The sequence below is a fragment of the Sardina pilchardus genome, chromosome 3, assembly GCF_963854185.1.
Source record: "Sardina pilchardus chromosome 3, fSarPil1.1, whole genome shotgun sequence".
Classification (NCBI taxonomy): Eukaryota; Metazoa; Chordata; class Actinopteri; order Clupeiformes; family Clupeidae; genus Sardina; species Sardina pilchardus.
Window position 1 is genome coordinate 36,220,538 of NC_084996.1, and position 142,100 is coordinate 36,362,637.

The 142,100-nt window shown below is 45.3% G+C and overlaps 9 protein-coding genes across 14 annotated transcripts in view; 6 read left to right on the forward strand and 3 right to left on the reverse strand.

Moving 5' to 3' along the window:
* Positions 1-2,997: 2,997 nt before the first annotated feature.
* ddx42 (DEAD (Asp-Glu-Ala-Asp) box helicase 42) lies at positions 2,998-14,694 on the reverse strand. Of its 2 annotated transcripts, XM_062533100.1 has the most exons (18): positions 14,617-14,694; positions 13,348-13,568; positions 12,913-13,066; positions 12,766-12,821; positions 12,482-12,518; positions 11,172-11,324; positions 10,769-10,873; positions 10,319-10,438; positions 9,862-10,038; positions 9,413-9,541; positions 9,083-9,182; positions 7,564-7,611; positions 7,226-7,323; positions 6,084-6,360; positions 5,607-5,833; positions 5,316-5,426; positions 5,034-5,147; positions 2,998-4,874 (listed from the first exon to the last, which is right to left on the reverse strand). In XM_062533100.1, the coding sequence occupies exons 2-18, from the start codon at positions 13,557-13,559 to the stop codon at positions 4,212-4,214; spliced, it is 2,781 nt and encodes a 926-aa protein (XP_062389084.1). In that variant the 5' UTR covers positions 13,560-13,568; positions 14,617-14,694; the 3' UTR covers positions 2,998-4,211. The 2 variants fall into 2 exon arrangements, with proteins under 2 accessions (XP_062389084.1, XP_062389085.1); XM_062533101.1 differs by lacking the exons at positions 12,482-12,518; positions 13,348-13,568; positions 14,617-14,694 and having other exon boundaries at positions 12,913-12,976.
* Positions 14,695-14,845: 151 nt separating this feature from the next.
* Positions 14,846-24,250, forward strand: strada (STE20 related adaptor alpha). 3 transcript variants are annotated; one of them, XM_062533102.1, is made up of 13 exons: positions 14,846-14,982; positions 15,603-15,662; positions 15,766-15,823; positions 17,537-17,565; positions 20,232-20,334; positions 20,793-20,914; positions 21,123-21,231; positions 21,448-21,571; positions 21,939-22,110; positions 22,234-22,338; positions 22,493-22,746; positions 22,942-22,984; positions 23,187-24,250. In XM_062533102.1, the coding sequence occupies exons 2-13, from the start codon at positions 15,651-15,653 to the stop codon at positions 23,340-23,342; spliced, it is 1,287 nt and encodes a 428-aa protein (XP_062389086.1). In that variant the 5' UTR covers positions 14,846-14,982; positions 15,603-15,650; the 3' UTR covers positions 23,343-24,250. The 3 variants fall into 3 exon arrangements, with proteins under 3 accessions (XP_062389086.1, XP_062389088.1, XP_062389087.1); XM_062533103.1 differs by lacking the exons at positions 14,846-14,982; positions 17,537-17,565 and having other exon boundaries at positions 15,600-15,662; XM_062533104.1 differs by lacking the exons at positions 15,603-15,662; positions 15,766-15,823; positions 17,537-17,565 and having other exon boundaries at positions 14,867-14,982.
* Positions 24,251-24,395: 145 nt separating this feature from the next.
* On the reverse strand, positions 24,396-27,257 carry rnf113a (ring finger protein 113A). Its single transcript, XM_062533105.1, has 10 exons — positions 27,134-27,257; positions 26,844-26,923; positions 26,640-26,738; positions 26,353-26,460; positions 26,068-26,177; positions 25,748-25,854; positions 25,543-25,632; positions 24,953-25,046; positions 24,730-24,836; positions 24,396-24,573 (listed from the first exon to the last, which is right to left on the reverse strand). Exons 1-10 carry the CDS (start codon positions 27,234-27,236, stop codon positions 24,506-24,508), a joined length of 966 nt encoding a protein of 321 aa, XP_062389089.1. The 5' UTR covers positions 27,237-27,257; the 3' UTR covers positions 24,396-24,505.
* A 450-nt stretch (positions 27,258-27,707) lies between these two features.
* rundc3aa (RUN domain containing 3Aa) lies at positions 27,708-43,140 on the forward strand. Its single transcript, XM_062531268.1, has 11 exons — positions 27,708-27,973; positions 38,398-38,513; positions 38,761-38,894; positions 39,502-39,587; positions 39,792-39,881; positions 40,009-40,089; positions 40,914-41,079; positions 41,435-41,592; positions 41,842-41,961; positions 42,199-42,305; positions 42,676-43,140. The coding sequence occupies exons 1-11, from the start codon at positions 27,867-27,869 to the stop codon at positions 42,816-42,818; spliced, it is 1,308 nt and encodes a 435-aa protein (XP_062387252.1). The 5' UTR covers positions 27,708-27,866; the 3' UTR covers positions 42,819-43,140.
* On the reverse strand, positions 34,918-36,739 carry zwi (zwilling). The gene has a single exon (XM_062533106.1). It carries the CDS (start codon positions 35,189-35,191, stop codon positions 34,943-34,945), a length of 249 nt encoding a protein of 82 aa, XP_062389090.1. The 5' UTR covers positions 35,192-36,739; the 3' UTR covers positions 34,918-34,942.
* An 839-nt stretch (positions 43,141-43,979) lies between the features above and the next one.
* Positions 43,980-57,423, forward strand: fam117aa (family with sequence similarity 117 member Aa). Of its 2 annotated transcripts, XM_062533107.1 has the most exons (8): positions 43,980-44,513; positions 46,035-46,177; positions 50,866-50,961; positions 52,043-52,156; positions 53,318-53,434; positions 54,008-54,134; positions 54,658-54,829; positions 55,087-57,423. In XM_062533107.1, the coding sequence occupies exons 1-8, from the start codon at positions 44,396-44,398 to the stop codon at positions 55,355-55,357; spliced, it is 1,158 nt and encodes a 385-aa protein (XP_062389091.1). In that variant the 5' UTR covers positions 43,980-44,395; the 3' UTR covers positions 55,358-57,423. The 2 variants fall into 2 exon arrangements, with proteins under 2 accessions (XP_062389091.1, XP_062389092.1); XM_062533108.1 differs by lacking the exons at positions 43,980-44,513; positions 46,035-46,177 and adding an exon at positions 49,377-49,847.
* A 1,389-nt stretch (positions 57,424-58,812) lies between these two features.
* Positions 58,813-67,332, forward strand: slc35b1 (solute carrier family 35 member B1). Its single transcript, XM_062533109.1, has 9 exons — positions 58,813-59,366; positions 61,392-61,495; positions 61,796-61,926; positions 62,294-62,324; positions 63,164-63,324; positions 64,305-64,431; positions 65,001-65,107; positions 65,564-65,717; positions 65,860-67,332. The coding sequence occupies exons 1-9, from the start codon at positions 59,245-59,247 to the stop codon at positions 65,910-65,912; spliced, it is 990 nt and encodes a 329-aa protein (XP_062389093.1). The 5' UTR covers positions 58,813-59,244; the 3' UTR covers positions 65,913-67,332.
* A 4,120-nt stretch (positions 67,333-71,452) lies between these two features.
* On the forward strand, positions 71,453-73,725 carry ndufa4a (NDUFA4 mitochondrial complex associated a). Its single transcript, XM_062533110.1, has 4 exons — positions 71,453-71,580; positions 72,523-72,611; positions 72,816-72,876; positions 73,398-73,725. The coding sequence occupies exons 1-4, from the start codon at positions 71,539-71,541 to the stop codon at positions 73,452-73,454; spliced, it is 249 nt and encodes an 82-aa protein (XP_062389094.1). The 5' UTR covers positions 71,453-71,538; the 3' UTR covers positions 73,455-73,725.
* A 31,832-nt stretch (positions 73,726-105,557) lies between these two features.
* spop (speckle type BTB/POZ protein) overlaps positions 105,558-142,100 on the forward strand; it is a 71,454-nt gene continuing 34,911 nt past the window's right edge. Inside the window, exons 1-2 of one of the 2 annotated variants that reach the window (XM_062533112.1) lie at positions 105,558-105,829; positions 128,984-129,182. The gene's annotated coding sequence lies outside the window, so the exon portion shown is untranslated. The remainder of the gene's footprint in view (positions 105,830-128,983; positions 129,183-142,100) is intronic. The other variant, XM_062533113.1, reaches the window with a different exon arrangement.

The window sequence follows — 142,100 nt, forward strand, 5'->3', positions numbered from 1 at the left end:
TAATTAGTAGCCTATATAATTGCGTTGCACAATTAGTAGCCTATGCGTTGAACATATTTAATGATAGCCTTAACACTTATTCATTGTAATTATTTGATTAGTTTGTATATGTATGTATGCCTATGCTTACATTTACAGTACACTGATATTAGCTATATTATGTTCTGATTAGGTGGCAGAAATATTTGTAATTGATTTTTTGGCAACAACATCTCTCCTGTTCCCATGTGGCTATAACTCTGAATAAAAGTATATTCTACTATAGTAATTCTTGTAGCCTATAAAGTATGAGATGTAATAAATATGTAGTGTGTGGCAAATAACAGCTCCAGTAAACTGTCCCCCATTTTCTGTGGGTTGTTTTTCCTACGTTCAACAATATGTCTGAAGCAGACTAAACTATGACAGTAAAAAATGTCTATAAAAAGGCACATGTGGCTATAAAAAGCCCTCCAAAGGCTTCATTCACATGAAATCATAGGAAGGTTGACTAAGACTCCTGATCCGGTTACATGTCTCTCACTAACACAAAAACTATTTGCTTGCGTCGTCAGCTCGGCAATCCTGAGAGTATGACGTCTGCGGCGGCTGTTCTCATGTCATCAGTGCAAATCCCCTGTTCTTGTGCCCCACATCTGGCCGACAGTCTGCTAAGTCCCCTCGTGCCCTTGAGCAGCAGCACAGCAGTGGTGACAGAGCAGAGCAGAGGAGCGGAGCCTGGCCTGAGGGATCATGGGCCACTGTGGCTCCACTATGACCATGGCAGTAGCATGCTGGATTGATCTGTGTTATCCAGACCTTAGATTAAAAAAAAACATTGTGTTGTATTCAGTTAGGGACAGAATGTAATGGTTATAGCACCATGATCAATATCTACTTCACTCAATACTCACGCACTGTACAGGACTGTACAGGACTGTACCTCTATTATCACTAATTCCCAATCAGCCTCTATAATCCACATTGCCATTCGTGCCTTCTGCAAAGCAGCATATTCAAAACAACACATACAGTATGGTAAATGGTCTATGACTGCACGTATAGCATGGGCCCAGAGTCGTAAATGAACGAATGCCTGGAAATTGGCCACTCATCACATGTGAGTGCAGGCAGTAGGTAAGAGAGCACAAGAGTAATAGAAAGCAGTAGTGACGAGGGGCCAGAAACAGAGAAGTCAGAATCAGGAAATGGAGGAAGGGAGAGAGAGAGCCTCTGGTAGAAGGGGGAGGAGGTGAAAGGACCCCATCTCTCTTCATTAGCTCTTCATCTCTCCCTGCAGGTTCTCTGTAGTTGAGTCAGGAGTGTGTGTGTGTGTGTGCGTGCACGTGTGTGTAGTGGGTGACCCAGAGTCCAGTCATTAGAAACAGATGTCTGGGAGTGGGGAGGGGGTATCAGGGGCTGGGGGTTGCAGTGGGAGGCTCTGATTTGGGTGCTGGGGGGTTGCTGTGGGGAATAGGAAGCGTCTCCCATCTGCTGGTGCTGGTGGTGCGTGTGTGCATTTGCATGCAGGGGTTCCTGGGCAAAAATAAGCAACAGACAATATGGTGGCGTGTAAAGGCTAGAAGCCCCATGAAAAATGGCAATAACCCGTGTCCCACTGAACTGTAATAACAATGGTGTAGCACAATGTTGTTTACAGGGAAGTGTTTCCTCTCAGCTTGGAATACCAGGTGGATGAAGTTTGAAAAGGCACAAAATATTGACTCGTCTGTCTTGGCAGATGCCTGTCAGTCTGGGGAACAAAAGAGTCTCTAATGGAAAGCGTCTGTGTCCGGCCTGGAAACTCTGAACCAGACACAGACCAGGCTGTGGAACTCTGACGAAGACTGAAAGTGAAAGTCTTCAGTGCCTTCTTGAGATGGCAGGCTAGTCTTGCGCGTTCAATCAAAGGAATTGTCTAAACACATTGTCGAGATCGAGTTACATCTAGTCAGTGACAGTTACCATGGGTCAGAGCTGAGGAACAACATATGATGCTTCAGTGCCTCCCTCCCCCGTTCATACTCGACGGCCCGTGGGCCACTGACAACAGCAGCCCATCAGAGTGCAAAGCAGCTTCTCTTCCTGTGGGGCTCTTGTTTACGCGGGCTACCCGATGGAGTCTAATGTGGTTGTATGGACCAAATTGAAATTCTCAAGAGGATTTCTCACATGGTTTGAAGCATTAGCATGTAATCGTTACACCCTCGAACATGAAAATAGGGAACCACCAGTGAAAAAGAAACTGCAAAGCCAGCACGAGGAGTCTGCGGGTGAAAGATGCGGGGCTGATAAAGAGGGGGGTGATATCTGAGCTCGACAGCAGCACACTCTTGCCTTCCCGAAGACTTATATTGTCCAGCTAGAACTGTGTATGGCTTTGTCTAAGCCACTGTGCTTGCTTGCTATTTACAGACCCAGGGGGAGCCCACAGGACTCTGCTATTTGAAGGTAGCCCACGGAGTGAACATTACTCACATCAGTAAACCATGTACTTGGACAACCCATCAAGACCATATACGAACTTAAAAAGAGACTTATCGGTCATATACACCTGACAGGCAGCTAGATAACTGAAAGGAGCAATTTCATTCATTTGACCAAAACATGTGACAGTCAGCAGCTTGAAGTAAGCTTTTCAATAGGTGTTGGTCTACAAAGAATCAAGAATCCTCACAATGTGAGAATGATGGCCTTTTCCGCTTTTGACTGTCCTTGGTCACAGAAAAAAAGGACATCTGCAAAAGTAGAGCAAGAGTTGTGAAAGAAACTGGGCCACCACAGAGAGACAGACACACTGGGAAAACTCACAAAGACCCGTCCCAGCCAGACATGTTGGAAGAGAGCAAATCTTTCCGAAGAGGCAAAGCAATATAAACATGCCACCCAGCAACGTGTCTGAGCCATCTCCCTAAAAGCTTTTAGGGCTCATGAACTCAATTGCTTTAACCCTCCCCGGCCAAACAAAGCAAAACCGAAAACGAAACAAAGTAGTAAGACACTGTGGATGAGCGAGGGAACAAGAGAAGAGAGACTTTATTGAAGCTAGTTCGGCATCACCTGACAAAGAGGTTTGTGGACAGAGTTGTGATGACAATGGAGTACAACAAGGTAGTCAAAACAAGATAGCGCCCAATAGCTGCTCAGATATGAACATCATCTCTTGTTGGTAAAGGGATGCGTTTGTACTTTTATTTCCGTGCTCAGTGTCCAGTACCACAGGCTAGCATGTCCCGTGAGTTTGGTGTTAGCAGGATCGGGATCCTGTGATCATCGTGTTAGCAGAGCCTTTGGCTCCAGTCTGTTGCTTTACAAACAAAGGAGATAAAAATAAGGGGGGGAAAAGGACGCAAAGATTTACAAAAAAAAAGTAAAATAAAACAGTGGTGGATTATAGCTGGTTCAGCAGAACTACACAACATAGACACCCCAGTATTTTTTTTTATTTGCCTTTTTATGCCTCATCTTCTCACTGCACAAATGGTTCAGTGCCGTCCTTTGCACATGCGCGCACACACGGTCCTTTGCACGCACCCACACACACACACACACACACAACACGCGTACACACACAACACGCGCACACACACGCGCACACACACGCGCAGACAGACACACAGACACAAACACTCACACACGTCCCTTGTTAAGCATTTTAAAAGGACAAATGACAATCTCTGTGCATGATCAAAGGCACAGCTAAAAATCTTCAGCCACCAACTCAAGAGATCTAACACTTAAATTTGTTTAACTAAGTTTCATATCAACACATTAAATGACTTCATACAAACAGCAAACTTTACAGGGAAACTCGGAAGAACGCTGGTTACCAACGGACGCCTGTCTGCAGACATCGGCAGAAAGACAACAGAAGATATGACGACAAGACCTCTGCAACACTGGGATACCGTGATGTCATCCTCATCCCCCCCCCCCATCCCACAAATACAAGATGGACTGACACCGGGGGAGGGGGGGAGGATGAAGCTACATGCTCATCCAGGAAAGGTGGTGGAGTAGAGATGGTAGCTGAAATACTGCTACAGTTCTGGGAAGTAAAAACGGATGCACTCCCAAACTCAACAACAGCAACAGCACCTCCTCATGGCCAAGCAGTCCATCCATCCCCAGTGGAGGGGCAGAGAAGGCTGTTGTTGGTTTCTCTCCTCCCCTCCCCCTGCAGTGTTGCGGTTGCTGTTGCTGAGTGAGAGCAGTGTACCCCAGTGGACGTCTCAGTTGTCCCATCGGCTCTTCTTGCGCCGGGGCAGGTCTGGGACGGCGAAGCCGGCCCCGCGCTCCTCACGCTCCTCGCGATCCTCACGCTCCTCCCGATCCTCACGCTCCTCGCGCTCCTCACGATCCTCGCGCTCCTCCCGTTCCGAGCGTCCGTCCCTCTCCCTTCGGCCGCTGCCGCCGCCGCCGTTCCGGCTGTCGCTGTGGCGCTCGCGGTCCCGGTCTCCGTGGCGGTCGCGTTCACGGTGGTCGCCGTGGCGGTCGGCGCGGTCGCTGTGGCGCTCGCGATCGCGGTCTCGTTCCCGTTCCCGATCTCGCTCGCGGTCCCGCTCCCGCTCTCCTCCGCCTGAGCTGCGGTCGCTGTGGCGACTGCGCTCCTCTTCGTAGCGATCACCACGGGGGCTGTCGGGCACGCAGCTCAGGGAACCGGCGCTGGCGAAACCCGCCAACTTGGTGCCAATGCTAAGAGCTGGCGGCGGAGGGGGCATGGCGGCAAAGGCTGCCACCGGAGGTGCCGCGGTGGGTCGGTCCAGGCCCTCGGGGTTCCCACTGGGCACCGAGCTCAGGCTCCCGGCGCTGGTCCAACCCGACGTGCTGCTGGCTTTGGTGGAGAGCTTGGGAACGTGGCCTGACGCAGCCACAAAGTGGTTCTTATACTGGGACTATGGGAAGATGGAGGGAGGGAGAGAGAGACATAACGGAGGGAAATGAGAGCATGAACACTAAAAATAAATCTATGAGAAAGAGGAGACAGCCAGACACCAGACAGAGAGAAGAGAATGAAAGAAACGACAAAATGCATGAAGGCATAAAGCGGGTACCTGGAAAGCCTGTTTCATGGCTGACATGCGGTCTCCCATGGCTCCTCCTGTGGCGGGCTTGAAAGGCTCGTAGTTCCCAAGGGCAGAGGCTCCACTTGCACCAGCACTACGCTCCTGTGCAAAAACACTACATTACCCAGAAGTCTGTGCCCACCCACCCAACAGCCTTGTATTGAATACAGCTGCCAAATTTCCATCCTCCATCTGTGACCTACAGCAATCTAGCTCACTGGTACCAAAATAGAAGAGATATGCCTGCGAGGACAAAACACAAACACATACCGAAGTGTCTGCTCCTAAGCCTGGTCTCTCTCTGTACCCCAGGCCTCCGCCGCCAATGTTGATCTTCTTCCCTTTGCCTCCCTTAAAGCGGGACTTCCTGAACCAAGAATTCTGGATGGTGGATTTAAAAAAGAAGCAAAACAGAGCCAAACACAGAACACATTAGGCCCATTTTTGACTTCAGAAAACATTTGAGTAGACTATATGCATACAGAATCTTGTTAGGAACGATCAATCAATTTCTTATTTTATTTCAAATGAATGACTGATAGTCATGATATCCAGTTGCACCTGCATGGCAAGGTCCATAAGGTCCTTTGAGACACTTTGGTTGGCTCCCTCCAGGTTACGAACAAGGTCTCCAGCAAATGAGGTGTCTTTATTGGTGAGAAGGGTGTAGGCCACACCCTTTTCTCCAGCACGACCTGTTCGACCAATCCTGTGTGTGTGCGTGTCGATGTCACGAGCCACGTCGTAGTTGACCACAGTGCGGATGGATGGAATGTCCAGACCACGGGCTGAGGGAAGAGAGAAGAGAGGGGAGGGTGTGTGAGAACGCTCAGCATGGCGGGACTCTTTCACAGCACGACACTGGCCACTATATGATCAAAACACAATCTTTTCTGCAGGCACTCGAAGTCGTTATTAACTCGCAAGGACTTAGAGCTGAACGTACTGGTGCTTAAATGCCCCTTCAGACTCCCCCTCAACCATCACACAACCATCCTCCGCCTCCACCCTCGTCTTCTCCACCCATCTGCTACCCACCTGCCACGTCGGTGGCCACCAGCACGGGCAGGCTCTTCTTCTTGAAGTCGGCGATGACCTTGTTCCTCTCGCTCTGGTCCATGTCGCCGTGCAGCAGGCCCAGCGAGTAGCCCTCCTGCGTCAGGTTGGTGGCCAGCTCCTCGCAGTTGGCCTTCTTGGTGACGAAGATGAGCACGGAGCCGGCCGAGGTGAACTCCACCAGCCGCCGCGTCAGCCAGCCCCACTTGTCCACGCCCGCCGGCATCACCTCCACCAGCTGGGTCACGTCCTCGTTGGCCTGGAGCCACAAACACAGAGGAGCATGAGGATGGGGGGGATGGATGAACAGATAGATAGATGGATGGATGGAAGAAAAAGAGATAGAAAGAAAGACAAAAGAAAAAGAAATAGAGAAGGAAAGAGAGAAATGAGGGAATGAACGAGATGTATACAGAACAGAGAGAGAGAAAAGAAACCAGAAAGCAAAAGATGGAAGAGAATGAGAGGAGAGTGAGAGACAGGCAGAAGGAAGGGCCGAGCAGAGAGACAGGCAGAAGGAAGACAGACAGGACACAGAGGCGTGGAGACAGAGGAATGCAACCATGACACAGAGGAGGGACAGAGTCATCCCAACATTAACACAAAGGTTCTCTTCAGTAAGAATGACCTCCCTCTCACATTCCCAACTCCAGCACACGTTCCCCATCACCCAGAGAGCAGAACATCCCCTTCAGTGTCCACCCATTACAGCTACAGCCATTCCTCAAGTAGTCATCAACTATTACATTAGAAGCAGTGCTTTGGTAATCAGATCAGTTTTAAGGACAATACATCTCTGATTCCAATTTCTTCAAATTAATTTATTTTCTGGCTCACTTCCCGCTCAATGAGCAAACTAAATCTCTCTGGCAAGTGGACAAAACAAGGCATTAGTGGACACTGTCTTGGGGCTAATCGATCCAAAATTATTGACAGATTAATTGATTATGAAAATAATCAGCCTAGAGCTAATTTAACTCTTTCCAGTCCGCTAATGCAAAAATCAGTGCCCATGTATGGAACATGCTCAGGTCACCAACAGCAACAAGACATAGTAGAGTTCATTGTTGACTCAATTTCACTTGGACAGGAAAGAGTTAAGGGTGAACCAAGGGGGCCATTACCTCTCCAATGTCTCCCTGCACGACACGGATGGGGTCGACCAGGATATCTCTTGCCAGCCTCTCAATCTTCTTACGGAATGTGGCACTGAACAACAGGGCTGTGGGGATGAAAGAGGTCCTGGTGAGCAAAGCATATGGCAACATGCACACACACACACACACACACACACACACATGCAGTCAAACTGCACTCGCTAAACTACATGCACTCAATATAGATTGAAGATGGCACAGTAATACATAGCAACTACCTTAGCATATATAAATAACACCTTGTAAGAATACAGGTACACAACGTGATGATAAATAGATAAAAATCATCAAAAATAGCGACTTACTTTGTCTGTCTGGCCGGACGTGGCTGGCGACGGATCTAACCTGATACTCTGAAATAGGGGAACAGGTTTTCACCACTCAGCATTCATCACTCCACCAATAATCCAAAAGAGAACCAAGACTAAATACATTATTACTAACTCTATATTATTACTTACTAACCAAGAACATTTGGGGCTCTAGCTTGTATGCCATGCAGTATGTGTTCATACTGAAGAACAAATGCTCATTTAATGTAGTAAAGCACAACATCACACTACATTCAAGCACTAGTGAGTCAGTGCATAGATTTAATTTGAGTGACAATGTACACTGTTATCATTAGGGGCGTGAATCTCTCCCTTTTGAGACGATTCGATTCGTATCGATTCATAAAGCTACGATACGATTCACAGACGATGCTGTTTAATACAGAACGATTCAGTGTGATTCAATACGATGCGATATGATTCGATACGATACAGTAGTAAGCCACAAAATGCAATATAGTTCTTATTGCACTCTTATGCCTCTAAACGAAATCATTCGGCTAATTAATAGAGATACATTCATATCACCCTATACTTAGCTGCTGAACAAATCAAAATAGTTTAAAACTACGTGGTGTAGCTGTAGCTCTTGGGAAAGAGTGTCTGTCTGGATTAGGCTACCTTTCATAAATAAGGAGGCTACTAACACACGTTGTGAGAAACGCGTTCAACAAATCAACAATATGACAGGTAAGCAATACCCTCCCTCCTCAGTCAACTTTCAGACATGCACCGAACATACAGTTAGGCACCGAAGCATTGGGGAGACACCCGCGTAAAGGGGAACGCAGGAGGATGACAAGGGGTGTTTGTTGTAGCCTATGAAGCTAGGTTTGAGGCTTGTGCTTACGACTAAATATGACTTCGTTCAGGATACTGCAACACACGTTAATGTCAGTGTTATCTGCGTTTCACTAAACTCGACAACTAGCCTAGTTTGTTGCCACTGTAGCAGTGACTGCTTACCCTCATGGGAGAAGGCTAGACGCTCTGGTGTGTTAGCAAATCAGGGTCGGTCTTATGATTTTGAAAGTAACAATTTGTAATGTTAGTTTTCCGATTCATCCTTTTAAAATCGATTCATCAATCGATTCATAGTACATTTAAACCGATGCAGGGGTTTGCCTTCCGATGCACTCGCATTTTGAACGTTCCGAATGATTTCCGATACGTATCAGTTAATCGTTACACCCCTAGTTATCATCTTTCAAAACATCATAGATGACTCATTTAACGTCAACTTCCATCATGTTTCACTAGATGTATCAGCTGATTACGGCCACAATGCGGCACACAAGATGTCAATAACAATTTGTATGTCATTTGTATGACTGTTGGCACTGTGATTTCCGCAGCACGGTAGCAGTAAGTACTGCATGCTGTGGATTCAACCGAGAACCCTTGGTGTGTACTGGAGGTGCTCATGCTAGTTGGCTCTTACTTGGAATATGTAAATAAGTCAGCTGAGGACATTTTGAGGACCATATCTTACCAAAGCCCATGTCAAACATGCGGTCGGCCTCATCAAACACCAGGTAGGTGACCCTCTGCAACGACGTGGCCTTCTTCTTCACGTGATCAATGAGGCGACCCTACGAGACAGAGGACAGAGGAGGGACAAACACACGCATTATGTTCAGTAGGAGTCGATAAGGGTTTCAGTACTATTGAGAATAAGAGGAAAACGTACATACAGTATCATCGTAAAAAAACAGTTAAATATTGGGTGACAGACTGCAGAATGACACACACACACGCACACACACACACACACACACACACACACACACACACACACACACACACACAGCAGGGTACTCACCGGAGTGCACACCACGATCTCGGCTCCATCCTGCAGGGCCTTGGCCTGCTCCCACATGCTGCCTCCTCCGTACACGGCCACGGAGCGCAGACCGTACGCCTTCCCAAAGCGCTTGCACTCAGAGTGGATCTGCACCACACAAACACAAACACAAAGTCATCATCTCCTCAGTCATCCCTAGACATACAATTGAATTAACATTACTATGAATCTAGTCCCTGTCTGAATCTTGGTCATCACTGCCATTATTATATTGCTGCAGCAGTCTGTTTGTGCAACCAGGAGCTATTTGGCCAACGCATCACAAGACACAGCATACAGAAGCTCTTAAATCCCCCTCTGCACCATCCCAGATCACTCCATCAATTTTCTCTCCATCTCTCCCTCCCTTCTCCATGCCTTTCTTTTAAACCCTCCTCCAGCCTCCCCCTCTCCCCTCCCCACCTCACCTGCTGACAGAGCTCTCTGGTGGGGCACACGATGATGGCGATGGGCCCGTCTCCCGGCTGCAGCTCCTTCTGGTCCATGATGTGCACCAGCATGGGCCAGATGAAGGCCGCCGTCTTGCCGCTGCCGGTCTTGGCGATGCCGATCATGTCTCGGCCACTCAGGGCAATGGGCAGACCCTGGTCAAGAGGGGGGTCAGTGAAGAAAGCACAGCGTTAGGAGTAGTATGCCATCAGATGACCATCAGCCTGGGGAGAACCAAGGACTCCTCCATCTACAGCCTACAGTCATGAGCTGGCTAAAAGCATCAGTTAAGGCTCATCCACCCAGGCATCCCATATAATAATATTAAAAAAAACTGTGTCTATCTCCAGACATGTTGTCTCTTTTCTCCCCCCCCCCGGCACCCGTTCTCTGACATAACCAAGAGCTGGCGCTGGCATAGCAGTGAGACGGTACCTGGCACTGGATGGGTGTGGGCTGCGTGAATTCCGATTTGCGGATCGTGTGCATAAGCTGCTCGTCAAAACTGAAGTGGGCAAAGCTTGTGCAAGGTTTAGGGGGCGCCGCTCCAGACACCTGTCAAAACAAGGAATGGATCCAAGAGTTTCAGTCAGTTAGAAGAAGAGCACGATAAACCAACTGCGACATTCATCTGTATCCATATCATGGATCTGTCATGACAAAGTAATTGAAGGGTTTGCATCAGTTTTCTTGTGTGTGCAAATGAGTGTGTGATTGTGTGTGTGTGTGTGTGTGTGTGTGTGTGTGTGTGTGTGTGTGTGTGTGTGTGTGTGTGTGTGTGTGTGTGTGTGTGTGTGTGTGTGAAAATGATTGTGTGTGTGTGTGTGTGTGTGTGTGTGTGTGTGTGTGTGTGTGTGTGTGTGTGTGTGTGTGCACATGACTCACCCTGAGGTTGAGTTTCTGTCTGAGATCCACCACCTGTGTTCCCGTCAGAATGTTGAGCTCTTCGTGCTCCTGATAGAAATTCTTCTCAAAGGGAGGGTAGTCAATCTGCAGAGGAACCCCATGAGAGAACACACATGACACACGGCTCCCCCTCGACATGTTAGCATGACCTCAAACTGTAATGCCACATGCATACCTGTGGTATTACATCTAAAACATAAGTGTTATTTTGTCTTGTGCTCACATTCATGGTGAAAAATCTTGACTGTGTCTGTACTGCTCGTCCTCGCTAACCAGTAGACAAAATTCTTTCATTTTGCTAACTACACATTTAGATATGTGAAATCTAGATTTCCTGACAATGAAGTGCATCCTCTGATATCTACATGGCGTAGCTCCTTACCTCAGTGTGGTCGATCGGGGGAAGAGGCAAGATGATCTTCTTGGTGGTGGGAGCGATGGGATTGCCGTCGCTGTCGTAATCGATGTTCTCCTCCTCCTCCTCCTGGGTCAGGCCGGCCGTGGGGTTCTCGGCCATGTAGCGGAAATAGGCCTCCTGCACAGAGCACAGGAACAGGCATCACACCGCAGACACCAACACACACATCTACACACCCATACCAACACACACACACACATATCTACACACCCATACCAGCACACACACACACACACACACACACACACACACACACACACACACACACACACACACACACACACACACACACACACACACACACACACACACACACACACACACACACACACACACACACACACACACACACACACACACACACACACACACACACACACACACACACACACACACACACACAGGTGTGCTAGAACTGTCATCTCAACTATCACATGATATCAGACATAGAGTGGACAGACTAGCTAGTTAGCTGGCATCAACTTCAAAATACAACAATCTGTTATCTGACTGATAGATTTGCAATGACATTCTCATGGATTTATCTTATTCAACTTTCTGTTGTGATCTGGCCTAACCTGACCTGAACCTGGCTGCTACGATACCAGCAACACTCTCCTGAAGTACAATCTTAAATCTAGAGTCAAGAGTTGTGTGGCTCATTTAGACTGGTAAGATTGTGCACACATGTCCACCGCTAAAAACGGAGGATGGTGGGAGAGTAACGTGAATTGTGTGAATTGACCATTTCATAGTCTGTGCAAGCTACTCGGACTTGAATGCATCAAGGAGGGTCCCTTGCATAGCAAAATATGTTGTCCACATTTTTGAAACACCATGCACACGCGAGTACCGTGTCACGCATTTCCTATGTGGACACATCATTCCTGTAGCTTGTGTAGACTATGAGAGGGCTCTTCAACAGGTGTGTGAGCCTTGCGTTCTCAACTGCGTCTGCATAGCTGGCATATGCTATGAAATGGTCCCTAGTGTAAGAAACAGTATAATCCAGACAAACTACATTAGCTGGGTGCATGGATGTCAGAAGACAATGACATCAGAATGTATTGGCGTCAATTATTCTTCACAACCTGGCAGGACCAGATATAGTCATAAAAGAGATAGAAGAAGAACTCTAGAGAAGAGGAAAAGTCCAAACGGAAGGGAAGAGGGAGGATGAATTAGTGAAGAAATGGGAGGAGAGAGAGGGGGCTTGGCAGGTCTTTTGGGATCATAAGAGTGGTACATGATGGAACAGTAGCAAGCTCACTCACTTGGTCATCTTCCTCTTCAATGTCATCTCGTATACCCCTGGAAGAAAAGAGCGGAGAAAAAAAAAACTTCCCTGCGACTCGTTCCATCACCTGTGACAACCCCCATCCCACAATGTTGGCTGAATCATTGCCAGCCCTCCCCGAAAACCACCTACTCCCAAACCCACTCTCATCCTACACAGTCTAGAGAACTCTGCAGATTATATTTACATGTGGTGTCTCTGAGACAGCAAAACAGCAAAAGGACAGGATAAACAACAACGTCAACAACAAAAAGTTCTTACTTGGCAGTCTTTTTCTCCTTTTCCTCCAATTTCTTCATATCCTTAGCTGCTTGATTCTAGTAAGTGAAAACATTTGAAGTATTAAAGCCTATAAAATGAACAAAAAGCAACAGATCCACTTACTGAAGTGCCCTTTCCTCTTCTCACCTCAACCTCCGCCATGAAGGCATCCAGTGGATCATCGTCACTGTCTGAGCCATGTCCCCCTCCAGACTGGAACTGTTTTCGGGTTGGGGAGTTCTCAGCTGGGATGTAGGGCAGGTCATTGGTGCTTGCCTCCTCTTCATCATCCTCAAAATATCTGCAGCAACAAGAAGGGAATTAGATGCAAGTTCACTCCACAGCAAGTCAGTACAGAACACTGACTTAGTGTCTTTATTACAATGGAAAAATATGACAACAAGTGACGAGTGAAACTGATAGTAAGTCATTTTGTTTATCCTCACATATATGATAGATTGATACCAGTAATTTCTAGGATGAACCCTTTACAAAAGAAAATGCAACCTCCAGACCTAAAATGTCCACCTCATCAAAGAAATCATCCAAGTTCAGACACCAGACTTTCATTATGACACTCACGCATTCTCCTCGTCGAAGTTGGCTCTTTTAGTGCCTATTTTGTAGAAGGCTGGGAGCTGCTGATTCTTGCCATAACCTCCAGCTGACCCTGAAGCTCCAAACGAGTTGTGTGATGGCTGCGGCAGAGGATCTTCTTTCTTCCCTCCGGCCAGAGAGAAGCCACCAAATCCAAAGCCTCGCTTCCCCGCTGGGCCTCCCTTATTCCAGTTCATAGCTGTGGTCTTAAAAAAAACAAATGCAATGACACTTTTTTTAGGCTTTTAAGTATATGGCTCTTAGCAGACTTAGAGTATCATTAATAAACAATACATTAGCAGTATAAAGTACAGTCATATAACCTAAATAATGACAATATAAGTAATACACGAAATACAACAACAGACTAAAAACAATAGCCTAACCATAAACATGCAAAACACAACAAATTATGGTTACGGACGGTAATTTTGTCCAAAGTGAAGTTGTTTAATTAGACAAATACAACGTACACAACATATAAACCTTCTCAGCATTTTATCACAGACAGTGTCAAGATGTCAATTTATCATGCAGGTTAGTTTAAGTAGTCGATGTCACCTGAAAAAGTGTTTGTTTGACAACGATTACATGAGGGATCTCAAAACCATAAATAGAAACACATCTGAGCGCCAGGATTCCAACTCTCACAACATTAGTTCCAATGATCTAACCTGACAATCATTCCCATCACATTCCCAAGAGCAAACCTTGAAACAAGTGTAACCCTTGTAAGAAGGTATTAACATCTACAGAACACAAACAATATCAAATACCTACCCTAATCTATCAACCAAAGACAAGTGACAACTGCAATGTCAACGTCTCCTGATGCTTCGACAGATGCTAAATGTTCATCATTAGAACTTGCGAGGGCTATAGCTAGCTAGCTAATACTTAGCTGTTTTCGAGCATGATGTACTTATCAACGAGTGTCAACTCCAAGGCATCGAAAGAATGTCACACATAACGTACACAACAGTGTCTCACATTAGCTGAAAACTATGCCTTGATATAGGTAACTTCACTGTTAAGTCAGCTCATTCTATGTAAAGCATTTCAGCTAACGCTACCTAAAACGTCGAAGGCCGCAGCAGCCGTAGCGCGCTGCGAGTACAACAGGGGGTGTGTGAAGATTGGTCGACCACCTTGCTACTTAAAATGGTTTCAACATAATTTGGCAATATACGCATGATGCCTCTGGCTCAAATTCCATAGACTACGAACAACAGAATGTTTTTTTAGTTTGATTACCTGTTTATACCACTGTGAGGAAAACTCTATTTACAGCGTCCACCTCTGAATGCTCGTCTCGACAGTGCTCTACTGACGTCATTTCCAATCGCCAGGCTTTGTGTTAGACGTAAAAACCTGCGACAGTCCTGGGTCAGCTCAGGACCAATGAAAACACACTTGACGTGATATTTTCCGCCCTTTTTCTGAAATAAGCCAATTATTTTCATGAATCTTCAGAGGGGAAAAAAGTACGTCCAATCAACAATCCCATTTTATCAACAAACTCGTTGCAAGGAGTGGACGACAATTTTCCATCTGTTACCTCGATCTAAAGGAAAATACAAAAGCGTACGGAATTTGTACACCACTTGTGTTCATTTTAAGGCAAGTGTGCGCTTTATGTTGTAATATTGGCTATATTGCTTCAATTTTTGTTTTGCTTTACGAGAGCAAATGTGATGGCAAGCATTTGCTAAACGGCTAATAACGTTAGCCAGTGTGTACAGCTAGCTAACTTCAGACATTCAGACGTTAATGTTACATGAAACCAAATATATGAGAGAAAAAAATAAAGCAAATATGTGTCGTAAGCTTTACCTTATACCCTCTATGAGTAGAGATGATATAGAAGACTTTGTAATCGGTATATGTTATTGTTTCCTTATGTAACACCATGCTAGCCTGCACAAATAACGTTATCCTGTGAAAAGACAAAAACCATGACGCTGTGGTGACAGCTAGTTAGTAACATCCCGATGCATTTCCACAGGTAACGCAGTGTATTGAAACATTATTCATAAATGTTCTGTTGTACGTTATTCATTAAAAGTTTGAGAACTATTACACTCAACAAGAAACAAGAAAGTTCTTATGGTAACGCCGCCGTTGAAAGAATGGCAGTGAGCCAAAGGGGTAGAAGATCCTTACAGTTTTTGGGCTTATTGGAACGTTTATTTGATCATTTGTCTAACTTGATTATTGATCTGTTTTTATGGGCTTTGTAGTTGTATGGGCTTTTCGAGGTGGTAGCAAGCTTACTGTCTTCAGGCCCCATGTCTTTTCTGGTGGGTGAATTCATTTACTAAACATCTGGTCTTCAAGTCTTTGTTCCTCACATACAGTAGCATTGAAGATAAGTGATTTAAATGTTTTATGTCTGCTTAATAGCGTTGGGTGTCGGAGAAACTAAGTGTGGAGAGCCTGAGGGACTTGGAGTTATTTGGAGGTGAGTGAGATGTAAACATGCTCTGACACCGCAGTGTCCCTGGCTGTTGAAAAATGATTGGTCCTGGAATTACTCAAGTAAAACCGCCACCTTTCAACCTGCCAGTTATGGGCAGAGCCTATATGGTCCTTAAAACATGCTACAGTTTTTGTAGGCATAGGCTCAATAGTAGAAGTTGACCATTTCAAAGTACCTCAAAGTATTTAAGATTTAAAAATAGACACTGCTGAAATAGGTTATTTGCAGCTCTGCTTGCTTCAAGGGGTTGATGCTGTAAAAGCTTTTGCTTGCTGTCTTTTTGTTGCCTTGTGTGCTCTAATATTTAGCTTACTTTAGGGAGTTATATCTGCAGCTTTCGTGGAAGTTGTTTATCCATGTGTTTATGTGAGGTGTCCCTGAACACAGGCCTGTGCTTGTCACCATTGTGTACTTTCTATACTGTTTGCTTCAGCTGATATGTAAATTGAATGTAAATTAAACTTTAGGGAGAATTATGTAGGCTAAATGTTGTAGGTTTACATAAATGATCGGACGTCAAGCTAGGGGGTCAATACCAAAACAATGTATTTTCCTTCCTCTAAGATCAGGAGAGTGTGTGATATGCTTATGCTTTGGGCTTCTGGCTGGTGGCTCATGCTTTTTGCTCAAAACAAAGATTTTTAGATTTATTCACTAATCACTATTCTCTCAGAAAAAACCCTGTAAAGATGTTAATGTTGTAAATTGTATTTCCATTATTTGAATAGAAATTACTATGGGTTTGCAGAGTAATGAATGAATGCATGCAGGCGATATTGCAGTATTATTTTGTGCCCCAAAATACTTGCACACAATTTGCGGGACCTGTGTTATTGTCTGCAGTGTACGGACTGAGTGTCTCTTGGTTGTAAGACAGCAAGGGTGAGGAGAAAGTGTAGATTTGCCCATTCTTTGCTTTTGCTCTTATTTATCCATTTCTCCATTCCCTTATCATTGCATGGGTTTTCCCAATACAATATGAATGGTCATGGACATCTGTTTTTCCCCCACCAACTCTCCATCATTGGCTGCTTCTTGTTACCATGGCAACAATGCATAGCTGCTGGAGTACCTTTGTGTGGGTCAGGCAAAACAGCAACAACAACAACAACAACAACAAAAAATCCCTCAAGGGTTGGAAGACTTTTCTTTGCTATTTCAGGTTTCTCTCCCAATCAGGAGTTTCTTTTACATGACTATTGTGAAGCCACTGGTAAAGTATCAGATCACCTTGTGATCTAAAAGATGGTGGTTGGCTTCAGACTTCTATTCAGCTCTAAAGAAAGAGTTCCTTCAGATCTCAGGGGTGGGAGGAGGATTATTATTTACATGCCTCTTTCGGTAGCTCTCATGTAATGGTAGGGAAATTTGGGTTTCTACTATCAGTTCTGGGTTACCTAAACTATATTTAGTATCACAGGTGTCAGAGTGTAAAATGGATGCATTCTGTCACAATTAGGCCTCTAGTTTTTAATCTGGTAGGGTTAGGTCATTAGGTTAGGTTATAAGGTTATCTGAAGTCAAGAGACAGATTTAATCAAGACAGACTAAAATGTTAATGTAATCTCTCAGATTACCTGGCCCTGGCTGCACCTAGTTCCAAGCTTTTTCCAAGATCACCCATTAAACACCAAACCTCTTCTGTCTGTGTGTATATGTTTCTCTTGCACCACTGACGTGGTTTCTCTATCCCAGAGCAAGCTCAGGCAAGCCCACACAGGAAAGTAAGTGCGGCACCTCTGGTACGGCTTTCACAATCCAACAACCTGTGTGTTTGTGTGTGTGAGTCTGTGTGTGTGCGGGCGTGTGTGTGTGTGTGTGTACTCCATCACTAGATCTGATTGTGGTGAACGTATGGTCTTGTAAAGTGTGAGTATGTGTGTGTACATGAGCATGGTGACTGACTGTCTGACTTTAGTGTTTAACTGGTGTGTTCCAAATGTATCCTCCAGACTGGTTGTGTTGTTCTGGTTCTAAGCAGTTCTCCAGCACCATATATTGCCCTCATATTCTCTGATATGTCACCATCTGCATGAATGGATCATTTTACACAGGTCTCCTATAGTCATACTTGTTGACCAGTAATGGTCACAATTACGAAAACGTTAATGTTTTAACAGAGCCTAATATTCCAAAATAACTGTACTGAGATCTCTGAGATTGTGACAATCAATTTAAATAAAAAAAGGTTAAAAAGGAAAAATTCCCCAACCAACCAATCCAAACAGTTTAAAAATGTTAAAAAGGTAATGGTTAACTGTGTTGTATCCAGTTGTGTAAATGAGAATGGAGATAACTGATTACTTTTCATTTAATATAATGCACTTAGACTAGGCTAAGCATCCAAATTAGATTAAGCCTATTAGATTATGCTGATATATTTTCCTTCTCTCACTCTCTCCTACCTACAGATATACTCATGAATTTGTTCAGATGTGGGTGAATGAAGGAATTGTGAATGAATCTGTGCCATGCAAAAAAAAATACGGGATGTATTAGGGAATATATTCAAGGAAAGTATGGTAGTTGAGTTCTGTTTTGAATCAAAGAAATACACCCAGTTAAGATACGTTTTCAGTCTCTCATAAGTCTTTGAGAGACTTTGAGTGTGTGATTGAATGGATTTGTGTGTGTGTGTGTGTGTGTGTGCCTGTGTAGTATGTGTGTGTAGTATGTGTATGGTCATGCTTGTTTGCATGTTATCATGGCGCTGCTGAATGCGCTTCTTGTGATGCTGCTCATCTTCCTCCACTCATCCGTCAGTGTTTCCTTGTGTCAGACAAATGGGTGAGGGAAGGAAGGAAGAAGGGAATGGATGATGTAGGATGTGGAGCTGAGGGTGACTGGGGTTTAAGAATTACACATTAGTGTGTGTCTACCTGGGGCAAGTGGGGTTGGTAAGAACATGCTAAGCATTTATTACTGGTCAGAAGCAAGATGGTGTTTGAGTGCGATAGTTTGCAAGGTGACATGTTATCTTTCGTTTGAAGAGTTGACCATCATATTCTGATGTAGTGCTTTTCCTTTCAGAGGGAACAGAGTTAAGAGACACGCCTCTTTTGTTGTCAGTAAACAGACCAGAGTCTCATACAATGTTGACACATGCTTGACAAGCCAAGCTACAATTTCAAGTTCAAAAACACTGTTATTTGGGATATAGGGGCAGAGCATGCACAAAGCACATGCATAAATGATGTGCATGGAACGCCAAATAAATATCGCACTAACACAGTAGGAGGATGTTTATGTCTGGAACGTGTCTGACTTGTTTTGTCTGGTCTTTTGAACCGTTAGTCTGGTGTATAACTCCTTTTGGATTTATCTTTAGAAAAGATAAGGGACGAAAATGAGAGGGTAAGTGATTTGTGAGGAGGAACAGACTGGTTAAATATTGGCAGAGGTTAATCTGGGGACTAAATTCACATTAGACAACAACGTAAGGCTGAAACCTGGTTCACTCATTAGCTCACAGCTGACAATGTGGAGAGGGGGACGGAGGATCACAGCCACACACGGCAGCGAACCACAGAATCCACTCGTCTCCGCCTTACTGCACTGGTAACCACGGAAACCTCTCTTGATGCTGCTTACACGACCAGCGCCTGCTGCTAGTGATCAATTTCCAGCCCTCTACAGAGCCACTGCCTCAGGAGATCTCGCTTCCCCTCAGAAAGCACATCTGGGTTTAGCTGATATTGGAACCACCAAGTTGGTCCAATAGAATAACCCCGAAACCATATTCACCATCAATTTCCTGTCAGTTATTCTGACAAGCAGTAGCTGATTAATAGATTCAAGCTTTTGGAGTGGCTGGAAGTTGAGGTGGAGATAATAATAGGCATTGTTGTGAGTATATGTGTGAATGTGTAACACATTTTAAGCTTGACGGAAATAAAAGACAGCCTGAGAATGGTGATCAGACACTACCAGATGTATTTGTGTGGTTGGATGCCTGCTGTTTTTTCCTAACACAGTACATGGTTTTCCAGATGGTGTGAAACTCACTCGTGTGAGGCGGTATTTCGGAGACTCATTTGCATTTGGCATCATTCTTATCTCTGAAGGGGAGAGAAAAGAACAATCTTTCTTTATTATTATTTTATTCCTGACTTTTTTTTTTTTTTTTTTTTTTAATAAAGTGAGACAAATGCTTGATGCACTCTTGCTGCTTCTAGATTCTAGATCAGGCTAGATGCTTTGTAACCTGAAGGGTCTCCTTGTACTGTCAAGATTAAGTTACTTCTAAGGAATGTCTAACTTCAACCAACATTTTCCAGCACTCTCAATCCACTTGCGCACAGACACATAGTAGGAGTCCAGACAGCTGTTGGGCTAACAACTGCTTCTCTTCCGAAGATGACTCTTTTTCTCTCCCATCTACCCATGTTAGGCCCATGAAGACAGCCAGGAATCCCTGACCTCTCTCCCACGCAGGGACACCATGGGAAGCTTCCTGCCTGACAGCAGCTCATACGAGCTCCTCACCATCATAGGTAGGTCCGAGGCTTCAGCCCATGCTAACCCATTCTAGGTGTGTTCAGTGTGTTTGCTCTGTTGTCCAGGGTATGGAATGTTCTCTTTCTGGTCATAGGTAAGATAAGGCAGGTCGTTTTGTTTTGTATTAGCCGCATTTTGTACACTACAGTATAAGCCGCAGGACCATAGACATATATACATCTATCGAATATATCTATGCGCAGGACTGTTAATATTAATACCATATTAACTTCCTCCATGTATTAACTTCATAGCTGAAGAAATTTTGCTAAATCAAATTCAATGCATAAGGCGCGGATAATAGTTGGGAAAATTACAGTATGCTTCTCATGAGCTCCTCACTATCATAGGTAGGTCCTAGGCTTCAGCCCAAGCTAACCCATTCCAGGTTTGTCCAGTGGGATTTGTTTTGTGTATTCTGTCCTGATTCTTGAGTAAATCTTTGGTTATACAGGTCGAGGTCTAGAGGATCTGATGACGGTGAATCTAGCCAGATATAAACCCACAGGAGAACATGTGGCAGTCAGACGTATTGACCTGGAGGCTTGCACCAACGACATGGTCAATTACCTACAAGTATGTATGCGGGTGTACATGTACAGAAGAAACATTTCCTGTATATTGGTGCCCTTTCGTATGTCTTTAGTAGACTCTCTATTTCAGTTTCCACTATTTCTATGCGCCGTGTGTCTCTTGAAATGTTATTTCCCTTCAGTTTTTATACTTGTACTCGTCAGTTGTCAAGTAGAGTGAACCTGTAACTCTGTCTTTGTCCTTTGAACAGGGGGAGCTTCATGTTTCCAAGCTGTTCCACCATCCCAGCATTCTCCCTTACAGGAGCATCTTCATAGTGGAGAATGAACTGTGGGTCATTAGCCCATTCATGGCCTATGGTAAGATCAGATCAACATAGAGTTGCATTCCTCCTCGATCATGATGATATTTAAAAATAGGATCCATCTGCAGTCTGTATGATAAGATCACTATGCAGGACATCTACAAATTAAAGTGAACATGCACTTGCGCTAGCCCTAGATTCTGCAGTTGAACACAAATAGAGGGACTTTTTCTGTATTTTCACTGGGAATGAAACCCCTTGCTCTTCAAAGGCTCTGCAAGAGATTTACTCAACATCCACTTCAAGGATGGCCTGAGTGAGCTGACCATCGCTTACATTCTGCTGGGTGTTCTTAAAGCCCTTGACTACATCCACCATATGGGCTACGTCCACCGGTAAGACACACACACACACACATATACACACACACACACACACACACACACAAACACAGATTGCTAACAAGCACTGCTAGCCAGGTAGCTAGTTTGAAGAAAACGGCAACAGTTTCCATTTGTTTTTCTGTTTTAGGCACAGATTTAGGATCTATTTATTATTTTGATGAGTAAATACTATTTGTTTTGTAAGTTAAGGAAGCAAACTGTTGTGGCACAGGAATATGTGGACTACTGTGATTTTTATTTGACCAATGAAGTGTTTTGAGTTGGTAGTATTTGAAAGCCCTTGGTTTGTCTTCAGCTCTAATTTGGTTATCGCACCCCCTTGAACTCTGTGTGTGTGTGTGTGTTTGTTTGCATGCAGTAGTGTGAAGGCCAGCCACGTGCTGATCTCTGCAGACGGCCAGGTGTACCTGTCTGGCCTGAGGAGCTTCTTCAGCCTGATCCGCAACGGCCAGAGAGCACGTGTCGTCCACGACTTCCCTCAGTACAGCATCAACGTCCTGCCCTGGCTCAGCCCAGAGGTCCTACAGCAGGTACGGGACTGTGTTTAGATGCTGTGTGGACTTCATCACTCATTCTTGGGCTCTGACTGAGGCACTTGGATCCGATGTGCATCTAAATGCATGGTGTCTCACAAGCATTGCTTTGTTCTGTAGAACCTGCAAGGATACGACTTCCGCTCAGACATCTACAGCCTTGGCATCACAGCGTGCGAGTTGGCCAATGGCCATGTGCCCTTCAAAGACATGCCAGCCACTCAGGTAGGCAGGGCTCGAGAATCTTCTAGAAAAGCTGCTGTTGTTGGAGAGTTGCTTTGTATTTCTTTTCCTTATTGCACCCCAATACGTCTACCTGTGCTGTGTTGGGTGCCTTCCTGGTCTTCATTGTCCTTCTGTCTTGTCACTGGCCTGTCAGATGCTTTTGGAGAAGCTGAACGGCACGGTCCCCTGCCTCTTGGACACCACCACCATCCCCCCGGAGGAGTTGAACATGAAGCCCTCGCACTCCGGTGCCGACTCGGGCATCTGTGAGGGTCCTGGGGGTGGAGTGGCCCGCCACGCCAACGGTGAGCCCTCTGCCGCCTCGGGGGGTCACCCCTACAGCCGGACCTTCAGCCCCCTCTTCCACGGTTTTGTGGAGCTCTGCCTGCAGAGGGACCCGGAGAAAAGGTGAGCAGCTGTCTAAACTTTCAAAGGCCCCTCTGTTAAGACCCTCTACAATGTGGGAAGAAAATGTTTGTGAAATGTACAGTACATAAACTGTACAACAGCTAGTTAATCATACTGTTATAAATGTTGTCCATTCTTGCTTTGTTCAAGTGTTTATCCAGCGACCTTAAACAACTTTATTGACTTTTCTTTCAGACCTTCTGCAAGTACGCTTATTGGTCACCCCTTCATCAAACAGGTGAGTGTGTTTGAGGTGCAGCAGCACAGAACAGCAGATGTCAGTTTTTATTAACATTAATTTTATCATGTAGTCACGTGCTATGATGGACTTTTGTTTACACACTAGTAAAAGGCTACTAGGGACTTGATACGCAGCCTGCTCACCGCTGTTCTTATTTATTTCCCCCCCACACACACACACAAATGGATTCCTGGGTCAGATCAAGCGGCGTCCTTCAGAGGCTCTCCCTGACCTGCTGCGGCCCGTCTCTCCCATCAGCAGCTCCGAGTACGCCCAGCAGCAGGACTCGCCCTCCGGCCTGGCCAGCCTGGAGTCTGGCCTCAGCCAGCTGGACGTGGACGACTGGGACTTCTGACCACAGGGGAGCAGCAGGGAGGAGGAATGAAGAAAAGGGAACAGGATTGGCGCTGGACGGAAGGTGTGCTTTGGTGTGGTGTACAGTTCCCAGATTTACTGGACTTACTGGGCGTTTGTCCCCATCGTGCGTCTCTCGACCGCCCCTTGTAAATTGGAAACGACACCAGTGTTTTGTCTCCTCGCGTGAACAGCTTCACCAGCCAAGCTGGTCTCCTTCTAAGGCAGTGCATGGACTGCTAGCCTAAAACAATGAAACTTTGTTTTTTTTCACACACGTGGTTGCCATTTCTGCTCTGCGTTGGTCACTGCTTGAGAAACCCACACCAGTCATACTTAATGATAAGGATTAGGACAAGAAGGGATTGATGATGATGCTGTACATTTTGGCCATAGGGATGTTTGACGTGTGAGGTTTTCCTACAAGGTAAAACCTAACTGAGTGAGAGGGATCCAGATTTTGACTTGACCTTTTTTTTTCTCTTCGTTGATTGGTGGTGGTGTTACTGGATCTTTAGCATGCTTGCATTGTGGAAGAGTGCACAACTGTCAATCCATTCATTAGTGTTGTCCAGTCACAGCATTACATAGGCAATGACAATGAACAATCACCTCATCTTACCAGCAGAACCTGAACCAGTGAATGACCGGGTGAGTGAATGCCGTCAAATGGACTTTGACACAAGGGCAGGAGTTCTTGACTCAAAGCTTGAATTCAGCAAATTGATGTGAATGACTGATGGAAGTAAAGTTTTTAAGTGCACTCAAGCCTGCAAATGGTTTGCGCTGAACTGGGATAATTTCAAAAGCCTTGTTGAATACAGCAGTAGTTTAGATATAGGTTGGTCTCTGAGGAGCTTCTGTTGCACCTGCTACTATTAACGTGTCCATTTACCAACTGAATGTTACAGCAGTGTTGCTTTGATCTTTGTTGCGTCTTCTTGCTGTCTGCATGGATGAGAGTGGTACATTTATTTTTCTTCTTGAATTCTGAACCTCTCGCACCTCAGGACTTTGGATTGTATATTGTTGACATGCCAATAAAAGTGAAATGTAAAAAAAAAAAAAAGGAAACTTTATTCCAAAGGTTTGCAATGGTCCGAGAATAATACAGATGTCATACATTAGAGTCAACACATGATTAAAAGGATGCTGGATGTGATGTTAGTCTTCCTCTTCAGATGGTGGCTGGTCAGATGCAGCTTGTTGCTTTGCCAACTTTGCCATCAGTTCTAAGAGAAATTACAAACCTTTAATCAATGTTTGTACATCAGTTGCAAACAAGATCTAACGACATGCAAAGCAGCTTTCGAGTTTATACATTTTACAGCCCCATCAGAATCTTTAGCTTGGGAGACCAACTTTGAGCTTCAATGACTGATGCTGACCTTTTGCTGGGTTGAAGACGCCGTTGGTCTGGACATTGCACACGTAACACCGCTTGGATTTACGGTAATGCTGAAGGGCACAGGCCTCACAGAAGTAATGCCGACACCTGAAAGGACAGACACTGACCTGTTTAGAATGACCCTTTGCACAAAATTCACAAATTCAGCTGTAAGTGAAGTTGCATAATTTAGTTCAAAAGTGCTAATAAAGAATGAACCTTACTTTGTTATAATTGGGTTTTTGAAGGATTCTCTGCAGATGAAACACTTGAAGGGGAAGTCTTCGTCATCACTGCTAATTTCATAGTTCTCATCATCTAGAAAGGAACACATTAAATCATTAAAATATAATGATGTTAGGGTGCAGTATGCCACTCTAGCAAAAAGGATGGTGATTTTGGCAGCAAATCAAACTTCACCTTTGCTTTCTGCTTTCCTGAAATAACGTTTTGATTTTCTGAAATTCTTTATGGCTCAGTCTGAGCCACTGTGTTTCTCATTTACAGAACTGGGGCTGTGTACATACAGTACACCAGTGTATTTTGAGAGCACACAGTGAAGAAACACAAACCTACAGGACTCTCAGGAACAATAGTTGAGTTTGACAAAAACATTTGACTTTTTTTTTTTTTTTTTTTTTTACTATATTCACCTTTACAAAGAGTAAAACAAATATCAGCTTTTGAGGAAAAAAGCTAATGGATGACACTTAACTATCATCTACACTACAGTACTGTCTGATAGGTGTCAAATTCCATATTTCTTTTTTGACTAATGATTTGAAAACAAAAAAAAAGATATACTTTTACTCACCATTTGCACCATATCTGCCTTCGTCCAATTCCCGTTCTATCTGCCAGCCATGTTTGTAGTCTGAGCGGTCATGCAAGAACTTACAGCTGTCTGAGAAGAAAACCCCAAACAGGATTTAAAATCACCACCATCACCAAAGTAGGAAATATAACAAAGCCGTTCTAAAATGTCCAGCATGTCATCCAATTCCCAGTATAACACTCACCTCCAAAACCACAAAAGCCTGTTTCTTTGTAGTCTTTGCAAATGTCTGGCTGGTAGTCCCACCTCACTGTAGCCCTGAGGTGCTCTGGAGCCCTAATGGGACCTTTTCTGAAGCAAGGGAAAGCAGCACAGAGAATGACTGATAGACACTCGGTAGAGCAACCTGAATATTATATATTGCATTAAATTTAGTTGCTTATGACAAACAAATTTGTAAGTGGTCTTTAGTGTCATATGAAACAGTGAAATAGTGTATACACTGTTAAGTTATTCAAATAATTGTTGATCTACTCATGTATATACACACACACATACACCTACCTGACCATTCCTGAAGATGCGTTCCCCATAGTGGAGTCCTTGGGCTTAATGTACTTGTGGTAGTTGTTGATCCCACGATACACCTTGTCATCATCTTTGCCAGCCAGCTCCTTAATACAGGAATGAGTGAGGGAGTGTTAACAGCAGAGGAGACGTGCACCCTGTCCACAGTGAGCTACACAATTTGAATGTGGCTAACTGAAGAATGCCACTCTGGCATCTCATCTACTGGTATAAAGGTGTAACCCTTCCCTGAGGAGCAAATACAACCAGTGATGCACTGACCTCCTGGAGTTGCTGGCTGCGCTCGAAGATAGCCTGCGCATCTTTATCCCTCTCTGTGTCCAGCTGATAGGTAGCAGTGGCACCCATATCGTCAGGGCCCTCTGGTTTCTAGTGAATGCGAAAAGGGGAAAAGATTAACCTGAATGATCACCACGTATCCAAGGCAAAATCCGCAAATGCACATATCAGCCGAAAGAAACAGAACATATCGTACAACATATGCATGTGCAAAACACAATATCATTACAATTTAGCTAACGTTATCATATCTTTGCCAAGCAACTTACCGCAGAGCGTGTAGATTTGTAGGACACGGTCACCTTCTCTTCTTCATGGTTATGTTCACTATCACTTGATGAAACAACCTCCTTCTCGACTTTCTTAGTCTAAACGATTAAAACATGTCAGTTCACAGTGCCCGTGAAACAACCTGTATTTCAAAAACATTTGTGGCCGAGGACCACAGCAGGATTGGCCTCGGTGTCACTCACCATCTGAATCATTGGGTTCCCCATCGTCTTCTTCATCCTGCGTACAACAGTGCTCTTCTCCTCGTCGGCGCTACTTCCATCTTAAGAAGATGACACAGATTCACACAACAGTAAAAACTTTGCGGCAATGTTGCGTTTCAGCTAACTGTCGTTCAAATGTTATCTCTGCTATTGTTAAACCAAAACTAGCTAGCCCAGCTAGCTACGGTAGCTTCCCCAAGAGAATCCGTGCGTTGTGATACTCTTTCGTAGACGAAGGTGACAGTAACATTACGCTCACACTCACTTACCTTTGTCACTATCACTGGCTTTCCTCTTCCGAGCACTAAACTTCTTATTAGATTTTTTGAACAAAAATGTACAGGTGGGCTTTGAATCCCCAGATTCCGCCATCTTTACTCAGCATCAAAACACTACAAGATTTACAAGAAGAACGACTGTTACTGTTCTTGACCACACAGCGCTACAGCGCCCTCCTATGCTTTGGAGTCACAGCCATCTGTCCTAGGTCTCCCTCTCTTCTCCCATCTACGACTCTGCTGCCATCACGTGGTAGTAAATAATATTGCAGGCGGTACTTTTCTGTGATGGTGCCACGGATGGGCTATTAAATTACAGCCTATTATGAACTATAGGCTACATTTGATCATTTAATTAGCCTTCCCCATGAAAAGTATTTCCAAAACCGTTTCAAAAACATAGAGTTGCATGTTCTTTGGGGAAATGTGGCCTTGGATTGATTTGTGTCAAACTTAAAAGTGGACCCTTGATGACAGCAAAAATAAAACACTATCACGCTAGATTAGATTTGCCTGCTTCTCATTGGCCGTTTCTGGCCAAGCTTCACAATATCATCTCCTTTACTTCGAGGTCTTGGGTAGTTGACAATCCACGCTCGTGAAACGTCGCTCCCCATCGCAAACATCATCACTGATGAAGCGTGAGGAACCGTGACCCCGGTGCATTTTGTATGGCAAGAGAGAAAGGGTGGTACAGGTCTACCGAAAGGCTTCGAGCAGCCTAATGGAGCGAGGCTGCATCCAGACCGCGATGGCTATGGGTCTAACATCGAAAAAGGCATCTTCTCGAAACGTTGGCGTGGAACGCAAGAACCTCATCACCGTTTGCAGGTAGGCTAGTCCAAGTCTGTGTTCGGTGATGCAGCTCTCTCATGAGCGGTTTTGCTGTGTAGCTGCTGGTCTACGTCAGCATGAAATGCACATTTCCCTCTCATATTAAATCTTTGCTTATCCTGTTCTCTGAAATGGCACTGTATCCGGTTCCTCGGCTTTTGTTTGAAATGTCAAGAGATGAAAGTAGACATTTCTTCTTGGAAATGCGGGTATAGGCTGCGGTCGGCAACGTACAGGTTTGGCCGATGATATTGGGCCAGTCGGTATATTGGCTATGTAAACATTCAGTAGGCTATAATTGCACATTACATAGGCTAGCCTATACAACACATTACGAACACTGTCCTTTCATTTTCTGATGATGTGTAGGCTATTTGAGATGTATCGACTGGGCAACTTTATTAGCCTAGGCTAGGGGCACAGCCTAGACAATTAAGACTATACTCAGGTGTATCTCGTTTGGGTTATTGGATGACCTGTTCGCCACCTTTTGCATAGGCAGTGCGGCATATGGGTCGGATGTTGTCCTACCAAGAACTGCGAAAACATGCTTTGAAGCTATGATGGAAAATGTTGACTATATGGGCACAGCCTATAGCCAGTGTGGTGCGGTGAAAGTAGCCGTATGGGCTTAAAGACATAGTAGGCTGGAACATCAATAAGGGTTAATTTTACTTGAAGACAACTTGAATTCTAATGAAAATATTTGCTCAAAATATAGCATTTAGTAGCCTCGCTGCAGCCACCCAGCTTGAGAAGCCATTGCGTCATCATGTCCGTCCAGTAGGCTATGTCCTGTGATGCAAAATACCCAGCTGAGCTCGACAGGTCCTGGGCTCCTGCCAGTTCATACACTGCAATCAGTCATCTGTAGCCACTGTTTGGTCAGAAGAATGATTTAAGTGAAAGTTATGTCAGATTTTGTTGTTATCCAAATTTTCTATCGAAAATCGTTTTGCGCAGTTTAATGCAGCATGCTTCATAATAACCTGAAACTTCTGCAGTGCTGTGCTGTTGCTGGGGACTTTATTGATGATAACTCCAGTGCATAAGTAAAGCATCACATGACAATAACCCTGGATTTGACTTTTTTTTACATTTTGTCATTTTCCAGCATTCTTCTCAAATTGATCTATAGGCCTATCTTATAGCTCCAGATTGAAGACAAATCAAATAGTCGGTCAAATGACTCTCAGTTGACCCTTGACTATTTGTAGCCCATAGCTGATGTTTTCTGTCAGATTGGGGATCACATGCTAAAAGTATTGAATCCTTAATCTGTCTCTCCATTTATGTACTGTATGTTTACCATCAGGTGGTAGTGTGCGTGGGGGGGGATGCAGAAACCACACTTCTTCCTAACCTGCATCGATAGCTTCGGCATTATATGAGAGCCATGTAGTTCTGGCCCGCACTCAGCCAACCAGAGGAGAGCGGTAGCTTGGGGCGTGGCTCCTAGTGTATGAGCTCTGTCAATGGAGCACAGAGGACCTCTCACTCAGACACGCGCTGTTCAGACATAGCAAACCCATTGTCACATTGTTATGGGAATGTCAGTGATGTCCTGAAGGACATGATTGTTCACAGGCAGAAGATGGACAGGTGTGTGACAACACCACCATCACCCAGAACCCTCCCACCTCCCATGTACGCACACACACAATTAATCCTCCATTTTCCATTGGTCAGTTTGTGACCAGCTAGTAAATGTAAAATTGTGACGGACCATTCTGTGGCATTGTGATGTTATGTTCATGTTTTTAAACATCCAAAGCCTCTCTTTGGAGTCTGAGGGAAAACTTTTTAATGTGTGTCATAAGAATACAGCTGGAGTCTGCTTGAGACAGAATCAGCAATGTTTATTACACATACTGCACCATGGTCAGACCTTACCCTCAGAGGTTCTGCCACTTGAAAACACTGATTGGGTTAAACACAGTATCACATGTAACTTGCGTCAGATGAGAAAACAAAAGGAAAGAATTTCAAACATGGACTTAAGACCTCGACGAGGATTAGGACTGTAGACAAAGACCTTCTTATTCAAAGTGAGCTAGATCTTTTGGATCTTTTTTTCTCCTTTATTCTTTCCTTCATGCAGCTGTGCCAAGACCACCCTTAATTGACACAAACTTTAAATGACGAGACAAAAAACACCAGACAAAATACTTCAAAATAAAAGTTCAAACTCCACTTGTTATTACTACTCTGAAGAGGTCATACACCCTCCAGGTAACTACCAAATTATTTAAGGGCAAGGACCAACACATATTTAGTTGTTGGTGTGTTCAAGCAACATTTATCTACTTTAAGCTATAGAATGACCGAGAGGTTTTCAACAAGAGGTTTCCCACAAGATGTCAAGGAATCACATTGCTCATTTCCCCTCACTCTCACAGTTAGAATCCTCCACTCCAAAATGGCACCCAGATCTGAGTAGAAGACACCTTTTTCTTATCCCTTTTCAATGGTACATACCGTCCAACAGTACTGTATGCCCAGTTGAACAGACAGAGCAGATAGGCAGTGGAAGGTGGACTTCAGGAAAGGACTTGTTCCATATAGATCTTGAAATGTGAGGACATGCTGCCTTGTTGTCTCTTGAGCCTCCCTCCATATCTGTGTCCTATTGGCAGACTGCCAGACAGATTAGGCTGATGGAACATGGCAACCTAATATGAGTGAACCCTCATGATCCAATAGCCTTCATACTCCCAGGAACTCTGGGTCTCCAGCCCAGTGGCGTGGCTGCTGCTCAAGGCTCTGGGCTGGGCTGGGCTGGGCTGGGCTGGGCTGGGCTGGGCTGGTGCAGTTTGGTGGAGATGATTGTGCACTAATGCACAATGATCTGTGAAGCAGGACGGCCTCTTCGCTCTGTATCCAGGGATTCCAGCAAATTGACTGCTGAGTTGTGTGTTTGTCTGTGTGTGTGTGTGTGTGTGTGTGTGTGTGTGTTCGTGTGTGTGAATGCATTGAGGCTGACAGACTTTGACAGGGTGGAGATCTTCATTTCTCACACTGGGTTATGACTGACTGAAGCGGTTAGTTTTACAAGGAAGTGTTCCCCTGCCCCTACCCAGCTGATAACCAAACCAAATAAATGAATCTAATACATTGAATAAATTAATCAAAACCCACATGTACTGTTAATGAAGCCTATAATATGCTGTCATTTGTGAAGCTAACTCTACCTTGAACATTTTACATTGTATTACTAAATCCAGTCACAAATATAACATTTTCCCACCCCAAACATTGTGAGACAATGACATCTCATATGGATAACTTTTTCAGGGTAAAGTGGACATCAAACTAAAAGATGAACAGGGAGACTATGGATGGATAAGGTGGCATATCCCCATGACATAGAAGGGATACCGTAAAGAGTGTTTGGGTGCCGTGTTTGGTATGAGTAGGGTAACAGGGTTTGTTCTCTCTCTTATCATGAGTGGGACCTATCGGATTGGATTTAGACCAGAGTAGCTGTAACCATTAAAAGGCAGATCTCAGGAACCAGAATTGCACCTGTAGGGAGATTTCTGTTTTTGTGAGTCCAACTTGAAATGTCCTTGTGTGTCTTCTCATTCCAGGCCAAGGGAAAGTCTTCAGGGGGTAATGTCATCCAGATATAAATGTATCCTGTTGTTCAGCTTTCAGATACAGACAAATAATTTGCTGTCCCCTGACGTCTGCTTTTATTGACCATGTGTGTATCCTCAAGATTTAGCAAATTGGCTCAAAATGAATTTTGGATCAAAAATTCTTTTGATCGCTCAATACAATAATTTCGTTCTATTCAATCACATCAGTTTAGGTCCATTTTTAATGGTTTGGAACCTTGAAATAAAGAGAGTGGCTATTCTAGAGAAATCTATGGTGTTGCAACCTCCAAGTGATCACAGCAGACGCTGGCATGGGGAACCTGAGAAACATAAATAGGATAGTTAGTGTTCCTGAAAGGACTTATGCAAACCTGCCCCTTAGCTTATTTTCAGATGGGTATTCTCTCAAAACAGAAGCCAGGTCAAGGGTTATAACTATTTATTAAGTTCAGTCAAGGAACAGAAGGAATATTTTTTTAGCATGACGATATATGGAGGAGCTTTGGTACATTGCTCATCTACAGCAACATCTTAAGGACTGTGGGTTTCAAGTGACCTGCTCAAAGATGGCATGGTCAGTGGATTCTCTTGAGTTCAATCTACAATAGAAAGGGAGAACCCAGAGTGTGGCAGTGCCTTCTTATCATTCTTCATTTTTATCTTCTGCCTTTTTCTGCCTTCCATTGCCTGTTGTTTACCCTCTCTGTCCTTTGCTACGTCTGTCTCGCTTCACCATTTCCACATAAAAACGTCTTTCATCCACTCTTAAGAGGCTGTCCTATTGTCCATTGTGGGCGAGGTATAACACGCTACTCAGCCAGGACTCTTGTAAGCACTTGCAGTGAAAAGAGCTAAATCAATGTGGCCAAACAGCCCAAATGTCATGCATTGTTGTATGCTCTGCAAGTGTAACCTCTGCTCTTTGTTTAGCATGGGCTAAGAATTCTTATGGTAATATGGCCAGTGCAACAGCTTAGATCTGTGAATGAACATGGTTTAATGTTAGCTCACAAGTACATTACTCTGTAGTCCATACCACTAATGACGCACTGACTTAAACTTACTGTTTCAATTCTGTTTATTCTTCTTTCAGAATCCCTTGCATCTCCCTTGCCATACAACTTCCTCAGCTTTCTCCTTCCACCAAACTATCTTTGAGCTCTGACTGATTTCCGAAATCTTTCTTATCCATTTTCCCAACCTCCTACCCTCATATACACATACATTGTACCACCTCATTTTAAACCTGCCTCCTATACACTTTCAGTCCAAGAAATTATATAGGCCTAGGTCTGCACAGACCAAAGACAAAAGAAGCCTGTATCATTTGTGTGTAGACTTCAAGTCTCAAGTGATGGGGTTATGTGTGCATACATCATACAACATTGCCTATCTATAGCATGGCAGGAACAGTAGGGTCCATGTTTACTTGGGGTGCAAATGCAGTTGCATTCTCATTAATTTGGGGAGGGGAGGGAGTCAGACAATTTCCATAAAACAAAATGCAGACTCATAGTAATTACTGCTGGAGTGTGTCTGAGATCTTCTGAGTGTGAATTTTCCCATGGAGACAAGGAGACAACTGCACTTCAAAAGCTTTTACGGACAGATAGCTCCCTTTGTTGCCAAGGGGACCATCTGTCCTGTAGTCAGACTCAGAGGGAAGCCCACCCACACGTCTCCCTGCCTCTCTGACAGACACCCACCAGCACAGAGTAGCAGGAGAGGCCGGGGCCCAAACGCCGAGCCCCACAGTCAGATGGTCCTGCACATCCTGCTGAGAGAAGTGGAGGAGGAGAGAGATGAAAGGAAAGAAATGGAGAAAGAGGAGAGTAGAGAAGAGGAAGAAAAAGAGAGGAGAAGAATGAAGAAGAAGTGTCAGAAGCAAGGACTGACAATCAGCACTTCTATTCTAAGACCAACAATAGAATATGGAGAATCTCAAAGGGTATACATATGATAAAGATTATTAACAAAACCCCACATGGAATTTACACACACATCAAACCATTTTCCCAATAATTCACCCACACATATAGAAATCAAACTCGCCCAACAAGAGTAGTGTAAAGACGGACAGTACGGAGTGCATTTTAACACACAGTACCACTCAGCGCTGGCAGAGCACCAGAGTGGGCGAGTTGGGGGGGCACAAAAGACGTTTGTTACATGGCTGCACATTTGTTTTTCAGTGACGAATCGTACCAAGAGCATCTTGGTGAGGCCGCCAGGCCTATTTGCATCTCAGGCATGCCAGCTATTCGACGCCCGCCCTCTTGTCTCACCCCCATGAAATACATCAACAATTTCCTTTAAGCATCTGATAATCCCTCATTTTCACCAGACTCCCCTGCAAAAAATTAATCTCCATTGTGTGACCACTGACCAACCAACTCAAAAGTCAGTCCCTCATATTAATCCAACCATGATTGTTGAGACTCCTGTAAAAAAAGGCATTCATTTCAGATAAGCACTTCCAGATTGCAGATCCACGTCTATGACTATGGATGCTCAAGATACACAATTGGTCATTTTGACACAGTGGGCCGCCATTCTATAGTATGACATACCCATCTATCAGCTGGGCCAGGATTTTAAAAGGCAGGATTGTCATGATGAGGGCATAACAGATAGGGACAACATGTTTCTTTGTGGTCTCATGAGAGCATAGAGGGCTGATTCTCAGTCAAGCCTATCCAACAAGAAAAGCCCAAACACTTCATTTGAGTGAAGCCATTGTGGGACATACTGCCCACACCTAACCTCAATACTTCAATTCTACACTGCTGCTGTGATGCTGTCCCAAGCTAAATTAATGATTCATGTGCTGATGAGTCGGTTCAAACGCTCCATAATGATATCAGACAAAGAAAAGGAACGTAGAAAGCAAAGTAAGCATCTCAGAAAGCACACTGCAACCCTATTTAGCCTACAACCCTATCTTTCCTACAGACACTAGATGCACATGCACTTTAAAACAAGGAATTACGACCAAGAAAAACAATGCTGAACTCCATCAAATGGCTGGAACTGGAAGCAAATTTGCAAAGAATACAAAGATACTAACCTGCTCCTTTTGTAAAATCCTGTGGAATCATAATTTGAAAAGAGAGAACAATCCTGGTCTTTGACAATTCAATCCTTGGGTAAGAAAGGGCAAAAAGAGAATCATGTTCATCTGAAGATGGAGTAGACAATCCGTATCGGCAGTTCCCAATGTTGGTGTCAAATATTTGTTTCTTCTTGGCTTATTTTTTTTCATATTATTTAACCGTCGCACCAGGTTACCCCCTGCACCCCCAACCATCCCCATCCCATTCCCACCCCACCCCACCCCACCACTATTGAGGTTCCCCCTAGGTGGTTAGAGGGTTTTCCGCTTGGGCAAGAATGCCTTTCGGAAAGATGTGGTCTTGGTTCCTCGGGTGAAGAAGGCACTTCCCATGGAGATCTTGGTCTTGCCACTGGTGATGGTGGAGGTGCCCAGCGACGTGGTGCTCTTCCCCCGGCTGATGGACGAGCTGCCCATCTGGATCTTGGTCTTGTCCCGTTTCAAAGAGGTAGCGCCCAGGTTGAGGGCCGTCCGGCCCTCAGTGATGCTGGTGTTCCCCATGGAACTTCAGGCTGTTAGGGGCCCCCGAGCCAGCCTGGAAGATCAAATTTAGTTTTTCCTATTTTTTTTCTTCTCTTTTACCGTTTTTTTTTTTTGGAAGGAGAGTTGGGGGAAATCCAGGGCAGGGGAACTTCAGCGAATGTTGCGGCTCATCGCATGCCCGAGTGGCAGCAGCACACCCGCGCAGTGTGCCTTCTCTGGGTGTGATGAAGAAAGAGAGAATGAGAGGGGGAGAGCAGAGTCAAGCGTCCGCACCAGGACCAGAATGCTAAACGTGGACAGCGCAGCCCACCGGCTGCATAATGCTCTTGTTGAGCAGTCGGACGTGGGATCGGCTAGGCCACATACCACCCCTGAGCGCCCTGAATGGACAGAGGCTGCCGTAGGAGGCCGCGGCCTGGAGCTGGGGGCCGATGGGACAGTGGAGCTCATTGTCCCCAACGCTGGGATGCCACCGAAGAACACAGTGAGGGCCACATTGTTGTACAGTGGACAATCGGTGGTGACATCACTAGATCCTGTAGCATTGTACCCTGCAGAACTGCTCTCTGCTGGGAAAGAGGCCGCCTTTGGAGCTGTACTGTACTTATCTATAGAACAAAGTGACTAAAGGCTTATATATTTGTCCTCAGTTCAGAGCTCAAAGTGTCACACCGTATAGTATAGCATAGCATCTTGGTGGTATCATCAGTTGACATGCAATGGACCAATCTGAAAGAGCATACATACAGGCAGCAATGTGTGGTGTTCGGTTCTTCCATGACACATTGTTTCATGATGTCATGTTAAATCGTTGTTTAAAAAAACAAAACAAAATTTTAAAAAAATCCATCAATCTATTTCAATTTAACTTCTCTCACCATCAGTCTCTACAGAATAATTTCTAGGGGGTTTTCTTGTGCATTAAGTGTAACAATGGTGCTTTTCAATATTTCCCCTCTTCTATTTCATAGGCAAGTTAAGCAAATAAAAAAAGTAAAATAAACACAAAAAAATGCAAAATAAATGTACTTAAATCTGCAATTGGTGTATCCTTATACTGTACTAACAAACTTTAAGTGGTGGGTTTATTTTAACAGCCGTTTTGCCCTTGACACATAAATAAGTTAATTGATGCATGACTTACAACTCAACTTTGACAATATGTGAATGAGAGACAAGGAAACCTACCGAAGCTCACTGAATTTAAGGGTACTTGAGTATTGCACTGAGTACCAACCACTTCTACATCCTATACTCAACACTGATGCTCTCTTGTTAACATGGCAGAGTTAACGTCAGCTGTTGTAAAAGCAGCTGCTTCATTCACGCCCTCACCCAGCACACACTAACAGCCTGTCTCATTCCTTACACATTACATCGCCTTCAGATTAGAATATTATTCAAAGGGAGGTTCCTAAACATCATGCGTTCCTCAGACGATTTCTCTCTTGGATAGTAGATTGGTCTGTCATAATCCTACATGTCATGATAACATGCTTGTCATATTTGACGTTTACTGCAAGGTCTTGGTTTAGCTGGTTAGCTTGGTTTAGCATTTAGCTCATCGTACATACCACTTGTGTGATGTAGAGTTCATCTGAAATGATGAAAGTATCTACATCCTCCAGTCTAAGTATTTGTTTGTGTGTGTGTGTGTGTGTGTGTGAGTGTGAGTGAGTGCTTGTGTGCATGTCTGAAGCAGTCACAGGTTAAAGTTCCAATAAATGTTCCATTGAGACTCCCTGCCCCTTTTTACCGAGGTTTTGATCACAGTCACCGACTTCTCTCCCTTGGATATGGTGGCCTTGCTAAGGGAGCTTGTGGTGTCACCGTGGCTGAGCGTGGTCGTGCCCACAGCCAGCCCCGTCTCCCCCCTGCTAACCTTGGTCTTGCTCCTGGAGACGGACGTCCTTCCCCAAGAGATGGTCTTCCTGGTTTTCAATATGGAGGTCTTGCCTCGAGTGAATGAGGTCTTCCTCATCAAGAGAGATGCCTTCCCCTTAGGAGTGTCCGGCTCCTGTTCGTCGGTCGGTGTTTTCATTGCCCCTTGTCGTCCTGTTTGCCCTTATGTCTGTGTCTGCGTTTCCAATTTTTTTTTTTCAAATCTAAGTGGTCCTTCGCTTTGGCATTAGTGCCTTTCGGAAGGACGTGGTGGTGGTGCCCCTGCTGAAGCTGGCTCTGCCCATCGAGATGGTGGTCTTGTCCCGTTTGATGGTGGACTCACCCATAGAGGTGGTGGTGACGCCACGCGAGATGGACGAGCCGCCCATGGACACGGTGGTCTTGCCCCTGGATACAGACGTGCGGCCCACAGACACGGCCGTCTTCCCCTCCGTGATGCTTGTGTTGCCCATGGAGGACAGCCCGAGAGGAAGTGGAGGAAGTAGAAAGCCACTTTCGCCCACGAGGTGGGAAAAAAACTGCTGTCCCAGCGGATTCCTTTTCGGCTATCGAGGAGGAGGCTCGTGCCTCGGCATGCCGCGCCTGTCGCGTGCCTCCTGCTGCGTGCCGGGGTCGGGTCACAGTGCTAGGTGGGGAGGTGACTGACGAAACGCTTCTAAGCAGTGGGAACAGCCCTAAATAGATCAGGCCACCACACGTGGAAAGGGGTGGGTTGAAAGTGTGAGTGGGGTGCGTGTGTGTGTGTGTATATGTGTGTGTGTGTGTGAGTGATGGACAGAAAAGGGAGAGAGGGAGAGAGAGAGAGAGATTCTGTCATTCTCTGATCATGGCAGTGTTCTTTTAAGAGCAAGACCAGGGGACTTGGAACCCAGCAGCTCAGACAAAGGTCTCCACGCCGACAGTGTCATCAGCCCATTGGTTGGGGCACAAGGGCACTGATTGTTGCTACAGCCCTGGTAATTCTGCCAGGGGGCATTGTGAAGGGGGCATTGTGCTGCACACAAGACAATTGGGGATGACCTCAGCCACGCTTGGTGGCATCGCTCCCAAAATTGCCTGTGTTCTGTAGTGGGTGAGGCCCGAACTGCTGCAGAAGCCACCAAGTTCTCCTTAGACTCCAGTGGTGAAACTGCCCTCACCTCTAGCTTTCACAGTACACAGGCTCTCTTTCTCCCACTAACACATCCTCAAATGTCCACCTAGTTTTTGTCCTTTTGGTTAGCTCGTACTAGCCCACTGGCCTTTGGCCTATATCGCTGTCTGGCTTTGGGCCATCTGCCTCACACTCTGTCGCTCTCTCGTGCTCTCTCACTTGTCCACAGGTTTTCAGTGAAGACTCTCCTTGAGAAGTACACGGCGGAGCCCATCGATGACTCATGCGAAGAGTTTGTCAACTTTGCTGCCATCTTGGAGCACATCCTCAGCCACCGATTCAAAGGTAATGACACTGGTGTTTGCACCAACACAAATAAACCCACTTTTGTTTACCAAACAAGTTAGACATTTCTCATGGTGTGCTGCAGTATATGATTTTCAAACCTGGTGTCAATAACTATGGAAAGAAATGTATCAGAGGATTAGCTCAAAGGAGTGCACAGATATGCTGTACAGTCTGCTTGCATAAAGGAGCATGTGATTACTGGCTTGTCGGTCGATGTACTCCATTGCATTTGTCCCTGGAGCAGGTCCGGGCAGCTGGTTCAGTTCTGATGGCCAGCGGAGTTTTTGGGACTACATCCGGCTGGCATGCAGCAAGGTGCAGAACAACTGCATCAGCAGCATTGAGAACATCGAGAACATCAGCACTTCACGAGCCAAGGCAAGCAGTCAGACCAAGCAAGTGTGCGTGTGCGTGTGCGTGTGCGTGTGCGTGTGCGCGTGCGCGTGCGCGTGCGTGTGTGTGTGTGTGTGTGTTTTGTCCTATTGCTATACTATTTTGGAACTCCTATTTATATTGTGTCAGGCTAGGCTATTGTTCTATGAACCAATGCAATTACCGCATTGCAAAAGCTACAAATGCATGGATGGTTGATTTTACCACATTTCTGACTTTTATATTTAAGTCATCCTCCTTGACTTTGCCACTTCTGGTTGGTGGGTGTGCGTGGTGAGTGAGGGGCAAAGAAATTCTGATTGGTGAGCTTCACAGTCGGGGGTGCTGTGCTTCTTTTGCACTGGGCATGCTCACCAATCAGGGGTGGCACAAGTTAAAGCGACATTTGGATATTGGAATGTATCAATTAATTGACATTCAATAAGTAGCAATGAGTAGCTGTCAGAAAAATTCCCCCAAACTGTGCAGCTCTAATGCTACGCGGTAAATGTGGTCAGTCAACAAAATTAACAGATAGTCAGACAGTGCCTGGAAATCCCAGGTCTGCATACATGACCTTTTCCATCTCCTATACTGTCTCTGTGGCTAACAGGGTCGAGCGTGGATACGTGTTGCCCTGATGGAGAAGCGTCTTGCTGAGTATGTGGCCACGGCTCTCAGAGACAACCGCACTACTAGGTGAAGACTACCAGTGTTCATAGTCTAAAACTGCATGACCTGTGTTGGTTAATTCATTACATCGATTTAACTTTACTGGTATGGCAGAAAAACTGTCGCATAGTCAAAATACAACACATTGAAATATAGGAGACATTTTCAGGGTTGCTCTTTTCTTTCTCTTCTAACGTTGTCCCCTGGACGTGACACACATGCGTGATGTAGGCGGTTTTATGAAGACAGTGCCATCATGTTGAGGGAGGAGGCCACTGTTCTGACTGGAATGCTCATTGGACTCAGTGCAATCGACTTCAGGTGAGCTCACACAGGTCTAGCAGGAACCCAATAAGCCACACTTATCAGAAATTCTTAAAATATATTTAATTTTTTTTTAATCAATCAAGTAATCCGTCTTTTATCCGTCCCCAATGTTCTTATTCAGTTTCTGCCTGAAGGGGGAGGTGTTGGATGGCAAGACTCCTGCTGTCATAGACTACACGCCCTACCTGAAGTTTACTCAGAGGTCAGTATACGCCAAGTAACTCTCCAAGCCCCACCATTTCCTCCATTTTGAATCATTCAACATGTCTTCCATGACCCCTGTTTGAAAAGCACCGGAGTATTTTGTGTCAAAAAATATCATGCAACTTACTATGACTGAGTAGCATATTAATGTATGGATTTGAATGTATTTTCCATTCTAGAGAGGAAGTAGTCTATTTTTCACTCCTTTGTTAGCACATGTGAGATGCTGTGTGGGAAGAGACTATTATGACAAAGCTACTATGATGGCTGTCTGTCTCCATGCAAGACTAATGTCTTCTGTCCTGCTGTTAAGGGTTGAATAAAAAAAACTCCATGACAAGAGCCAGATGTTAATTCATCAACTGTGAAGAGGCTCACACATTTACATGGCAGTCATGCATGTCCATGTGTAAACTATTGGTTGCATTCCCTTTACTTATTAAGCTTGTACTTACTTTTGCTAATTGACAGTTAGGAAATGCTGTTACTAGGAGTCATTAATAATGAAGTAGGCTCCTTTGAACAGTTGTGCCCTTGGGTTGTATATTAACCATTTTCAGTAAGACCTTCCAAAATGATTGATAAACATAGAACCCCATAATACTATGTACCCACTGAAATCCCAATGCCTCCATGTGCCTATGCTGGATATGCAATACATGTCCAGTATGCATTCATTGAATTGACATGGTACAAGTAAAGGGATTCAAGTAAGATCATACAGATACTAGCTCATAAGTCTTCATTCCTTTATATCTGTGAGAATCCACTGCTGATTTCATGCATGACCGTTGATTCCCGTACCATGGTGACCCCCACCAGCTATGACTACCTGAGCGACGAGGAGGACCGGCGCAGCGTGGACAGCAGTGCCAGTGAGGAGAGCGTGTCCGAGCACCCCTACATCCCACTGGTCACTGACGAAGAGAGCTGGAGCAACAAGTGCCGCAAGATGGAGCAGCGCTTCAAGATCGTGTATGCACAGAAGGTAGGCTGGCCTGGAGGCCGTGCTCTAAAACGGCCAATACCGTGCTTCTCTGTACTCAAGTCTGGATGCGAGCACTGGCTGAGATGTGGTTTGCCACTGAGGTGAACCTCATACAAGTCCTGGTTTACCGACATACCTCAAAATGGTTACAGAATGATTATCAGAAGGTCCCTGTTGTTTTCTCCAGCTCATTCTCATAGTATGGTTATATTTGAACTGGAGCTTAAATGGTGTTTGTCTCGTGTGTGTGTGTCTGTCTGTCTTTCTGTCATCTTACTTATGTCATTAATTTGTGTCTCTGGCTCTCCTCTCCTTTCCTCTGGTGTCCGTGTGTCCATGTGTCCGTGTGGTCCAGGGTTACCTGGAGGAGCTAGTGCGTCTGCGTGAGTCCCAGCTGAAGAATGTGGAGACGGAGAACAAGAAGCTAAGCTCCCGGCTGCACGAGCTGGAGACGCAGAGCCAGCAGGAGAAGAAGGAGCTGGAGTCCATCATCCTGGAGCTCCAGGCACAGCTGTGAGACACACACACACACCAACACATACACACAGTCCTATGTAGTGAAGAACTTATGCCGTACATTGGTCATTTACAGACTTCACATGGATGTTTGGGCAAATCCTCACAGTCTATTGGTATACTCATTGGTGCATTCATAGTCATCATGGAAGGTGGCAGTTGGCATGAGCACACACAGGGAGACAGAAAGAGCGAGTGAGAGGGAGAGAGAAATCTACATTTCCTGTCTTTGTCTCCTTTGTGCAGTTCTGCCCTTATTCCCTGTGACTCCTCCCATTTGGCCAAAAACCTCTCCATCCCCCTAGTCAACCAATGGCCTTCCGTTCGAGCCTTTGACAACCAGAAAGACGTCAAGCTGTTTCGTCGGTAAGGAATTTTCATTATGTTTTTAATGGGTCCTTCTTCTAAATGTCAACTTCTGTATGAAACCCTTTTAGACCATATCCAAACACCTGTGTTTTATAAAGCCAGGAAAATCCAGGGAGTTACTTCAGTGTGCTGAAGTATGAGAAGTTCTCTATTTGCTACAGTACCGAATGTTTCTAGAAAAGCAGGATGTATTGAGCATCAACATAAATGAAAGATTTCTCTCTCTTTCGTCAGGAGGAGTTTGGACAGTTTGGATCACCTCTCGGCTGAGGTGAGCCTGAACTCTGATTCCCAGAAGACAGATGGCAAACAAAATGGAGATGCTGACTGGTGTACAACGGGTAAATGAACCCCCCCTCCTATACACACAGTTTTGTTGCTTTCCCTCTTTGTCACATATACCCAGAACAACAGCTTCTCAAATTCATGCTTAAACCCACATTGGCAAGCATCCCTCAGTTTATCATGTGCAAAGATTTACACTGTGGCATTTTACATACATTTGGAGACCTGCCTCCTCTATAATACACTGATTGTACCAGTTGTGTGGGTGTCGTCATGCATGCGGGCTGCGATGTGGGAGAGAGAAAAACAATAACCCTTGTATTCTTCGCCCTCTTCTCCCCATCTCCTCTCTATTCTCCTCTCTGATAATATTCTTTCTTCCTGTCTATTCCCCTCCTGCATGATCCCGTTCCCTCTCATCTGTAGGGAAAGACTACACGCCCTCCATGCTGGGCTTGTGTGGCTCCCTGGCCTCTTTGCCCAGCTGTAAGTCTTTGGCCAGCCTGAAGTCCAGCGAGTGCTTGGTGAACATCAGCAAGGAGCCAACGCCTGCCGTCTCTCCCAGCTAGAGTGTCATGTGACTGGGCATGAGTGGATTCACCCTCCCCTCTCCCCCTTCCACTCTTTTCCCTTCCCACCTCCCTGGAAGATCTCATCTGCACCACCACCACCACCACCACCACCTCCTCCCCCTGGTCCTATAAGCTACCAGACTCTGCCCACCCCATGTCCCCTCTCTGATAACTTCCCAGCCACCCCTCAGTTCCTCAGTTCAGACAAAAAGTGAATCACACTTTCACACAGAGAAAAGATGCTTGTACGTTATTGTTTTTTTCAGGGTTTCTGTTTGTTCTGTCAATTGAAAAATAAATGTTGGATTGAAAGGAATAAGGGTATTTACACTGTTTATTTGATCCCTACTTCTTGTCTCTGCTTAATGCAGTGAGACCAGATTTAGCTAATTACTTTACATCGACAGATAGTAAAAACAGCATAAGAAAAGCCCAGAATCACCCAGAAACAATCATGTCATTCTACAATGGCAAATATGTGACACTATTTAATTTGTTTATGGATGCCCACTGGGTGTGTGTAGCCTCCTGACGATGTTATTCAGCCCATACAGTGCAAGTTGTCTGACCTCTTGTGGATAAGTTTGGTCCCTGCAATCTCCATGGGGTTCTCGAGAAAAACAAGTAAATCTATACCATTAATACAGTGTTGAGTCTTTACAAACTATGGGCAAAGCTCTCATTAGTTTTATGTTCATGATGAGGATGGGTATGGGTATGGGTATGGTATCCATGGGTATGGATATTTGTGTATTTGTTAGGTGTATGTTAGGTCTGGATCTGTATAAAAGTTTGACCATAGGCCTTATTCAAACACAAACATTTGCATTTTCCTCTTTAATTAAATCAGAAATGTCTGGCATTGATTGATAGATATCACATCTTGCAATTCTTGATTATGAGTCGTGTGGGACCCAAGCCATGCAGTTTTTGCAATGGGTTTTAACGAGGTGGGCGGAGCTAGAGCTGTAACACTGGGACTGGCTACTGACATTAATGAATGATAGATATTGATGACAGCCAATAGCACCAAAGTAGTGTTTTCATTGTCCAATCATATGTAAAGCATGCCACTAAACACGCCCAGTTGTAAGAAAATTGGACGCGAGTATGTGTATGTGTGTGTGTGTAACTGTTGTCAGTTTAGAGTTTGTAGTATTGGAACAATCCCCACGTTACAGTGGTGAGATGTCTTCCTTACTATTTAACTGATTTCGAAACTGATTGACTGTATCAATCGGGATTTTCATAGTTATTTTTGCAGACATTCGTATTTTTACAACTGGGTCTTCCTCACAAGTGAAACGTAGTGAAAATCTCGCTAATACTATCACAAAGAAGTTGGCTAACTTAGCTCTAAAGCTAGTAACTTAGCCAAGCTGACGTTAGCCCTCAAGTTTGTAAGCTGATCAGTCAATGATAGAATCTCGTCAAACAGAAAATAATAGAAATGATTAAACAGATGGCGTAAACGCTTGTCACTTCACAAATGAACACTTAACCCCGGAAGGTACTTTACTACCTTCTAAATTTTGCGTGGAACTTGGTCGACGGCTTTACCTACTTCACTTGGAATGTCGTGTAGGAACGGAATGGTGCGGGGACTGGGAGGTAACCCTGGTCCGCAGCCTCTTCGTGCCACAGTTCCTTTCCAGCTCCACAACAAAGTTCAACCACAGTCCAAAGATGCAGGTAAACAATTGTTGTATTCATTAGAACAACTTGACACGCCAAGAAATGTGTCTCATTTCCTTTATTTTGAATTAATCAGAGCAATGATACTTGAGAGCTTCCAAGTTGATATGGAAAGTTAGTTTATGTAAGAAATTGATAAATGAAGTGTGTGTGTGTGTGTGTGGAGCATAGACTGTATATATATGGTGTGGAGCGGAGGGATGCATGTGTGAATCACCAAACTAGACTCTTTACAAAAATGTTTGGTCTACCATCCATCCCCCACCCAGGAACCAAGTGGGGATGTGTGTGTGTCTGTGTGTGTGTGTGTGTGTGTGTGTGTGTGTGTGTGTGTGTGTGTGTGTGTGTCCAGGTCCAGTTCTGCATGCTCATGATTCACCAATGTGGAATTTTACATTATATTGAGTTGTTTGTGGTAGTTCATGATTTAATGTAAACCGATATTTTGACACTGGTTGTGGAAATAATGATGTCATCTTTAGGTTGTATTCATCACACAGAAGTGACCCAATATTACCCTCTGTCCGACCCTCAATGACACCAAATCTTTAAAAGGCTAATCAGTAGTTTCCACGTAATCTCTGCCAGGAACAGATTTGCACACCTCTTATGCTGACTCCATGGTAAATGTAATGCCTAGTATACCTCAGTTTCTGACAGACTCCTAGCCATTTGGAATACAATATATTGTATTTATGCACAACTCGTATGAATTTCTAAGCAGTTGCTGATGATGTTTACAATGGGAACTTTTTTTTTTGAGTCCAGCAAAAGTAAATTAAAACCAAATTGGCAAAGCACTCCACGTCTGACCTGGATGCGTGGGCATTTCTCACATAGCTGAGCGTGACCTCCTGACCACCGCAGCATGTGCCACACACTGAGGAGGGTGAGGCTGGGAGTCAAGGCCACCTCTGTTTTGTCCCCTTGACCCGCCGGATCACCTCGCCGACTGTTCAGAGACGCACGCCACTGCGTAACCCCATGCCCAGAGCTGCGGGTTTATTTATGTCTTGTTTTGTGGCATGACAGAGGGGGAGGGGGTGTTAGTGGTGGTGATTGTGGGGGGGGGGGGGGGGGGGGGGGGGGGGGGGGGGGGGCTGGGTGGAAGCCATAGTTGAGGTCTGAAAATGGCAAACAGAAGCATTTGCCTGGTGTTGAGTAACTTAGCCCACCCCCGTTGACCGTCACATGGAAAAGTTCCACCTGCCAGCAACACCCGAGCTATTAACAGCACTACCTGGACTATAGGACCCCCAAACCGCATAGGGGAAAGGTTAAAGGTCATTGTCTTTCCAGTCGTGTCTTTGTCCTGAAAGGTGACACCGAGAATGGTCATATTGCTTTAAGAATGTTCATATAAGATTTGCATGATTTAAAGGAAAATGATTAAAGCAGTTTAATAAGAGAACATTACATGAAGATAAAAGATTACTTTTGCGAACGGACAAATATGCTACTGTTGTTTGCAGCCTGCAGTTCACTTCTTTTAACTTATCTCTCTCTTCCTTCCAACAGACCGGAACAAGGCCAGGCCCCCGAAGCCCACCCTACGCCGAACGCTGTCTCTGGACGCACTGGTGGCCCCCTACCTGCAAGGCCAGTGGCCAAAGGAGCCCGAGGGGCTGCCTGTCAGCAGCGTCAACGATAAGGCCACACAGGTCAGCCTCATAACTAAACTCAGTGGCCTGCTTTTGGTGCTGGGCAGGTACTTCCTTTGTTGCCCTGACAAATGCCAGCAAAGTTGCTCTGATAGCATGAGCCATACATCTTGCTACCACAAAGGTTTCTTTCACAGTGTCTGAAGACGAGCAGACAGCCAGACACACAGTGTTGATGGCACACAGAGCACTGACCGTTCCTCTTTGCCAGGAGTCGAATGACGTTACACGTGTCAGAGGTGGAATGGATATTGGGTGGGAATAGTTAGAGGTGAAATGGATATTGGGTGGAAATGGTTCTGTAAATGTAGAAGGTAACTTTGCAGTGGTGTTTTTGAGACAACATGCACCCATGTCCTTCTAGCTTACCTGTTGGGTACCGGTCATCTTTACAATTGACAGTTAAAGGGGAAAAGGATTTAACCTGACTCTCGCCAGATCCTGTAGTTCGCTGTCTGCTTCACACAAGGATCTGGGACTTCTCGATAGGAGATGTATTTATGAAGGCGGGTCCTTGTAAAACATCCTCGCTTGTGATTTGATAAACCACTTGCCTGTTATCTTGAATGACGTGCTAGGCTTCTTCAAGCTCTTGCCAAACCCGGTCGGAAGAAGAGTAAAAACATCCTTGCCACCAATAAATGTCTTCAAAACCATTCTCTGTTAATCTTTTAAAGAATGAATACTCGATAGATTCGACAAAACGGTTGAAATAGCAGAATCAATGTCAGCACAAGACTCCTCGCTGCGTGCCGCCATTGTTGTTTGAATCAAACACTCGCTTTGGCGCTCCTGATTGGTTCATCATTTTTTGCTCCCTGGAAGGAGTTTGGATTGCCCTCGAGTCCAGACCCTTGTGTGGAGCTCAGCAAAACGCCTCTGGTGGAGCATGGCGGAACTACAAGGGTCTGGCGAGAGTCAGGCTAAAAAGGATTAGCCTGGAGACCAGACTCTCTCAGTCTTGGGAACGCCCTCTGTTCGCTGATTGGGCAGAGATGCACTTGCCGGAGTAAACTAAGCTGAATCAAGCTATACCAGACGGAGTATGAAGAGAAATTAAATTAGCCCTTTTCACCTGATGTCAGACGAAGCGTTGCTGGGTGTCCTCCGGCATGTCCAGCCGCCAAATACTACAAAAGAAGAAGAAGAAGTATTCATGGGTTTCATCAGGTCCCTTTCCACAGGTGTATACAATCAAGCACCTTGATTATCAATGCAGACTGCATGGTGCTTGATTAATACACCTGTGGAAAGGGACCTGATGAAACCCATGAATACTTCTTCTTCTTCTTCTGTAGTATTTGGCGGCTGGACATGCCGGAGGACACCCAGCAACGCTTCGTCTGACATCACCGTGAAAAGGGCTAATTGAGCGAACACTCAACACTGGACTTTTTCCACGATTTGTTAGCTATTAGTCTAGCAATTAGTCAAATGAGCATTTATTTAAAGGTTCTCTAAGCAATGTTACATGGTTTCTAGGCTAAACCATTTTTTGTCACATACTGCAAACATCATTTCACCATCCTCTACCTGCCTATGCCCTGAATACACTGTAAAAGCGTGTTGTCTGTGGACAGCCCAGGCTCAAAAAACGGCAACTAAAACAACTTGGTCCAACCTGGACCACAAAAACATAACAAACTGTTCCAGCAAATCACTGACGAGTTGCGCGTTTAGGAGAGTTTCAATCGCACGGGAGGGAGGGGTAGGGAATAGTGAGCTAGCTCTCTGTTTTGTTTGAACGTTAACAGAAGTGACGTTACCCAACATCAGAGTGCCTTTAACAATAGTAGATATTGCCCATCAATATCCACTGCAAAACTTTGAATGTGAAGTTTGCAGCATACAACTAGTATTCTGTAAGGCTAAATACCACTTCATGCTAATGTTATTTATTTGAATATTTTATCCAAAGCTATGTGTAGCACTGTAAGGGCTCTTGTTTGGAGTATGATGTTTTGAGTATGATTGCTGGTCCTTGATAAATGTTCTATGTTTTGACACAAATGATATATCATATTCACCAAGGCTTCATCCAAGTGTGTTTACCAGTCCTCGGAAGGGAAAGCCCCAAACTGCATGCTAGTGTAAAACTGAAATGCCAGTGAAACGAGCAGCCATTTTCCGTCCCAGCATGGCAGCTACAGTATGGCCCCAACATGGCATCTGCAGCGGATGAGGGTCTTTTTGAAACTGTTACATGTGAAAAGCCTGTGACTCTGAGTGGCTGTTTTATTTGTTTTTAAAGAGGTGATGGGAGTGGTGCGAGAGGTTTTGTGGAGTGTGTCTGCAGTTTGCTCTGCAGGTGTTTCTGAGAAAAAGAAGCAGCAGCAGCAGTGGTGGCAGCAGAGCAGAGAGGCATACTTGGAAAGCTGCCAAATGGGGAGACGGTTTTGTTTTGTTCGTTGTGACCTCCCAAATTCTTCTTCACCCCACCCTACTCAACCCTAGCTTAACCCACATCTAACCCTCAGCCATGTCTGTACCCCCACTCCACCCCCCCGCCTCTGCTCCAAGCGTCCTGTCACTCACTCTCCACACGCCACACAAAAGCGTCTGCTTGTGTAATGCTCTGCACATCACCCAGACACATTCTCTACTGTCCGGCCACCCTCTCTACATGCCATTGTCTTGACCCCCTCCCTTGCCCACACACACACACACACACACAGGGGCTCTATATCTTGCACACACCCACACACACACATAAACATCCAGTCTCTGTTACACACAGACACACATTCACACCCCGCAGGGGGAAAGCTGAGTGAAACGTTACCCTGATCCTCCCCGCGTCGCCCGTCTCCTGGGACGAGGAGTACATGGCTGTTTATAGGACCGGTCCCGTGATCTGGAGCGCCGATCATTGGGTGGAGGAGGGGATCCGAGATCTAAGGGTGGCCAGTGAAGGGGGGGGGGGGGGGGGGGGTGTATGATGGTGTACAATCCCATAACCAGTACAGCTAGGGAGGAGGGCATCATGGCTTACTCCTTCAGTTTCTGTAGCATGCTGTAGATGAAGCTAGTGGGTGGAGATGTGTTGAGGGTGGTGTTCGGCGAGTGCTTGGATTTGTCATGTTAATGTGCGTGTCAAATTTATGACTGCCCCGCCGATTCATGACCTCACTCTTCAACACCTCGCGGCATTTCTGACTGGACACTTCAGCAGGCGGAACGGGCAGGGGAGAGGGAACGGAGGGAGGGAGAGAGAAGACGAGAGGAGTTGGGGTGTTTTCTTTTTTTTTCATTTTCTATTGCCGGCATGGACTTGGCCACAGCTGGTCCATATGTGATTGGACTCTGGGGAGAAGACCCAGGACACCTGTGGAGCAGACTGAAGATTCTGTGAAACAGGACGGACTGAAGACCTGGTCTGAATGACTCGTGAGGAGTAGAGAGGAGGAGGAGGAAGAAAGCTTCTGCCATTGGCATCATCGACTGCTCTGTTGAGCAACCTCCTGTCTGCTGGACTGTGGACCAGGACTGGGACACTGCCTCACTACCTGAGGGTGTTCAGGAGGGCTTGCCAGGCTACATACGGGGCTGGAGAAGCAAGCACCTGGTCTGGGCAGCAGGCAGCGGGGACCCCCTGTTCTGGGACAACCTCCTCCAGTCGGTTCCTGTCGCTGTTAGGGGAGGGCCTGTGGGTGTAGGACTGATCATGTCGGTATGTCTGTGGTGTCCGCTCTTTTTTTTTTTTTTTTGTCTTTACATCGCTCACACACACACACACACACACACACACACATACATACACCCCCCTTTCTCTTCCTGTCCCTGTCTTTTTGACTATGGCTGCTTATCTAACCTTACAGAAGGTTAATGGAGTGTGTTGCCCCTTTAAATGCATGCATGAATGAATTTAAGTGTGTGTGTGTGTGTGTGTGTGCGCGCGTGTTGTGAAAAAAGGCAGCAGGCATATCGTGATCAGTATCGTGTATATGCGAGTCCTGACACAGCTGTGCTTGCGAAACAGGTGTTGTTTTTGCAAAACCGTGTCCCTTTTGTCCTAAATTCACATATGACATTTCTCGTCTGAGCGATAAGGGGAAAAACAACTGAAGGTTCCTTTTAAAAGTCGTCTTGTTTGTCGAAAACCAGGTGTCTTCATATTCATCTATATGGATCAGTAGTCGAGCCTCTATTTTGTTTTACAAAGTCAACGTAGACTTCTGTCTAGCATTTTGAACATTTATAATGAACTGTCAAACCACATCTGTTTGGAAACTTGAATGTCGTTAATCTGAAAAGCTCAGATGATGTGTCTGGAGTTCACAAATTCAAAATCATTTTTGTCATTTCTATTGATGCGTGCAGTTTTGTGAATATGATTAAAACTGGAACAAAAAGTGTATTCTCTTGGCAGTGGTCTGTGAACCTTTGGTGAAGCCAGCTGGTCTGTGTGTGTAGAGAAAACACGGCAAGACCTTCTGTGTCTGAACTCTGAACTTGCATGACCTTTGAATGTATGTAGTATGTATGCATGTAGTGTGTAATATGACCTTTTTCATCCATCATGTACTGTAGGTTTGCTCAGCCGTGAGGAGCCACATTTCTACTTGTGTCTGTAGCACATTTCCTAAATCATTCATTGCCTAAATCATTCCGCTCCTTTTATGTCTTGCTATCTCCCTCTTTTTCTTTCTCCGTCACTCACTCTCTCTGTCTCCGTCTCTCTCCCCCAGACTCCCAGTTCCTGGGCGGAGGAGGGCAGAGGGAGGAGAGGAGGTGGCGGCCACAAGCGCTCTGCATCCTGGGGCAGCGCGGAACACCTGAGGGAGGTGAGTGCCTCTCCTCGCAGGCCTCCTACACGCTTACGGTGCGGAGGGGGCGTAGAGAATTGTTCAGTTGGAAATAATGGAGTGATTTACTTGCATGCTTTACTGATATTACACATCAGTTGCTCACACGCACAAGTTAACAGCAACAGTTCAGCTGAAGCTGTGTATGTGAACACTGCTGTCGATTGGATGTGGTAGACCATTAGTTTGACAGTTGAAAGGTCTACAAAATATGTGGCTGTTTTATTCAGTAATAAGAGGTCCAAGTAACGACAGGTCCTCCTTGGGGACATGTTTGTGCTTGCTGAAAGGCTTTTTTGACTGGAGGATCATGAACAAATCTAATGAATGGAGATTAAGAATACTCTGGCAGTATGTTTTGTTCTGGTGATAGTGTTTTCTGAATACTGAATATTCATTGTTGACTGTATTGTACATCAGCAAGCCTTTTATGCTGTGTAGCCATGATCAATATGTTTACTGGTTTAGAAATGGTACTCTGTTAGTTGGACTACCAGTGAGGAGTAATAGAAAGGTGCATTATCTATGCAGGCACAGATAAAGCTTGTGATGTTTTCACTGCTGTTTAATCTAATCTAGTTTAAGTTGTACCATTTGGATATACAGTATGTTGCTACCACTGTTGCCAAATGTAGAGATAAACACCATGAACAACATGAAAGCCATTATAACAGTGAGCCTCTTGTTGCCGTTTGCTGATACAGACACAACAGACCTTCTCATTCAATTAGAGAAGTGACCAAGCAAGGAGACGATTAAAGAAAACAAACAAACAAAGTGAAGCTAAGACTAGATTTATAGTTCCTATGTGCATGATGTATCGAGTGGCCCTGGTGTTATGCAGACCATCTGGGGAATCCCCACCTAGTCTACAACTGCAGGGAGATGAAAGCAGCTCTCCTTGGCATGGAAGCGTACAGTATGGAATGACTACAACGTGGCCGTGGAAAATGGGTATTGGTCCACCGGCCAGAGTGGAGCTGGTAGCTGTTGTTGGGTGGGACCTGTTATCTGCCGTGCTGCTGCATTCTCACTGATTGGCCTCCCCTGTCGCCTGTAGGTAGCCAAGCTACGCCATTCGTTACAGAAGCGCTTTAGGCACGCCCCTCCAGCAGGAAGCAGTGAAAGGCCCTCCCACCCACTCCCTGGCACCCATGCCCCCGGAGCCACACAGGTATGTCCACACTGTGTGTGTGTGTGTGTGTGTGTGTGAGTGAGAGAGTGTATTCTCGTGGCATGACTTAACTGCAGTTGCGTTGATTAGCCCAGCAACAGTGATTTAAAAATGGCCTGGCTTTTCTTAGGACCTTCTGTCACAGTCCTGACATCTCACTTACTCACATACCGTCACAGACATGCACGCAAACACTAACGTGTGTGCGTAGCCACACACACACACACACACACACACACACACACGCACTAACTACTATATGCACTTTTCTATTATGCTTTTATATGCACCTCCTCATGGGTTGATTAAAACTACATTTCTCTGAGCATCGGTTTATCCTGTACAGTGTTGGGAAGATCAGACCTTATCTAACACAAATGCCAGACGACTGCTTGTACAGGCCATGGCTGTTTCCAAACTGGACTGTGCAGTGTATTGTTAGCCGGAATTACATTCAGATCCCTCACTCTGGCCTACAGGAGACTCACTGGAACTCTGTGTTCGCTCCACACATGATTTGTACGTCCCCTCTCGGCCACTGCAGAACTCTAAAGAGCATTCTAAAGGGCCTTCCATCAACACTAAGAGGTCGCAGTCAGGACTCTTTGTTGTCTGTGATTCCTCATTATTAGTATCTGCTAAGAACTTTATTCTGTTCAATTCTAGGGACTGATAAGAACTATACTCTAGTAAGTAAAGGAAAAGTCTGCTGCAACCAAATTTGCTCCCAATCATTTAATAAAATACTGTGACATTTCTGGCCTATCAGCCCTTCCTCAGACGTCTGGGTATGTTATGAAATGATTGGTTGCAGCGGACTTTTCCTTTACCATTTTCCTTCCCATTTTAAATCAGGATGTGTACACAATACATGTGTGCTTAAGACTGCACTGCACTCTCTGCTAAGAACTATCAACGTCATCAACACAAACATAAACATAAAACATGGCTGATATTATATCTAAGTAATAATTAATTAACTGTTGCTTCTCTTGGATCACAAGCAGGAATTTCAAACACAAATACACACATTGGGCTCAGACATAAAGACATACATCCAATTACCCAGATGTGCTGTTGCAGTTGTGTGTGCATACACGCACATAGATCCAGATTATACTATCTGTTGATGCCTGTGCCGTCTCTCTCTCCTCCATGCAGACCGTTCCACTGACCCCCTTGAATCGCCTGGCCCCGCGCCTGAGGAGGAGTGTGGAGGGGCTCAACCTGGAGTTGGAGGGAGTGTTTGTGTCCGAGGCGCCAGAAGAACAACACCAGGTGAGCTTAAGCAGACAGACAGACAGACAGAAAGAAACTGGGAGTTAAAATACCTGTGCACTTCCACGGATATTCAATGAACATCAAATACAAGAACTGGATGTCCACTATAGACACCAGTGCTTACAGTTTATATCCACTGATGTTTATACCTACTGTGAGTATGTGTGTATTTGTCTCACAGGACGGTGAGAGGAAGGAGTACACTTGTTGTTGGAGATTGTGTTGTTGTTGCAGACTCACATGCTTTCTAGACAGGCTGTAGTGGTGCGCTGTCTCGCTTTACCAGCAAACGTGTCCGTCACACTCCCCTGTGACTTAATAGCCCTATTTGGATGTCACTAGCTTCTCTCTTGTCTCCGGCCGCTGTAACCTTTCGAGCTCTTCGGTATGGTTCTCGCATGCCAAACAAGGTGCGGGCTGGGATACAGTTGTCGACCCATTTGCAAGATGTGCAACATTATCGTTGTGCTTTTCCCAGTGTGGCATCAGAAGCGTGTGAGTAAACCAACCGAGCAGAGTTGACTGGCTCTCTGTGTGACTCCATCTCCCTCCCTCCCTCCCTCCTGCTAGATTCTGGACGCCCCAGATGGCCACCGGGCCCCTGTCCCAACGCAGCGGTGCAGCAGTGGCTCTCAGAGCGACCCCTCTCCTGCCCAGCTCTCTCCCTCCCACTCCCCCTGTCCAATGACTGACCCCGGTGAGTGAGAACAGAGCTGTTGGTCAGCTGATGGTCACTCCGTGGCCTGCAGCTGATGCAGATGAGTGCTAGGCCTGTGATATACTTACTTTTTGACCAGGTGCTGGTTTAGGTTTAGTGTTGTGAACAAAACCTTCCCTCAGTGCCACATGAGCACTACTCATGTTCCTGGCTGCCGGACACAGGATTCATAAATAAAGCTGTTCTTCCATGCTAATGTATAGTCAAATACTGTGTCTATACTATTGGCCATAATGTTCATGTGGATATTGCATCTCATTTACATGTCGCAAACATACACAGGATATGCGTGTCAGTCATGATGTGTAGGCGTTGTTCAAAGCAAGTATATCCCAGGCCTTATGCATAGAGATCTTTACAGTTATCGTTTATGCGGTTCACAGTGCAAATTTAGAGTGATTTTCAGTTTGGAACTGAAGCTCCCCATTGACTTGCAGTGGCAGATGCATCTGTAGTCTTTCGTGGGCAATGCAGTATCAATACGTATTGATTTTCCCCTCAGACATGGTGGTGTGTGGGACCCTGTGCCCCTCGCCGTCTCCCTCCCCGCCGCCTGACGTGGCGCAGCCCTCCTCCCTCCTGCCCTCCTTCTCCCCGCGGCCCAACAAGACCTACGCCTTCCAGAGGGAGCCCCCCGAGGGCTGCGAGAAAGTGCGCGTGTGGGACGAGGCCGCGTGAGTAACACACACACACACACACACACACACACATATATGCACACATGATAACATATAAAACTACACCTGTATTACACCTCACCATGCAATCAAATCAACTGTGTTTTGAGGGAGTGGCAAATGGGCCATCATGAGACGTTATCTTAATTCAGTACTTGAATCAGAATTCGACCTCGTCAAAATGTCTGTCTCGCTCTCCCTCTGCCCATCCCCTCCTGGCTATTCACTAATCTGGTTCTCTGTCCCCTCTACAGAGCCGCCTCTCAAGGGGAGCCCCTCCTCCTCTCCCCCTCCTGCCCTGACCCCAATAAGGTCAACTTCACCCCACACGGAGGCTCTGCATTCTGCCCCGTCAGCCTCCTCAAGCCCCTCCTGCCCTCCATGGACCTGCTCTTCCGCGGCCTCTCCGTCTCGCCGGTCACTGGCTGCTCAGGACAAAGCCCCACCCCTTGCCCAGCATCGGGGCATGCGGTTGGTGGGTACCTGAGCGGGCCCCTCCAAGACCCCACCAGCTCAACCATGTAGCAGTGAATTGACCACAGCTGGAGCAATAGTGGGCTGATGGACAACGGATGAAAGATGGCCTACTTTTTTTTTTTTGCCCACACAGCTTTTGAATAGAAACCCTTATGAATAGACATCTGGATCACTAGTGATAACGTATTGCTTCCAAAATGCATCAAACCTCACAGAGGAGAAAACCAATGACCATACCTAGAAAAGCGATCACGAGCAGTAGCATGGCTAGTGGACACATGTGGAAGGTTTCTCCACACAGTGATGAAGCACTAAGATTGGGTATCCGTCTCAGGACAAACTCCTCATGACCTTTCTATGTCCTTGGATTGGATGTTGGTTCCTCTTAATCTCTGCTCAAATTTGGGAGGGCTGTTACTTTTCTTTCATTTATACAAGAGCAGATATTTATGTGCCACCTTCTCATTTTCTACAATAGTGCTATTTTTCTGAAACAGTAAAAGACATACAGTACATGTGGCCTCAATATCCCTTTTGGCACATAAACTGTAGACCAGACCTTGTGACGTGCAGTCAAGCTGTCATGATGAAACGGTACAGCCAACCTCATGGTGGCAGATGGGAATGGCCCGGCCAACAAGAATCGGCACAGACTGGGAGTGATGGGATTCAAGCAGAACTGAACTGAACGCCTCTTATGAAACTCGCTAGCAGTCTGGCCTTCCTGAAAATACATGGGCTGGACTGCTATTTTCTCCAAATCTCCCAACCCCTGCTGAATTAGGTGTTTTATATTTTCTCTGCCATTGTGAACATTCTGGGCTAGTTCAGAAAGGGTTGGTCATTATTCAGGGTGAGTTTGGTCAGGCTTCGTTTTACATTGAGTGTATTCAGTATCCCTCCCTGCTTACCTGTAACCATAAGCTAAACTCTGAGGTAAAGTTTGCAGCTTCGAAAGTCACAGACAACACAGAGCAGCAGTACTGGCCAGAGTTGTAGTAGTAGGAGTCAAAGTCAAACGCTAAAACAGCCGGCCCAGTCTGATCAAACCTACAAAAAGCTCCTCAGTTTTTGAAAAGTATGTGGTAATGTGTGGTACACAATTTTAATCTATAATCATTCTGTTAAAATGCTGTCTGGAATGAAAGGTTATTTTTTTAATGATTTGGCCTAGTTAATGATGACACATTTGTGAAGACTGTAAGCATTGCTTTGTGAAACGTGTGGCCACCTGCTGTAACTTTGGTGCTACTGTGCCTACAGACACACCTGTTTGGTGCCTTTTTATTCTTTTTTTATGGGGTGTTTATGATGATTGTTTTTAAGAGCCAAAAATATGAAAGGGACATTTCATAAAACAATTTGTCATTTTAGGAGGTGTCTGTTCAGTATGAGGGCTACACTTGTCTATCTTAGCATCCAAAGAATCTATTTAAGCACGTTTAGGCAGTATGGTTGCCTCATGAAAAAACATGACCATAGTTATACAGTAAGTATAGCCATGTTGGAAAAAACTAGTACAAAGTTGTATTTTGTTCTCTGTTGTCATTGTTAGTGTTCACTTTAGTGTTTGCATCTGTAATACGATATACATTTTTGTATATATTTTTTCACAAATCTAGTGTAGCATACAACAAGGCTGTATCATCAGAGGGTATGCATATTTCTGTTTGTTGAACAAGAGCACTTAATCTTGTGGTAGTTTTCCACAAGCTACCATATTCATTCTTCAGTTGAAAAAAAAAAACCTTTGAAGGTGCAGTCATGGTTGGATATGAAGGCAAGCTTATCCTTCAGTATTGTTCATCACCTTTGAGTTTGAACCGTTCTTTCAGAGCACAACATTTCAGTCAAGTGTATACTGTTGTAGATGTATTAGTTAAGATAATGTTTTGAGGAAAAATAATGTTTCGCGTGCTTCTCCATACAATCAGTCGTTTTGCTTGCAAATTGTTTACACATTGGTGGTTCAAGGTTGTCTTCCAAGTTGCTGTACAGCATATTTTTCATGTATTGCAGATATTGGAAATTTGTGTTCAGGCTGTCTTTAGAGTTCAGCTGTGTTAATAATTTGAGTCATTTGACGAATTAAAAGACAGACTTCTAACTTTGAAGTTTTGACTTTGCATGAAGCAATTACTAACTCAGGTGTTTACAGGTTGTCATGTAGCATTATCTTATACTTTAGCTTCAGTCGTCATATAGCATTGATCATTGTTATTTTACCTCTTTTTCACTATTTTTTTGTTGGACTTCACCAATCCACATGAAACTTGGGATGGTTGGTTATTCTATGGCAAGCTGGCCTCTAGGAGGCACACTGCCCAAATTGTGATTTAGTTGTGGAGTGGCACCATCTAGTAAAGGATATTTTAAAGCCAAATTCTAGCATTAGCCATTATATTTTTGATGTAAACTTTTAATTTCCAGGAGACATCTGTCCAAAGTTCCTGCAACTGTCACCACTTTCAGTATTTCAAGAATCAATTTCATGGAAATAGAAAAAACTTGTATGTAATGCAACTTGTCTACACTTGCTCACTTCTCCTGAATTTCCATTTGGGTAGTCAAAAAATCTGCTCGAATAGCCCTTACTGAAACTCACATTATTGCTGTGTGTACATTGAACTTCAACAAATTTATATTATTTAAAGGTATGGCAGGTTGTCTACCACATCCCCAAACTGTAGAAACTTTTCACAAAGTTCACAAAACTTTTCACAAAAACAGCCTACACTGTTGTTCTTGGCAAAAACGGAATCATTAAACATTAACACGCTTTTTCTGTGAATTGAGCATATCTTTTCCGATAATAAATTTTCTTGCTTTTCCCTCGTTCACATTCCAACCATGTGATGTAGTAGTCATCATGTCCAAATTGATACAGTAGCCTACCATAGACAGCCTACACACACACCATTCAGTTGTTTTCATTCCTCCAAAGCACGTGTACGCACGAGAAGCACCGCCCCCTATTCATTCATTCGCTGGGCTTAAATATATCTGTGCGATGTGGGCCAATGAACATTCTCCACATCCCAAACATGATCCAGACACGAAAAAACCAAAAGCGCCAGATTAAAAAGAAAGACCCTAATATATTTTCAGTTGTCCAGTGAGAGTGCCATTTCAAAACTTGAATTGCTATATATTGTGCATGTGTTCTCAACAGTAGGTTAATTAATTTCGTGCATTTGAAAAAAATGTACTATGGGTCAAAATGCTTAGAAATACAAATGTCCGTATGGTGAACAACCGGGCAACATGTATTCAGTCTATATATATATATATTTTTTTTTTTTCCATGTAGTGCCTATACTCAATGCCTGAATAAATGAAACTGAAAGCAAACGTAATGTTAGCTGCACATTGAGTCGTACCCGACTTCAGACAAAGAAGGCCTCACATGAGCCATTTTAATTATACGGTTCGATGGCGTGTGTTCAGTTTTGGAACGCTGCATACCAGTCTGCAAAAACCACAGGCATATTCTGGTTCCTTGCGTTGTTTGGTCCTTCATCTCCACTAATCGCTGACGCTCCTTTCCCCTGATGAAAACATTCCAAGTTGCGGCTGAATAGTATCATAGGCATTCTGTTAGTAAAAATGATGTTACGAAAATAAATACCAGAGAACATCGCTATGCCAAGAGAAAAACGCTAAGAACATTTATTGTTAGGAAAAGCTACCATGAAAAGTGTGGGCCTGCAAAGCTAGCTGAGCTAATGTTCAAAAGAAAAACATTTCTGTAAGGACGAGGAAATTTGGTGAGATAAACACGCATCCATAGTGACTGTCGGCTACCCTTTTGGGTGCCTATCGATATCATCATTTCCGGACTTGTGACAGCGGGGATAGTGGAGCGAGACGTGGGTCTGAGGAGCCAGGGCAGCGGAGCAGTGTCTGTGTCCATACCAGCACTGATAGACGACAGCATGGCTACAGGCAAGGGAGACGGGAAGGCGTCGTTATGGCAGAATGAAAGACTACGATTCATCGTCTGCTTTTGTGGAGTGTTTGTATGTTATTTCTACTATGGCATACTCCAAGAAACAATGTAAGTTGAATTACCACGCCACCGCTAGCTCACACAACAGAAGTCTGAGGGCACACGTCAGGTTTCATTGAATTTTTACGAGCAGGCTGTATGAAACTTACCATTAGGCACATTTATGTATTGTCTTCCTCAGTTTACCAAGCGATATTGTAGCTACGATCTAAAATAACATTATGTTGTGGTAGTTAACAGTAGTAGCTTTCTACGCATGAAACTATAAACATAAACCCAACGTTATTAGAGCGACATATGTTAGTTGATTATTGAAGGTTTTAGCTAATGCTAACGTTAGCATTTGTTTGTATCAGTAGTTCCAAGCTAGCAATAGTAAAATGAGAGGTTGTGCACACCTTTCTGCAAAATAATATATTCACCGTGTCTGCGTATCCTACCCATGCGAATAAGTGTTTCTCTTGGATTCTCTTGTAAATTCGCACGTGTATGTTCAGGTGACTTTTGACATATAGGATTGCTAGTCAGCAAGAGGACCCATCCAATAGTAACGTTAGACGTCGAATGTATGATGGGTTATTTTAAAGTCACTCAGTAACTCCTAGGCATGATGCATGTCAGACATGATGGTTGTACATAAAGCTGAGGGGGTACCCATGTTTAGGCATAGGCCTAGGTTACATACTGACTGGGGCGCTACTAGAAAACATGGGCCCGCTGACAGAAAATATTTCTGGGCTCCCCAAAATGCCAGGAGAGTCCGATGATAAATTGCATTCATTGATTATAGCATAGTACAGTACACTACTGATTAAAGTACAGTACAATACACTCAGGGTTCATACGTTTTTAAAAAACCTGGAAAAGCTATGGAAGTTTTGGAAAACAAAAAACACCCCAAAAGTTTTGGAAAAGTCATAGAAATTTGCCTCACCCAATTCAACTCAGAAACATATCTCATTTGGGCAGGTCATGTCTCACACTTGTGTCACAACCGATTGGCAAACTTTTACGTTTTGAGAGCATTCCTTCTAGGTAACCATCCCGTTATCTCACGCGTCATATCTATTATTAATGTAGCACTAGTTGATGTGAGGTTTTGAGAATTATATGGTCATGGAAATTTGTGAAAAAATCATGGAAAAGTCATGGAAATTCTCTGGTTGAAATGTGTATGAACCCTGTACACTGGCATTCAACATTTTCCCCCTTACACAATTTTAAGCTGGATATTGGTAGTTTGATCTCTTCACATAGACAGCGTCAATAGAGTAGCTCTGGAGCAACTACTCTAGCAGCTTTGAATAATGTAAAGATGACACCTGTTAAACTCAGCTCAGCATGACATTCACTGAGGGTAGAAAAAGATCATATAAACCCAAAGCTGAAAACCCATTACAGGATGGGACATGAAACTAGCTGGTCAGAGCTACGTGACTACATGCACAGACTATGTGACAGTATGCACAAACTGAAAGCAGTCATAGAACCACAGCCTTCCTATGTATGTGTGCGTGTGTGAAAGAGACTGTGTATCTTGTCACTATTCCTCTAGCTTGAAATGAAAGTAGATATAGAACCACAGCCTTCCTGTTTGTGTGGAAATAGACTGAAGTCCATTGAAATCTTTCCATGCTGTAAAAAATCTATGAAATCCTCACCACATTTACATAGATTCCTTTAGCAGATGTTTTCATCCAAAGCGACTTACAAGGGCCATTGTCATCTCAGTACGGTTTACCAGTTTATGACAACACATGCAGATTGACAAAACAGTAGACTAAACACAAGCAACTTAAGAAAACATCTTCATCAGTTTGACAATAACAAAAGGTGCATAGCCCCCCCCCCCCCCCCCCCCCCCCCCAAGTCTGACGCCCCTGTGTACAGAGGTAGACAGAGTTAGATACATTACACAACAAGGTTGTGGTTCAACAGAAGGGCATTTCTCTTGGAAATGGGTTTGGTAAAGTACTTGGATCAGCTAACGCTGGAGGTCACGACACATTTTTGTTTATAGTTCTAGGATTTTCCATTCCCAACAGACCCATAACAATGTCATTGTTCCTTCAGCACACGAGGAGAATATGGCCAGGGAGAGTCCAAGGAGAAGTTTCGCTATGCCACCACACTAGTGTTCATCCAGTGTATCATCAATGCAGCATTTGCCAAATTCTGTAAGTAAGCTCTCCGGACACCTGTGTCTGTGTGCCTATACTATTGACTAAGCTATCATCATTATAATATGCCATATGCTGAGCCAATAGTTTGGGGCACTTTTCTTTTTTTAGATTGAAGCAAGTATGTTGAAGAACCGGTAGATTGAGTGCACCATGTTACTTTTCTGAATTCTGCTCCTTGCTCTTTCTCCTTTAACTCCAATATAGTATTGTCCCACCCTGGCCTTCTCTCTCCTGCTCTGTTTTGCACAAGGCTTGCTCACCTCTTTCATCTTTCTCCTCTGTTCTCCTCCCCAGTGATTCACTTCTTTGAGGGTTCCAGACAAGACCACACAAAAAACTGGCTCTACGGGGCATGCTCCCTGTCTTACCTGGGCGCCATGGTGTCCAGCAATTCAGCCCTGCTGTATGTGAATTACCCCACACAGGTGGGTGTTGAACGACTTAGGTCTGTTTATATATACACATGCTGTCGAAGAATGCAACAAAACTATGAACAGTTAATAAACTGTGAGTGGTTACAGTCAGACATGTGCTGTGTGTATGCAATAAGACATCCATACTAGACATCCATACTATTATGAATTGAAGTGTCCCATGGTCTACTCTATACAGCTTTCTCACAGTACCCTTTTGACCCATTGTTCAACTTAACCACACCCCTCCCCACATAGCATGTTTTCCCTCCCCGATCTTTTCCACTTTAGTTTTTGAACACACTGTACAGTACAAATGTATGTGGTGTACTCATAAACAATTTCTTGCTCTTTCTCCCCTTCATGTTTATATTTCAAGGTGTTGGGGAAATCTTGCAAACCAATCCCAGGTAAGTGGTTATCACAAGTGGTTATACGTGGAATAATGAAATAAATTACTTTATTAGTTCTGTGTGAATGATGCTAGGCTGATTATCCTCTTACATCAGCACTTTACGTACCACAGAAAAGTCTGATTTGATCAAAATCAGGATTTTGTAGAACTCTGCATCCATATGTTTATGATTAGAACAGGGATTAGAACAGACATTAGAACAGGGATTCCTACACGATCCAGGTCTACGAGGCCACATTGGATGGCTGCATTTTCACCCCTCACTTGAGGCGCCCATGTTCCTTAGCATGTTATTAGCATGTGCCCACCAGTAGTCAGTGTCTATTTGTGTATGATATAAGCATGATTGTAGGCCCCAGAACTGTGTTTGTTCTTGTGCAATGCAGTTATCCAACCCGACAAAGTCTAGGTGACCTATGACCTCTTCACACACACAGGAATCCATATTTTCCCAGCTTTTCATGTATTACTAGTGCCTGGTAACATTTGCTACAAGACATATGTGTCCCACTCCCAAGACTGTCACAGCAACAACTCATTTGACATTTTTGTAGACGTCAACATGTGCTGTGCTGACTCCCAGTACATGGGCAGGATTTCTGGTTCTTCCAGAGATGACGAATCAGGAGACGTTTTTTCTCAGAGCTACACCTGGCCGCCTTAGGGACAGGCTTATCATGTTGACTCAGCGGCCATGTCAGCCTGTACAAACACACACCTCCATGTGCTAACTGACGTGGAGTCAACTGTCGTTGTCTTAGGATATGCAGTGCACTGCATGGGGAATAAGGCTGCACTGCTCCTACAGCTGTCTCTATGTCTCTTTTTCTGTAGTGATGATCCTGGGTGTGACGATCCTAAGGAAGAGGTATCCTCTGGCCAAGTACCTCTGTGTGGTGCTCATCGTGTCCGGGGTGGCCCTGTTCCTCTACAAGCCCAACAAGGGGGGCTCAGCTGTGGACGACCATGTGTTTGGCTTCGGAGAGATGCTGCTGGTGAGCGCCGGTTGCTCTATTTGCGATCCTACTTTTAGATTCTGTGTCTTAAAAAAAAACAAAAAAAACATTCCCCACAATTATCCCCCTCAAAAGCTGCTACCTGATACAAGGGGCTGAGGGGCATGAGTGATAATGATCTCCCTGCACTCCCTGAGGGAGTGTCCCAAATAGCGCACTTATTCACCTCCTTGGCTGCTTTTTCGCTGCGCTGATAAAGCAAAGATAAATGTGAGGCCGGTCTGGGTTTCAGCATCACGCTAATTACAGCGGATTCGGCCAGTTGCACAGTCATGTTCAGCTAATCACCATTAAAACTGGAAATGAAGCGTCACTGCCTCACTGCCCTGCCTTATTCTCCTAGGGATCATTGTTCTGTAAACAGTAAGCGCAGGAATTCCCCAGAGCAGCGTGTTCAAAGGCAGTGATGGTTATGCCTCTTCACAATGATAAAAGAGCTTTGGGATCTTATGTAATGTATTATGCCTCTGAAATAGAGAGATTACTTATTTATAGTCTTTCTCCCTTGTGCCAAAAACAAGACATTTTCTTCCATGGAGTGCTCTTTTCGCCCTGAATATGAACAGAAGATTGTCAGACCTTTCTTATGATTTGAGGTATCAGACATATTAAGCCAATGGGGAGAGTGAGTGACACTTACAGTAGCAGTTCATATTTATTTACAGACGTGAAAACTCCCAGTCAGTTAATCATTTAAGTACAGAAATCCATCAGTAGTATTTTAGGGCAACTTTGAAGTTTCTAAAGTGCTGGTTCTGAAAATGAAACTCTAGACACAACTGCTCTTCTCTGTGACCCCGAGTGCACCACAGTGATGCAGGTCCTCAGTCTGAAAAGATTGAACCATTAGCAGCTGTGCCATTGAAATACCCAGAACGTTGGTGTACATGCACTCATACACTAGCTGTGTGTCCTGTGCTCTCTCTCTCTCTCTCTCTCTCTCTCTCTCTCTGCTGCAGCTGTTGTCCCTGACCCTGGACGGTCTGACTGGCGTGGCCCAGGATCACATGAGGGCGCGCTTCCAGACAGGAGCCAATCACATGATGCTCAACGTCAACTTGTGGTCTATCTTGGTACTGGGTCTAGGTGAGACCACTAAAGAGTGATTTGCTTTGCTTTACGTTACTGTTTAGCTTCCTAGCTATAGGCTTATGTATGGATTTAGTTATTATATGTTCAGAAATAGATGTTGCAGGGTAGTTTTTATATATAGTCCTGAAGGACAGGTGGTAACTGAACGTTGAATACCACTAAGACGGCTACATTTCTCATACAGTTCTTTTTTCTTTGACACTAATGGTAAAAGTAATTTTGGCTAAACTGCTGGTGGCTTAATGGCTCCATACTGTACATTGAATATCTGGATTGCATCGTGGCAGCACTTATTGCTCCTCTTAACCACCAGGTGGCAGCAAAGCTCCACGAGACATTTAATAATTTCAGTCTATCATGTCTCCTGATCTGATGAAAGAGGAAATTGCTGAGGTGACTGTACTAAAAACATGGCCCAGAATAATGATGGAAATGCTGTCAGGGGCCGGCATGGAATTTGATTATCGTGAAAATTGGTGGACTAGGTAGAGGAACTGTGTGTGAAAACCTTACTTCCTCTTTACCTTATTTGCCCTTTTGCTTTGTGTGATGTGCTCCCTCAGGTGTGCTGTGGACTGGTGAGATCTGGGACTTCCTGGGTTTTACTGATCGTTACCCCAGTATCATCTATAACATCATGCTGTTTGGACTTACAAGTGCACTGGGCCAGGTGAGGGGTGTGGGGGTGTGTGTGTGTGTGTGTGTGTGTGTGTGTGTGTGTGTGTGTGTGTGTGTGTGTGTGTGTGTGTGTGTGTGTGTGTGTGTGTGTGTGTGTGTGTGTGTGTGTGTGTGTGTGTGTGTGTGTGTGTGTGTGTGTGTGTGTGTGTGTGTGTGTGTGTGTGTGTCATTTATTGACCCAGTCTCTCACACACTGTATCATGTTGACAGCATGCACTGTATACTTATGCTCATATGGAATGCACATCATCCTCATTCACACACACACACACACACACACACACACACACACACACACACACACATACACATACATAGACACATGCCTTCATACAGTTCAGATAAAGTGAAATGGAAAGTATTTTTCAGCCAGTCATTCTAATAGTCGAAAACCATTCATCATCAATCATGACCTCTGGCTGGCCTCCTTGCCGCCCTCTTCCCGCAGACCTTCATCTTCATGACTGTGGTGTACTTTGGACCCCTGACCTGCTCCATCATCACCACCACCAGGAAGTTCTTCACCATCCTGGGCTCTGTGTTGCTGTTCGGCAACGTTATGTCTAACATGCAGTGGACTGGAACCATCTTGGTGTTCATGGGTAAGTGAAGGAATGTTTGAAATATCTATCTGCGTTTCTCGCAGTGTTCCTTTTTCTCATTTTACCAAAAGGAGGTGGCTAGTTGTTCTGGTGCAGCGTTGATATTGTCTTTACATCTGCATGTTTTGTTTTTGATCTGCAGGTCTTGGATTGGATGCAAAATTCGGCAAGGTGCCTAAGAAGACAATGCACTAACACTTGTCAGCTGGAGGTGTGTGTGTGTGTGTGTGTATGTGTGTGTGTGCACACGTGCGTATACGTGCGTGTGAGATGGAGAAAGACAGAGAGCATGTGCAATGGACTGACAGACAGTGATTCAATCTGTCTGCCTTCTTCTGGATCACACATAACCATGCTCCATGGTAACAAACAAACAAACAAAAAGTAAGTCCGGCATCTGTTTCTGGTGAGGTTCATCGGGTACTCTCCACACTTCCTGCACCATTCTTTATGCCCCTGTGCTGGGCAAGGATTCATCTCATCTGAAATTATTTGGCCAGTTAAAGACGAATGGTGTCTCTTGAATTTGTGTAGTGCCGACGGGCCTTGTGTGACGTGGACATGCCCGACAGGTGTATCTGCGGAAATGTAGTTCCAATGCAATGGCTACCAGTATAAGACTACAGGACTCATGCATCCCTCCTCTCTGTATCACATCAGCTTCGTCAGTCAAGCAAGGGACTCATCCACTCTTGCTTGAAAATCTACCAAATCACATATTGTATCATCATGTAACTGTGCATTTGTTGTGTATAAAAGGAACTTTTTTAAAGTACTATCAAATAGATTGGGGTCGGAGAATATCTTGAACTTTACACAGCTGTACTGTAAGTCTTAATATACCTGTTGTAGCATTTTTTTTTTTAATCGGTCAAAGGGGGGCACATGTCCTTGTCCTTTGTAGGTGTTGCATACATCTCTCAAATGTCTTCACTGATAGCTGTTGCATTCCCTGTATTTTGAAACAAGCATCATAAAGCACACAGAAAAGGTGAACTGTGGCTCCATTATCCTTAAAACATGGGATGCAGTAAATCACGCGACCAGATTTTTTCTTTTTTTTTAATCTCTTTGAAGATTTAGCCCCTTCATGCCACAAAAAAATAGTATTTGCAGTCCTTACTTTCAATATATGAAGGCATTAAGTCAACATGCTTCTGTCTGTCTACATTCTTGTACTTGCATAAAAATGAAAAACTGGATAGAATTTCTTGATGTTTATTTTTTATACTGTTTTTAATGGTTATGTCCTGTCCATACTTAAAATGTACATGTCCCAAGTAATTAATAAATTATGATCTCTTTTGGAGAAGTACAGTATAGAGAAACTACATAGATCCATGTATGGGTGCCTCTCAACATCTCTCCTCGATCCTCGATGCTCGATCTTCCAGGCTTGTTCCCACTGATCTATAACTAACACTGGATAGACTATCCCATTGTTGCCGCCCCATCATTCTTTATGTAGATCAGTGAGGATGAGGACCGAGGAAGGAAGGATGTATAAACTTTTTCCTTCTTGCTAATATCTGCCAAAAGCATTATGCAAACCTGCCAACAACATCCAGTCTGAAGTCTAAATGCCCTCTTGACATTAAATCAAGATTGGACAATGGTCTTGTTGATATGTGTCATTTTTATGTAACTTATTGACCATATAATGTAAGAACTTACTCTAAACGTAACATAAACAGAAAACCATAGTTTTATATATGCAGCCTCTCCAAACCAAGCCCAGCTTTTGAAGGGCCAGTGTAGCCTGGCTAATGCCACCACATACACGCAAAGCAGCATGAGAATACCCTGTTAGCCATACCTATCTCATTCATGTTAAGTTTAGGAGAAAAACATGGTTTGGTGTGAGGATAATCACAAGGCAATGATACTCTGATGAACAGAATGAGCTGGAACTCCATAGCCTCACAGCCAAATGGAGTTTGAAACCTTAATCATGCTTATTCAGAAGGAATCACTGCAACACTTGAACTCTGCAACACTTGAACAACTTGAAAGTCTGTAGATGGTTATTATGATGTCGGTCCACCCTTTGGAGCTATAACAGCTTCAACACTTTACACAAGGTTTAGGAGTGCATATGGGATTTTTTGAATCAGAGTGGAGACTGAGAGCCAGTCTTCTCGTCCAACATCACATCAGTGTGTGACCTCACAAATGCGCTTCTGAAAGAATAATCAAAAAATCCCATGAACACACTCCTAAGCCTTGTGGAAAGTCTTCCCAGAAGAGTTGAGCTGTTATAGCTGCAGAGGGTGGACAGGCATCATATTAAACCCTATGGATTAAGAATGGGATGTGACAGTTCATATGTGAGTCAAGGCTGGTGAGCAAATACTTTTGCCAATATAGTGTGTGTGTGTGTGTGTGTGTGTGTATTATACAAACAGACCCAATACAAAACATCATGGATGCACCCACGTTCCAAACATTGGCACCTAATTGATTATGTCATTGTGAGACGTTGTGACATCAGAGACGAGCTCATAACCCGTGCCATGAGAGGGGCAGAATGCTGGACAGATCACCGCATGATCGTGACCACTCCTTCAAGTGCGCCCCCCCCCCCGCGAACACGTGGACCCAGCAGGAGGCGTTTAGACTGTCCGCCTGGAAGACAACACTACAAGGAGTGAGTTTCGTCGCTCCCTGGCTGAGAACTAGGGGAGCTAGGGGACCTCCTCCTGAGGGGTGTAAATGCCACAGAGCCGCAGTGGACCTCTATTACTTCAGCCCTTCATGAAGCAGCAGCTCAAACAATCGGCTATAAGAGCAAGAACCATCAAGATTGGTTTGATAACAACTCAGAGTCCATCCATAATCTATTAAGCAACATGCACAAAGCACATCAGCAAACCCTTAAAACCCCTTATCCAGCGCTGCCAGTCAGCAAATGGCAGAAAGCTCGTCAAGTGCAGAGAACTCTGCGGACCTTACAGAACAAATGGTGGATGAAGAAGGCTCATGAAATTCAGACATTCGCTGACAGAAATGACATGCACAACTTTTACAATGCAGTCAAATCCATCTACGGCCCAACAAGTCACTGCATCACTCCCCTGAAAACAGCAGATGAGCTCAAAATCCTGAAAGACCAGAATAGCATCCTGGAGAGATGGGCTGAACATTTTAACACCTTAAATCAGGACTCTGATGCTGACTAGACCATCCTGGATGAATTGCCTGAATTTCCCATTACAATCTCAGCCAACCCCCAACTTTCCTGGAGGTCCTGTCAGCTAACCGCTCCCTGAAGAACAACAAGTCTCCTGGCTCTGACAATATTCCTGCAGAACTGCTAAAACAGGGAGGGTATCTCTGCACAAGAACACTACACCATTACATCACCAAGGTTTGGGCTGATGAAAACATCCCACAACAATGGAGAGATGCCAGTATTGTTACCATATATAAAAACAAAGGGGACAGAGCCATCTGTGGAAACCATAGAGGCTTATCACTTCTTGCTGTGGCAGGCAAAGTCCTGGCCAAGGTGATGCTACAGAGGTTGATCAATAACATCACCGAGTCTATGCTACCAGAGTCACAGTGCGGTTTTAGAAAGAATAGGAGCACAGTTGACATGGTCTTCACAACCCGGCAACTTCAGGAAAAGTGTAGGGAGCAACATAAAGACCTGTTTATGGTGTTTGTGGACCTCTCCAAAGCCTCGACACTGTGCAGAGAGATCTCTTGTGGGAAGTCCTCCACCGGATTGGATGCCCCGCAAAGTTTGTCAACATCCTCCGTCAGTTTCATGATGGAATGACTGCTAGGGTAACAATTGGAGGTCAACAGTCAACCCCTTTCCCTGTGCGCACAGGGGTAAGGCAGGGGTGTGTACTGACACCAGTGCTTTTTAACATCTTCCTCATGTGTGTCACCCAGCTTCTCCACAAGGATATTGAAGACAACAGTGGGGTGACAGTAGCATACAGACTGGATGGTAACCTCAATATCAGGAGACTGCAGGCAAAAACCAAACTGCACAGAAAGAGATTACTTGAGTTGCAGTATGCAGATGACTGAGATGGCAGTGAGGGCATACAGCTGGATGGGGTTGACCATCAACACAGCCAAAACAGAGGTAATCTGTCAATGGAGTGCCAGCATCCCACCACACCACCCATCTTCACTGTTGCAGGTGAAAAAACTGTCAGTTGTTCCATCATTCAAATACCTGGGGAGCATTACCTCTGAAGTATCAACAATGAGGTCCAGAACAGAATCAATCAAGCATCAGCTGCCTTTGGGAGACTCAGACTGCGAGTTTTTCAGAACAAGAACCTTCATCTCAACACAAAAATCTGCGTCTACCAAGCGGTCTACATTACCACCCTCCTCTACAGCTGTGAAGCCTGAGTTACTTACAGCCGCCACATCAAGTCCCTAGAACACTTACATATCAGTTGTCTCTAGCGCATCCTGGGGATTACTTGCCGTGACAGAGTGCCTCACACTGATATTCTGGAGAACAGGCTGCAAGAGGCCACCATCACCCACCAACTGCGGTGGCTGGGGCATGTGATAAGGATGCCCTACAATCGTCTGCCCCGCAAAGTTCTATATGGCCAGTTACACCAAGGCCAGCGGTCTGCTGGAGGCCAGAAGAAACGCTTTAAAGACCAAGTGAAGACAGCGCTTAAGAAGCGCAAAATCAAGCCAGGGGACCTGCAGAGCATGGCTGCTGACCGCAACATCTGCGGCAGCAATGTCTAGATGGACCCAAGCACTGGAGGAAGAAAGGACAGTCAGGAGACAGCAAAGACGGCTCAAGAGGAACACATCCACATCCCCACCTGCAATAGAGCTTGCCTATTCAGCCATCAGAAAACTCACCATTAAAAGTCAGATGTGGACGTCATCATCGGATTCGATGGACAACCACAAGCAAGCAAGCAAGTGTGTGTGAATAAATGAATGAATATACTTTTTTGATCCTGTGAGGGAAATTCATTTCTCTGCATTTAACCCAATTTAACCGAATTAGTGAACACACACAGCACACACCTAATCCAGAGCAGTGAGCTGCCTGCCCAACCAGCGGCGCTCGAGTTAGTGCCTTGCTCAAGGGCACTTCAGCCGTGGTGGACTGGTCGGGGATCGAACCGGCAACCCTCCGGTCACAAGTAGGCTACACCACGGCTGCCCACCACTATGTAATACAGTCAACTAATTGGTCAAATATAATGAACTAAGCTATTAATACATAAATTAAGACATCAACACTAAGCTAATCTAAAAATATGCCTTTGACATCTAAAAAATACATTTAAAAAAAAAGGTGGTTGGGTGGGGTTTGTTCAGGGTTTGTTGTGGTGGTGGGGGTGTCTATGAGGTGCCTGCATGCGTGTTAATCTTTTACTTAATACTTATTTAATCACATATTTATAGGCTACGAAGCTTTGTGAAGCAATTCTGCTTGATATTTTGATGGTGCACATCCACTCCAGAACTTCACTAACTGCAGGGCAATTCTTCTCAAGTATGTAATTTCAGAATCATATCAAGGCACCCATAAGTGATGCCTAAGTGAATGCAGTTTTTCAATATGAACAGTTAACACCTAAAAAAGTTAACACTTATTTCTTAAGGCAATCCATATCTATCAAGAATATAAGTGTATTAGAATTATTTCTGTTACCTCACTTTTAGAGTTAAATGTGATCAGGCACTGATGCAAGGGACCCATGATCCTGTTTTACTTGTTTCCTCAACAGTCTCTCTTAGCCAAATTTACCCTGGGTCGCTCCCGATAAGGCTGTGTTATTCTGCACATTGTGGGACATCTACTCGAAAAATAAAAATGCTTGCTACGGTTGGAAAACAGCTTAGAACCCACCCAGCTGTAAGTAATGGTTTGGAGACAAGGTCTGACAATTAACTGTGAGAAAATTGAGAGATATGAACACGACGGTCATGTTAGCTTACCAATCTAGCTAACAAGAGTAAGCATTTAGCTTGCTAGTTGTCGTCAGTAGTTTTTCAACCAAATGGTGGTTGTTTGTGAACCTGACATGTAACTTCCTGTTTTAATGGAAATGTGTGAGTTTCGACAGCAGTTTGTATGTGTGTGTACATATGCACAGTTTTAGTTCGTGAGTGTAAGTTAAGCAGACGATTGAAGTAGGACACTGGCTTGGGGTCATGTCAGGTGAATGGTCTGGTAGACAGACGGGACCCTCCACTTAGGATTTATTTAGCTTAGATGGCTAACGTTAGCTTTATAATCGTCCCTGAATATGTGAATGTCAACTTGGAAATGTGGCGTTTGAATTGTAAGAACAGTAGTGTATATGTGACGTGGCATTGAATATTACTAAATGTTTTAATCTTTAGTAGATTAATTAGCTACCAATGTCGATTAAACCATGATTCACCACCTTATCCGTCAGTATTAGCGGCTAGCTTCTTAAACTTAATAGGCTAACGATAAACTCTCAGGTAGCTAAATAAGGCCTTGGAAACTCGTCGGTGTTGGCGACCTCAAGGACAAGTTGGCTGCAACGACAACAGAGTTGCGCACTATAGTGAAAACAGAGCAAACTTATTTTCTACAAATAGTAAATCACATTTGTTTTATTTGGATTGGCTTGACTTTCCTTTCCTTATGTTGTAAGAAGACTTGATTTGTGCCAAGTTCTGAATCGAAGAGGCATTTATCAAACCAGATACATTTGCAGTGGTAGGCTTCTAGGCTAAATGTCCTTCATAAACTTTATTTGAATGGAAACAAGTGACATCTTTTGTAAGAGCTGAAAGCATGTTGCCCCCTTTTCTTTTACTATAGCTTATTCCCCTGTTCGTTTTCATCGGTGGTGGTTGCACTATGTGTATGGCCTACCTGGCCAGGCTGGGTCTCAGAAGCCCTGACGTTTGGTAAGATTTTTGTATTTCTCCATTTCTTTCAGCATCTTTTCACAGGCTTTCTTTATTGTTTCGACTCTGTGTGCCTTCATGCTTACTTTCATTTTATACACCATGCAACCATATTGATTTATGGTTGAAGTGTTGGTACATTGCATCCTTTTATTTACTAGTGAACTCATTTTTTTCCATCATATTATTCATTCACTCACTCAGCTGGGACAAGACGAACAACCCTGAGCCCTGGAACAAAATGGCTCCAACTCAGCAGTATAAGGTATTGGAGAACTTGTCCATGAACATCAGAGAATATTGAGATCGAAACCATGACACTTAATAGGCACAGGAAAATAAAAGATGACAGAGAAACAAAATTCAAAATGTTCAGCAGTTATATACTAGAAGTTACAAGTATGTAACAATTGTTGTAGAAGAATACGCTCTGAAGCCCAGAAATGCCAGTCCACATTGTAGTGTTGGCAAGAAGCAGGACTGCCTTGGCTAAATCCAGCCAGAATCGTCCAGCTTTAATCTATAATCCTAGAGGGCTGTGGATTATCTCACCTGGCTTTTTGATTTTCTTAATGGTCCCAAATCTAATCAAGCAATCATTCTTTGCTAATCACTTGGAACTGATTCAAGTGTAGGGACTTCAGTCCATGTTGTAAGGTCTGGAAAGGCTCTGCAGGTGTTCTTTAATGTTTTTGACGCTTGGATGATTTCCAACCATGTTCCCTCATAAGTACTGATCTTTTTGACATTCAATTGCTTGTCATTCACCTTTTTGTGCTTTTGCAGTTCTACCGCGTGAACCTGGACTACTCAAAGCTGAAGAAAGAAGGCCCTGACTTTTAAATTCCTATACCGATCAACTGCTTCAAAAACAGTGCTGGACCAAAGGCTGAGAAAAAAACATCTAAATTTAAGGGCTTCCCACATGGAATGTAAATCTCCCTATGCACCCCTTCTGACCCAGACACTATTTAAAGAAGCTGGATCGCACGACACTTTGTCAAGTCCTGTTTGAAAGTTCTCTCCTTTTTGAATCTGCTTTTCTAAATCTGTTTTTTCTCATTCTTCATGGTTATTCACAGCAATAAATGGAGAATTGTCTCCCTGAAACAGAGATTAATGTCTGTGGGTTTTTTTCATTTCTTATGTCCTAAAATCTAAAGATGGACTACTTGGTTTACAATTTCATTATTCATTATTGTTCATTATTAATTTCTGCCTGTGGCAAAGTTTAAAGCTGTGTAAAATATATCAAAGGTCACAATCCCAATCAAAAAAGCACAATTAACTAACAACAAAAAAGTAAAAGTGTGAAGGGCAAGCTCCCTGTAGTGAGGGGTTATGCTGGGACAGGCTTCCCCTTTCTCCTCATATCACCTAGGCCTTACTCACAGTTGAACTTTGTCATGTTGTGGTGCTGTTTTTAGTCTGGCGTTCTTGGCGGCAGTCCAGACATTCAGCAATGTGTGACGCGATGGTGGTACAAGGGTTGGTCTGCAAGAAGAGGACAGCTGAGGGTCCTCTCTCTCTCTCTCTCTCTCTCTCTCTCTCTCTCTCTCTCTCTCTCTCTCTCTCTCTGTCTCTCTCTGGTTGCGCACAGTGTTTTCTTTTTTTCTCTCCACATTGTCTCACCATAGAATTTGTTGTATTGTAATAATGGAAAAGAGTTTGACCATTTTTAATGGGGAAAAAAGTGTTTTAATGGAATGGATCTCTATCACGTCATAGTAATGTTCTTGACTGGCTTAATTGCACTGCTGAGCTCATTAACACGTTTTACAGCAGTGGATGTATGGAACCCATTCTAATATGAACTTCTTTCTGAATTTCCTCTTGTTTGGAGAGATGTAGGGCTGCTAGATGTTTTGGTAATCAATTGGCTTTGGAAGTCAATTTAAAAAAATACTATGACATTGTATGACAACCTGAATATTATTGGCGAGTGGATAAAACATGACAATTGAATTTATTTTTTTAAATACGTCATTGACAACTAATTGATTAAAGGAGAATTCCGGTGTGAAATTGAGCTTAACTGTACCGAAACATGTTAAGGTGTACTCACACGTGTTTTAGACGCACTTTCACTCACCCCCAGCATTCCGAACTCCTCCGTTTTCAGCCTAGCTTACAGTAGGCTTGAATCTATTAGATTGGGCATTACGTAGCCTATGCAGCTAAATCGCTATTTTTAAACCATTAAAACGGTTCCAAGTAACTCCACACTGCATTGGTTGACTTCTGAGGGTCCTGACATTTAAAACGAGATACTTAGAACTTTGGAAGTGCACAGGAAGTTTATTAAAAAAGACTGTTTATTCAAGCAGTACCTTCATAGAATCTCTCCGCTGGGCGCCATCTTGTGGTGAAGTCGCGATAAGTCGACTGACGAGCACAAACGAACAGGAAAGACAGGGGGACATATTGCAAACATTTTGAGCTTTGTTACTCATCATGCTCATATATACAGTATAACTATATATTTCCTATGGAATTACTTTAGCAATATGTTCCCCTGTCCTTCCTGTTCGTTCGTGCTCGTCAGTCGGCTTATCGCGACTTGATTCCAAGATGGCGCCCAACGGAGAGATTCTATGAAGGCACTGCTTGTAAACAGTCTTTTTTTTAATAAACTTCCTGTGCATTTCCAAAGTTCTCAGTATCTCGTTTTAAATGTCAGGACCCTCAGAAGTCTACCAATGCAGTGTGGAGTTACTTGGAACCTTTTTAATGGTTTAAATGGTAAAAATAGCGATTTAGCTGCATAGGCTACGTAATGCCCAATCTAATAGATTCAAGCCTACTGTAAGCTAGGCTGAAAACGGAGGAGTTCGGAATGCTGGGGGTGAGTGAAAGTGCGTCTAAAACACGTGTGAGTACACCTTAACATGTTTCGGTACAGTTAAGCTCAATTTCACACCGGAATTCTCCTTTAAGCAAGTAAACGTTTCAAGCAAGTAAACGTGGAGTGTTACTCTTCTCTTCATCATATGCATGTGTTTGTTTTGTGGGTGGGGGGTAGTTGAGGTGATCAAAAGGAATTCCTCTGCGAAAGTGTCTGCATAGTTGTTTCTTTCCCCAAGAATGTGATGATTCTCTCCCCCGCATGCTATGAGCTTGGTAAATGTCACCAGGGGCCAAGCTTCGTTTCTCTGAGACAAGGCAGTGGGACAGCGGATAAGAATCCAGCTCCGTGCAGAGCAGTGAAATGTCAAGGAGACCTTCGCGAGTGAGCAGAAATCCACATCTGAGATCTTCACCCGCCTCCTCAAAGGTTGGCACAGACAGCTTCGCTAATGAAAGAGGCTGTTTCTTTTTGGAGTTGTTAAGCGACTGCATACTTTTTTGCGGCGGTGATCTGAGAAGGAAAAAAACGGCGAGGTTAGAAAACTTGTTTTAATTGAAATGAAATGTGGAAGAAAGTCAGAAGCAAACAGATGAGACCTTTTGCTCAGCCAACATGTCAACTTCCTGTGGTATATGTCAGTGAGGTGCGTGTGCTGCTGGAAGAACTGTCATCTTCAATTTAAAGTGCATCCTCTTTTCACTGGTCCCAAGTGTATTTAGACTAATGAGGATTTTTTATTTCCGATTACAAAACTTTCTCAGAAGACAGGGTGGGAAACGTTATGTAAATGGGCTCTAAATGAGTCTCTTGCTGAGCATGACTCACTGTAGAACTGTGGGAAAGGTAGGCCTATGGTGACATGGCCATTATGTTACTATAGTCTTGTTTGCTAGCTGCAGTTTTCCTGAATTCAGACATAATGGCCAGAACAAATCAATGGATGCACACTCAAGAGGTCACCGCTGTCTCTGCCTCTGTGACCCTTGACCCCCCTCCCCCCCCCCCCCCTGGGTTTGCTGCTGTTTGGGTAGAATATAATGAGTGAGTAGCAGGAGACCCCATTCAGCCGTATATTGTCAGATGCAGGTCGTTAGAGGGGTCACAGCGGTCTGAATTCTTGATTGTGACACTAGCACACTAATTACATTGCCATGGACACAACTTTTTCTTTTAGTCCACTGAAAGATGGGTAAAAAAAAAAAGACAAAAAATTGGACTTTTTAGCAACAGCCACCCTACTTCATTTAGGCTTTCAGTTGTGTCGTGCTCGTCGGTGCTCCAAGCGTTGGCAAATAAATGGGGGTTAGTATTTGAGCTTCCTTATGGACAGTTTGACAGGTACCACACAGAGGTCACTATAAAGGTCAGTTTGCAAATCTGTTTGAAAAATTCATGGTCAGACATTCAAAGCATGTCAGTGCAAGCATGAACCTCCTAGGAGACATGCAGTAACCTGCAACCCACCCCATCTATTCTCTTATTATTTTATTTTCCCTCTTACAAACACACACACATACACACACACACTCACACCATGCCCTCTCATTCAAGTTCTTCCACAGACAAATCGGTACAAACTGCACCTTCATGAAAAGTGATGGAGTGAATGTACACAGGCTATATCTCTGATTGCCAAAATGAGTTAAACACACCGACAGTGATGTAAGACAGCTGAATATGGTCATTATTGGACTCCTATCGATAGTAGGGGTGGGAATCACAGAGTAAATCACAAAACGACACTGTCACATACTGTTGTACTATTTACTATTACTATTTTCATACTTGGGCCATGAAAACGATCATAGATATAGCAATTAATAATCAAAGAACAGCACAGAAAATCAGAAAATCATCTACAGTTCATCACAATCTTTGTAACTGAAGAACAAAATACCCCTAGGTATAGAATATTTAAAGTACAAAAAAGTATATAGGGCTCTGAACTACTCTCCATTTTCTTTCTTCACCACAAGTTTACCCTCACTGATACCCTCGTTGACACTTGTCATCACAAGTAGTCATTAAGTAGTACGTTCCTATTCTTCCATTTATCCATTTCGAGCACCTGCATGTTTTGAGACACCTGCCCATTACACATACAGGAGCATTTATTTGACATCCCATCCTAACAGGGGAGCTACACCAGACGCGCAGCTGAAGCGGTCTGATCGCGACGCGTATGCTGCAGTTAATAATCACTATAATCAATGGAATTAGTTACACCAGATGCAACAGTGGGGTGCACGTTAAAAAATTGGTCAGTCTTCTAAAATGGATTTTATGCGTCGCAAACGGAAGGTGCCTGGTGTAGCTCCCCTGTAAGTCTATAGACATAGCTATAGTCTTTTATGAAGGCTTTTCACAAGATTTTGGAGTGTGTGTGTGGGATCTTTTGCCTATCCAGAAGAGAATTTGCGAGGTCAGGTGTTTAATGAGAAGTCCAAGGTTCGTTCATTCAAAAGGTGTTTGAAGGCGTTGAATGACTGTTGACCAATCAAGTTCTTCCACACCATACTCCCCCCATCATGTCTTCATGGACCTTGCTTTCTGCATCCTATGATAGTAACACACTTTAATTCACTGAGCTCTTCAGAACAACCCAAAAATGTGAATGCAGCCTGCATGAGGTGCTTGGTTTTATACACCTGTGGAAAAGGCTATGAATGAAATGTGTGAATTCAGTGATGAATCGTTTTTTTTTAGGTCTCCAAAGACCTAAGGCTTAGGCTTTGTCCATATAGTATACCGGTATCTATATTTGGTGCTAGCCAGCCTATCGATACTGCTTCTAAGCATCTGTCTCATATTTAATATTTTGTGCCACTCCTAATTGTCAGATTACAATGTACCTGAGGTGACATTTGCTTTAGGGATACTACACTGACACAAATGTTCGAACAGACAGGCCAGCCCAGAGCAAGAGTGTGTGTTCAGTCCCGTTTTGGATTAAATTGTTAGCACAGTAGGGGAGTTGTATCCTGTCAAAGTATAGTGAAATGATGAATATGAATTTCATAAATATCTGGAGAATTCAGGGTAATGTGGTACATAATTTGATATTGCAGTTTTTAGAAAAGTGCCAGTTGGGTTGCGTGTGGTTGTTTTAATTACTGTTGTCAGCATGGTCATTTATCTTAATTACCTCATTCTTTTTAAAGATATGAATATAACCTGATAGATTTGATTTGGGATCATACACCTCCGTCTCTCTCGTGTGTTTGTAATTCGTTTTTCATAAGATTCTAATACAGCCATGAAAAAACCCATACTGACAAATAAGGTTGACGATTTGGACTACGTGTGCATTGGCATGGTACGACATCCACCTCAGGACTATAGTCATGAACTCATATACCTGGGGAGTATCGACCTTGATGACCTTGGCCTTGACACCTCACTGGTACGTGCTCGCCGCATTTGACAGATGGGCTTGGGAACTCGTTTTGGGAAACTCTCAGCTGTGATTGGGTTAGGGCTTGGCACGCTTGCCCGTGATTGGGTTACAGGGCTGGAAAGTGCTCACCGATGATTGGGTTAGCCTGATGGATGGGCTGCTGTGATGACAGCACATGGTATGCTGCTCATTGCCAAGACAGATACACACCAGAACCACCAAAACCTTCCTTGCGTCGGGCCGAAATCTGATTTTCCCACTTCAATGTTCGCAAACGGTTCATGAAAATACACAACAAATGTATTAGAGAGGAAGACAAAGTGAAATTACCTTTTTTTGGGGGGGAGGACACTCACAAAGAATAGCTTGAAGAAACACACTATTGCTATGGCATTGCTAACACTATGCTTTGAAGGCATTTCTAACATTTCAAAAAATCTTCTCTACTTTGCCCGAACCTGTGCCGTGGAATTCATGATACCGGCCTCATCCATTTATAGAAACGCATGTGTGTTCTGGCTTTCCCAAGACACATAAGACAAAGCAATGGGCTCGTTACCTTTGTAGAGGCATATCGGAGCACCACAGAGCTCCATATAGCTGGAGAGCGAAGACAGATCGGCAGGGACGCCGGATGTGTTTACCTCTGGTCAGTATTGTAGGTTAATTGGTGCATCAGGGGTTTAAGTCGCTCAGCACTGCTGTTTCCTTCAAAAGGCTCTCAGAAACACGAGACGGCCAACCGATCTAGGAGGCTCAGTTGTACGGATCAGTCTCTTCGTGGGGAGGGGAGGAAAAAAACTACACTGTGGCTGCCAAGCCAACGGAGGCACCAGGCGTCACGTCTGCTCACGTTCGAATCCGTCACGCCACCCTTGTGTTAATTACTAACCCTGTTTATTTATTTATTTATTCGTTTATTTCTTCCCCTTTTTTTTTCTCCCACCGTGCCTGAAAAAGCGGGTCAAAATTTAAATAGCTGAAAATAGAACATCTGGCTGGGCCTTGTCAGTCAACGGCGCGTAATGAAATATGGAAATCGGGCCACGCTTCAAAGAGAAGCCGGGCCCTGCGTGGCGTTCTGGGGTCTTCTGTGCGCACACACACACACACCCCTTTTTCTCAAGCACGCCAGCAGAGCGGCAGAAACCTGCGTCTCCTCCTCTATACCCCCCCCCCCCCCCCCCCCCCCGGCCCCCCACACACACTTCTCTCCACCACCACCACCCAGCGGTGAAACACGGCGAGCATCCAGGTGCCGCGGTGGGCCGCGCTGTCGCCGCTGCCAGCTCGTTAACGCTGGCAGGCTGGCGTGCGCCGGCAGCTGGCATCATTAAACTTCAAACCCGCCGTCGACCCGGGGTGCCACCACGCTGAGACCGCCTGCTCTGCTGGCTGCCACCGGCTGATTAGTGCAAAGCCCCCATCAGCATCACCAACCCCAACACCCCCCCCCCCCCCACACACGCATGGTCTCAGCCCACCCCCGATAAGAAAAGCAAAACACGTCCTGAACCTGAAACTCCCTACACCCTCTGAAACAGCCAGCCATTACAGAGCGAGTGCCGGTGAGGGCAAAGGTCATCTTCCATATAGCTCACCCTGATTCTACCTGAACATGTCTTCTCTTGATGTCTCAGTCTTGTACCTTTTTTCACTCTTTCTCTTACTTTTCTTTCCTTCTCTTTCCCTCTTTCTCTCTCTTCGCTTCACTTCTTCAACTGCCATACGCCGCGTGACGGACTGGCTGCCTTTGCGCTGTGATTCCCTGCGCGTGTAATTAAGTCGTGAATGATAACGGCTCAATTATTTGCCAAAACGCGTCTCCGAGGAGTCATTACGCGCTCGCTGATGATGGAGAGTCCCTGGGCGCGCCTGACAGAGGGGGGAGTGGGGGGGAACAGGGGGGGAACGGGATACAATGTGCCTCCAAAGACTTTGTAATTACATTCTCTTTCTACGCCAGTGAATGCCATTGTCTCAAAAGCCAACAAAAGGAGCCAGGCGTGTGATCTGCTGACAGGAAAAAATGGCTGCTCTTTGAGGAGGCCTCACAGATGCAGGTGAGGTGGTGTGAGAGAGGGATGCGCCTTTTCATCTGAAACACAAGCTCTGCGACTCCCTCTGTCGTGCGAAACTTTTTGTTCCCTCTGTCTCCTTTCCTTCCTTCCCTTCCTCAGTGTCCTAAACGTCAGTTATCCAGTCCGATGCCAATGCACAGACACGGCACAGACCTTCCAACATGCTTTGCCAAAGCATTACGGGGGTTGTCATAGTGATATGTCCCCCTGCCTCCCTCCCCATCCACTGGGTGTCTTGGTCTGTAGATCTAACAGTCTGTCAGGCGGTTTGGCAGGAGCCCTGGGGTGATGGCTTGCTAACCATACTGCTTGACTAAGACAAAATGTCTCCTGATCGTATCACGCATCAGTGTCGGGAAGGAAAAAAAAAAAAAAAAAGTGAACGACAAAACCATAGCATTTCATATTATGTGCTGACTGGGAGCGGCGGTGGTGATAGCGGCGGTGGTGATAGCGGCTCTGCCGGTCGCAGTATAATTCCTGGTTTAGCAGGCAGGGGAGGTGCAGCCGATGTGCGCTGACGGCGCCGTGGGGAGCCGTAATGGCGTCGGGCGGAAGAAAGAGTGCGGCTCTTCGGGCACGCGCCGCTGCCACAGATGAGGCCCTTTGTGTTTGTTCAGCATTCAGATGCACTGATAACGAAGCCCAACACATGACCGGACACACACACACATGCGCGCCATGATGAACTGGGTAAAGTGAAGCGTTGCAGGACTGAAATCCTGCCTGTTTGGGAAAGTGACACATGCAGGGATCTGGAACCCCCAAGGAGCTTTTGGCTGCTTTTTTCATGCGCTCATCCATTCTCCCTCGCAGAGCTCTGTAGCTCCCAGCAGGACGCCTTGTCGTTTTTCTCTCTTTTTTTCTCTCTCTCTCCCTCTAGTCTGTCGATGTAGGGGTTTTTTTCCCCTCTCTCTGTCTCTCCGTTCAGTCATCGGTTTCCAGTGACATTAACTGTAACAAATGGCTGCCGGGGGTTAACGAAGAGCCTGATAAATCAACACACACGGCATCATTAGGCCTCCAAGGGCCCATGCAAAGCAATGGAGCACATGTGGCCCATACAGAGGCTTTCTTCAGAATCAATGCAACAATCGACCTCCAACCTCTAACACGGCAGGGTCACATACTGTCATGCCTCCTCAATCATTCTCACAGTCAAAGAGGCAGTACACTTAAACGGTTGGCAGGCATTTGCAAGTGCCTCACGTGACAGTTTTGGTTGAATTGCATCGCTGCTGTGCATTTACCCTGACTTGGTAAGATGTAACATAGATACAACACTCCATCCTCTGCTAAAGGCAAATGCACAAGTCACAGGTCCGATCAATGTGCACACTGGCATCATTAGGCACCAGGGATGCATGGACTGATCCAAAGAATGGGTTTACGGTCACCTCAGAAAATATATTTGCAATGATATCTGGATCATTTGCTTTCGAATCAGTAAAAAATTAACATATTAGTCAAATATCACCTAAAGGCTTAAATCAAAGTAATAGGCCTCAACTATTTTCTAAACTTCATTGGCTAACTCCAATCACAGGAAGATGCCGGGAGTACTTCTAGTTACTGCTGTGCCAGGCTGTGTCAGTGGAGAATGGAGATAGTCAGTGCAGGAATTGAGGATAACTTTCAAAATAAAGCTCTTTGTGCTTTCAGTAATAGCCTAAGCCTAAATACAGATAAGAGCAAGAGAAGCCTATAAGTTCATGGGAGCTTGTTTTAACTGACGATCAGCTAAATCAACAATCTTGTCCAAATGTTAATTAAGAGCCCTGTAAAATAATGCAGACACTACTGCATTGTGTCCCACGTTGTTCTTGTTGCCCCATGCAACCCTCCACAGGGGGAAGTGCCATAGCCTCCAGCCTAACGGAGAGGGTTTATACGCTACATTGGCTTAACCAAGGAATGTTGTGACTTGTGAATGTTTGAGGTACGTTTTCTTGTGTAATGAAGGGCAGAAAAGAGATATTTTCATTGAAACCTAGGCCTGCAGAAGAGATGAATTAATGATGCATGAATGAATGCACTTGGTAAGCCGTTTTTGATTAAAAAAAATAAAAATAAAAACAAGTGGGTACGTGTAATTTTCAGTAATACTAGCGGTTTGAGTTTATGGTCAGGTTAAATGACAGAAATCAGTCGAGTTTGGGTCGCCCTAGAAAAAGACCTGCGCATTACTGTTTTAGGCACCCAACTTGATTGTAGTTCCTGACTGTGCCACAAGGGGGCGGCTGTGTTTTTTGTCTGTTCACCTGGTGGACTTGCACCATCTCCAGAGTGACCCCCGTCTGTAAGCGCTTGACTCGGCCAGCAGAAGGCAGGAGAGGCTGGGCCCTGGCCCCATGTTGCCCAGGCCGGGGGTCCAGGAGCTGGGCAGTGCGCATGGAAGACAGCAGGTGTGTGGTTGTGGGGGATGGCTGGGTTGTAGTGGAATACTGTATGCGGAAAGAGGGACTAGAACCTCTGGACTCCATCTGTTGCCCGAGAGGTGCCAGGGAGGCGGGCGGCACGGAGAGCCAGAGACAGGTGGGCCCGCCCCCGCCAGCTGCCACCCCAACCGACACCTGCGCTTTTGGCCGTGCTCAGCTTTCTTCCTCTCTTCCCCGACTTCCTCTCTCACTTCTTCCCCATCTTCCGCTCTCACTCTGGCTGCCTCCCTCTCTTCTTATGGACCATGTCAGCTGTCCGCATACATGGTGCCTGTGAGACCCACATCTGCTGCTGCCTCTCATGGCTCATTCTAATGGTGCACTGAGGTGCACTGAGAGACGCCATAGCTAGACTGCTTGAGAGCTTCCATATGAGCATGCTTATAGTTATCTGTTGTGTGTGTGTGTGTGTGTGTGTGTGTGTGTGTGTGTGTGTGTGTGTGTGTGTGTGTGTGTGTGTGTGTGTGTGTGTGTGTGTGTGTGTGTGTGTGACAGCATGCATGTTGTGGCTGACTTCCTTTTGGCCTGTAGAGGGCGCTCTGACGCCTTGGTGGCCCTATTACTGCTGGGCTGCCATCACTTGTGTAGTGGTAGTATTGGCAAACTTTTTGCCAAGCACAATATTTCGCAAACTCACTGGAGATCCTGCATTTGGGGTCATACCATTATATTGAACATTGTAAATGGGAACTAGGATTACCTGTCTGGACAATCCAATTGTTTGCCTCATATTACCATTAGTTACCATTATTTTGCCTTCACAGCCTACTATAAAGCAGAGAGAAACGTATATTACAACCATTGAGAGATGGTTTGCATCATAGGATAGTGGCAGCTGGTGTCCCCAATAGTGTAACAACTTGTAAGACAGCTCTGAGTATGAGCCATATCGCCCAGACACTTTGTGTCCATACTGGTCATGGCTACTCAAAGTATGATTATTTTGTTTCTGCTCATAAGTTTTTCTTTTAGTGTGAGCAGGAGGAGGAGAACCTCAAATTCATTGGCAACTGTGCATAGCTGTAATCAAAGTGTGAGACAAATGCATCCTCTCCTCTTAGTAGTCTAATGTGAGGATGCCTGCCCAATCAACGAATATACTGTATCTGCCCAACATGTTCTGTTAAGTTACTATTCAAGCGTATACTCTCCATTAACTTAAAATTCTAAATCCTGTATCAAATCATCCGTGGATCATCCATTTCACGTGGATGTGAAGGATGCAGGTGTATAGGAACACGCATGGGCAATGCACTTTGCTTGAAATTCTATAACGATGCATCTAGCTATAATGACTTTACACTTGACCAGTAACTGTTTCAAATTATTTTGTCCAGCTGGGCAGAATCTGATTATTCTTTAAATAAAACTATTGTTGCATATTAGTGAAGTGTTCCAAGTTAACCATTTAACTATACAGCACACCAAAAATGTACCTAGCTGTGGCAATCCCGGTGAGCACAGCCATGCCGGTCGCGGTGTGTTGGCTTTGCTGCTCTCTGCTCTGTCCGCTGGGAGCTGGGTGGAGCGGAGCCGCTGTCGCGTCGCTGGATTTGTATTCTAAGCTGCACAGGGGCTGGGATCAAAGCACAAGGTCTCAGTGTTTTTACACACTTTGGGCTGAGAGAGAGGGAGAGAGAGAGCTAGGTCAAACTGGCACATTATTAATTCCAATACATGGAGTATTTTCATCTACTTGCAAATTGACTCAAAGAAAAGTGAGTGAATTAGAATTTTGTTGGCCGAAAAACAGCAAACTCTCTATGCCTGATGAATTATTGTTTGCCCCAATATCAGAGTTAAATTCTGATTTTATTACTGGTCTAGTAAGACTATATTTTTCACTCCTGTATATAAACATAACAGTGATCTGTCTCTAGAGTTAGAGCTGTAGACTACATCAACCTAGGCCAGGACTGGTCAGTGATTATAATTAGGCAACGTGCTTTCGGACGTGGTTGACCCAGTTCTATCCTGAAGTAGGCTAAAGTATAACAAAGGTAGCACAGAAATATAGCTCAAATTTGGTCTTAAATGAATACTTCCCCCAGAGCATCAGTAGGCCTAAATGGAAAGAATTCTGTAAATCCCTCAGTGAAATCATGATCACAAATGCATTTGAGAGACAAATCAAACATCATGATGAAAGATTTCATTCAGTATTCAGATTTATTCATGATAAAAACCCCCTCCCCAAATTATTCAGGACCCTGCTAAATAGGCCTACCGATAACTTGCCCAAGATATGAGGTTGACTGCCATGAAATTAAGTCATGACTCAAGGATTTAGTCTTTATTTCAGGTAGCCATAAAATTAAGACATGTCTATCAAATATGTGTAAGCGGCAGTAAAAATTAGATCTACAATTTGTATTTCTGAATATACTGTAGGCTACTACGCTATATTAAGTTTTTAACCTCTATTTACACCTCAAAAAGCCCTCTTCCATCTTTAATGTCTGTCAAACAACTTTTTTCTGTAGCCTACTGGTGTGAGGGTGATTTGAAGACATCAGAGAAAGTGCTAAGAGAGAAGAGAAAATGTTCATTTTCCACCTCTGCAGGTTGTAAAGTCCCAGGAGACGACAACCAGGAGTGGGGGAACTCTGTTCACAATCAGCTCGCTGAAATGGGCCGAGCCCGGTGGCTCAGGCGATTACCGCGACACCCTTGGCCTCCCGCTGCGGGTCCGCGGTGATGCATCGCACTTGGAATTTCAATAGTCGTTTTGTAAAGCTATTTAAGCCGGTCCGATTGTCCCACTCTTGCCTTTCTTCGAGACCCTGACAGTAAACTTACATAGCTATTCGGTCCTTCTTCGCGTGCCAGAACATGATTTAAGGTCTAATCCCAGGATCATAGTATGGCTGTCATAGTCATTTATGGCTTTCCAGTCGGCAGCTTGATATTTTGCCCACCTGGAATTCTAAGTGACAGGGAGAGATAAGGTAACCACTTCACTCAGGTATCTCATATTTCTCTTTTTAATCCCTCTTCCCCACCCGGTTCTTTCAATTTAAGGGATGGGCATTTCTGGAATTTCAAGTTTGAATTAATGTCAGTGCTTCCAGGGATGGATTACAGAGCAGGCCTGTCGGGCCCAGGGCCAAGGCTCAGGGGGCCCCTGAAGCTCAAGCTTTGCGTGAAGTCACTACTATGTTCTCCACCCCTTATCTGAATAGGGCCCCTCAGTCAAATAACACAGGTTATGTTATGTGATATGTAGGGCCCCTCATTCATATGTTATGGGTTATGTAATTCACCTCTGATGACACAGGTCACATTATGTGTGATAATCATACTTTGTAATTAGCAACTTTTTTCACAGCAAGATATTAGAGATATAAGAGATTATATATTTGTAGTGTAAAAATATTGTAAGATGGTTTGTAGCTGTAAAGTCATTCAGTACGTACACGATTATTTGTAAATGTAGTGCATATTAAATTATTATTAATTGTACAAATAATTTCTACAGTGTAATATACATGTACAGTAAGCTACAAAACCTTTGAGACTGATTCTATTCCATAAGCCTCCCCTTGAGCTAGTAATTTAGGATGTGCATACGGATGTTCTTGGTCTCAATTTGAGGCTGAAGCTTTGTTAGCTCCTCTTTACAAATAGCACACTGTGGCTGCAGTCCATTATCTGACCCAGACCAAGAGGACCTCAACGAGCCTAAACAATCTTCAGAGCAGCCTCAGAATCAGAATCAGCTTCAGGTCTCCCACCTGGACAGAGAGATGGAGGTGCATAGATCATGTAAGATTGTACAGTTTACCCCGTCTAAAGTAACATCATATGTTACTGTATGTCTCACAAGTTGATCTGATCAATACAACACTCAAAGGTCCATGCTATGCAGGAAGGAACTGAGGTGTGAGAAACACTAACATTTGTAGAGTCCGTATGGGGAGAGGCCTCTGAGAACCATCCCAGTCAAGGTGGAGATGTAGTTATCATACAGAACAAAAGGTGACCAGGCCGTGGTCTTGGAAACTCATTAACATTTAGAGTGTCGGAGGGACTTTTGAAACTGAATACACGGCTAGAGTTTGAGAAGCTTTATGGCCGGCGCCCACCGATCGGTGCCCAGAAGTGTGTTCCACGTGCTCCTGTGATTGCTTTTGATTGGAATAAACATTGAACATGCTTTAACCAAAGAAACATCCTTTATATGAGCCCCTTGTGTTCTTCTTACAACCAGCATCTGGAAAAAGAAGTGCTATTTGCTGAATCTCTGTCCCGTTCCTGGATGTTTCCCAGGCCCAGTGAGAGGAGTTCACCTCTCCTCAGGAGTCTTTGGCATTTGTTGAGGCCAAAGGGGCAGAGCGGTTGCCTTTTCCCCATTGGGCTGGACACCTGCGGAACCCTGCCCCTCGGGAGACTGCACTCCTGCCCACTGTAGTGACCCAGCGCTGCCCAGTGAAACATCAAAGAGGAGAGAAATGTGCCATTAAGGTTTGTAGACATCTATCCTGAAAATCCACACCCACATCTAGAGAGATTGAGGGTCTGTCTGGCTATGAATAATGAAAATGGTCCAACTCGAGGGGTAGCACCAAGAATTTGAAAATATCACTGCATGCAATTGGATAACACTACGACCAATGGCAAAGATTGTAAAGGTGGAGCAAGACATTTCATCAGAAGCCACCTCCGGGGAACCCGAATCACACAAGTCAAAAACCCCCCTTTATGCAGAGCAGATGCCATAGACTTAAACAGAAAACTGATCTGCATAAAGGGGGATTCTGTTTTTGTTGTCCGGACTCTGATGAAGTATCTTGCTCTGCCTTAACAATCTTTGTTGCAGCACTGTCGTCATCTGTTTAGCTTGCCTCTGGCCCACCTATATCAGATTCACAACATGATTAGTGCACATGGCTCCGAGGACATGGGTAAAGAACAGCATTACTGATCGCCAGAGGGACTCGCCGAGCAAATTCAAATTGTGCTCTCGCGGGAACTCTGGACTTCCAGGGCAGTATACATCCCAAGTGCACTGAAATGTGCTGGGAGCTGCTCCTATGGTCTCATGTCTTCTACTGTCTCAGTGTGACGCCATGATGTGAGCGCATGTGGGATCATCTCTAGGTTGCAGGGGTGTCGGATGTGCTGCTTGTCATAGTGTAACAGAGCACAGGAGTAATGCAGCTCCTCTACAGGCACTAATGATGAGCTCTACATGGCAGAACATCGGAGCTTATAATTCATAGCAACATTTTGCATAAATACTTTGCATTCCATGAATGTCTCTGCTTCTTCCATAATGAATTTGATGTAATGAATAAAAGTTACTCCTGAGATGCGCTAAAGAATTGTAAGGTTGGTAGACCTGCAGCTTTTGTGCTGCTTCAATACTCTGTTGGAGAGAAAGGCTCGCCTAATAGTTAGCTGTAAATGTTTAAAGGTTGCCTATATTATTCCACAGGGAGATCAGTTAATGTAATGTGCAGATATCAGACCTAAAATGAGTGTAGACCCAGTGTGTGAAAATGTGAACACAGAAAATATAAGCGCCCACCATCACAAGATAAAGTGCTTAAGATTTGATCAAATAGTTCCTTCTCTACTGTAGAAATTTGATTTTACAACATGCCCAAAGACCAGGAGACAAACCTCATTATTAGAGTTGGAGAATCTAGGTCCACACGGCCCACTCAGACCAGTCATGGATTGATGGCATTCAGCCCTTAAAAGAAAATATTAGGCAAAAGAAAATAATATGAGTTTTCTGAGAGAATTGTAGACGGTCATTATACAAAATAAATATACAAGCAAAATATCCATGTAAATAATGTGGAGGAGTCAGTGTGCCAGCAAAGTGCTTGAGAGTAATATGGACTAAGATCTAAAATGTGTGAGCACAATAAGAAAGAAAGAAAGAAAGACTTAGCCAAAGGCGAGTTTTCTCTTGTGCTGTAATGTGTTTGTTTACATCAACATGAAATCATGGTTCCAGTCCTCAATCACAAAACTCTGCCGGTCTTCTTTATGTTGTTCAACAGTACTGGCCTATAAACTGGAAGGTAAAAGTGATAGTGACGGCAATACTATCTATTACTTTTACTGCTGGCAAAGAATAGTCTTGAAATATCTGGACATTTTAGTACCTCAGTCAAGGTGTTTTGAAGCTGACCTGTGGCAAAGTTGTAACCTGGCTATCACCAGACCAAGCTCAAATCTTTTAAGATTGAACATTAGTCTTGGAGTCTGCTGCTCTGTATTTTCCACAGCACAAGAGGTGTGATCTACGGGCATAGTTCAAATGACTCTGCACGCAATTGGATAGTCCCTCAACCAGTCAGACCAACGATCCGGGTGCGCCAGGTGCGTAAGACAGTTTGTGATTGTTCCCCACAGATTTGTAACTGAAGCAGGGTAGATAAAGTTGGAGGTTTCCAGCCTGAGATGCAGCGTGAAATCAAATGGGTTTACCCAATAGCAACGCTGTTGTTGTTGTATGACTATTTGAAATACACAATGGGAAAATGATACATGACAAGATCAAATAAATAATGCTGTTGTTGCCATTTAATGATGAGAACTTTTTCACTTATCCATTAAGGAATTCAGGTTTTGCAGCTGTTGTTGTTGTTGTTATTGCAGGTGCAATACTTTACATTTAAACATTGAACATAACATTCATAACAAACACAGGTAATAAAATCATACTCATCCCGTTGCACGGCAACTTTCTAATAAGCCTGGTGTAGGATCAGAAACCGTTTGTTCAACTGAACGCCCTGTGTATTTAACCATGTTACGATGGAATGAAGGCATTTATCATTAAAGTTAATCACCAGACGGCACACTATATTTGTAAATTGACCAATTTTCTTTCTGCCCACCTTGTCCATGAAGGTCTCTACTTCCGGACACCAACGTCAGCGGATTCATTGTAATGGTGAGGTGTTATAAAATATTCAAGATGGTTCTGTCCTCTGTCCTGCGTTCGTCTATCACCTTATGTTGGGTGCCTTCTCTCGACATCAGTGGTCTGCCTCGGTGCACTCCGTTCATGCGACGCAGGCCCGTCAACACCCGGTAACAATAAGGGCTACTGCCACATCTGGCGCAATTGCCGTGACAAATGCCTCAAATCTCACACATCCGCGTTTTTATAAGAAGTCTAATCCCATTTCCAGTTATTGCCCTCATTCGTCTCGCGTATTACCATTACTGTAGAGACGAATGACACTCCAGCAAGCTGCTTTCTCAGTCAGATTCATCGTCCAGCCGTTTCGCGCCGCATGGGTGCCAATGAGATCACAGCCCACATGTGATCGACATGCAGGTCATTTCCCCCTTTCCCCGCTCATCCGTTATCCAGAACAGAACATATAGGGTTATTGATTTATATTTATATGGAAGGAGGGTCATTTAAAGCCAACAAAATCACAAAGGCTAACATACCAACGAAATCTATAAGGTTTCTCCTCTTTCATGTCTCAAATACTTACCACAATTAGTCAATGAAAGAGGCATTACTTTCTTTTTGTTACAACGAGCAGAGCTGTCCATGGTCCTGAAGCGAGGCAAAGGGGATAGTGGCGTGGGCCAATACACAGTGGAACTGCAGGCTTCACAGAATGCAGTGTAGCCGAGGTCTACTCAGGTTGGCGCCTTGCATGATTGGCAGCCTTAGCCATCGGTGTGTGAATGGGTGATTGTGAGACATGACATTGTACAGCGCTTTGAATGCTCCGAGGCGTCGAAAAGCGCTATAAATGCGGTCCATTTACCATTTACTCTGTGCTCTGTACTGTGGATGTTGTTTATTGAGGCACAATGGGAACAGAGCGAAGAAAGCTTAAAAGTCGCCATCACAATGAACCGAGAGACCAACAACAGCAGTAGCAAACAGCTTTTGTTACAAATAGTCTCCCTTTGGCACACTACATCTTCCTTTCTCTGTTCTCTCTTTGTCCCTTCTTCCACACATTTCCTTTCCTTCTTTCTTTCTTTCTTTCTTTACAGAAACATATTTATGTTGGCTTGTAGGTAAAGGCAGGTTGGGCGGAGATAATCACAATGCCCATTTCACAAAGTTGACTATTAAAGGCCAAATAGCAAAAACTGATTGATGGGATATTCATATCACTTCTTAATCTCTGGTGGAAACAAGAGTGGTAGGGTATACAGAGTTCTGTCAGCAAACTGAGAATGTTTTTTTTTACAGAGATGGTTTTAAATCTAAAAAGTCACTCTTTCTTTCTTTCTTTGTTTCTGTCACACACACACACACACACACACACACACACACACACACACACACACACACACACACACACACACACACACACACACACACACACACACACACACACACACACACACACACATGCACATACAGCAGCCCAGCAGAGACGGGACCATCTGGTGGCTGACTCGTCCTTTGCAGAGATTAATTGCTGGTCTGCAGCTCCTATTCCTGAGTCTGTGGGTAGTCTTCTGCCGTGGAGGGGGACAAGAGGAGCAGGCACACTGGCACAGGCAAAGGGGATCTACCTGCACTGCGCTCTAATGACGGTGTTGTGAGGTCGGTCATACAGGACAGGTGATCAGGGGAGATAGGGGCACAGTCAGGGGGAATGAAGACACGTCTAGATTCAGGATTTATGGCTGTAGTTCCACTGTGTTTGTATGGGGGGCTTTGCTTGTATGTGTTTGTGTGAGTAGCTGCCAAAGTATGTGTTGTGTAGAGGCCTCCTCTGGGCAGGAAGCTTCTTGCTGATTACAGGCGCCAGTGGAGTGGCCAGCAGGTGTCTGCTTTGCTCTCCCTCTGTGTGTGTGTGTATGTGTGTGTGTGTGTGTGTGTGTGTGTGTGTGTGTGTGTGTGTGTGTGTTTGTTTGTTTGTTTGTGTCTGTTTATGTGTATGTATGTCTGTCAATGAGTTTGTCAATGCTGTCTTTGTGTGCATAGATGTGTGTATGTTTGTGCATTTCTTAAAGTGCCTATATGCACTCTGTGTTAAGTCTAGGTGTGTAGCTGCATGCCTTGGACAGTTTGATACACTACATTGCTGGGCCAAAAACCCTCTACACCCTACCTCCCCCCAAACAAACAAACACAAACACAGACAGACACAAACACACACACACACACACACACACACACACACACACACACACACACACACACACACACACACACACACACAGAGAGAGACACACACACACACACACACACACGCTGGCAGCACATTTTCAGGAAGGCGGCAGGGCGCATGGGATCCACTCTGCTCTGCTGCGCGCCTGTCCCGTCCCGGCTGTCTAAATGAATTAGTGACTAGCCGAGCCGCTAATCTGCCACGTCGCACATTCCAGCGCGGCTAACATCTGCGCACACCTGCGCGGCGCGCTGACACCCGCGCGCCACGTGGCCCCCTCCAGCTCACCTGCAGAAATCTCCCCTGATGAATCCCCCCGCGCCGGCTGTCAGCTGCTACGCATGGTGCACTGCGTAAGGGCTGATAATAAACGCTGCAAAAGGGATGGAGAGAGGAGAGATAGAGGAGGGGAAGAGGGGAACGAAGGAGAGAGAGAGATTGAGAGAGAGAGAGAGAGAGAAGGTGGAAGAATCAGGGCAGTGTTAATACTGCATTAATGCAAGGATTTGGTTTACGCGGTGTCCTCAGAGATGATGTGTGAAGCTGTAAGGTTGCATCTCGTCAGCTCAAGTTCCCCCGCCCACCTCCGTCAAACGGAGAACGCAGGGATGGCTGCTTCTTATGTTTTGGTGCATGTGAAAACAGTACACTTACTATCATCCCCCTCTCTCTCTCTCTTTCTCTCTCCCTCTTTCTCATTCGCTCTCTCCCTCTCTCTGTCTGACTAGAAGCACCCTTCCTAAATCTGTTCTGCCAGTCTCCCTCAAATTTACATATGTAAATGAGTGCTACTAGTGCTCATAGATCTGTAATTAAAAGAACGTCTGAAGCTTACAAACAAATGTCGCTCTCTATTACATTGCCCATAATATACTTTTGCACAGCCACTCATTCAAAAGACTGAGACCAGCACTCCATCTTCATTAGCCTACCTCTCTCCCAGCAGACTTATGCTAATATGTCCAGGAAATGTCAATCAGTCTTTTGGATCTGTGGCGTGACTGAACCTGCTGACTGCCCTCAGTCAGGCTGGTTACTGTATGCATGGACAGACCACTGTTATCACCAACCCTTCTTCACTACTTCAGGCACAGGTTTAAGCATATGTGAGCTTCACACGGAGCCCCATAACATAACACAGCGACAGCAGGTTAGCACATCTTGTTGCTAAGGCTGGTGCTGGATGCTGAACTTCACACACTGAGTTTCAATCCCAGGCGTGAACACTCCTAACTGGATTGAAGTATGAAGAGCGATCTCACTGTGGATGATTATGTGTGTGGTGTGTGTGTGTGTGTGTGAGTGTATGGAAGCCTGGACAGTGAGAAGACTGAGACATAAGAGTGTTGAGAAGAGGCCTATGTTGAGGCGTCCGTGTTGAGGTCCCGTATTGAGACCCGTGAAGCTGAACTCAATTCAGTCCAGAGGGCATTTGCTGAGCCCCACATCCTCGTATCACTGCATGCAATTCAGCAGATCGCCATCATTCGCCATAGTCATGGCCACCCGACACAACAGGTTTGGGCTTCAGACTGCTGCTGCTGCTGACATCCAAATGTTTTGCTCAGGCATCTGCTGGTGCCTGGTGCCTACACAAAGCCCTGGACTCACTCTTTATGATGATGAAGATTGGACAGCATCACCATAAAGCCTGTGGAGAATCTTGGGATACGAGCTGTGAGAGGCCCATGACCCCTGGTTGTGTGTGTGTGTGTGTGTGTGTGTGTGTGTGTGTGTGTGTGTGTGTGTGTGTGTGTGTGTGTGTGTGTGTGTGTGTGTGTGTGTGTGTGTGTGTGTGTGTGTGTGTGTGTGTGTGTGTGTGTGTGTGTGTGTGTGTGTGTGTGTGTGTGTGTGTGTGTGTGTGTGTGTGTGTGTGTGTGTGTATGTGAGAGAGAGAGATATCCATGAAGGATTTCCAATAATAACCCTTACTGTCTCCGCCACAGCATGCCACAGAAAGAATGAGGGGATTCAAACCCCATTTGTATTGAAGGGATCAGGAAGGACTATGATGGACTAAAGGTCATGCATTTCTAACCCTGCATCTCTCCCTCCCTTCATCTCTTTCTCTCTTTCTCTCTCTCTCTCTCTCCCTCTCTCTCTCTCTCTCTCTCTCCATATCTATTCCCTCATAACTTCGCTGAACAAGTCAGGTGAAAATGAAAGCCGCACACAGACCACTGAAGTGGGACAATGGCGATAGCTTCCTCCCCGTCACAGTGATGAGGTATTAGGAGTGCGCTCAGTGTGAAATGTTAAGTGCTTCGCTTCCAGACGTTCCCCTAACGCTACAAAATGAGTCTGCGAGGCAACTCCACCAGCACTGGGCCCACCCACACCCACACCCACACCCCCATCCACACCCCCATCCACAACCCCACCCTCTGTCCATTGCTAGTGGAGGGGGAACAGACAGCCCCTTTTCTGCTGTCCGCCATCAGCTCTGATGGGACCTTAATGAAGCTTAATTAAAAAGTCAATGGCGTCTGTAACAAAGAGCACCGTGTTTTAGTGTGTGTGTGTGTGTGGGGGGGATGGATTGAAGTGATGTTTGTTTAGTTAGTGGTGTGGTAAGACATGGAGCTAATGGATGAAAGACCTCCAATTTGCTGATAGATCTGGGGGGTGGAGAGGAGGGAAGGCAAGGGAAGGGGGGTGGATCATTTCACCATTAGAGGTAGGTCATTTTGTTTGCTCCAAAGGTGTGAGAAATAAATTGAATCTGACGAAATAAATGGGAACAAATGAGTGCTTGTGTGTGGGTGTGTGTGTATTTGTGGGGGTGTGGGTGTTTGTGTGTGCCTGCGTGTGTGTGTCTGTGTGTGTCTGTTTGTACAATTACAGCAATTACGAAATCTGGCGGTGAATGCCTCTCCTGCCTGGTGTTCCAGTCTAAAATGCACTCGCAGTTCCATCAAAGACAGAGCATCGGTCTTCTCTGAAATTTACACACAGCTTTCACTTCAAATACGTTTTGCCATTTTCATGCTCCCAGGGGCTTGTTTTCTTAACAAAGGATTGTTTTGAGGGACCAAAGACTGAAATGGCCATTGTAATGTATGGGGATTAAACTACACACAACAGTGTTTGTAAACACATAAGACATCGTTCCATTTTCTGATTATGTGCTCCCTCATTCAATCATCTGACAAAAATGGCACATTAGAAACAGTTAAAGCGTACGTGACGCTCTCTGCATTTCAGTATTTCATGCTATGATGCTACAACCCCCCCCCCCCCACCCTCTCTCTCCTGCTGTAGTGTTGTGTAAATGCTTTAATCTTATTCAGACTTGTCATTAGAGGGGCCTAACCCAGAGTCGTTATTCTCTCCCTGGGCCAAAAGCAGCCGACTATACAAATTAATTTGGTGGTGTTGGGGCTGGCTTGCAGTGCTTGCCTCTAATTGGCAAAAAGAGAGTCATACCCTAAGGGTTACTTTAGTGTGGTGGGATCCAGAGTCAATTTATTGATGGAGGGAATCATTGGGGGTTTAAATTGGTCACTTTTTTGTCTTTTTGGTGTTGGTGGACAATACTAGACTTGAGGCCTGTTGGTGTCAGTTTGACATTTATACATGTATGTTTTGCTCTCATAGCTGTGAGAATGCTGATGAAGATCAGCAAAATATATAAATACTCCATCTCTCTCTCTCTCTCTCTCTCTCTCTCTCTCTCTCTCTCATTCACACACACACACACACACACACACACACACACACACACACACACACACGCACACACACACACAGTCATAATGTAGCATGCACAAATGCTTTCATAACTCTCAGAGGAAGCTGGCCCATGACCCATTGAGCCGCAGCCCTCTGTGGGTCAGCAGATCACAGGGTTAGGCCATGCAGGCCCAGTGGTGCTGATCACACGCGTGTGCAAGAGGACCGCTCCCGCACCCCCTCCTCCCTCCTCCCTCCTCCATCACTCCCTCACTCCCTCCATCACTCACTGTCCTAGTTCTGCTTCTGTTGTTTCTCTCTCATTCTGTCAGTATTTCTGCTGCTTCGGTTTTTTTGGCCTCTCATTTATTCGACAGTCAGAGCTGGCCTGCAGCGCCTGACTGGTTGGTCTCCGTGGAGATGTCGACCCAAGCAGCCGGGTCTGAAGTGATTATGTGAGGCAGTGTGAATGTGTTTGTTTCTCTCTCTCTCCCTATCTCTCTCTCTCTCTCTCTCTCTCTCCTTTTTCATGTGGGAGAGTGTGTGTGTGTGTGTGTGTGTGTGGTCCCTGGTTTGGCCCACACATGATTCACTCAATGCTGCTACTTTGTACTGACAGATGCAATCAGCACGAGAGGGCTAAGGAGACGGATAGCAAGAGGAGGGGGAAACTGAGCAGGAACTGACGGCCAAATATGGGGGACAATGAGGACAGGCAGGCGGCAAGAGGAGAAGAAGAGCAGGTGAGGAGAAGGAGAGGGAGCGGAGGAATACGCAGGCCTGCAGGAAGAGGAATGGAGCAGGAAAACTGGAACCCTACCATGGGAGCCACATACTGTGATACTCTGACCTCCTTTATTGACTGTAAGAAACGGCAGAGACAGAGACAGTGAGAGAGAGAGAGAGAGAGCGAGAGAGAACACACAAGGGGGTTAAAAAATTATTGTGTGTGTGTGTGTGTGTATGTGTGTGTGTGTGTGTGTGTGTGTGTGTGTGTGTGCATGTGCGTGTGCGTATTGTGCACACGTGTGTGCGTGTGTTATGAAAACGTGCCAGGTTCCCTCATGTATGCATTTGTGCTTATTTTTACCTTTGAGAACATCTTGTGTGAACATTGTGTGCGTGTGTGTGTGAGTATGCGTGTGTGTATGTATGTGTGTGTGTGTATATGTGCGTGTGTGCGTGTGTGTGAGAGAGTCAGAAAGACAAAAACAGAGAGAGAAAGAGAGAGAGAGAGAGACATTGTGTGTGTACATGTGTGTTTTTTTTGTAAGACAGTGTTTGTTTCAGAGCGCCGTTCCTTAAGATCTGATTGGGGCTGCCTTCAATTCCCCAACTAATTATTATGCAGATTCATCTGAGCATCCCATCCCCCCGGGACTGACAGACATATTTTCACATTACTGAGAGCGACACTCTACACACCAGGACTTCTCAGGCATTCGACTTAAAGCACTTTATTCTGGTGTGCTCGTCAAGGGGCTGGACTCAGTAAAGACTTCAGTTCAAATGAGACGTTCCAAACAGACTGAGCTGTATAGCCTACATTTGACTGGCAGGAAGAATTTCAGAGGCACATTATCGCCAGTCTATTTAGGCCGCTGTGTTTGTTGTCAGGATCGCTGAGAGCTGGCTAGCCTCTTTGGTGGCTCACAGCAATCCAGATCAATCTCTAGATTGTTTATGATGTGAGAATCATAAGTATAAAGACCAGTCTCTCTCTCTTTCCCCCTCCCTCTCTTTCTTTGGAAGTATGAATCAGTCTATCTTGTGAGCTGGCTGGACTCAAATGAGTTTGGCGGAAAACACTTTTTTGAAACTTTCTTTTTCCCACTCTCCCTTTCTCTCCGCCCCCCACCCCACCCCCCTCCCCGTCTTGCCAGTGTTTCTGTTCTTCAAGTTTTCTCTTTGAAACGGTTTAATCTCTCCGCTGCTTATGCAAACAACACAGTCAGTAATTAACCCAGCACAAAAGCCGTCATCAGGACCTGTTACAATTCATTATTTATAATATCTCGCATTGTCTTTTTAAGTGCAGCCAAGCAGCCAAATTACTTTCTCTCAGTTTCTACCCCCTCTCTCTCTCTTTCTCTCTTTCTCTCTCTCTCTCTCTCTCTCTTCCTCCAGTGGTCCTGTTTATTCTAAAAGAGCGTCCTTCAACGATCTCCTTTTCAGGACGGCGTGGCTGAACAGAAGAAAGCCAAGACGTGGTTTATCGCCAGCTAGCAGACAAATCCACTCTAAATGGCCACAGATACTCTCGCGCAGCCTTGCCTAATCCATCAGCAAATTCATCCTGGGACTGTCTGTTGATGTGGAGCTGTTGTTGATGTCTGTGTTTTTTTCCTCCTCCTCCTCTCCTCTTCTCTCTCCTCTCTTCTCCTTCCCTTCTTTTGTGCTCCTTCTCTTCTGTGTGCACAGCCTCTTGCCTCTTCAACTTGAAGGGGAATTATGTTAATGAAAGGCACAGAGTGGAGAGTGGATAAACAAACCGTTGAGCCATCAGGCTCCCCCTGCAAGGGCAGACGTTGGTATGCACCACTGACATTAAAACACATAGCACATATTTCTGTGGGCAGCCTCCATTTTTGTGGTTGTGCAAGATATGGGGGGTTGTGTGTTTGTGTGTGTTTGTGGTGGGGGGGAGGTCCTATAGGCTTCCAAGGGAGTCTCTCTCGCTCCATCTCTCTCTCTCTCTCTCTCTCTCTCTCTTGTCACGTCACTATGGGAGCAAAAGTTCTCAAGGAGACTTTCCTCTTCACACTTTCCTCAGAGCTTAATTCCCTCTGAATTGGCCCTGTCTTTTTCAGGCGAGTGCCCAGTAGACTCATAACAGACTCATAACAGCACAAGGGTTCGGGATTAGTACCAGGGGAGTGGGGCTGTGTCTTTGTGTGGACAACAGGGACAGTAGTCTGTCTACCCAAGTTGCTCTCGCTTTTGTTTCCCCAATTATCCAGTTACTTCCGTTTATTTATTATGTTTCCCTGCACGATATTTTCTGATGGTCCCCTTCCATGGCAGTGGGTATTTACTGCCCTGACCAAAGAGCCCATTCAAGATCTGTAGTCTGTCATAAGAAATGCTGACCCAGGATCATTGCTCTCTTCATCAGACAACAGTGTTTCCTTTCAGATAAGGACTGGACTGCTGTGTCGGTGAATGTCCAGTCTTGTGCAAACTGCATTCCCAGACTCATTCTGTTTCCTTTTATGAAGACACATGGAGTGGGTAAGAGGGATGTCTTCCCATACCTTCACCTATGGCCTCATTCTCTCTGAAAAGCAATGCAGACAAAGCCACGTCCTGATTTGTTTTTGTACCACAAATTAAAATAATGAAACGATATGTGTTTCAATTGTGAGGAGCCTCTATAGCGAGGCATCTTTTCCCATTGAGACTCGGAGCCATTCAAGGATCCGAAAGAGAGTCTTCTGTAGATATTTTATGCGCTTTCAGCTTTCAGCCACTGGAGTCTAAAGTGAATATGGCCACAAAGTACTTATCTATCAGGGTTTCTTTTCAATTGTTTGACTGAATACATCACTTAGAATGAGGACTTTATATGAAAGTGTCTAATAAATTATACTGTAGCTGAGCAAATGGAATGCATTCCTCTTTGAATCTTTGAAAACTGTGTTTGACAAATGAACATTCAGTGCAAGTCAGCACAGATTGGGCTCTTTTTCCACATCATGCCCAGAAAATGTGTAGAATGCTAGCAGCTAGTGGAATAGAATCTGTTTTTCTGGTCAAAGAGACAGAAAGGTTGGAACCAGCTGGCTATCATTCCAAAATAAAAAAAGCGTAAACACGTCAGTTACATTAAAAAAAACCAGGTGAATCAGGTGAACTTTTCAGAGACCATTGTTCCTTTCAGTCTTCTCCTTCTTTATCAAATCACCATTTGTCTCACTCCTTGATCAATCTTTTTTCCTGATTATTCTAGTCATCTATCATCATTGAGTGCTATCAAAATGCCCCCCTGATCATTTATCCCCATCTCCCTATGCTTCATTATTAAAGCCAAATGGACTTGAATAGCACATTTCCATTTATCCTTTTTGTTTCAATTCCATGTTTTAGTTGCTTCCTGTTCCCTTCTGTAAGAATCTGTATGAAATGGATAAGCCTCCCAGTGGGTAACAATAGTCCAAGCACCAACTCTCACCCCAGCCCCCTGCCCAATGATACCTGGTCTCCCAGCCTCCCGACTGCCCCCTGTCCACCCACACGTCCCCAGCCATCTCCAACAAACACCCTGCCTCCGCCGCCCCACCTCCCATGATGCCTTGTTGTAATTGAGTGAGTGTCGGGACCCCGGAGTCTTGTGCGTCCACACTCTCTAAGCACTCTAATTGAAGTGCAAATTCAATACTCCCTCATCAGGCTCCCGCTCGCTGCGCCTCGTGCTCTGACACGCCTCAGGTAATTACATGGAGACTGGCACTTCAATCATCACTCCGACACACACACACAAGCACACACACACACACACACACATACACATACACACAAATACAAACACAGAGAAAAAAAACAAACAAACACAAGCACACACATCCCGAGCAAACGAGCAAACAAATGACGGCACAGAAAAATACAATTTGCCATTTCTATTTGTAGGGCTCATGAAATGGAGAAGGAGTAACCAAAACAGGCGCATTCCTGCCGTTCTCCTCCTCCTCTCACCATCCCCATCTTAGACTTTTGTTTTAATCTCTTCGACTTTGTTTCATCATTTCCATTTCATTGTTTGGCATTCATTTAGCTTTGTCCCCGGTGCCTCCTAGTATTACAGTCTTCCTCTTTAATGTGCAGGTAACCCAATTCCTCTCTGAAGAATGCCTCATTATTTGTCTAAAGACCAGTGAGGAGGTAAGTGATATATACTCACATGGGCTGGCATAATATTATGCACGTAAAATCTCATATGAAGAAATGCATTCCTTTTTCATATGTATATGTCAATAAAAGACTGTGCGTGCGTGCGTGCGTGCGTGCGTGTGTGAGTGCGTGCGCGCGTGTATGTGTGTGTATGTGTGCATGTGTGAGTGTGTGCATGTGGGAGGAAGGTATCGCCACTTTAATTAAAATTCCTTTATTTTCTCTCTGCTGGTCCCCAGTGGACAGCACTTCTCCCCACCACGTACTTATTTGTGTGTAATTACATCAAAACTCCTTCAGAGGAAAAGAGGGGGTGGGGGTAGTGGGGTGGGACTCCAGAGCATGCCAGATCTCCTTCAGATAACTGAGGCTGGTGATGTGGCAGCAGTGAGTCAGGACAGAACAGGATGCCAAACACAGGCTTGAGAAAAAACAGGTTGCTTGAGAAGGGGTGAGAGGAACGGGGTACAGCACAGTATAAAGGCCGTGTCAAGACTTTACATCTGATAATCCATAGTATGATGTAACATAGCCTTGTGGTCTTGAGAAATGACCTTAGTTTCGGAAATGTTTAGCGACAGATTATACTCACTCAAAGAATAGCAAGACAACGGAATTGAATGATGGATGTTTTTGAACTGGCATGCAGGTCATCTCTCAAAACCAAGGGTGAGAAATACAAGGTTACATACTTGAAATCCATGATGAGATGATACAAGTACCTACTGATCACAGTAGTTTATAGTAACTTCGACACCCTGAAACTCAAATCCAAGACGGCGCACCGGGGTACGTATTCTGTTAATGTTGGACTTCTTTCCTCTTGTTTACGACGTCTTTGTTCCTTGTCCAAACTTTTTTCCCCAGCCATCCTCCTCCCAAAGATTTTTTTTTAATCTTTTCGTATTGGCTCAAAGCTATCCTCCCTACAGACAACAGATTGGAACAGGAAGACACAGCATACTTCACTGAGAGAGGGTAGAGAGAGACAGAGAGAGAGAGAGAGAGAGAGAGAGAGAGAGACAGAGACAGAAAGAGACAGAGAGAGCATGCTTTGGAACTTGTTTACTTTTGTAGGAAAACAAATTAGCAAATGCAAACGGAATGGAAGTCTATATTCCCTCTTTCTTGCGTCTGAAGATGCTTTACTCCAAAAAGTGATAATTATGTTTTTTTTTTCTTCTCCAATATATGTACAAAGCAACAGTGTTTGCCAACTCAAATACACCATTGACTTCAGTTGAGAAAAATGAGAGGAGACCACAGAAAGGCTTTGAGGTCATCAAAACACCAATTAGGCAGTGCAAGTCTGTAATTCAGATATATCTTTCACGCATGCAGTGTCTGGGCCTTGTTTGTCAAAAGCTTAGCTATTATTAGCAACACCTTTGATAACTTAAACTTGAAGCTGTTTCATTTAAGCGAGACTGGTCAGAGACCCCTTCATGAAGTTACAAAATTGTCATTTTTAATTATTTAAACTCATGTCATGTCTCGATAGAGAAATAAAAAAGAATGGCAAACTAACAAAAAAAAGAGAACACAACATAGTAAACAGTAATTTACTGTAAAGATCAAGGAGAAAGCAAGAAAGCATTTGTTTGCAGTATCTTCTGTTTCATAACAAAACTATTTCTGACCATATCATTATTTCCCCATTTGTTTTGCAATCAACCAGCCATTCAGAGTTTACAGAGCAATTTAGCCCTATATGCAACAGTAAGCCAACAACAATTATCTCAGAGGCAATAGAAGAATGCTGGAGCATTTATTTTTTAAGCATAAGAGGCAAATAGAATTTCAGTTATTAAGTTATTAACAATAATTCAAAACAAGAATTGATTTAATTTATGTTGAATCTAATCTGAAGCCATTAGGCTATTTTGTCTGAATGCACCTTTATTATGACTAAGTCTCAGAAGTGCAACATGGCAATGCTCAAAAGAGCAACATTGGCCTAATCCTATAGGCCTACACAAAACACATAAGTAGACTTGTGATTTTTATTTAGCATTTAGTTGACATCATTGTAGCCAATGGCCTAAACAACACTTTTTATTTTATTTTTATTTTATTTTTTTAAATATGACTACTTGATTTAGGCCTACTATGATTTAGGCTACTTTGCACAGATTTCTCTTGCCAAATGTATTCGCTTAAGTAGGCTATAGCAGACTTATTGGTAACACTTTATAATAAGGGTACATGAATTCTCATGAACTAATGCATGAATTAATGCATGAATTATGCATTAGTTAATCCATTAATATATCATGAATCATTATGACTTAACATGAATTCACTGATTGTCATTAATGAATTAATACATAAATAACTCATCATCTTAAGCATTAAGTACGGTTGGCACATCATCATGAATCATGATTAATTAAGCATGATCATGATGACTTTTTGTCAGACAAAATCTTGGACATCACCGTCATGGAGAAAAAAGAAAAGTAATTACACATGAATTCATGTTAACTAAATGTCATGAATTATCATGAGTAAATTCATTAACTCATGCATTAATTATACATGGAAATCTCATTAATAAACATGAATTAATAGTATGTCATTAATGACATCAGGTATGGACAACAAATTCATCTTGAGCATTAGGTAGTGGGTAAATCATTATGAATAATGATCAATTACACATGATCATGGTGATTTCTAGGTATTTGAAATGTGCTCCAAGGGGTAAGTAAACTATACATTAACTCATCATGAACTAATTAAGACCATTTTCAGAGAATATCGAAGAATCCACTTCTTTCGTCAGTGATAAAGAAGGGTCCATTTACCACTTTAGGTGAGGGGCCACAAACATGATGAACTCATGAGTAATTCATCATTAATTAATGTAAATTGACCATTTTTGCATGACTTCAAACTTCATGCATTTCAAGCACCACCTGTTCATCACTTTATCTGAGGGGCCACAGACATGGTTAACTAATGAAAAGATAATGCTTAGCTAATGAGGACATGCCTATATTTGAACAATGTGGATTCTTCGATATTCTCTGAAAATGGTCTTAATTAGTTCATGATGAGTTAATGTATAGTTTACTTACCCCTTGGAGCACATTTCAAATACCTAGAAATTATCATGATCATGTGTAATTGATCATTATTCATAATGATTTACCCACTACCTAATGCTCAAGATGAATTTGTTGTCCATACCTGATGTCATTAATGACATACTATTAATTCATGTTTATTAATGAGATTTTCATGTATAATTAATGCATGAGTTAATGAATTAACTCATGATAATTCATGACATTTAGTTAACATGAATTCATGTGCAATTACTTTTCTCCATGACGGTGATATCCAAGATTTTGTCTGACAAAAAGTCATCATGATCATGCTTAATTAATCATGATTCATGATGATGTGCCAACCGTACTTAATGCTTAAGATGATGAGTTATTTATGTATTAATTCATTAATGACAATCAGTGAATTCATGTTAAGTCATAATGATTCATGATATATTAATGGATTAACTAATGCGTAATTCATGCATTAATTCATGCATTAGTTCATGAGAATTCATGTACCCTTATTATAAAGTGTTACCGACTTATTTTATCTGTCATTACACTGTATTCTCTTTACTATCCCTTATGAAAAAAAACCTTATGCAAACAATAGTATTTTGGGACAAAAGCTTGGTTAAGGATCAATGTCTGAAGTTGTGGCCAGGTTCACTATCCTGTTTTCGTCAGGTGTTTGGAGTTTGCCTTTTGATATGGCCTGATTCAGACATTTCTCCACATTCATCAGCTAGCTGGCAAATATTCCAAGCTACATGTAGGCTGCTGTAGGAATGGTTCTTTGTGACCTGAGGGGATTCAGGTTTTATGTTAATGTGGGTGCAAGCAATTAAACACAATGTGTTTGATTAGTGAAAAGGGTCGTCTGTTATATTCTTAAAATGATAAAGCTCAGTTATCATTTAAAGCTAGGCGGCCTATATCATACTGTCAGTAGGCCTACTTTAGTCACCTTGAGAAACAGAGATCTATGTGAAAACTCGGCAGATTTCTCCTTTAAAGAGTTCATGACCACAGTTCCTATATTTGAGCTGTCTTTTCCCTGCAATTGGAACCATGTGAATGCCAAGGTGAATGTCCCTTTTGAAAACTGCAGGAGAGACTATTTGTAATTGTTTGACTGAATATGAACACAGAATGTAGGATAGGTCTATTATAGAGGAAGGATAGCCTATGCTACAGAACATGTTAGCCCACAGAATGGAATAGAATATAGGCTAATCTATTAAAGTTATTAAAGTCATTGGGCTATACAGAAAATGACTACATTTCTAATACAGAAAATGCATTTGGCTACAGTGATAAATACGGAGTGGCCTAAGTCCATATGCCCACATGACAAGATGAGAGACGTCTGTCATGTTATTCAAGATGTGAGAACTCATGATGTCATATTATGTAAAGTGTTATGCAATATGTAGTACAGGAGTTACACTGGCTACATTACAGTACTACACACATCTTTGTTTGTACTGCGTATGAAGCATCATGCTTTATGTGGATATTAGCCTACTGTGATTCACAGTTTGTAATCTAGGGCGACGTTCTTCAGAAAAGTCTCAGCTGGTCAACTAGATTGCAACCAACCCAAGTTAGTTGACAACTGAGAGAATGCGCGTGCTAACGTTTGCGTCATAGCCATAACCCGGACGTGAAGAGCTCTGGGGAAAAACTCCGATCCGGTCGAAGAAAAGACCAAGGAGAGGTGAGTTTAAAGAATGTAGTAGCTGTTTAATCCTACCTTTAATGTGTGTGTAGGTCTGTGTTGCTAGTTACTTTGGCGGTAGTCTGGTCTGTGTTAGTGCGCAGTAGCTATCTTTCACGAACTCTTCAAAACCAAGCAAAGGTGGGCTCTGTTATGGTAGAGTTCAGTTTACGAGATGGCCATCTGGTAGCTTCGATTGAATTGTCTACAGAGACTGTTTAGGTTGTTCATCATTTACATGAAAGCTTTTCAATTCCTAGTATACGGCTCACAGCAGCTTTCAATGATTTGGTCTGTGGCTCGGTAGCAAGTTTAGGATTTAGCAAATATTAGCTGGCTAGCATCAGCTAACGTCAGTTTCTTGTTTTGCCAGCTGCAAGGCTTCATGTAATAGCTAACTGCCTTGGTGCCTACTGCCTAGCTAGCTAACTGTTATCACAAATACGTGGCTAATGTAGTCCTGCGAAGTTGCATGATATGCTTATGGTTCAAACATGAACGTTGTCAACAAGCATTCTTCTACCATGTTAGCCTGTTAGTCAGTCAGCAAACCTAAAAGGTTGTAAAGTAGGATCAACTCAGGCCTATTAGCCTACACTGAACATGAGAGTTCAGCTCATGCTTGAACAGCGAGTTAGCCTAGTCGTTGGAATGTTTGTATTGTTTTGTTAGCCGGCTATGCTAGCGTGGTTTTGTGACTGAGGCTGGATCAGAGCTGTGGTCCTGCACAGCCAGCTAGCTATTTGTGAGACTTCTGCTTGGCTTACGATAAGATTGCTGTACACCTTAGGTAAAACATTGATTATTAAACCTTAATTTGCAGGTACATGCGAACGATATTGATGACTTATAGCTGTCTGTTTGTGATGTAATGAATTGATAGCATGTCTGTGTGGAGACACTGATTTGGGAAGAGGCAACGTTGGATCAAGTCTTTGTAGAGGCCTGTGTGTCAGGAATATACCCATTGCCAGATAAAGAACCATACTCCATCGCTTTCTCTTCAAGAAGTGAGCACAAAGCGCATGCGTAGACATTGGCCTCTGTGTATCCAGCTAAATAGTGGCGTTTTATTTTTGCATGCGCAGTGCAGCGCTGCAGGGGTGCTTTGTGCCAGTGTGTGCTCCATCGAGATTGCGAAGAGACGGGCCGGAGTAGGCTACTGCATTGCAGAACACTGATCGTTTAACTAGAAGAAAGTGGGACAGTGATGCGTTGGTTCCGTGAAATATGCATGTAAACGTGAACCAGGGACACATGTCGTGAAAAGTGGGTCCTTTGGCTCTCCATCTGCTGTCTTGCCTCTAGACATTTCCACTTCAGAATGAGCTTTACGCAAGGACTCAACCCAACCCAACACCGAATATTAACCCTTTTAGGAATAGGTGCCCTCAAAGTGATAGTATTTAAATACCTTCTGTTATTGATGAAATGTAAACAGTAACTCACTTGATAGCTTCAGTTACCCATGCTTGCTTTCATAGGCTGTGGAGTTTGCTCACATTCTACAGGTTCCCATGCTCCGTGAGAAGTTTGAGTCCAACCCCAGTGTATGGCTTTAACAGCCTTGCTTTAAACTATTTCCCTTCAGTCTACAGCCCTCTTAGGCACCTGTTCTACACCTGCTCTCTGCCCTCAATAATAAACCAGATCCCCTATTTCTCTCTCTCTCTCTCTCTCTCTCTCTCTCTGCATGTGTGTGTTGGGCCAGTCCTCTTGACACCTGTTTTTTTCTGAACCAGGCTTTGTCAGCAGACATTACCAACAGGGATGAGTAAGCAAGCAGGTGCAATCTGTGCTTGTGTGGGTACAGTGCTCATCTGTAATTTGTGCAATTTGTTAATAGTTGATCTGGTGCTTAACTGGTGTTGTGCAGTTTGATAATGAGCCCAAACTGTGGCTACTGTGCATATTCAAGGCAAGAGTTCCATTTGCATACTTCTAGACAATGTATAGGGATCTCAGGCACTGTGCCAGAATTTATTTGCACGCCGGGCTGTTAAAGATTTGAAAATATTGCAGATAGTGATATAAGCCTAACAGTGTCAACATTTCTTGATAACTTCAGGCCCATACTAGGCCTACATCTTATTTACCTTTACCTGATTGTGTTAACTCCTTTTAAACCTGGTTTTGATGTAACCAACCTAAGTAACTTTTTGAAAGAACACAAATACAAAAAACAACAACAACAAAAAAGCAAACCCGGTTTTCATTTCATCTGACACCCTTTTGAATCTTTGAAAAACAAACACAAAACCCTTAAATTTACATTATGCAACACCCACTGTGTTTTACCCCAACTAGATGGTATCTGTCAGGCTAATGCAAACCCTGATCCTGTCTGTCACCCCCCGTATTGGAAAGTGATACGTAGGCAGCCATTTGGTGAGGTCATACCCCTGCCTGGAGAAACTTCCTATTATAACACCAGCCCAAGCGTGTGCACTTGTTCACACACAAGTTTGGTGTTGGTGCAAACAACATTGGCTGTACATGAGCTTACTTTCGCCTGAAGATTCAGTTTTAGATTATGTCTAATGCTAGATTAACCATGTTACTGTGATGGGTACTTTTTAGCTTGCTAAAAGTGAATGTATTTTTGATACGCGTCTTAAATGATTGATAGTGTTTCAGTATGAGTGCTTATACCATTAGACTATATTTTTTTAGATGGTCAGAAAAGGAGTTGGTTTGTATGGTCTGTAGAGGTAGTACAAAGCAAGGTCCTAACAGCACCAAAACATCCCATGCCACACTGGAAGTTGGTTCGGAGAAAATTGCTTGCTAAATGCATAAATTAATACAAGATGTGATTTTAGCTCATAATTTGCTGTCACTGCCGGATGAAAGCAAGAAAGGCAGTAGATTGGGCTGTGGTGAAGTGCTTCCACCTGAATGTGTGTTATTGAGAGACTTTTTCAACTTCTGGAGAGATAAAGCATAGAGTAAAGTTTTGCCTCCGGTTATCTGGGTTTGAGTCAGCTTTTCTGACAGGAGCTCACCGCCAGCTGAGCAGATTTGTACTTCTCTCTCTCTCACTGTAAGTGTGTGTGTGTGTGTGTGTGTGTGTGTGTGTGTATATGCATGTGATGACTCAGTAATGTTCTGTTGAACCGATGAGGAGCTCACAAAATATCCTCCATCACTTTGCTGTCTTGCTGAAAGTGTTCAAATCTAAAACTTCTCCCTCTGTCTCTCTCCACACACACACACACACACACACACACACACACCTCCCACTCCTTCAAAATAAAGCAATCCATCAATTAGTGTGTAGCTCCATTTAAAACACGCTCACCCCGAGCTCTCATGAAATTACCCGTAATAATAATCTGCTGCGCTAATTTACCAGCCTGGACTGGGAGCAAATGAACTGAAATATTTTGATACTGTTGCACAGATTTTGAGAGATCGGCCATCATGGTCTTTTCCCCCCTATTGGTGGATTTAATTGGACATTTTAGGCTAACAAGTGAGTAACATTTTGAAACGTTCCATAACTCGTAGGCTAAGATGCACTATGGCCTGCATTGTGCTGATTGCGTTCACCCCCTGTTACCCACACAGGCACGCAGTGCAAACGTTTAATAGATAACAATTTATATTCATCATGGAAAGGTCAAGCCACAGTTTTCTTGCAGCAAAAACAACAATTTGTAAATTGAATAGCTCAAAACACAGGAAGGAAGTTTGGCAGGTAAACAGCCCCCGGCAAAAGCTCTGCCTCTGCCCTGTGTGGAGGACACAAAGAAGGCATCGGTGACGTGCCGGAAATAAACGACTCCCTGCTCCGCTCGACTGCCATGTCTGGGTGTGTGAGCTGACCGAGCCAGGCCTTGAGCTCTTTAGAAGGGGGAACAAAAGCCCCAGTCCCCTGCTTCTCAAGGGGGGGAAGCGGTAGCGGGAGTCTGGCCTGGCAGGCAGATCTATGCACCGCTTTTGTGGCGGAACAGCAGTGCTACAGACAGGCTTGGATGCAGCCATGAAGGCGATTGTGAATGGAAGTGAATAGCTGGATGAGCCCAATAGCACACACCAAAAAAAAACAGTAGCTCTGTGACCATGATCGAGTGGATATCTTTCCATGTTTGGCTTGTGGTTTTCAAAATGATAAAGTGTGGATTGTGTCTGACAACACGTCCTTTGGCCCGGGTTTACCTGCAAAGGCCTATTCTGATGTTGTCGGTCAAACCTTTGGACACGGCCTTCTTTTCTTCTGCCCTTTTCCTCCATTCTGCTACAGTGCAGATGCTCCCATCTACAGGTGATCCCTCTCTGTCACGGCAAAGATCTGGGATGACTTCGATAAAGGAGCTGCTGAGATCATGCTTGCTCCCCCATCCCCACCGTCCCCCGTCCACCCCCGGACCGGTCACTTCTCCCGCTGCAGCTCACCTGGCGCCGTGAGGAGCTGCGGAGGCGGATGTGTGGGTGTGTTCTGCTCCGCTGGTGCTGCATGCGGCCGCACCTGGCCTCGGTCACAGTGCAGCGTGCCGCCGTGTGAGCCTGGTGAGAGGGCCAACAGTGGGGCAGTTCACATGAAGGTGCGCATGATCACCCCGCACACCGGCTCCCCTCTGCTGCTCTGGAACGGATGTGAGCGTGGGCTAATGGGACCTAGCAGCATGGTGTGTGTGTGTGTGTGTGTGTATGAGAGAGAGTGTGAGAGTGAGCATATGAGAGGGAGAGGGAGAGTGTGCAAGAGGGTACAGTGTGAGCGAGTGTGCTATGCGAATGTGCTCATTTCTTGTCTGCTGCTGATTGTTGTATTGCTGTAGAGAGATGGCAAGAAGGGTTGAATTAGTTTGCATGAGAGGAGGGAAAATTGAAATATGGATTGGGATTTGGGACATGTCTGCCTCCATACCACAGTCTGCTTTTAAGACCTTGCAGCTGATATTGTTTTTCGGTCCAGAGTGTGAGGCAGCTACGTGTGTCTGTGTGTCTGTCTGTGTGTGTGTGTGTGTGCGTGTGTGTGTGTGTGTGTGTGTGCACGCGCTATGGTCTTTCCATTCCTGTGGAGTCATTTTCAGCTCTCTCCATTCCTCCCTTTTCCCCCGCGCTCAGTAACTGGGAAGAGGGCCCGCCATCAGAATGCACCTCACACTCCCTCACAGAGAAGCCAGGCGCCGGTCTATGGTGCTGTTAAACCAGCTGGTCACACGCTAGATCTGTGTTTGCCTTTCACGTCAAGGAAAACGCATGCTGTGCGAGACGAGATTTGCATGCGTAAGAGAAGAACTTTTGTTTTTCAAATCACCGCACTCTGAAAAGCTGAAGTTCACGGAACAATAACGTGCAAAGTTGCTCAGCAGTAGAGAAGCAGGAGTTTTACCCCTTGGCTGGTGAAAAAAGAATAATACTTTTATTTTTCATGTGATTAATTGCATGTGAATTTGCAGTAATGAACTCTTTCCACCAAGGTAGACTTCTCACATTGTAAACAAAAGCCAAAAAGACTGTTTTATGCACCTTACAATGTGTACAATGTACATTTAGCATCCTATATTAGATTCTATATTTAATATACACCTTACATATTATTATTATTACGTTATGTAGTTCCTATTTTAACAGCTGATTTGAGTGTAGATAACACTTAATAGTTATTTCTGTAACATCAGCTTGGGCCACGTATTGATTTTCATAGTCTGTCTGTGAATATGCTAAACTGATACCCTACGGAGCTCTTAAATAAACACAATAGCTTACCTAACGTCTATTCAGCAATCCACTTATAATGCCCTAAGGACCAATAAGGCAAGAAATAACAGGTCCTTTTCTGGACTTTTTCAACCCATTAAAAACAAACAAACAAACAAAACAGCTGATTGCACTACTTTGGAGCCAGATTTCTATTTCAGTTGCAAACCTTTGGTATTTCCTGCAGCCTTAACATCTCACCAAAGACATCACACACACTTCCACCCACCACTGATAGGTAATATCGTAACCACACACACACACACACACACACACACACACACACACACACACACACACACACACACAGGGTCTTATCTTGGAGTCTAGGCAAATAGTCTAGCAATACCTTGATTATCTTGACCATTGATTGCCTTACACTTTGTCCCATTCACGCTGGATCCAGGTAGGCTGCTTGTAGGTGAGATATGGACCTGCTTGTGGGTCCTTCTATAGCTCCTGTGTGTGTGTGTGTGTGTATGTGTAAGTGTGTGTGCTCCACCACACTACCCCAACACAACATGTGCACCCTTGTAACGGCTGTCATTAATGCAAACAGATGCAAGATGCTTCAGAGAATGATTCTGATAATGTGTTTACTGTCAGCAATCAAAGTAGCGCATAAACAGTCATAAACGGCGCCTATTCCAGCGACAGGGTATGCAAACAACAGTGTGTGTGTGTGCGCGTGTGTGTGTGTGCTCTTGTGTGTGCGTGTGCCACCATGCTACTGTCTTCGGCATCTCTGTGGCATCTAAGTTATCTCCTATTCTCCTGTCCTTCCTTCTATCTATCGCTCCCCACTCATAGACTGGAATTGTTGCCAACGATGCAGCAGACATTTCAACCCACTCTGCCCCCTCTGAGGAGGCCAGTTAGAAAATCAGTGTGTTTGTCTTGACTTATACACTCCGTGTGTGTGTGTGTGTGTGTGTGTGTGTGTGTGTGTGTGTGTGTGTGTGTGTGACTGTGTGTGTGTATAGTGTGTCTGTGTGTGTGTTGGTTTGTTGGTGAATGGTTGGTGCTGTATGTGGTATGGCAGGAATCTCACTCATTATCTGAGCTGGCATCCTGAGTGTCTGCGCTATCTGGGCATCAATGGGAGATGCCCATGGAGATTGGGGCGCGGGCAGGAAAAGGCACGTTGGGAAGATTCCAGGCCTCCGCCACAGGCCTGCCGGAGATATGATTGTGTTTATGAGCATGGGCTGAATGGAGAGAGCATTTTACAGAGGACAGATAAAATACAGGCTGAGGGTTTAAAGTGTGTGTGTGTGTGTGTGTGTGTGTGGGAATGGGAGGTGGAAGGATGGGGAGGAGAAAGAGGATTGTGATGGTGAAATCGATAGCTCATAGCGTTGTGAAATTGCCTTCTCTCTTTCTTGCTTTTGCGGCCTCTTGTTCTCTTTTTTCCCCTCTTCCTCTTCCTCCTTTTCTCCCGCATTCTCTCCCTTTCACCCCCCCACGACACACTCACTCTCTCTCTCTCTCTCTCTCTCTCTCTCTGTGGCCAGTGTGCTGGTGTTTGGGGACCCTGTGTGTGTGTGTGTGTGTGTGTGTGTGTGTGACTGTGTGTGTGTGTGTGGGGTGGTGTTGGGCTGTTGGTGCTGATCCTCCAGACTGTGCTGTTGCTATTGATTGCGACGCGGCTCCCAATTACGGCTCCCCCTCCTTCTCCTCGGCGTTCTCACCGCTTAACTCTCTCTCCTCTCCTCTCCGTTCTTCTGCTCTCTCTTTCCCCACTCTATCTCCCTCTCTTTCTCTCTCTCCCTCGTTCTCTCCTGCCCTTTCCCCCCTGCTGTTATCTTCTCTACAGTAGTGGGGACTTCTTCATCCCGCGCTTGGCCCGGTGCCATCCTGTATGGTACCCTTTGCTCGCTCCCCTGTTAAGTGTGTGAGTGCGAGTGCGAGTGTTATGCCCTGAAGGACAGTGGGATGCGGGAGGGGGGTTTGGGGGAGGGCAAACTTTGAGCCACTCTGACAAGAGCAGTTGCAAAACAGAGAGGTCAGCTGGGATTGGTTGGGATTAAAAAAAAAAAAAACAGAAGCGACAAAAAAGACAATACATTGCCTCTGTAGGACTGTGTGTGTGTGTAGTTGTGTGCATTTTCCTCTGGGTTTGGCTGTTTGCGAGCTGTGTGAATGCACGTATGTATGTATGTGCATATGTATCTGTAGCAACCACAGGAGCTAGTGGTATTCAAATCTGTTTTCCCAACTTGATTACCACGCTTAAAATGTCACACTGGAGCATCTCAAGAAACGGCCCCAAAGGTCACATCTCGCCAACACAGTTTTTGTAAGACTTGTCTGACTGAAGTGAAGCCACATTTGGATGATTGTCACAGTCCATCTCAGCACTAGCCACTGACACATTAGCCATACATGATGACACATCCTATAGTTGCAGGTACGTATGGCTACGTACGTCATTTCCGGTTTGTAGCCATTGTTTACAGTAATAAGGTTTATCACGTTTAGGAACCAATAAGCGGAACTGAAATTCTACATTTTTTTTTTTTTATCGGAATCTGGTACTTGGAACTCGGTTTCGGTTCCCATCATAAATGACTTGTCCTGACCATAGCCTGTTTATGAATAGTCATGGGGGAAAAACGTCATACTTGCAGAATTCAGAGGTCAGGTATAGTTTGCCATGTAATTGCAGTATGAATAATTTGTGCTGTTTACTGTAAGATAATGAAATCCGTAGCTTTGCTGCTTAGACGCACTGGCTACTCTACACGTTGACCTTTCCATTGTTCTGTTCTGAGGATGCTGTGTGCGGGTCTAATTGGCCACTCAAACCTGTGTTTACTTTACCCCTGCGAAAAGAACAGGAAAACTCAGTGGTGTGCCATTCTAATTAAAGTCATGATTAACATTAGTCTTCATGTCCACAAACACAATTATCCTGTAATGTCCCGCCGTGAGCAAATGCCTCCCCCTTGACTTGACCAGGTTTGTAATAAGCAGCGCAAAGGAACTGCTGACATAATTCTATGGGTTCATGTATACTCCAGTGCCCTACGCACACACTCTGGCCTGAGAATGCCTAAGTTCCAGTATCTACTGTAATATCTACTGTAATTTAGACATAGTCATCCCACCCTAAGTGACCTATTAACTGTGGCAACAGTGGAAATGGAAGCTTTAGTCTCTCCACTCAGCAGGTTTCGACACAGTAACAACCGGAATGCACGCTTCTGTGGGCTGGCTTTGCCTGGTTGTCTGTCTGTCAGTCCTGCCAGGCTCGGTGTGCCCCTCGGTCCTGTCTTGTGTGCTGCACGTCTCTGTGGCGCGGCGCGGCCCGGCCCGGCCTCTCTCCTGGACACGCGTGAGAGAGAGCCACCAGAGGCCCTCGGCACAGCTGGCAAGAGCCTGCCTGTCAGTCACGGCACGCCGATGGAACGGCCAGCGCTCATGCAAAACACACACACACACACACACACACACACACACACAGAGAGAGAGCACATGTGATATGCACACAGATAACACGTGATGCACACACACACACACACACACAGAGAAAGAGCACATGTGATACAGACACACACACGCACACAGACACACGCGCGCACACACATAGCACATTTGATACACACACACACACACACACACACACACACGCTTCATCAGTCGTTCACGCACTCTCTGAAGACAGTTAAGCAAGTGCTAGGAAAGGCAGCTGCTGGTAGAAGCAGGTTGGTTTCCCTCTGCCCTCCGCTCCAGCGAGCGAGTATGCCACTTAAATCATTCACTCCCAAGAAAGAAAGAAAGAAACAGCAGTCATAGAGTGGTGTGTGTGTGTATGTCGGTTTGTGTGTGTGTCTGAGAGAGAGGGAGTTGCAGAGGACTTCTGGCATGCTTTCAAGCTCATTTTGTTGCTGCAAAGCTGGCTTTTTAATTTTTAAAGCCCTTTTTGTTGCTTAATTAAAAGGAGGCCGACTTCATTTGACCTTCTCCCTGCCTCTCTCTCTCGCTGTCACTTTCATTTCTCAGGCCTTGAGCGCGTGCTTCACCATGCCCCCCCCCCCCCCCCCTCTCAGTACACCACTGGCTGTGGGACTGCACGGGCATTTGGTCTGGCAGGTTTGAGGCCAGAGTATAGCAGTAAGGTATGGATGAGCGGCGGAAAGTGTGAGAGCGTGTGAGTGAATGAGTGAGTGAGTGATCACCTCATGAGGGAACTGTCTTGAGCGTGATTCCTCTCTCCCTTTTTCGCCGTGTTAAATTTGTTCCTCGTTTTAGCCGTCACTCCTGCCACACCAACACCCTCCCCGCCAGTCTCTTTCCTTAAGTAGCACCTTTCCACTGCCAACCCTCCCCCCCCCTCCCTTCCCTTTCTGGTGTCTCAGCTCTGTCTCAGGTGTGTGTGTGTGTGTGTGTGTGTGTGTGTGTGTGTGTGTGGCGGCCTCCTGCTGCTGCAGTTCTAACGGCTCGTTAAGCCATCTGTAAAACCTTTGATCTCCGGACGTCTGCACACAGTGGCAGATAAGTGGGTATGTGGGTTGTCGGTGTGTGTGTGTGTGTGTGTGTGTGTGTGTGTGTTCCAAGGCACATGTCTCTGTGTGTGTCAGAGAGAGGGACAGCGAGAGAGCAAGCGAGAGAGCGAGCGGGAGAGCGAGCGGGAGCCGCGTGTTAAACTAAAGTTGATAGGAATGGCGAACTCTGCTCCAAACACAAATGGCTTTCCATTGCCTGAGGCTTTCATTTGGGTTTGCATGCAGACACCACCCACACACACACACTCACACACACCCACCCACACACACACTCTCACACTCTCTCTCTCTAATAGCAAGAGCAGAGCGCTTTAGGCCTGATCCGTTCCACTTGCTGATAAGGACGTGACTCCTTTCCATGCAGACGGCGGTGCCACTACTTTCTCTGTGCTTCCCTCAATGCCTAACACCTAACAGAGGGGACACGCTTCCCCACCCCACACCACAGGTAACCATCACACCCAACATGCTCCAGCTCGCTCTCCCTCTCTCTCTCTCTCTCTGTCTCTCTCTCTCGGGCTTGCACAATCTTGGGCTACCAAACTTCAGCAGCCCAATTAGCTATCAGGAATTATTCCTTAAGTGAAATGAATTTCCGTGAATTCTGTAATTTATTTGCCTTTTCCACTCTCAACGTTGACCACCAAATGAAGAAGGTGTTGATTATTTTATCCCGGCTTGTTTTCATGTCACAAGCCAAGTCTATAGGGCAGCTAGTGCTATCGACAGCTTTCAAGTTCACAAGTCTGCAGTTTATTTTAAGACCAAAGAGAACACACACACGATCTCTTCTGCTGCCTCAGATGGAACTTAAACATCTCATTTGACTTTCGTAGGATGAGTTAACTCCAAAAACACCTCTCCATTTGTTTTTGGGTGTTGTAGCCCATCAGGTTCACATCACATCTGACCATGCCCAGCAAAAGCAACCCTTCAATTTATCCTTTTGTTATAATGTCAAAATGTGACAATGTACTGTAGACTAGCATTTAAACAGATATGTCAAAGTGACAATACACCATCAGTGGCCCACATCATCAAACAGCACCATGCAAGCAGCATTTCTTTTTATTCCATAACCTTAACCATAACCATAGCCATATTTGAATTATAATGGTGTTTACATTGAAGAGCTTTAGGCTAAATCAGAATCAGTATCTTCAGTGCTTTAAATCAGAGGGACTAATACCACACCATTCGATCTCTCAATCTCTTTTCTAATTTGAATTTTCAGTGCAATGACAGATCTAAATTAATCTGTATGTTTGCGCTGCTTGGTAAATAAATGGTTTCAAGAATGCCTGCCGGAAGGCCTACCAGGGATTTTGAAATGTTGCGAGTCCTCTCTCTCTCTCTCTCTCTCTCACTTTCTTGAGAAAGAGGAATGGAGATTGTGATCTCCATTTTCTCCCGCTCCTCGTGGTTTGAGGCAGCTGTGGTGATGAGCGTCCATTCCCCGCCGCTGTGGAAGTTCCGTAGAGGAGGCGGGCCTCTGTGTTCTGAGCCTGGGGAAGCGGGCTGAAGTGCTGGGTGGGAGACGAGGCAGAGGGGGAGCACCCATCTCCCCCCTCCAGGCTGAGAGGCAGGCAGGGAGGCGGGCGGGCTGGCTGGCTGTCTGGATGTCTGGCTGGGGCCCATGGCCGCAGGCCACCGCCGAGATGCCAGGGAGAGACGGCGCTGTACGCAGCCGAGCTCAGCCACAGCCCGAGGGAAGGAGGGAGGAGAGAGAGGGAGGTATGGAGGAGAGGGAGGTATGGAGGTATGGAGGTGTGGGCCCTGCTGTTCTCTACCTGCTGGGAGGCCGGTGCGGTTGAGCAGGCCGGGGTGGTTGCGCAGTTGAGCTCCACGCGGAACACTGGGCGCAGGAGAGGCCTCAGAGCTGCGCTTTAGAGGTGCTTAAAGGGCACGCACCAGCAACAGTCTCTCCGTGGGGGAGGAGGGGAAAAATACTCTAGTCTTTCCCCCCGTGTGTGTGTGTGTGTCTGTCTGTGTGTGTGTCTGTGTGTGTGTGTGTGTGCGTCTGTCTGTGTGTGTGTCTGTGTGTGTGTGTAAGACACGCTCTCCTTTCCGTCCTGACATTTGCTGGTAGTGCAGGTGCACAGTCTCGTAGCCCAGCCTTGCTGCAGCTCTCCCTCAGCATTGCAGTCAATTAGCAGCCGCTCAGTGTCTGTACATGCACACACTTACTCTACTCATCTCTCTCTCTCTTTCTCTCTCTCTCTCTCTCTCTCTCCCTCTCTCTCTCCCCTTCCCTCTCTCTCTCAGCTTCAGCGTGGACAGTGTGAGGTGTTATTCCCAGGAGGCAGTATCTGTTGCGTTAATGTGTTAATCGATACCGCTTGAAGTGCTGTGGTGGTGTTTGTTTATGGACGTGATCAGGACGCGCTGTCACGGGGCTTTCCCTCTGACACTCCCCAACAAGCCCGCTGTTGTGTTTATGTTTAACCTTCACCTTTGGGTCAGCACAGGACTTCCCCACACACACACGGAAACAAGGAGCGACAAAATCCACTTGTTTTTCCATAAAATTGCATGATTTTCGTTGTTCAGTCATATATATATATGCACACACACACACACACACACACACACACACACACACACACACACACACACACACACACACACACACACACACACACACACACACACAGCCTGAGGGGTGAACAGGTAGGATCAGTTTGCTGTCAGAGGTGGATTTGCAGGTTGCGGTATGAATATTTGAATTCACATTTAAATTGGTTGTAGGATTAGTCTAGCGGTCGGAGGGGAGATTGGGGATTGGTGATCTTCAGGTTTGTCTTCCTTTACACACACACACACACACACACACACACACAGACCCACTGTTTTCTCGTCCTCCATATCAGGGCACATACCTCTTTTCTGGCTCTCTGGGTTTTTCACCTGGCACGGTCCACCTGTCTGTCTTTCCCCACATTCTCTGTGTCTTTTGATCCACTTGTGTGTGTGTCTTGCTCTGTGTGAGAGATGGATGGCCCCTGTCTGAGCCAGAGCCGCTCTTCTCTTTGGGGTGTGGAGGAGAGGAGAAAGGGGGGTGCGATGCTGAGAGGAGTGCAGGGGAGACAGGGCTGCGGCTGGTGGGGCACCTGTGAGACTGGGACTGTGTGCTTTTGGGGATACCATTGACTCTGTTTGAATCCAGGAAAGATCCTCTTTTGGCTTTTTGTCTCCACTTAACTGCCATTTTGTCAGTGTGTGTGTGTGTGTGTTCTGTTATTTAGTTGGCAGGCTATGGGTGTACTTCTGCAATTTTGAACTACTATAATAGCATATAACTATATAATTGCTACTATAGTAGCAATGATTATTTTCAGGGTCATTCCGTGTCAAATCAAATAAGCTTATCGCTGCACCATCACAGATTTTGTTCAAACCTTGTATATCAAGAATGGGTCCTAAAAATAAGACCTGTAAAATATTTCTGTTCAGATGCCCTATAAATTCCTATATGTTCAGCCCTTAAAATTACTTTTTCAGCTTTCAGTTAGCTTCACAGCCTGAAAATCACATAATCTGGGAAGCTATGTTTGGGCATTAATATAATGAAACGTATTATTCATAGCATACAGTAAGCAGCCCACACTTTGTAGGGGGTAAGACAAACATGTTCTCAGTTTGACTGAACCATTACAAGTTTGTACGCCATGCTCATTGATTTTCTTCAAGGCCCTACATTTTGAAAAAAGTGCAAAAACAGTTACTTTAAGGGTAGTATACACTTGTTTTCGTATGCATTTGGTGTATTTGTTTTCTTTACATGCTAGGCTATATTTTATTAATGAGGTGTCAGTGTTTGAGCTCTCCACATATAATTTGCTTGACAAGTTGAAGGATTGAAAAAGGGAAGGTTTTTTTTTTTTTAGGATTAAAATGGTATGTGGGGTAGCTAGTACTTGAAAATCTGTGTGCAAGTGGCTCAGTGTATGGGCATGTAATGTACAAGCCAAGGCCAATGTTGTACTGTAGATAAATGAATTGAGGCAAAATCATTTTTTTTACCTCAGGGACAAGAGTGAAAACTCATACTGTAGGTATACAATGTAACCAAGTAAGTGTATTTATGTATGAATGAAGCATGGTAGATCATTGGCACTTTATACACTGCTCAAAAAAATAAAGGGAACACTGGTTCATAGGAGTATAGCATCAAGTCAGTCACACTTGTGGGATATTGATCTGGACAGTTATGTAACAGAGGTGGTTGTGAATCAGGTTGACCCGCTTTGATGTCAACAAAATTTACTGCAGTTGTACTAGAGGGGCAACTGTGAGACGACCCCCAAAACAGGAATGTTTTTACAGGTGGTGGCAACTGGTAATTTTTCCATCTTCATCCTTCTTGACTGATTTTCACTAGTTTTGCATTTGGATAGGGTCAGTGTTACTACTGGTAGCATAAGCCAGTATCTGGAGCCTACAGAGGTTGCACAGGGTAGTCCAACTCCTCCAGAATGGCACACCAATACTTGTCATTGGCAAAAAAATTGCTGTGTCTCCCATTGCAGTCTCAAGAGCATGGAAGAGATTCCAGGAGACAGGCAGTTGCTCTAGGAGAGCAGGGCAGAGTGGTAGATGGTCGTTAACCCAATAGCAGGACCAGTATCTGCTCCTTTGTGCAAGGAGGAACAGTAGGAGTTTTGCTAGAGCCCTACAGAATGACCTCCAGCAGGCCGCTGGTGTGAATGTCTCAGACCACATTGTCAGAAATGGACTTTATGAGGTTGACCTGAGGGCCCGATAGCCTCTAGAGGGACCTGTGTTCACTGCCCTGTTCTGTGCATCCCTCCAAGGGTATGCCTCCCCAGACCATTACTGACCCACCACCAAACCGGTCATGCTGAATGATGCTGAATGATGTTGCAGGCAGCATAACGTTCTCCACGACATCTCCAGACCCTTCAATGTCTGTCACATGTGCTCAGGGTGAACCTGCTCTCATCTGTGAAAAGTACAGGGCACTAGTGTTAGACCTGCCAATTTTGCATTCTATGGCAAATGTCAATTGAGCTCCACAGTGCTGGGCAGGGAGCACAGGTCCCTCTAGAGGCCATCGGGCCCTCAGGCCACCTTCATGAAGTCTGTTTCTGGCAGTGTGGCCAGAGACATTCACACCAGTGACCTGCTAGAGGTCATTCTGTAAGGCTCTAGTAGGGCTTCTACTGTTCCTCCTTGCACAAAGGAGCAGATACTGGTCCTGCTACTGGGTTAAGGATCTTCTACCACTCTGCCCTGCTCTCCTAGAGCAATTGCCTGTCTCCTGGAATCTCTTCCATGCTCTTGAGACTGCAGGGGGAGACAGAGCAGTCATTTTGGCAATGGAACGTATTGGTGTGCCAATCTGAAGGAGTTGGACTACCCTGTGCAACCTCTGTAGGCTCCAGATACTGGCTTATGCTACCAGTGGTAACACTGACCTTATCCAAATGCAAAACTAGTGACAAATCAGTCAAGAAGGATGAAGATGGAAAAATTACCAGGTGCCACCACCTGTAAAAACATAACTGTTTTGGGGGTCATCTCACAGTTGGCCCTCTAGTACACCTGTAGAAAATGTTGTTGACATCAAAGCAGGTCAACCTGATTCACAAACCACCTCTGTTACAAAACTGGCCAAATCAATATCTCACAAGTGTGACTGACTTGATGCTATACTCCTATGAACCAGTGTTCCCTTTATTTTTTTGAGCAGTGTACATGGAATGACTTTAAACTGAACTATTCTCACATTGATTTTAATGTTCCTACTAGCTACCCCACATATCATTTTAGTCCTATGAAAATTACCAAAAGAATAAAAGTGAAGATAAAATTGTGACAAAAATGTTTGTCAGTGTTGCCCAAAACCCAAGATTAGCCCTTGTCCTTGTTTTGTTCTCACAACCAGCGCTATTTAGCTTACTGTCATAGAGGAGAAACTAAAGCAGAACATATTACATTTAATAAGATAATTTTGCGTTTTAGTAACAAGAAAGTGACACAAGCTTAATAACCGATTACCAAAATAGTTGCCAACTTATTTAGTACTCTACATCTAATTGATTAATGTCACACACGCTGGCTCAAGCATGGGTAACATAAAGGGAGTTCCACGCAAAAGTAACAATAAATGATATTTATTAAGTAATAATAGAAAGTCAGTATAATGAAGCTATAAAAAGTAAGGTGTAGTGCATCAGTGTCTAGGGGTATTATAAGTACAATGTATCAACAGACTCAAACTATAACATAATAGAACGACGGTCGAGAGGAGAGGGAGTCCGCCCGCATCATGGGAAGTGGCCATTTTATTCACTGGCCCACATCAGGCCCAAATCTCGCACACCTGTGCGCAGACTGTGCACTGGCACGTCTACCGCCCCCTGCTGGAACAATGACACAAACAGAATAATAATACAAGAATGGGCGGGGTGCAGGTCTGACCATGACAGGGTCGTGACACCCCCCCTCTTAAAACAGACGATCCACCTTGGTGGGAAGTCTGCACCAAGAATAAACATTCAAACCATTTTAAGCTATAACATATCTAAAACATTTGGGCATAGACAACAATAGAAAATCCACCACCACCAACACCCATAACCCAACCAGACTTTAGAAACCCATCCACCACCAGTCTTTATCAGCCTACTGCCCTCTAGACTTCCCCAAACCTCCCAATCTCAGCACAACCAGCAATCTCCGGCGCCTGGAAAAAGCAAATTTAAGGATAGACTGGACAGGAGACAGGAGAAACACAAAGCCAGGAGACAGAACAAGACATGGCAATCATTTAGGCTTAGTAGTCTTCAAGTCATGGGACAGGGCATCAGCCATGGCATTATCCGTACAGCCGATGTGACGAATACCTATGAGCATGATTCAACGAATATTTAAGTTCTGTATCTAAACACTTCTGCTTTTGTGGAGCAACTCGAAAAACCCGTTGACAAATGGGCAGTGTACCGCCAACCTCAATATCGTGTTGAGTTGAATCAGTAAAGGAAAACTTATCAGAAAGAAGGCCATTAAAAGACAGAATCAAAGACTGCAACTCTTCATGTTGAAGGGACAAGCGATTTAAAAGACAGTCCAAATTTTCAAGAGTAGCCAAACTTTTCAGCCGTGACTGTAACAATGTGTCGTCTGGACCAATCACATCGTCATCTGCTGCCACCAGTTGAGACGTAACGGGCCCACACTCGACTACAGCCAAAGCAGCAGATCTTACTTTATCGCCACTGGAAACAGTTTCACTACTAGCTTGCGAACAGTCTGATTTAGGCAAATGTATGTGACGTAACTGCATTGCTCTTCTGTCGGGCGTTTCCACCAAATAGTCACGTTCTGTCACCTGACGCACAACAGGTCCAACAAACTTCGCGCAGAAAGGCGACCCAGGCATCGGCAGCAAAACCACTGACTGATTGGGTTCTCTCGCAATCTGACAGAGATTACATGTTCTCACAAACTTGGCCACATCACGTTTTACTTTCGGCCAATAAAAATGCTCCAACAACCGACAGTATGTTTTGCGGACACCAAAGTGCCCAGACACACCACCATGAGCAGTCTGCAAAACTAAATCACGATGTTCTCTTGGCATAACCACCTGCAACACCGGTCTCTGGACATCAGAATCAGACGGCAGCCACTTGCGCACCAATAAATCATCCACAGTAAAATAGCCACTCTTCGCGCTTCTCACATTACCCTCAGACAATGCTGCATTAAGTAGCTCACTTAACTCTTCATCTTTTCTTTGAGCTGCAATTAAATCAGCACGAGACAGGGAGGATGGTAACACAGGCAAAATTTGACAAACATCAACAAACTGATCATCTTGTGCGTGACCAGTGGCCTGAGTCACCGCACAAGCCGCACCAACATCTGGGAACTCATTCGCACCCTCATCAGATACAATTGGTAAAACAGGCTCAACATTCACAACAGGAGGTGGTAGCACACCCGGCCAAACACATCCACCAGCAATATTGTTCCCAATGATCACATCCACCTTTGGCACAGGCAGTGAGGGACGAACAGCCATAACAAACTCTCCTTGCACCAAATCAGAATGTAACTCCACCCGATGGAGAGGAGCGGAGATCGTCTGCATCTCAAAACCTCGAATCAGGACGCAACTCCCAGTGTCAGATGTTTTATTAAATGGCAAGACTGACTGCACAATAAAGCTCTCGCTAGCTCCTGTGTCACGCAACACTCTTACGGGCACTTTTACAGAACTGCCGACTAAGGACACATAGCCTGTTGTAAGGAACGGACCATAGCTCTCACTAGCACATTCATCAAAACTATTTCGTCCTTTCTGCGGCTCCTCCTTAGAAGGACGAGCGCTCTCACCACCCAACCCCTCCGTAGAGGTACCACAACTCTGAGTCCTCACCGTAGAGGAGACAGTCCGGCCAGACCAGGCCACCAAACTCACCCCAACTTTTCCCGAAACAGACTTAGAAGAATCCCTATTTCGATGTCGATCATGCAATACGGGACACTCGTTTTTCCAATGACCCTCGCCCATGCAATAATGACAATTCCCCTCATCAGTCTTATTTCGTGCACCATAATCTGTTCTTGGGCCACTAGTGAAACGTCTGGGGCGAAAATCATCACGGCTAAAACTCTGAGGCGCTTGATCTCTCGGTTTAGGTTTGTGAGTCAATACAAACTGATCTGCAAGCACTGCAGCTTCTGCAGCAGTTTTAACTTTATGTTCATTTATGTAAGTTTCAAGTCGATCTGGAATAATATTTTTAAATTGTTCCAACACTACCAAATCAGTTAGACTATCATATGTGTTAACTCCTTCGGCCGCGCACCAACGAAAGAACACCTGGTTTAACTCACGAGCAAGTTCCGTGTGTGTTTGCCTGTCCCCTTTTCTCCAATTTCTAAAACGCTGCCTGTATGCCTCCGGAATGAGCTCATAAGCCTTCAAAATTGCGTCTTTCACCGCCTTATAACTTTTACGCTCCTCAACACTAAGGGCTACAAAAGCATCCTGGGCCCGACCCGTAATCACTGCCTGCAATAACAAGGTGCATTCCTCATCTCTCCAACCTCGATCATCCGCTATATTTTCGAACAATGAAAAGAAGACATCGGGGTCACGTTCGTTAAATTTAGGCAAAAATCGGATCATATGCGACAGTTTTAACTCTGGGTTTGGCTGAGGTGTAGGCCCAACTCTATCCGGACCACCAGGAATTTTGCCCTCTTCAATGAGCTTAAACCTCTCTCGCTCTAGCTCATTTTCTCTCTCAGTCTGTCGCTCACGCACCTTCAGCTTTTCGTACTCAAGCAATCTCTCCTGCTCTCTCTCTATCGCTGCCAATTTATCACGTTTCATCTCTAACTCCAGTATAGCCTTTTGCTCCTCAAAAGTCATATGAACACCTCTAGGAGTAGATGCGTCTTTTGGAACCACCGAATCTGCATCTACATTTAAAGAAATAACCTCCATTTCTACCAATCTTGTTGAAACCACTTGTTTTATCTCTTCTTTCCTTGCCGATTTCGAAAGATTTAACTCAAATTGGTAATGCTGCGCGACTTGTCGCAGTTGATCCTTCTTAAGACTATTTAAACCCTCTTCCGATGGGGAAGCCAAAAAGTCACTGAGATTTTCCATTAATTAGGCCTACTAATCATTTAACAAAATTCCCTGCTACAAAACAGGCATCAAAACTACGTTGTCTATTTAGAATGCCTCTCTCATTCCAAGCCCAATCACTCAAAACCAACTCATGCGCGTCTTTCATTCACAATGAAACCCAGCGTCAGAGAACACCGGAGAAATAAACTGGCCACTAACAGGAGCTGCCCCAGTATCTAACTACGAAAAAAGACAACCCTGCATATTTCCATAGCCTATGTCTTCAGCGTGCCCTCCTGCGATTAGACTGCTAGCCAGTCTCCCCACGTTCGACACGCCAATTTAAACTAAACAATTTAACTAAAAACAACAAACGTTTAGGCGGTCTCACCTAACACCAGGGGTTCATGTAGCTCAAACTTACCCTATTTGTCTTCTCCAGGTCTCAAACGCCAAGCACATGTGAAAAACGCTGCATGCAAAAAGGTAGACCTGCATCTAGGCACAGGACGCCGCGGAACTCCCTCTCACCGTCAAAGCCAACCGGAAACCGCAAATCAATTAACCCAAACAATTACAATTAGGCCTAAGCAAACAGAGTGGAACTCCCGGAAAAGCACGTTCGTACCAAAATAGCTACCGAACCGAATTAATCCCGGACGAGATCCCCACATGTCACACACGCTGGCTCAAGCATGGGTAACATAAAGGGAGTTCCACGCAAAAGTAACAATAAATGATATTTATTAAGTAATAATAGAAAGTCAGTATAATGAAGCTATAAAAAGTAAGGTGTAGTGCATCAGTGTCTAGGGGTATTATAAGTACAATGTATCAACAGACTCAAACTATAACATAATAGAACGACGGTCGAGAGGAGAGGGAGTCCGCCCGCATCATGGGAAGTGGCCATTTTATTCACTGGCCCACATCAGGCCCAAATCTCGCACACCTGTGCGCAGACTGTGCACTGGCACGTCTACCGCCCCCTGCTGGAACAATGACACAAACAGAATAATAATACAAGAATGGGCGGGGTGCAGGTCTGACCATGACAGGGTCGTGACATTAATCAATTAATTGTTGGAGCCCTGATCTATGTGTGTGTGTGTGTGTGTTTGTGTGTGTGTTTGCACACATGATTGCGTACAGGGTCAGGTGGGAGCTGATTGTGACTGATTATCTGCTCTACAGATTTTCTCTCTCCCTCACACACACACACACACACACACACACACACACACACACACACACACACAGCGCCCCCCACAGTGTGAGCTGCCTCCCCTTGACTCTCCCCTCATTTCTTGCGTTCAAAGTAACAAACGTTCTTGATTTTTTTCTCTCTCTCTCTCTCTCCAGTGATCCTCCTTTCCCCCCCTCTGTCTGTTTCCCTCTCTTGCTCTGTTCTGAGGACTGATGTTCTTTTTCATGTCTCTTCCCTGCTCTGTCTCTCCTCTCTTTCACTTAATCTGTCCTTCCGCTCACCTCCCTTCCCCTCCTTCGCTCCCCCAATCCCTCTCTTCCCTGTCTTTTTTTTTATTCATTCGTTTCTTGCTCTTTCGTTCCTCTCTACCTGAGCTCAGCTCATCTCTCCCTCCGGCGCTCCCTCTCCTCCTCCTCCTCCTCCGTCTCTCTGTCTCCCTCTCTCTTCTCCTCTGTCTGTCTCTCTGTCTCCCTCTCTTTCATCAGCGTGTAGTAGTGCATCATCCCATCTCTCACGCCTCCTCCGCGCGCTCATCGCTCACGTTCTGCCGCTTTCCCATTTCCGTGCCTTTCTCTTCTCATTCCCTCGCTCGGCTTTCCAGCCGCTCTCTGTCACACTCGTCTGCCCTGCTCCCTCTCTGCTTCCGCCTTTCTCTTCCTCCTCCTCCTCCTCCTCCTGCGCTCGCTCACTCGCTCCCTCCCTCCCTCCCCACGTCGGCCTGTCAGCAGCTCTTAACTTGTGTTCATTCGTAAGTGAACACGCGCACACACACACACACACACACACACACACACACACACACACACACACACACACACACACACACACACTAGAAACATGAGTACCTAGGCACATAACAGGTGAGTTGTTGGACCATCCAGCCAAGGCATAGATACAGGCACATACACAATCCTACTGCTTGTGTGTGTGTGTGTGTGGAGGACTACTATTTCTCTGTCTGTTGACCAGAGAGAGAGGGGTACAGTAGGTTTAGGGTGGCGGAGACTGCTGTGGCAGGGCACTGGATGTGTTTGCATGTTTCTGATGCCCTCTGTGAACAAAAGGAAGAGTAGAGTGGGATGCCAGCGAGGGAGAAGCTGCCGATTCTGTAGAGACTACAGCGCTTTTGATGTGTGTGTGTGTGTGTGTGTGTGTGTGTGTCTGTGTCTGGGCAGGAGAATAAAGAAAGCAAGTGTTGAGACACTGTTGGTTTGGGCTCCCTGCACTGTTTCGGACCTTTCCTCCTGGCTCCAAGTCTGTGTGTGTGTGTATGTGTGTGTTGGATCATGATTGTTGTGCAGTGTCTGTAGATCTATTTGCCAATGGCAACAAATATATTTTTATGCTCTATTTTGCTAATGAATGGGACTGGAGAAGGCTGTGTGTGAGTAAGAGAGCAGGTGTGTGTTAAGAGTTTAAAAGAAGTGTGTGTGTGTGTGTGTGTGTGTGTGTGTGTGTGTGTGTGTGTGTGTGTGTGTGTGTGTGTGTGTGTGTGTGTGTGTGTGTGTGTGTGTGTGTGTGTGTGTGTGTGTGTGTGTGTGTGTGTGTGTGTGTGTGTGTGTGTGTGTGTGTGTGTTTAAGTGAACACCCAGAGGGAAGTGTTAAAATGAGGACTCTCCACACGTGATGTGTGTGTGTGTGTGTGCTAAAGGTGATAAAGGGCTCTGGTGTTTGGGGATAGCGATGTCGCCGCACTACGCGCTCCCTCTAATTGCCGCGTTTAGACGAATGCGTCAGCAGCGCAGGAGTCACTCACCAATGAGTCATCGGTGAGGCGCACTAATGTTTTTCTCATCTGTGCCAATTTAATGGGTCATTAATAAAGTCATCACTACTTCTGCCCCAGGCGCTAGTTTGCTATGGAGAGGAAGTTATTACAGATACTGTTTAGATTGGTACGAGACAGACGTCATTGTGCTATAGATCCATGGCACACGTCGACACACACACATGGAAAGTTCTGATTATGTGAAAGCGGCTGAAATGGAGTCTGGTGTTGAGTGTTGTAGAATGGAATGAAGTGACCACGACCATTGATGAGATGTCAGAGTGTTCCGACTGAGCCGGGCTTCCCTCTCAAGATCCCCTTTTGTGTCCTGTGTTTCTCTCTGTTCTAGCGACCGCTTCCGCTCCACAGCCAAGAGACGCCGCGGCAGCACAAAGACGGACCAGCGCTAAGCAGGCGGCCGGCCACACACACACACACACACACACACACACACACCTCCAGACGGGGAGACGAGACGCGAGACATCTGGGCCAGCCATGGCACATCCAGCCCTCACAGATGCCTGATGCACTTTGATCTCACCCAGGGTGGGTAGGCTACCGACTGGGGAGCATGCGGTGGGGGGTGGGAGGGTGGGTTGGGTTGGAGGCTTGGCTGGAATTATGGTCCAGCACAAAGCAGCCAGAGAAGGCCAAGGAAGAGTAAAAGTCAACAGTAGCTCAGACTGGCTTTGATAGACTGTGGCTTTGGTGGAGGACAGAATGAACAGACAAGGATGAAGGACACAGGCGAAGGATGAAAGAGTTTGAGAGGAAGAGGCGTGGAAACCAGAGTGGCTATACAGTGTGTGTGTGTGTGTGTGTGTATGTATGTGTATATATATATATATATATATACATACACGCATACAGACAGAGAGAGAGAGAGGGGGATGATGAAGGCTTGAGAGGAGAGAAGTGGAGCACAGACAGGGTGATGGCGATGGAGGAGCTGCTGCCTGTGACTGGCTCCTTGTGCTCTTGGGGCGCTGAAGCAACACTTATGTTCTAATAAAGACCTGACAGGTGTGAGGAGGAGGAGGACGAGAGGGGGGGAGGGAGAGAAGGACGGAGAGAGAGAGAGAGACATGGTGACAGAGAGAGATTAAGGGGAAGGATTGTGTTCAACTTGGATGGCGCTGACAAGAGTTAAATGGAGTCTGTGTGTGTCTGTATGTGTGTGTGTGTGTGTGTGTGTGTGTGTATATAAGTCACAGACTGACAGTCCTGCACTATGCACACTTCCCCAGAGAGAAGCGAGCCAAAGGCTTATAGCCTAATTAGTACAGTTTTAAGTGCTGTTGGAGTGTGTGTGTTATTGTGAGCGTCCGTTATGTCACATTTCAGAGCTGACCAAATAAGCCCGTCCAGTTGGGAAATGTGGCTACTAATTTTTCACTCACACGCACCGCTGTTGTGGTCACTAGAAATTAGATCTGGCTGTCAAACATTTGTGCAAAATCGGAGCAAAATCTATCCATGGTTTTTTTTTGGAAATTGTGTGTCTTGTCGTCTTGTTGAAGTCAATTTGTGCAAATCTGACATTAATTTGGAAGTCGAGTTGCATTTGACAGTTATTTTTTTTTCAGCGTGTTTGCCAGTTGGTGCCATTATGGTTAATGGATGTTCTGTTTTTGTCTGTGCCATTGTCTCTCGGTCTCACTGTAGAATTCAGCATTCACACTGCTGTCTGTCCAGATATGTGGTTGCTGGTAGACCACCCGGCCAGTCACATCCTGTGCACCAGCTGAGTGCAGAGCTCTGGCACGGCCTGTCTCAACGCAGGATTAATAGATCGCCTACTGTAGTTCAGTTAAATGTCAAACTTTCTGCTGAAATCCCCATGGCTCGCAAGCGGCTGATTCTGATTGCAATTACTGGTGAAACTAGTTGATCTTCACATCCTCAGTGCCACTCCCACCCAACAGAGCAAGGCTTCCGTTCAACTGGATCTCATTCCACCGGCTAAAAATAGAGGCTGCAGTCCCTGGTAGGAGGAGGGCAACCACACACACACACACACACACACACACACACTCAGGTTAAATGCATAAGATAGAGCATGTCAGGTGTGGTTGTGTGTGTGTGTGTGTGTGTGTGTGTGTGTGTGCTTTTACTCATTCTACTGCTGGTAGGAAGAGCTGAAAGTGGATGATAAATTAAGAATAGGATGCAAAATGGAGTCTTGATGAATAGCATAAAACAACATGCTTTTATGCAAATGACACTGCCCTGTGGGAGTGTGTGTGTGTGCGCGCACTTGTGTGTGTACTAGTGTATGTGCGTGTGTGGCCATGCTTTGACCTGCTCCTGCCGCCTCTGTGCTGTGATCAGAGGAACTAGCCTTCTCTTTGACAGCCTAATTAGTCTTGGGGAGTTTCAGTGCGAGTCTAAGAAGTTTTGCGGCGAGTGAGCTTTGCCAGACGGGGGTCTATTTGTGATCGGCAAAGCGGAATATAAATCAGCACCATCGAGTCAGGCCGGATCGTTGGCCCCCTCTAGACCTGAATGAGAGTGCTGCAGTAATGGATAGTAATGTCCTTCGGCTGGACAACCATCCACCTCACGCACGCACTCAGTCAATCAGGACATAAACTCCCATCACTAATACTAATACCATCTGTTTTTATTTCCTTAAAAAACACTCATTTAAGAGAGTACGTAGGTAACTGCAAATGGAGCTGATTTTCAGCCATGTTTACTAATGCTAGTCTGGAACGTTGGTGTTGGTATTCTGCACTGGCCTCGGGTCAGTGCTTTCATCGGGTCACTGCTGGGTTGAAGTTCAAACAGAAACATCTGACTGGCTTTTACCTCCTCTCACACACTGACTGTATTTCAGATGCACTGCTTGTACGGGATTGCGGGGCTGTATGTGTGCTTCCCACTGTCACATGACTGCCTTGAATAATGCATTTCTATTTATTTCCTGTGCCACTGTGGGAATTCAGACTGTGTGTGTGAGAATAGTGATTTCTTTCCCCCTCCCTCATCGCATCACATGTGTATAACTCCTTTCTCTTCCTCTTTCGCTTGGTGCTGGATTCTTGCTCAGAGTAAGGGCCAGCGGTGGAAGAGGTGAGCATCTCTTTGGCCAGTGACACAGCTGCTGGTGTAGGGAAACCACAGCAACACTGCTGAGCAGCCTACTGCCTGCTGTTGATATTTCCTGAAGCAGGAAGTATCCATCTCAGCATCTCTCTCTCTCATTCTTCTCTTCTCTTCTCTTCTCTGTCAGTCCTTCCTCCTCTCCTCCTGTCACTGGAGTTCCTCTCTTCTCCTCAAGCCTAATTCCAGTTGCTGAGGCAACCCTGCAAGGCAGTGGGAGCGTGTGATGCTGTGTGTGTGTCTGTGTGTTGAATGAGGTTTATACTTTGGTGTCCTATTCATCCATCTATACATCTTTCTCTGGGTCTTTGTCTTGCTCTCATTCTCCCTGCTCTCTCTCTCTCTCTCTCTCTCTCTCTCTCTCTCTCTCTCTCTCTCTCTCTCTCTCTCTCTCTCTCTCTCTCTCTCTCTCTCTCTGGTGTTCTCCATCATCCCTCCTCTGCTCTGGTGTCCGGGGTGATGCTGATTGGACGGGGGAGGTGGAGAGCAATGTCCATTAGAAAGTATTCATCTAAAGCAGGTCCCGCCACCTGGTAATGGCGCCACTCTAAGCACTGGCTTATTCTTCTGCCAGAAAGTTTCACTCGCAAAGTTCAGGGAGGGACATTTGAGCAAGGACAGGATTTCCGTCAAGGACAGAGTTTTGAGGTTGGTGTTTGAGCTAAAAGAGATGGAGAAAAGTTTAGAGAGAACGATTGTGGGTGGGTATTTGACAAATTTAAAATGTCACCACTTGTCTGTCTCACCTCTGTGTTGCTACTTCTTGAAGGTGTGTGTGTGTGTGTGTGTGTGTGTGTGTGTGTGTGTGTGTGGGTGTGTGTGTGACACATTGGTGCAGAAGTCGGCTTATCGGCTTGGCATTTGGAGAGCAGAGGAGTTGGGGTTAAAGTTAGCGGCCCCCTCTGATGATTCCCTCTGAGAGCCCAGCATAAAGACCAACGTTAAGAGGAAGACGAGGGAGAGAGGACAGCCTAAATGTGTTGAGGGTGGGACTCGTTTTGGTGCTGACCTTCAGCTATTGTCCTTGACGGTGTTTCGTTCCTAAATGTTTAGCCTCTCTTACATTTTCTGTCTTTCCAGTGACAGCTGTTGTAGTCACTGTTAGGTTAAACTAGTATTACCAACAGACTACTAATCACGCTAAAACAATCACCAGTCTACAACAGCAGCTGCTGCCAAAGCTAACACCAAACACAACCAGGCTACAAAAAAAAAAAAAAACACGACCAAGAAGCAGAGTCCAAAAACAAACAGGTAGACGGGCAGTAGAGAAATGCCTGACCAGGATGCCAAGTGCTGAGACAGTGCTCATTGTTGCTTTCCAGCCGTGCTGTAGCGGTCCCCTTAACTCTGAGGTAATTGGACTGTCCATGGTGGAGCCGCCGGAGGCTGGCTAGCGGCCCGAGATCCATGCGCAGCAGTCCACTGTGAGCAATGACCGCCAGCCTGGAGCTGACAACACACGGGCTGGGGCTATAATGGAATAGATCTGGCTGAGTGTATGTATGTTAGCTTGAACATGTGTGTGTGTGTGTGTGTGTTTGTGGGTTTGTGTGTGTGTTTCTGTGGCAATATTCAACTCAATGCAGTGTAGCTGAGACTACTGCTAACCCTTCAGGCCTGCTCTCTTTGTGTCTCTCTTGCATACTCACACTATACAAGCATAGTCTCTCTCTCTCGCGCACACACACACGCGCGCGCGCGCACACACACACACACACACACACACACACACACACACACAATAGGCACACAGACATAATCAGCTTAAACAAAAGTGCTTGAAGAAGCCACTCATTTGCGATGTCTCAGCAGTACATTAACTGCAAGCTACACTAATGCAGCCCCAGTGCACTCATTAGATGGGAGCTCAGTCCTTTGAGTGTAGTAGGCTCGTGTGTGTGTGTGTGTGTGTGTGTGTATTTGTGGAATGGTGTTCCTAAGGGTCTGTTTTATGTTATCATTATGGGTATGGATGTTCACTGTTTATCTGTGTGTCTGCCTGTGTTGGAGAGAGAGAGAGAGAGGGGGAGAGAGAGGGAAGGGTTTCTAAATTTACGAGGTTGTGCGTAGTTTGCCGTTTCCATGTTCCTGTTTTGTAGTCATTATGTGGTATGGTGTGTGTATGTGTGTCTGTGTTTGTGTGTCAGGGAAGGAAAGGGAGTGGTAAAGCGTTTGTGTTGAAGTTTTAAGCACAGGTGTGTGTGTGTGTGTGTGTGTGTGTGTGTGTGTGTGTGGTAATTGGGAGGCGGAGTGACGTGGGGGCTCGGTGAGCGGTCGCCTCTGTCGCGGGGAGAAGAGCAGACGGACGGAGCTGAACTTATTAGCGGCGCTGCCTCTGCCGCTTCCTGCTCCGCTGAAAAGAGCACTGCTCTCCTGTCTGGACCTCTCCTCCACCTCCTCCACTCTTCCCTCCTGCGCGCTCTCGCTCTCTCTCTCCTTCTCCTTCTCTCCTTCTCCATCTCTCTCTCACTTTCTCTAGCTCTCTCACTCTCTCACACGCACTCTCTTTCTACTCTTCTGCCTTTTTCTGCTTTTGTGCGGAAAATGTCTATGTCTGTTCTCCTCTCTTTCTCGCTCTCTTGCGTGCGCACACACACACACACACACACACACACACACACACACACACACACACACACGCACAGTATAATATGCCAATATTCACAATAGTCTATCTCCGGTTTGTTGAAGCAGTGGTGCGGTTTTAACCCTGTTACGTTCCCCTTCAAATAATGCTGCAGTGTCTATTTACATCTTGCTGTTTTAATAGGCTTTTCCAAACGCTTTGAAATTGTTTTTGTGAGAGCGAGGCCTGCACAAAAGAGAGCGACAGAGCACGTACAGTATACCATGAATTACTCCCTGCTAGATCACACTTGAGCAACTTGAACTTGAACTGAATGCAAATTGTGGTGTGTGCGTGTGTGCGTGTGTGCGTGTGTGCGTGTGCGCGTGTGCGCGTGCGCGCGTGCGCGCGTGCGCGTGTGCGCGTGTGTGCGTGTGTGCGTGTGTGCGTGTGTGTGTGTGTGTGTGTGTGTGTGTGTGTGTGTGTGTGTGTGTGTGTGTGTGTGCTGTTTAGCTCCCGTTGGACTGCTGTGAGAAGTAGGCTAGACACCTGCTCTGCGTGCCTGCGTGTGTGTTTGTCTGTGTGTGTGTGTGTGTGTCCAACTGTTGTCCAGCAGCTGTATTCTCAGAGAGACAGGGGCCCGTGTCTTCCGGGCAGCACAGTAAAAGCGAATGGCTTTCTGCGGGGCTGGAGTGGACTTGTTCATGTTTCAGCCTGAAGTAGAGCTGCACTGTGACTAACAGTGTTGTTCTGAGTGGACGCTACTGGACCTGTTGTAGCCGAGGCTGCTCCAGTCTGGACCAGTCTGCACCTGTTATATGTTTCACTCGGGGTGTGAGGTGGGCCTCAAGGAATCGTGGGCATTTTTAAAGGTCTGATTCTGTTCCAATACAATACACACTCAGCGGATTGCTCCACTCTCGCTGAGCTGGCCTGCTCCTGGGTCCTAGAGGCCATCCTCCTGTTCAGAAATACTCCAGTGTTCCTGTACACTCCAGGCTCTGGTACACGGACCACACACAGAATGGCTCCAACCGAGACCTGAATTCCAGCCAATCAACACCATGCTCCAGGAACACGGAAGTGAACGCTGTAATTTGATTGGCTTTGGGGCTGGCATGTACAACAACAACCTTGTGTCAGACCCATAGCAGTTGAGTGACCAAGCAGGAATGTGCTTAAAGAGCTGGAGAGAGACGTGGAGAGTCAGGGGGAGGAGGTGGACAGGATCCATCAGCCTGCAGTGAGGCAGCGGGGTCCACAGTGCTCTCCTTATTGCAGTGACAGCATGACTCGTTTCAGAAGAAAGCTAGAAACTAATTGGCTTTTTCTGGAATGGCAGGGGGAATGGACGTGTGTGTGTATGTGTGTGTGTTTGTGAGTTCATGTGTGTTTGTTTGTTTGACATAGAAAATGGAGCATAGCCTTTTGTTACTGCTTCATGCTCCCAGTTTAATGTGTTTGGCTGTCTGTCTGCATTACAGCCTTAACCACAGTGGCACACACACACACACACACACACACACACATCCCCCCCATTTCTCTTCAAATGCGTACAGTCAGTGTGATATTGTGTGGGAGAGAAAGGGGGTGGGAGCTGTATTCTCGGGTCAGGCCCCTAGAGGCTCAACCTCCTGTCAGTTGTTTTTGTTTGTGTTTGTGTGTGTTTGTGTGTGTCTCTGTGTGTTGTGTGCATGTATGTGGGTAATCACAGATGTGTGTTGTGGTGGGGCGGTTTGCAAACGAACGACGCATTTCCTTATTTAATTAACACAGGAAGCGCTCTCTGCCTCCCAGCTTTCACAGCCTGTAGAGCCAGTCCTCTCTCTTTCTCCCCTCCTCCTCCTCCTCCTCCTCCTCCCTCTCCTCCTCCTCCATCTCCTACCTCTCCTCCTCCTCCTCTCTTGCCCCCTCCTCCCGCTTGCTTGCTTGTTCGTTGGAGCTCGCTCCTTCTCCCACACGCTGAAGGCTTTTGCACAAACGATGGCGCTTGCATTGCTCCTGGCACTTCTCCTCGCCATTGTAATTGTTTGGGGGCAAAGCCATGGAGGGGAGAGTGAGCGTGGAATGATTCTTCCCTGGAGGAAGAAGGGAGGGTTGGGTGCGAGGGAGGGGAGGGGTTGGAGAGAGGAAAAGAGAGAATGGAATAAAAGTGGGGTATAGAGAGTGGGGAAGAGAGAGAGAGAGAGAGGGAGAAAGGAAAGAGAAAAGGAGTTGGAGCGGAGGGAGAGACTAAGAGCTGGAGAGGTGGAGGGGTGGAGGGAAGGGGAGCGAGCAAGATGGTGTGGGCTGGAATTGGCCTGTGCTGGAGGAGGGATCTGGCCATCTGGGGAATGTTCTAGAGAGTTAGAGCAACTGCATCTGAGGCCACACAATCCATGTGCCTCTGCACGAACCTCACCGTTTTAAAACACACCACACTGCAGAACAGAGCAGGTGCTGCTCTCTTTGTCTCTCCCTCTCCCTCTGTGTGTGTGTGTGTGTGTGTGTGTGTGTGTGTGTGTGTGTGTGTGTGTGTGTGTGTGTGTGTGTGTGTGTGTGTGTGTGTGTGTGTGTGTGTGTGTGTGTGTGTGTGTGTGTGTGTGCGCGCACATGTGTGGATGAAGAGATATTCTTAGTTCCACTGTAAATATCACGGATATCATGGGCAAACATGAGCTTGACTGACATACTGCTGGGAGATGTTGGTGATGTTTGCTTTTCCTCTATGTTGACTTTTGTGCACACACACACACACACACACACACACACACACACACACACACACACATATACTCTCAAGTGTTTGCCTTTGAATAGCCACAGTAACAAGAAAATGTTGCAGGCCCAGTTGCACAAGTAGATCCCAGGTCAGCAGGCTTCATAATCTCTGTGTTTACATAAAGTGAGGAGACTACTGGTTCCCCTATTCCACTGTCTATTTTCAACAGTCAGGCGTTATGACAAGGTGACTGACATGTGGTCTCTGTTCCAAAGTTTCATCAATAGGACCTGCAGTGATGTGTTGAAGCTCGGATGATTAAAGTGGCTGATAACGACGGGCTCTGTGAATAAGCTGAACGAGTATACACAAATCCCATCGGTCTCTTTGTGCTGTCCATCCTAAAAAGAGAGTGTGTGTGTGTGTGTGTGTGTGTGTGTGTAGAGGGGGGGGGGGGGGTCATCCTGCACCATGCTGCGCCCTTAGTAAGATGAAGGGTTACCGGCTAGCTGTCACTGCGATAAAGTCGTGTGTTAAAGCAGCGGGCCTGGTCGATAGAACACTGTCTGCACTGTCCGAGCGATTACCCAGGTGTAGCAAGGATCAGAAGAACCGATGGTGGTGCTACCTAAGGGGACAGTGACTGTGTGTGTGTGTGTGTGTGTGTGTGTGTGTGTGTGAGAGAGAGATGGGATGAGATGAGAGAGAGCGGGGTGATGCACCTATTCTGAGAGCCGTCACAGACAAGAGCTGTCTTTGTGTTGATTGGGTCTTTCATGAGCGCCTGGGCTCCAACTAATAACAGCCGAGGTCTGAAAATGCTTTTGAAATCCACTACATCAGGGCTGGATAATTGAGGAGGAACGGTCTGGGGATGGGGGGGGTGGGGTTGGGGGGTGTATGAGGACGGGAAAAACATGTTACCTGGCAATGTCAAACTCAAGGACATCATCCCTTCCCAAAATAAAAGAGGAAAACAAAAAAGCTCTCCCACTCCCCCCCCCCCCTTTTTTTCTGAAACAGCTCAGCCTGCCTGCTTCTCATTTGAATAAAAAACACGGCCCTAATGGTTCACCAGGGAGTCAGTCCCTTTGTTGTTTTTTATGGGAACGGCGGCTTCTGCTGTTGATGGGCGACGACCACGCTGAGTTGAGCCTGCATCAAGCAGAGGTTAGCGCACATTAGAGAGGGACCCGGGAGCGAGCCTTGGGGAACCCCAGGTCACGCTAGCAAATTAAAAATTGGGCCTCTGTGACCAAAGGCAGCGGCGTTAGCAAAGCGCTAAAGCGTGCCCCAGGACTAGGCACGGGGCCTCTGGGCACCGCTAACATGCTTTTACTGCATTAGCCCGGCGTCAGCCTCTGGACAGGCCATGTGGTGGAACAGTCAGAGGTTGCCAGAAGGGAAAGGCCAGTCATGAACCAGAGACGGTCCCATTGGGGCGTCCGTCTTCCCATTATTCCAACTGTGCCTTAATAGGAATTGCAGCTTGGCTCTTTTGTGTGGTAATGCTGTAGTTTAAAGGGACCCCCCTTACCCACCCACCCAATCTCCACTCCCACAGGAGGTGCACAGTGTCACGAAATGCATTGTGGGATAGTGGTGATGGTGGGGGTTGGTGGTGGTGCGGGTGAGGTGTCGGAGGAGCAAATGACTATGGATTTCTGCCGCTTTCCAGCGCAATTACGGCGGCAAGGTGAGCAGCGCGTGGCTGCCTCAGTGGGGCTGGAGGACCTTCAAGGAAAGCGCAGGAATAAAGTGAAGTGAGTTAAGAGAGGACGGGTAGGGTGGGTGACTTAAACGACTGCTACACACTCCCGCCGCATTTGCATTTTAATTATAAGGCGCATAATTAGAGGAGTGAATGAACCGCACTAGCTCACTCGCTTCCTCTCTCCCTCTATTGCTTTCAACCCCATCTCCCTCCATCTTTCTCCTCTTTCTTGTGCTGCCCCCCCCTCTCTCTTTCTCTTCCTTTACAAACCCTCCACCCGCCCAAACACACCCACACACACACTTCTTTATTTTTTCACCGGTCTCCTTCAGCCATTCCCCCATATGCTTCATGCCTCGTGCCTTCCCATCTCGGCCTCAGAGGACTTGGGTGCAGACAGCCTCCATTTTAATTTCTTTTTTATTTCTTCTCTGAGGAAATGGAGGCAGCCTCCGCCTCAGTCTCAGGTCAGTGCTGCAGGAACACCTCCACCGCCTCCTCCAACACGCCTCCTGCGTAATAGCCTCACCCAGTGAGCCTCCTGCGTAATAGCCTCACCCAGTCTCCCTGCTGTGTGTGTGTGTGTGTGTGTGTGTGTGTGTGTGTGTGTGTGTGTGTGTGTGTGTGTGTGTGTGTGTGTGTGTGTGTGTGTGTGTGTGTGTGTGTGTGTGTGTGTGTGTGTGTGTGTGTGTGTGTGTGTGTGTGTGTGTGTGTGTGTGTGTGTGGGTGTGGGTGTGTGGGTGTGTGGGTGTGTGGGTGTGTGGGTGTGTGTGAGCGAGATAGAGAGAGAGGACCTGCTGACCCAGTCGTCGTGCAACAGAAAGGGCACTAGTCAGACTATTTCGTGGGTGCTGTAAAAGGCTGCCAGGGGTCGCTGGCACCGTGTGAGCCGGTGGTGGGGGCCCGGGGGGGTGGCGTGGCCCTCGGGCGGCACCAGAGTTGCGCAGGGGAGCCGGCGGGTGGTGGGGGTGAGGAGGTGCTGCTAAGATATGGGAGCTGGGCTGAACTGAAGAGCTTAGGAGCTTTGAATGCTTTATCACCATAAGGAGTCAGACTGGCAGCCTGCAAGGACATCATCTCCCAGTGTGTGTGTGTGTGTGTGCGTGTGGGAGAGTTAGAGAGAGAGAGGGCCTGACCATCCATCTGTTAGAGATATTTATGGGATGGGCTGGTGTGTGTGTGTGTGCGTGTGTGTGTACACACGTATGTGTACGAGCTTGCGCATGAGCAGTATTTTTCCACCCACCCGCTCCGTGTGTATGGTCAGTCCAGTCGCATTTGAAATTGTATCCCTTTGCTGACATGAGACTATCAAGTGTGTGTGTGTGTGCCTGTGTGTGTCCGTGTCTGTGTGTGTCTGTATGTGTGTGTGTGTGTGTATAGACACGCACATGTGCGTCCACGCGTGTGCCCGTGTTTGTTTCCACTGCTAGCGAGGCTAGCGCTGGGTGGAACATGAGGAGTCTAGCCGAGCCTAATTGATCACACCGGTGCTGCGTGCAAGGGCAGCCTGTGAGCGCATGCACCCGCCATATGAGCCAGACACACACAGGGAGGGAGGGAGGGAGGGAGGGAGGGAGGGAGAGGGAACAGCCGAGAGGGGAATGGAGTGACACAGAGGGACAGACAGACGGAGCGAGAGCCAGAGACATGGAACAGTAAAGATGGAGGGACGGAGGAATGGAGGGAAGCGTGATGGAGAGAGATGAAGAGCGGTGAAGGGAAGGGTGGAGCGGAGCCAAGACTATGAGCTGGGAGGAGAGATTATAGGGGCAGGCAACAGAGGCAGACTGGATGGACAGACCATGGAGAAGGTGAAGAAGGGGAGACTGAGAGAAGGAGAGAGTCTTTCCCTGTGTGGGTCCAGCAGCTCTTTTGCTCCTGCACTCGTTCTTCATTGTTGCACCTCCCTTCCTCCCTCCATCCGTCAGTCCTCTCTACTCATTCCATTTTTTCTTCCTTTCCATTCACACTTTTCCTCCTGCATGCCATGTTGCACATCTACATAGTCACCCGCACTCTGTGTGTATGTGTGTATGTGTGTGTGTGTGTGTGTGTGTGTGTGTGTCTGTCAGTCAATCTCACAGACTATCCGCCCACACTTTATTTTCTTTGACTATTTTTACTCTGCTCTATCTCTCTCTCTCTCTCTGTCTCTCTCTCTTTCACACACACACACAATCACACTCTCTCTCTCACACGCACGCACGCGCGCGCGCACACACACACACACACACACACACACACACACACACACACACACACACACACACACACACACACACACACACACACACACACACACACACACACACACGTACTCTGGCACAAACACACAGACTCACTGGGGCTGTTCTGAAATGAGTAGTTGCGATCGGACAAACAAGTCAAATATTGCCCAAATACGAGTATTAATATTTAAAATGAAACTATGCCGGTTTGGCTGTTTTCTCATTTTACGCTTGCAGGTTTCTCTGCAGAGCTTCTCCTACAGCTTTAGCATGTATATTTTACTAACGCTCCTCAATCGGTCAGTCTGCCTTTTCATGAGTAAGACCACAAGGCTGCGAGACTTTCTGGTTGTCAGTGCACTGGCCCGCCGGTGGTTCTTCTGCTCACAGACGCTTGGTGGAAGCGAAACGGCCACTTGAAAACTCGAAAAAAGACATCACCATTTGAATGACTCTGAATCTGTCCAGTTAAGGTAAATTGAGCTAAAAAGCCAGTTCCCCTTTAAGGATTGATCATTTACTAGATCATCATTTGTTGAATGAATCCCTATGGGAATACACTGCAGAGTTGGGTTACTACTGACCACACATATACATATTAATATTTAAGTAATGATAATTTACTAAAACACCTTTTGTTGAATGACTCCCTTAAGCCTACCACTGCCTACTGTGTGAGTGGATGAAGAGTGTGGGTGGAGGAAGAGTGTGGATTTTGCTTTGTTCATTATTATTAGTGGTGTGAGTTACGGTTGGGTTGAATTGGTGTGTTTGGGTATTTGGTGTGTCAGTGATGTGCGGGCCCAGTCACTCTCTCTCTCTCTCTCACTCACACACACTTAGTTTCCCAAGTTTCTCTTGTGTTAAGTCTCCATGTCCACAAGCCAGAAGCGTTTCATGGATTAGCGGTCATTACTGCACTTTTTGTATGGTGTAATTAGAGCGGCTCTGTTTACTGTGTGTGTGTGTGTGTGTGTGTGTGTGTCTATGTGTTTGTGTGTGTGTGTGTGTGTGTGTGTGTGTGTGTGTGTGTCTGTGTTTGTGCTTGTGTGTGTGCTTGTGCTTGTGTGTGTCTCCATGTGTTTTAATCGCTGTTCTTCCACCATAATCAATGGTGTTGCTTCCCTCAGGACACAGACATGTG

Bases quoted from the DNA above. Each gene is read 5' to 3' on its own strand.
- ddx42 (XM_062533100.1), bottom strand. From the start codon at position 13,559: ATGAACTGGAATAAGGGAGGCCCAGCGGGGAAGCGAGGCTTTGGATTT. The intron at 12,822-12,912 runs GTGAGAAGAGGA...TTCACTTACTAG, and splicing joins CCTTCATGGCGGAGGTTGAG to AATCAAGCAGCTAAGGATAT. The intron at 5,148-5,315 runs GTATGTGTTTGT...GTTTTTGCACAG, and splicing joins GCTTAGGAGCAGACACTTCG to GAGCGTAGTGCTGGTGCAAG.
- strada (XM_062533102.1), top strand. The intron at 21,232-21,447 runs GTAAGATCAGAT...TGCTCTTCAAAG, and splicing joins TAGCCCATTCATGGCCTATG to GCTCTGCAAGAGATTTACTC. The intron at 22,339-22,492 runs GTAGGCAGGGCT...CTGGCCTGTCAG, and splicing joins AAGACATGCCAGCCACTCAG to ATGCTTTTGGAGAAGCTGAA.
- rnf113a (XM_062533105.1), bottom strand. From the start codon at position 27,236: ATGGCGGAATCTGGGGATTCAAAGCCCACCTGTACATTTTTGTTCAAA. The intron at 26,178-26,352 runs GTCAGTGCATCA...TCCTGTATTAAG, and splicing joins GCAGCCAGCAACTCCAGGAG to GAGCTGGCTGGCAAAGATGA. The intron at 25,855-26,067 runs GTAGGTGTATGT...CCCTTGCTTCAG, and splicing joins GCATCTTCAGGAATGGTCAG to AAAAGGTCCCATTAGGGCTC.
- rundc3aa (XM_062531268.1), top strand. From the start codon at position 27,867: ATGGAGCGAGGCTGCATCCAGACCGCGATGGCTATGGGTCTAACATCG. The intron at 41,080-41,434 runs GTAGGCTGGCCT...CGTGTGGTCCAG, and splicing joins AGATCGTGTATGCACAGAAG to GGTTACCTGGAGGAGCTAGT. The intron at 41,593-41,841 runs GTGAGACACACA...TCCTTTGTGCAG, and splicing joins CTGGAGCTCCAGGCACAGCT to TTCTGCCCTTATTCCCTGTG.
- zwi (XM_062533106.1), bottom strand. From the start codon at position 35,191: ATGGGGAACACCAGCATCACTGAGGGCCGGACGGCCCTCAACCTGGGC.
- fam117aa (XM_062533107.1), top strand. From the start codon at position 44,396: ATGTCGTGTAGGAACGGAATGGTGCGGGGACTGGGAGGTAACCCTGGT. The intron at 46,178-50,865 runs GTCAGCCTCATA...TCTCTCCCCCAG, and splicing joins TCAACGATAAGGCCACACAG to ACTCCCAGTTCCTGGGCGGA. The intron at 53,435-54,007 runs GTGAGCTTAAGC...CCCTCCTGCTAG, and splicing joins CGCCAGAAGAACAACACCAG to ATTCTGGACGCCCCAGATGG.
- slc35b1 (XM_062533109.1), top strand. From the start codon at position 59,245: ATGGCTACAGGCAAGGGAGACGGGAAGGCGTCGTTATGGCAGAATGAA. The intron at 59,367-61,391 runs GTAAGTTGAATT...TTGTTCCTTCAG, and splicing joins GGCATACTCCAAGAAACAAT to CACACGAGGAGAATATGGCC. The intron at 64,432-65,000 runs GTGAGACCACTA...GTGCTCCCTCAG, and splicing joins TATCTTGGTACTGGGTCTAG to GTGTGCTGTGGACTGGTGAG.
- ndufa4a (XM_062533110.1), top strand. From the start codon at position 71,539: ATGCTTGCTACGGTTGGAAAACAGCTTAGAACCCACCCAGCT. The intron at 71,581-72,522 runs GTAAGTAATGGT...CTTTTACTATAG, and splicing joins AGCTTAGAACCCACCCAGCT to CTTATTCCCCTGTTCGTTTT. The intron at 72,877-73,397 runs GTATTGGAGAAC...GTGCTTTTGCAG, and splicing joins CTCCAACTCAGCAGTATAAG to TTCTACCGCGTGAACCTGGA.